General features: G+C 42.8%; 4 protein-coding genes and 2 long non-coding RNA genes across 11 annotated transcripts; 2 read left to right on the top strand and 4 right to left on the bottom strand.

Annotated features, from left to right (window-relative positions):
* Positions 1 to 1,417: 1,417 nt before the first annotated feature.
* LOC142497228 (uncharacterized) lies at positions 1,418 to 44,966 on the bottom strand. The gene is made up of 8 exons (XM_075604735.1): positions 44,740 to 44,966; positions 36,582 to 36,724; positions 32,468 to 32,555; positions 31,163 to 31,344; positions 29,783 to 29,924; positions 28,644 to 28,776; positions 9,261 to 9,497; positions 1,418 to 1,921 (listed from the first exon to the last, which is right to left on the bottom strand). The coding sequence occupies exons 2-8, from the start codon at positions 36,654 to 36,656 to the stop codon at positions 1,864 to 1,866; spliced, it is 915 nt and encodes a 304-aa protein (XP_075460850.1). The 5' UTR covers positions 36,657 to 36,724; positions 44,740 to 44,966; the 3' UTR covers positions 1,418 to 1,863.
* A 2,419-nt stretch (positions 44,967 to 47,385) lies between these two features.
* Positions 47,386 to 67,911, bottom strand: MEAF6 (MYST/Esa1 associated factor 6). Of its 3 annotated transcripts, XM_075604737.1 has the most exons (10): positions 67,820 to 67,911; positions 67,205 to 67,288; positions 66,068 to 66,196; positions 62,595 to 62,710; positions 60,066 to 60,153; positions 58,859 to 58,904; positions 53,973 to 54,165; positions 52,589 to 52,618; positions 50,916 to 50,949; positions 47,386 to 49,237 (listed from the first exon to the last, which is right to left on the bottom strand). In XM_075604737.1, exons 3-10 carry the CDS (start codon positions 66,155 to 66,157, stop codon positions 49,229 to 49,231), a joined length of 606 nt encoding a protein of 201 aa, XP_075460852.1. In that variant the 5' UTR covers positions 66,158 to 66,196; positions 67,205 to 67,288; positions 67,820 to 67,911; the 3' UTR covers positions 47,386 to 49,228. The 3 variants fall into 3 exon arrangements, with proteins under 3 accessions (XP_075460852.1, XP_075460851.1, XP_075460853.1); XM_075604736.1 differs by lacking the exons at positions 67,205 to 67,288; positions 67,820 to 67,911 and having other exon boundaries at positions 66,068 to 66,225; XM_075604738.1 differs by lacking the exons at positions 52,589 to 52,618; positions 67,205 to 67,288; positions 67,820 to 67,911 and having other exon boundaries at positions 66,068 to 66,223.
* Positions 67,912 to 79,566: 11,655 nt separating this feature from the next.
* LOC142496485 (uncharacterized) lies at positions 79,567 to 88,605 on the bottom strand. Its single transcript, XR_012802009.1, has 3 exons — positions 88,513 to 88,605; positions 87,782 to 87,915; positions 79,567 to 80,641 (listed from the first exon to the last, which is right to left on the bottom strand). It is a non-coding gene; the product is annotated as an uncharacterized LOC142496485 (long non-coding RNA).
* Positions 88,606 to 88,775: 170 nt separating this feature from the next.
* SNIP1 (Smad nuclear interacting protein 1) lies at positions 88,776 to 95,455 on the bottom strand. The gene is made up of 4 exons (XM_075604740.1): positions 95,100 to 95,455; positions 93,081 to 93,195; positions 91,500 to 92,053; positions 88,776 to 90,384 (listed from the first exon to the last, which is right to left on the bottom strand). Exons 1-4 carry the CDS (start codon positions 95,288 to 95,290, stop codon positions 90,108 to 90,110), a joined length of 1,137 nt encoding a protein of 378 aa, XP_075460855.1. The 5' UTR covers positions 95,291 to 95,455; the 3' UTR covers positions 88,776 to 90,107.
* On the top strand, positions 95,383 to 105,960 carry AIRIM (AFG2 interacting ribosome maturation factor). 4 transcript variants are annotated; one of them, XM_075604743.1, is made up of 5 exons: positions 95,383 to 95,531; positions 98,616 to 98,888; positions 99,743 to 99,922; positions 101,830 to 101,951; positions 104,573 to 105,960. In XM_075604743.1, exons 2-5 carry the CDS (start codon positions 98,617 to 98,619, stop codon positions 104,611 to 104,613), a joined length of 615 nt encoding a protein of 204 aa, XP_075460858.1. In that variant the 5' UTR covers positions 95,383 to 95,531; position 98,616; the 3' UTR covers positions 104,614 to 105,960. The 4 variants fall into 4 exon arrangements, with proteins under 4 accessions (XP_075460858.1, XP_075460857.1, XP_075460856.1 ...); XM_075604742.1 differs by having other exon boundaries at positions 95,406 to 95,508; XM_075604741.1 differs by lacking the exon at positions 95,383 to 95,531 and adding an exon at positions 96,079 to 96,113.
* A 15,854-nt stretch (positions 105,961 to 121,814) lies between these two features.
* On the top strand, positions 121,815 to 124,613 carry LOC142496486 (uncharacterized). Its single transcript, XR_012802010.1, has 3 exons — positions 121,815 to 121,926; positions 122,401 to 122,494; positions 123,855 to 124,613. It is a non-coding gene; the product is annotated as an uncharacterized LOC142496486 (long non-coding RNA).
* The last annotated feature ends 19,566 nt before the right edge of the window (positions 124,614 to 144,179 follow it).

Below are 144,179 nucleotides of genomic sequence, written 5' to 3' on the forward strand. Positions count from 1 at the left end.
ATGGGTTTTTTTTTTTCATTTAAAGCAAGTCACATACCATGTATAGAAAATAAAAAAAATGTGTATTTATTTGGATACACATCCCTGGTATACATACATGGTATACATCCCTCAATGTATTTGTGAAAATTGAAGCAACAAGATATTTTCACAAAGAAATGTAAAGCCTTATTAAGCCTTTGAAAGCTTAATACACCATAATTAGGGGTTCTGGTTTTAGGTTTGAATCGAAAAAACAGCACTAATTCAGAACATTCAACTTCTGGTTAAACCGATAGAAAACGGAAATGAAGCATTCTTTCCTATTATTTCCTATTAAATCCCAACTCTTGTAGAAGCCCAGTCACAGGTAGGTGATAGAGGCAACACACGGGGGATATGAAAACAAAAAACAAGTGCACTGCTAATACAGTAAACACCAAATTCAAATTTGTGTCAATTTCTTTTTCATTGATAAACACAGATTTTTTTTTAAAGAAAATGAAAACGGAAAAATAATAAACACCCAAACCAGAATACCCGACTATAATGTCCTTTATGAAGATCTCTATTAATGGCATCCCAACCAAAAACACATCTACACTTCTCTAAGACCAATACGGATATTAGAACTTTTCTTTTCACTGCTGAAATGTAAACTGTCTGATTGCTTCCTGGTGAAGATAATGGGTAATCTTGGTGTTATTGATAGGCGCCAATGTTGGGGGAAAACAAGTGTTGCTCTGCTCATTGTTTGGTTGTATCCTTTGGGTTTAAGGGATTAACAGCAGATTCATTCCGCCCGACAGTATGTCCTCATATAAAAATACTTCCACAAAAGAATATATGTTCGCAAAGTACATGTCCCAAAGAATTCAAATATGGGTAGCATGTTTACCCCCAGAAAAAATATCAAGGATAAAACTCATTTGTTTTTGCCCCGGGTCTCCCAAGTACATTGATACCAGATATGTACAGTATAAGTTTAAAGTCTGTACGGCTCTTCACGTCTACATATTTTAGGATTGAATATAAAAGGTACATGCTCACGGGAGAATGAATTGTTCGGCAACTTAGGTCATTCGTTTTCAGTAAAGTGCCGTCCGGTCTGCCTCTTAAAAAAAGTTCATTTATCTTTTGCATATCTATGAATGCTGGGTCACAAATGTGAAAAATGTCAAGACTTTGTAACACAAAGCCTGTAATAGAGAGGGAGATATTCTAAGCGTGGCCATTACACAACGTTCCTTTCAAAAGGTAGTGGAAATAAACAAGTGTCATAAAGCTGATCCGGACAAAAGCGTATTCTCATGTTTGTAAATTCCTCGGTTGTCGCAAAATTCTGGTGTATATGGGGCTGCCAGAGAATAGGATGACTTTATTGTGTCCATTGAAAAGAAATTAATAAAGACAAGTTGTATTAAAATAATAATAAGACAAACAGTATTAAAAGAAAAAAACGTGTATTTATTTAGAAACCTGTGAAATTAAAGTGTTTGAAGCCCTCTCAATATCATTGCGATAATTGGTCCAACAAGATATTTCTTTACAAATAAATGTAAAGCACTGTTAAGCCATTTGAAGATGTGTGCACTCTAATTCTATGAAGAGCTCTCGTGTTGCTCCATTGAAGAGATCACAACCTCAAATACATTTACACTTCTACAAGACCAATACGGATATTAGAACTTTTCTTTGCACTACAGAAATCCAAACTGGCAGATAACTTCTTTGTGAGGAGAATGGGTAATTGCAGCGTTATTAATAGGCGCCAATGTTTAGAAACCACAGTCACTCTGGTCATTGGTTGGTCGTGTCTTCTGCACTCAAGGGGCATAACAGCAAATCTATTCCTATGAAAGTTGAAATGTCTTCTCCAAATAATTATTTCCAGGCCATCAGCACTTTACTGAAAGGGACGAACACTCCATGATCTGGTTTGCTGTGTGATAAAAAGAAGATTACTGTCCTGGAACAGGAATATCTATCTCTGCTCCCCCTATTCCTCCCCCTCCTTTTTGCAGCTCTGACTGCTAGCTTTATTTGGATGTAGCTTTCCCTGCAGCTCCACTCCTAGTGCAGATGGAATGGATACATTTTTGATAATTTCCTCTCTCCAGTCTGCTAGATACTGGTTGCTCTGGCAATATCTCTAGTCCTCCAAGTTAAATCGATTTTTCCATACTCCCCTGTCTGTTTTCACAGGTAGTTTAGCCCAGACCCCATTACACACTTCCTTTTCCTTCCTGAACTGGCTGAGTGAGTACTCTTATGCTACATACCTCTTGGTAAGGCCATTCCCTTTTTATCTGCCTCTGATTATATAGCACCCACACAGAGAAGCACTCTCTCACCATACCATATCATCCACAAGTGCCTGTATATGACTGATGCTTTCCCAATAAAGTGAAGAAAATATAGCAGGGCTTGGTGTGCTTTGGAAAAGGGGCTGAGTTAAGCTAACTGGAGCTATTCATACATCACATGTGACCCTGGTTCCAGGATAATTACCATGTGTCATTTTATATCAGTAATAACCCACCATAGACAATTGTATTAACTCATGAGTCATTGAAACAAATGAGAATTTAGTTTTCTTTGATAAAATGGAGGTATTTTGCCCCAAAGACTTTTCAAAGTATTATTCCTCGCTACTTTCAATATATATATATATATATATATATATATATATATATATATATATATATATATATATATATGCAAATATAACTGTATGCTCATCTGCATGTCTTAGGCAGGTCTGCAACCCCGCCTTTCCCCATTATCACCTAGCACACAGCACTTCCACTGCAGCAAGGGATTCTGGGAAATGACATGCAAATGAGCACACAGTGTCACTTTTTGCCTCAATAACCATTATTAACATGGTTCCCTATAGGCTTAAGCTTGCTGCATGGTCACAGCTTTGAGCACAGCCAGGGTTAAAGTGCATACCCAGAAAACCACCCACAGACAGCTGTTTCAACCTGGATGGGTCTCATCAGTGTGGGGTTGATTTTACTGGGAATGCAAGAGAGGCTATGGGATAGGCTAAACCATAATACTGAGTTAAGTTATGGTGAGTAAAAAAAGTGACAAAAACCCTCCACAGGAAAGCAAATATGCAAATATATATATATATATATATATATATTTATATATATATATATATATATATATATATATATATATATATATATATACATACACACACACACACACACACACACACACACACTGTATACCGACATGTCAACTGTCACTGCTTTTCTGTGACTTTTACTGATTTATATCTTCATGCTAAGAACAGTGATCTATATTCACATTTCTTAATATATCTTTTCTATAAACATGAATCAGATAAACTGGGTTAAAAATGTGAAAAATGTCAAGACTTTCTAACACAACACTTGTACTAGAGAGCGCACATTTACGTGGAGCATATTTTAAGATGTTTATCTCAACATCTAACATGACAGAGAGACCTGCAAAGCGTGGCCATTACACAATGTTCCTTTCCACCCCATCAAACTCATTGGGTCCTATTCTAGTAGCTGCATGAAGTGCATATTTGTGCAGAAAACAGTCCTTTGCGCACGGATATTGAGGTCGCCGTATTATTAAATTCCATGTCCAAACTGTGCAAGAAAGGCTCTTTTGGATGCGACTTCATTCCGGTGTCTGCAAATCCATGCGGTATTGCCAAAATTAACCTTAAAAACTTGCCCCACAAATCAAGCATCCCAATAGCCTACACTTGTGGCTACTGTCCCACACTCAGTCACTCCTACCACCCATTGTGACCAAGCACTGCCATCTACAGCACTTATTCCCTCACCTGCTGTCTCTGTAAGTTCCCCATCAAACCTCTTAGATTGTAAGCTCTTCAGGGCAGGCATTTTCTTTCCTATTGTCTGATTTTGCTGCACTTATTGTATTATTATAATTCCCTGTACTGTATTCTTTGTGAAGCGCTGAGTACGCTTTTGGCGCTATATAAATAAAGACATACAATACAATACAATGTCTCAATCTCCCAAATATTGCCTGATTCACTGGTATTCTAGTATCTCCATGAAGTCCAAAATGCTAAACCAGCCAAGGCTGGCGAGTTTGCCCCAATAAAAAAGATTTGCTGTTTTAACTCTGTTGGACAGGACGCCCTAAGTTAATCACTTTAATTACCTTTCTCATGCACTTTTCTAACCATTCCCTGTACCATCTACCAACTGTAACTACAGGTATGTACATTACTGCAAATATAACTCAGTCAGGGGACTGGAGGATTGATGGCCAATGCAAAGCTGAGGGTGTTTACCCCAGCCAGGGCACTAGTGGCTAGTGGTCAGAAATGTCCTTTTCGATGTGGATTATTAATATAATAGGTTAAATATATGTGTTGTATGATTTTTTTTTCTAACAATAAAAAAAACCTGCTTTGTAGAACTTAGAATCTGAGTGTGTGTGTGTGTGTGTGTGTGTGTGTGTGTGTGTGTGTGTGTGTGTGTGTGTGTGTGTGTGTGTGTGTGTGTGTGTGTGTGTGTGTGTGTGTGTGTGTGTGTGTGTGTTGACAAGTGTATGTAGCCATGCTGTAAAATAGCCTACTGTTTTCTCTCGTGCCTGCAGTAAGCCTGGTAAGTTACAGGGTTGCCAGCATCAATCATGGAGGTTTGCCCTCACACCCTGGTGAGGTGTCATATGTATTCAAGGGGAGTGGTAACATGCTCTGAGTCCACTGTTAGTGACATCAGATATGTGCCTGTTCCTAAGGTATATAAGACACAGCACAGCCAAAAGTTAGAGGTTCTACAAGGTTGAGCAGAGCAGAAGGCCAGAGTGTACTAGTGAAGTAACTAGTCACACAGCTCTAATTGGAAGGCCAGCAGCAGCCAGGCTGGCTGGGCCTACACTGTGTCCAGGGACCTGCACAGGAGGTGATCTCCCTGAGGGGAGAGGTGATTCCACTTCATTAAGAGAGCAGACCTTTCAAAGGGAAGTACCAGCCAATATGAGCGGCTGAGTGGCTGGCTGTGAAGGGCAGCTGGCCCATACCATCAACCAATAAAGATGTCCAGTTCTAAATCAACTCCACTGAGTGAGACTGAAGTTACTCTCCAGTGGAAGGCACCAACGAGAAGGAGTTCCTCATCAGAACCATCTCCTTGCGTATGCAGAGATCCTGATGAGGTGGAGGCGCTGCACTGTATGTAGGTAGGACTCAAGCACACTACCTCAGCTGCCTGTCTGGGTTGACATCCCCACACAACATCATGCGGGAGACTCAGGAGTTAACTCCTCGCCTCCTCATCACCAGCTGATGACGCCGTGGGCTGTAGGGCTCAACTGCCCTTGTGCGCTCGGGTAAAAACCACACAGCTCAGTGTGCGGTCGTGGTATAAAGTATCAAAAAAAGTTTCCAAATATTTTGGCCACTATAATGTAGCAATGGAATCTCTAGAGTTGCTCAGCAGGGACCAAACTTTAACCCTACGCGTTTCGCTTATAAAAAAGCTTAATCATTTTAACTTACAAGGGAATTTTAGTGTGAAAGATTGCACTTTGCTTCTGCAAATTTCATACTAGTTGCTTGGGCAGCTGAGAGTTCGAGAGCTGCTTCAAAACCAGTTGAAGAGCCCTGGTGTAGATTGTCAATTCAAATCCTTCTCTACTCTTCCATAATGCACTTGGGCAGCAAAAAGTGTTTCAGACTGTGGATTATGTATGGTTAAAGGATTGACTTAATCAGTCTGTGTCGGAGCAATGTAGATACTGCCCAATCCAAGGTAACTGATATAACAGAGTGCTGGATTACAGCTAGACACAACATATCTGGGTGCAAAGTCAAAAGGGAAAATAAACAGTGCAAAGTGTGTCTCTTCCAGGTCCCCCACCTTAGGCTGCGCTTATAGTGCCGGCAACGTGACGTCGCCCGAAAACAAATACATTGCCGCCGCCGCGTGCGCTTATAGTGCGCGTGACGGCGACAAAGCGACGGAGCGACGTCGCCGTTGCGGAAACTGAAAGTCGGCAAAATTTGATTTTTCAGGGCTGTCGCATCACTTGACGGCCCTTGAACAAATCAAATTGCCGGAATCCCGCGACCCCAGTAACGTCACCCGCCGTGTCACCGTCGCCATCGACGGCACTATAGGCACGGCCTTAGATGCACTGTCTTAGCACAGCATTTCTATGCATGCCTGTCAGTGAGGTTGATGTGTCTGATGTGTCATCTTGAATTTCCCAAAATAAGAAAAAAGGAGGGGGCACTGCGGATTTGCTTAAAACAAAGTGTATTAAAGATCACACCAAACGTCAATGTTTCGGCTATCCTACAGCCTTAGCTGTATATACAAAGGTGTATTTTTCTAAATAGTAACCCATTTAGTATAGATAGTGTATGTATGAATGAATGAAACGATCCTCCTGAGCATACAACCTAATCCTCCGTAATGTTTACATCTGATGTATTTTGTATGCCCCAGTATAAGAAGAGATGCAGGTCACTTGAAATTGTGTTTAATGCTTTTTTCCGCAGTTAGTTTATTATGGATCAGTATATAAGGAAGTAAAGTATGTTTTTGTGCTGTCTCCCTGACAAAGTGATCACGAAAAGGTCACGAAATGTGTGTTATCCAATGAAAGCTTGTAACATATAAACTACTGTAGTGCCGCCCCATCGCGTTTATGCTCCTCCTGTTCAGGACTTTGTCTGGATTATGCCAGATAGTCTGTTGGTAGGCTCATATTGATTTGGTGATCGGCCCATGTGGACACCCTTTTGGATATCGATTTCTGTGATTCCTGGTCCCTGGGTGGTGATAATTGGTCTCTCAAATGCATTTAACCTATATATCTGTGTAAGTGCATATCTTACCCCACTAGATGCATGAAATTACTTTTTTTTAATGATGTTACACCATGGAGCGTGCTCTCTCTATATATATTCAACTGTGCTGTTCTGTACTCTTAACATTTCTCACAAAATCTCAACTATTTTAGCAATTAGCCATTAAACAGTGAATGCAAAGTGACTACGAACAGGGAAAGTAATGTGCTGCAGGCTGCTCTTCCAGCACAGAGGTAAACATTCTGCAATCCAGGTTGTATCAAAGCTGTACTGGTTTGTTCTCTTGTACCTGACCGCAGTTTCCGTCAGAGGGGAGAACGAGGAAGTTAAAATTGGCACAGGCTTCACACATGTTTTCTGTGTATAGTGAGTTTCTATGGCAATGGTGTACACAAGTATAGTGGAAAACAAAGGTCACCAGCTGTAAAAAGTTTTACTGCCATTTGTTATCCGGATAAAATTTATTGTTACAACAGTCACACATTAACCTCTGATAACGATATGTTGTTGGCCTTCGCTTATTGACAGAGTTGGTTTGGTATATAGGGTTGGTAATCAAACTACGGGGGTGCTTTACCGCCATTGTGTGAGTGATAGAGGCAGAACCTTGCGCTGCATTGATAATCCAAAATATAGGGTTGTATAGTATCAAATACATTCAACCCCCCAAAACAAAACTACCTCGTTCAGTTCTTAATGGGGCAATCCCTCCTGGGACCAGAGTGAGCTAATTCCAGTGATGTTTAATGGGTCACATACTGAATGTGTAATTGATACCTTTTTGACCCAAATCTAGCATCCATACATATTTTTTAATTCTTTTTTTAATATATGGGGTTGATTTCTCATAGTTTCCCTCTGTATGATGTAACTGAGTACAGCCAGACTGCCCCCTCACCCCCCCCCCCCCCCCCTTATAAGGACAGGGTGGGATAAGGGTAAAGAAATCACTTAATTGACAAACACTTTCCCATTTAGAGGCCTCGAAGAGATTCAACTGTCCGACTATGTGGGATTGCACCTTTAAAAGAAATTAACAATGCATTAGACCAGTGTTCCAGTTTCCAGTCGTCCAGAACCCCTAACAGGCCAGGTATTCAGGATATCCCAGCTTCGGCACAGGTGGTTCAATCACTGGCTCAGTCATTTTGACTGCACCACCTGTGCTAAAGCCGGGATATCTTTAAAACCTGACCTGCAGCATTAACAGTTCTGGAGGACTGGAGTTGGGAAACACTGCATTACAGGGATCTTGGATTCTGGACTGAAAAATATACTGTGTTCAGATCAATGGTGATCAAGAGAACTGAGGTTAGAAATTAGTGAAACTTTTGTCTAGTGAGTAACACACAAAATTAGAGAGATTAAGCTTTGGAATGCCCTTGTGTCTTCTGGCTCTGCCCCTTCTCAAAGTCTGTCCCCTATGCACCTTATCCCTCAAACTGTCCTCGTGCCCGGTCAGGGATGTTTACCTCTGAGTCTTTGTCTCCCATGCTCTTCCTAACTGATACAAAAAAGGAAGACTCCGCAAGAGCGGCTCAGTGAATAAAGGCGCCAACTCTGAAAACAACGCCACTGAGTTTGCAGCACGGGAACCTGGTTCTAATCCCAGCGTCAGCTCCGTGTGACCATGGTCAAGTCACTTTATTTCCCTGCGCCTCAGGCACCAAAATCATAGATTGTAAGCTCTACTAGTGAGGGACTCATTGCGCCTGCAAAATTCTATGTACCGTGCTGCGTACACTGTCAGTACTATATAAGACAAAACTATAATTATTGTAGGGTTGCCAGGTGGCTTCTCCAAAAATACTGAAAACATGGTGAAACGCGCTCTAGACACACCCACACCCCTATCTCTGCTCCATACTGTGTCCTCCTCGCCTTGGCCCCACCCCCAGGCTCCTGACACTTCCTCCAGATTGGGTGCATTACCCAGCAGCAGCTAATTAAGAAGAAAGAAGCTACCCCGCGCCATAGAAACAGCCCTACTCTCTCCCTAGTCAGGGAAATCCCACGCCCCCCCCCCCAAGTCGTCAGGTCACTATGTCCAGAGAGGAAGTATCGGACACATACATGTCCAGTATTACCGCTAATTTTTTACAGGACAGTATCCAAATACAGCACAGTCCAGTTCAATACTGGACACCTGGCAACCCTATATTGAATGCAACATAAATGGTGATTATCTATACTGTTACACAATACATATTTTCCAACAGACTATTCTTAATTAGCCATTGGTGCGCAGTGTGTTTGTTCTATTTTTGCTAGGTTCCTCTAACCCTGTTTCTTGCTTACTGCTTACAAGAAAGAACAGAGAAGTTACAAGACGTCACAAGTCTGCCTAAATATCCTGCAGTCTCTTGGAGAGTAGCTGTGCCCGTGTCCTCAAATAACTTGTAAACATCTATGGCAATATTAGGGCAGAACCTACCAGTGAAAGACGCAATGCCCAGCAAACACTCCCTCACGCGATCCGCATTCCGGATCCTCCAGGACCACACCCACGTGGAATTCCACCTTTCCTGGCAACTGGCCCACGTAATACACCACTCCGGTGCCAATTCTGGCAGAAGGCAGGAGAACCTTTACCCTGTGCCCGGTTTTCAGCTCCAATGGGGAACGAGGAGCAAACACACGGAAAGATTTCTGGCATTTAAGTCCATTTGCACTACATTAAAAAAAAAAACATAATGATTATGAACATTTATGATTAAAACAATAACAATGTAATTATAATCAAAACGTTTAAAAGCATTGCCAGCCGTGAAGTAGTTAAGAAATCTGTTGGAGTTTTTACAACCTTTTAGTAAAAGAAGAGCTGGAGGTGTTCTCATTAAGCAAACAGTGTAGGCATTAGAGTTTAATCGTTTTTTTTTTTTGTTTAATTTAATTGTAATTATCAAACATGGAGAATTTCCTGTGAAGGTATCGAAGTTCTGGACGATTTGTCAGATTATACTAGACTCTGTGCAAATTGCGAGGGATATGTATCAAAAGTCACAAATGACCAACGTGATTTTACGTGAGTGGTAACAGCGTCAATTTCATGCTATGTCCCTTCGCGTCAATGTACCGAGGCACTTTACATCAACTGTGTTGTTCTTGCATTAGCGAGTAAGTTGGAAAGTGGTTATAGGAGCATTTGGGATACGAGTTATAGGAATTGGGTATAAGGGCAATCATACAAATGATGTATATCTGCAGGAACTATATTTTGGGTGGGAGTGGTGTACATACGTAATCAGTAACATACGTACATTACCATAATGTAAAAATGTATCACCCCAGGGGGGCTGCAGCAACCCCTTTACCTTCAGAACCGGCATATGTCATGTTATCCATAAATTCTATTTCAGGCTACCAGTGTCTTGTATGTAACCCCTTTACTGCCGGAAGTGCCTGTAATACACTTTTAAAGGTGTTGCAGCGTGCATTCAGGTTCAACAGTCTTAGACTGCTCTTATAATGCCGGCGACAGCGACGCAAGGTCGCGTCAAAACAAATGCATTTCCGCCGTCGCGTGTGCTTATAGTAAGCGCAACGCGACGGCGCGATGGCTTGGTCGCGATCGCTGGAAGTCATCTCAATTTGATTTTTCCAGCGACCGTAGCCTGACGTCGCTGTCGCGTCGCCGGCATTATAAGCGTAGCTTTAGGCTACGGTCCCGCTGTCTGCGCTGCACGCACGCACGCCTGCCAGGCTGGCGGCGCGTGCAGCTCTGATCCCCGGTCTGCAGTGAGCTGCAGGGGTTGGTGGGTGGCGCAGCCATAAAGTCACCCGGCAGGTTCGCCCTCATTGGCTGAACCGCAGGGGGGCGTGGCCACCGCGCTCGTCGCCAGTATTGAGCTAAATGTTCCTGTCTTCAGGAAAAACTGTCCGCACCCCATGTAGTGGGCCCGGCCCCATTGCGGGGCGGCTCTTGTCCCTGCAGCGCCCGCAGGGACCTGGCCTTACTAGCTTTAAGGGACTGCAATGAACATCTGAAGGCTTTTAGATCTCTTGGTATTCGTAACAAAGCTCTATCCTGGATCTCCTCTTACCTCTCCCATCGTACTTTCAGTGTCTCTTCTGCTAACACCTCCTCCTCCTCCATTGATCTCTCTGTGGGGGTGTCGCACGGTTCTGTCCTGGGACCTCTTCTCTTTTCTCTGTACACACTCTCTCTAGGTGACCTAATCACATCTCTTGGGTTTAAATATCACCTCTATGCTGACGAGACACAGATTTACTTTTCAACCCCAGACCTTACACCTGCTGTACAGACCAAAGTTTCTGAATGCCTCTCTGGGATATCATCCTGGATGGCCCTCCGCCGACTTAAACTTAACATGGCAAAAACAGAGCTCCTCATACTTCCTTCCAAACCTGGCCCTACTGCCGCCTTCCACATTACTGTTGGAAGTACGATCATTCACCCAGTAGCCCAAGCACGCTGCCTAGGGGTCACACTTGACTCCTCTCTCACATTCTCCTCTCAGATTCAAAACGTCTTTAAAACCTGTCGCTTTTTCCTCCGCAATATTACAAGGATTCGCCCTTTCCTCTGTTGCTCAACTACTAAAACTCTGACTCAGGCCCTCATTCTCTCCCGTCTCGACTACTGTAACCTCCTGCTGTCCGGCCTTCCTGCCTCTCACCTGTCTCCCTTACAATCTATCCTAAAAGCTGCTGCCAGAATCACTCTACTCTTTCCTAAATCTGTCTCAGCGTCTCCCCTGCTGAAATTGCTCTCCTGGCTTCCTATCAAATCCCGTATCACACATGCAATTCTCCTCCTCGCTTTTAAAGCTTTACACTCTTCTGCCCCTCCTTACATCTCATCACTAATTTCTCGCTAAGCACCATCACGACTCTTGCGTTCTGCTCAAGGATGTCTTCTCTCTACCGCCTTTGTGTCTAAAGCTCTGTCCCGCCTTAAACCTTTCTCACTGACTGCCCACACCTCTGGAATGCCCTTCCCTTCGATACCCGACTAGCACCCTCTCTATCCACCTTTAAGAGCCACCTTAAGACACACATGCTTTAAGAAGCATGAGTAGCACCGTAGATATTACTAGACACATGATACATAAAGCATGGCTCCCTGCAGAAACACTTACCAGAACTCCCTCCTGCTGTCTCTGTACGTTCCTCCTACATACCAATTAGATTGTAAGCTCCTCGGAGCAAGGACTCTGTCTTCCTAAATGTTAGGTTTGTCTGAAGCACTTATTACCATGACCTGTTATTTATATTATTTGTTATTTATATGATTACCACGTGTATTACTACTGTGAAGCGCTAAGTACATTAATGGCACTATACAAATAAAGACATACAGAACAATACAATACAGATCAAAAGATGCTCTTAGTGCATCCCCTAGTGGATGAAATACTGTACTACAAAGAACCTCAGTTGAGTAATCCCTGCAAGGACCACAGTGAACGCATTCCAGTAACATGTTTAAGGCGTCTCATCTGGGTGATTGATACAGTATAGGTGTCAGATTTGGGTAAAAAAAATATGTATTTTTTTATGTTAGACTTTGGTAGGAGTTTCATTTCCTCCTTTTATTTTCCTTTTGTGTAATGTGACTGTGTGATCAGCAAGTGCTTGCACAGCCAGGGTCCTTCCTGCCCTTATCTTGATGGGTTCTGTGATAAGGACGGGGTGGGATAAGGGGAAAGAAGACAATTATAACATACACTTCTCCATTTAGAGGCCTCTTAAGAAATTCCACCAGCCGCCGATGTTGGCTTGCGCCTTTAAGATTGTGCACAGTCTGCACCATAAAACACCAAGCAACATATCACTTTAATGGTTGTTTTCCCTGTACAGTATTGTATTCTATTTACACATGTAATCGAATCTTTTGACTCTAAAGTCTGCTCTACCCTCCACCAAAAGATGTGTGTAACACTGCGTGTTTTGTAAAGGCGCCTGGTTCTCCCAGCATGGACCTTTTTGTGACCAGTTATTTCATAGTTCAAGATCTATACAATAGATTTACAGGTATGCTGAAAGCACTGAAAAGATCAAGAGCTGATACTATGGAATATACAGTGCATATTGTACAAACGCCAGCCAGCACCAATAAGGCTAACAACTCTATCAAACAATGAATTAGGTGCAGGTAACATCAAGGGTCCCTGTACACCCTAAATATAGTCACAGTATTAAATAAATGTGACCCGCACACAAACAAGAAAACTACTGACAAAGCAGTGTCTATAATTCAATTGTTATAAAATCAGTAGCAAACCGATTAAAAGGCAAAAAAAAAACTACTGTCACAGTTATGAAAGTTAACAACCAATTACATGGAAATATAAAGTGACAATAAATCACTAACACATATAAAAGAGAGATATATGATGACACCAAGGGAGGGAGACGTGTAGCAGGAGAGCTCTGTCCCAAAGGAGTAGATAAGAGGGAATAAAGGACAATAATAAATAAACATTAACCCCTACATGTTCAACTGGGGAAAGCCCCTCTCTATGATCGGTGGGACCCCGTTTTGCATGAAATAGCGACTAACACACACAAACGGGGAATAAATAACATCAGGGCCCCAACAGCAGAAAACTTGAAATGGCCGCCAAACACACAAGAACAAACATAACTACATCTACAGACTAAAATCCCTGAGGCGCAGCGAAGCGTCGAAACACAAGCCAACACAGACATGCGGAGGAGGTAGGAGAAGGTCTAGGGCATCCCAGGGAGGGGATCAGGGTCGGCACAAAGAGCGGTGGTCATTTTGCTTGGCTGCAGCACCAACGGAACTGTGGAGAAGATCTGGGGGCCTAGCCGGACACTTGCTGGAGCTGCTAGGGAGAGGAGGACGCGGATCCCACTGAAGTTGGCAGATCCTACGCCCGCGGCATACTGCGCTTTCACCCCTCTCCAGAGCATTAAAATAAGGTCCCGGCCGCATGATGGCAGCTGTCATTGGCGGAGAGAAGTGCCGCAGGAGAGCCCGTCATGTGTCCGGGCCCCTCACACACCCCTGTCGAACCACCGGACTGCAAGATCGTGCCCCCCTCACCTCATTCCTCCCGACATACAGACCCGGTGGGGTGTCCAGATCGGAGAAGCGGCCGGCTTGTTGTGGTGACCTCCCTAGGTGCCGCCGAGTCAGATGTTCATCCCGGTCCTGTCACAGGATGGCCACCAACCCCTTGTGAGGTGAAGGAGAGGAGGCGGCCAAGGGAGATCTGCAGCTCCAGCGGGACCACCAATCTCAGGCTTACTTCTCAGGCATACTGGACACCTAACAAGATCCTATTGAACCCCCAAAATAACCACAACATATATATATAAGCATATGAGTGTCACAGAGGAGTGCTACTGAGCATAGCAATATATTTAAAACCAGAGACAGAACATAAAACACAGACAGAGCTCAGTTTTAGAACATCCAGTGAAACTCATACACGGTACAGTGCCTAAATATATATATATATTTACACTCATATGCTTATATATATGTTGTGGTTATTTTGGGGGTTCAATAGGAGCTTGTTAGGTGTCCAGTATGTTTTACAATTCTTGTTCAGCTAGTCTTGGCTGTTTGGAGGGTGGCAACCTCCTACCTAATTGAAGCTCACCCCCTCCCACATTTAAATGGTTAAGGGCTCACTCCATAGCATCTTCCACTCAGGGGAACTGGCTTGCTTGCAGTATGGTTGTGACAACTCTAATACAGAGTGCTTTTCCTGGTAATGTACAGGTTAATAAAAGCTTCAATCAGACTTAGAACTTTGCAACTAATATTGACAGATTTACTATAAATCATTCTTCCTGATATTACACAGGTTATTAAGAATTTATATTAGCGTTAGAGACCCCTGAAATGTGGTCTGCCGTGCCGTTGGCTCAGGGGCTTACAACAATTTTGGCCAAAAATGTCAAACTAAAAGACCATTTTATTTAATAGATATTTATACATATATATTTAGGCACTGTACCGTGTATGAGTTTCACTGGATGTTCTAAAACTGAGCTCTGTCTGTGTTTTATGTTCTGTCTCTGGTTTTACTTCTCAGGCAGTCAGGTCTGTCAACGGGTTCTGGGGACCCCTTACACACGTTTCAGGCCAGTAGGAACTGTTACAGGAGGGATGGTTCAGCTGGTGACCTGACCAACAACCCCATGGGGAGAACGCCATTAGCAAACCACACTAAGCATTGGCTGGAGGGGAGGTAGGGGGCGTTCTGAAGGGGCGGAGACAGCAATTAACAATTAAAGTTCAAACCCGGACTGGTCTAGTACAGGAGGGAGAGATAGTGAGGACAGGGTCTAAGACCATCAAGAACATCAGATCGCAACATACCCTGACTTAGTGAGGTATTAACCATAGAATTGCTACAAATTCAAATAATATAACACCGGTGGCAGGCCATGGACGTTTGAAATAGACCCATTAAAAACATGATGCAGGGAGAAGCATACCTGGTGGCAACAGGTATGGCAGGTTAATGTAACACCTCTACCGTTACCCAGGCTAATAACGCTTAGAACCAACAATAGAACCTGCACAATGATCTAGTCATGGCTCTGACTCTGAACTGGAGTCTCAGCGGGAAAGAAATGACAGTGGGGACAGGGATCTGGTCAAATGGAGTGACCTTAAAAGTGACCTAAAGTCCCTGTTTAACGACTTATAGACACTGCTACAATCAGAGCTCCAAGAGATAAGGAAAGATATTAGTCTTATTTGGGGACAGGACGAATTGGAAAGGAAGATGGACGCTACGGTAAAAGCGGTGAGGAAGAATGAAAAACCGGCTGCTTACCTTAAAGCAAAGTTAGCTGGCATCATCGATAAGCAGGAAGGTACTGAAAATCGAGACAGAAGGAACAATATAAGAATAAGGGGGATCGCCAAGGAGATAACTGACACAGAGGCATTTGTCTCCAGGTGGATAACTTCAATTTTCCCAGACAAGACTGAGGCGGAGATTCACCTAGATTATTGCCATAGGTCCCTCAGACCTCCGCCCCAGACAAATGAGTCCTCCAAAGACGTTATTATACGCTTTCACTACTACAAAATAAAGGAAGCGCTGTGTATGATAACACGTAATTCTCCCACCATTACCTTTGAGGAAATCAGTCTGCAGATTTTCCAGGACCTGGCCCCAAACACCCTAGATAAAAGGCGCAAGCTGTATCCATTAACCAAAATCCTGACTGAAAAGGGCGTCCGGTACCTCTGGACATTTCCCTTCAGACTATTAGTGATCAAGGTGGCCAGGGGGTGGCTATGAGATCGCTCGAGGAAGGGGAAGAGTTCCTGAAAAAAGTGGGGATAAAATCTGATTTTACTCACCGTGCTAAGGAAAATCCTACTCCGGGGGTGTCCTGGTGGGAAGTGAGGTGCTCAACACATGGTCTGATTGAAATGGCAGCCAATTAAGGCCTAAAAGAGACATGGTTACGGTTCCGAGTCAATCAATTGATTTTTAAAGCGGCATCTCCACTCCCCCACAGTATCCCTATTAGAAGTATCCCTGCCATGGATTTTGGTCCAGGTCTCTCGGATGATACACACCAAAAGGTCTAAAAATATGGTGAGTGTGGGAGCCCGAAAAGGAAAGCCAGGATGGGAGCAGAGTTTATCCAGAGCCTGGGAGCCAGCGGCTTGAGCCGGAGGAAGATCGTCGGCTCGAAGCAAGGATCATGTGGAGAAGGTTAATGGCGGCGTCCTGGAGATATCTGCAGCAGTCTCAACATGGCGGCTCACGCCAAAGAAGATAGAGAAGCAGCGGAAGGTTCGGTGAAGCCGGTGGGCACCTGTGCCTGGTTTGGGGTATGCGTATTCTGCCCTAGGTGCGGGGGGTCCTACCGGCTTGGCGCATGGATGCTAGATTGCCTGAACGCAGATGGAGTTCCCTGTTCCATGTCCAACGACCCAAGGTCTTCAAACAAGTTGGGGACTCGGGGTGCAGAGGGCCAGCTGAGAGACCAGCAGAGGGAGAGATTAGATAGAGAGAGGAAAAGGTTCCGGGAAGTGGCAATACGGGAATAGCTCGCGGCCTCCAGTATATATAAGGTGGGGGGGGGGGGGGGGGGGCAAAAGAAAGATGGAGGTTACTGGAAGGGAAAAAGAGGAAAGTAAAAGTAAAAATAAAAGCTCCCTAAAATGAGAAAGATTAACAGCATACTATAACTATAGAGAGATCAGGTATTGACAAGTGTCATATAACGGGGCTAATTTTAGGTCAAAATGGAGACATGTATTCAAGTCATAATAATAAACTATACTACTGTGGGGTTTCTGGGGTGACAGCCCAAAAACTTATATTGATTGGGGATGCGACCTAGGCACACTATTTAACAGGGATCTTCATTAAGCAACACACAAGCAATAGGGGTTCACAGATGTATGGTCAGGGATTATTATTCAGGAATAAGTTAAGAGCTTTGGTTTCCTGTAAGGGAAGTAAAGACCACAAAACACTCAGGCTATGCACATCAGTAGATAACTCAAGGTGGAGGCTAGTTTAGTTAAGGCCTGGCATGAGGAGCCGAAAGGCTTGACACAGAGCTGCCCCCAGAGTGGTCAGCGTAGCAGACACAATGGATTAACGCTGAGGACGTCTCGCTCACAACCATGGACATTGCTCATAATGATGAAAAGCCCAACATTTACATTTTGGTTATGGTTATGGATTTCATGTCAATGTTCACATTTATTGTTGGTTTAATTGTATTAAGATTTAGAAGTATGGCTGGGTATGGGGTGGGCGCTGCCCTGCCTGGGCTACTTCCATGTCCCACTCCCTTGGACTACCCCGACACCAATCAAGTCCCTTGGGATGCCGGACGTCCGAAACTCTGGTATCCTGGGCCCTATTATGTGGGGACCAGGGGAGGAATTGTTTCCCAAGGGTGGATGAGACTAGGCCACATATGGCCACAGTGGACTTGGGTAGCGTGTTTATGATTTTCCATCCTTCCTGTACATTGGTCCTCCCCCCCCCCCCCCTCCTTCGCAGTTTGTCTTGAAGCTCAAGATGAATTTCAGAAGCCTGCGGCGGTCGCGGGGACTCCTGTGCGGTCCTAATATGGAGGCAATAGAGGTAAGCAGACACACCCATAATCACATGTCGATAACAATCATATCACACAATGTAAAAGGCCTCAATAACCAGTGCAAACAACGGCTGGCACTCTTAAAACTATAGGGTGGCCCAATTATGTAAAATCTCACAATGGCACATGGACCCCTCTAATAAAAGATGGGTAGAATTGGAGAGCGAAATGTGAACACCTATTGAGTTACATAACTTGATTTGATCCCCAAAAAGGATGCTTCAATCCATTCAAAAGCCGCTTTTCTCAACGACCAATTCGTTAGCCGTTTTGGAGACCTCCAAATGTAGATGTTCCCAGACTTCCAAAAATTCGTTAATGACCCCACTACTTGATAATCTAGACTTTGCTCTGGAGATGAATAGCATAGATTTTAAAATCTGGAAATAGAAGGGATATTGTAAACTCAAGGATCTGGAGGGTAGAATAGGCATCAAAACCTTTGACCAAATTAAATCAGACAAAGACATCCCCAACTCAGATTTTTTTAGGTACCTAAAAAAGAAAATTACTTCCCGCCCTAAATTGATGAATTTTGAAAAACTCTGTATATTAGAAATGGATACGAGTGGACTAACCTCTCAATTGTTCAAGGAAGTGATCTGTTCTGGAGCGGAATACGATAGGAAGCCCCAATACATAGCTAATTGGGAAGCTGATTTAGGTGAAGAGTTAGAAACAGAGGACTGGGAAGATATTTTTCTGGCAGCATCAAAGAGCTCAATCTGCACGACATTAAAGGAGAACGCATATAAGGTCCTGATGAGGTGGTATCTTACGTCACTTAAATTATCCAAATTCGTCACAGGTTGAACTTGCTGCACATGCTGTGGTCTTGTCCTTGTTTGACTCCCTTATGGGAACAAATTAAGGATTGGCTTCAGAGAATTTTGGGCCTCGTAATCCCATTGGACCTGTGGTTGTTCTTATTGAACAGATCATTACAGGGTATAGCCAGAACGGACTCTAAATTGATTGCCCATTTTTCCACGGCAACAAGGAAACGGCAACGGTGGCCAAAATTAGGAACAAAGTTTGGTTTGTGTGCCGGATGGAGAAGTTAACATGTCTTGTAAATTACTCTGGTGATAAATTCCAAAACGTTTGGTTGCCATGGTTGGTCCAGATGGACATTCCAGGAGTGAAAGCCACCACAATATTGCTTTGATAGTCCTAGATGTGTTCTCCTTTGACTAGTGATAGGAGTGTTAGAGCAGTAGGATGAGAATGGGACCGCACGGGAGCCAGAATAAGCCAATTACAATAAGGGAGGTAAGCCAAATTCTAAACGCTTCCACAGGCGACGGGGACAAATAAAATAAGACAAAAAGACCTTCATCACACCCCCTTCCCCCTTTATGATTTGTATATGCTATTAGTGTTATTCAGTATTACCAATGCATTTTGTTTAAAAATATGAATTGGAATGTTTTATGTTTTAACCCCAGAATTTCAATAAAAATGTAAATTACAAAAAAAACATATATTATATATATATATATATATATATATATATATATATATATATATATATATATATATATATATATATATATATATATACACACACACACACATATATATATATATATATACAGGCATACCCCGCTTTAAGTACACTCACTTTAAGTACACTCGCGAGTAAGTACATATCGCCCAATAGGCAAATGGCAGCTCACGCATGCGCATGTCATCACGTCCTGAACAGCAATACCGGCTCCCTACCTGTACCGAAGCTGTGCGCAAGCGGGGAGACTGTAGAGCCTGTTACAAATGCGTTATTTACATCAGTTATGCACGTATATAACGATTGCAGTACAGTACATGCATCGATAAGTGGGAAAAGGTAGTGCTTCACTTTAAGTACATTTTCGCTTTACATACATGCTCCGGTCCCATTGCGTACGTTAATGCGGGGTATGCCTGTATATATACACATATACATATATATATGGAAACACAAAAAAGAAAACCTCTAAATTAGCACTCAGACAAATGTTTGCAAAGAATAAAAGGGGTACTTTAATTAAATTAGAAAAAAATAACAGACATACAAACAACTAACTGGAGAGCCTGCCTGACTAATGAATAATGAAAAAACCAATGGACAAAGAAAAACAAAAAAAAACATAGAATGCAACATATAATAATGGACCCAAAAAGATATAATGCCCTTATGAAACTAGCTTACTGTGGGAACAGAAGTTCCCACAATAAGGCAATATGGACCGGCCGGTCACCACATGTATAAGAAACCATAGAGCATCACAGGTCTACACATATAAGCATGATAAAATTCTTACAGAAAATAACTGTGATTACCGTCCTCCTTTTATTATATTTGTGGATATTTTGGTATATTAACACTTTCTTTTATTTCTCTGTTTCCCAATCACAGTATCATTGATGTGTTTTGAGTAAGCTGCGGGATGTTCTGTAAACTTTGCTTTAACCTTCGTTTTCTTTTCTTCTTTTCTCTCGTCATCATAGATCAGCCTTTATCCCCTATATGCAGGCTATCTCTGTACTTGCTTGAGATGTTACCCTATTGTCCAGATGTTATAACATTCCCCCCATGTGTATGGGTATCCACCTACAAAAAGACCAGGATCCCACCTAATCAGAGAGGATATTTTTAAGGATGAAATTCCTACCAAAGATGCACTAAACAAATGCCTTAATGGGTGACTGCTGCACTGTGAATCAAAGGTGTTATGAATCTACAAAGGACGCTTCCACTGCTATCTAAAGTGGTTAAATCTTCTTGCTGTGACACTTTGAACAAGGTGTCTGGGCACCTTAACATGTGCTGCCCATGCGCGAGAACTTGCCCCTACGCTATTGTTCAATGAGGAATAGAACTCCTCTGAGGGCTACCTTACCCTTTCAAAAATGGCCGCCGTAACAGGGCAATTTACACTGCACATGTGCGGGATGCAAGGGATAAGTCTCATGAGACTGTTCACTCATGATAATGATGTCACTAATGGCAAAATCCTATGACCACAACAAAGATGGCGGGCGCAACAGCTATATTACAAGTGCCCATGTGTGGAGCTTGGTGCACAACTCTCGTGAGAGTTTGATAGGACACCTCGCTTCAGGAAGTGGATACTGGGATTATCCCAGCACTAATACACCTTTCAATACAGCTGCCGGAACACCGCTGACACTAATTAGGAGCTTGTATCAAGTAATGAAATTGATTATATGTGCTTCATGTGTTTTTTGGCGCGAATTTTGCAATTGTCTGCTTATTATTTAAATGCCCCTGCCACATAGCCTTAGTACCACTCGTGAGGAAGGCTTAGTTGCCGAAACGCGTTAGTGGGCTAATTTTAATTTTTGCTGCTGTTGATCCTGCCTGCCTTTGCCCTATTTTGGACAACCAACTAAGTCCTATATTTTTGGACTTTTCCAGTGGACAGTGCTGTGCTGATCTTTGTATGCAGTATCTTTACATCAAGGAGCTGAGTATCTTGGGTTATTATATCCCTCCCTGTTTTTGTTTCCCATCTGCTCTAATATATGTATTTGGGTCACTAAATATACATACCTTTATGTCTCCTTTGCCCTAGCATTACCTGAGTTGCAATAGGTTTACACCTTGCTAGTGATATTTTTTACTGCTATCAGTATAGCACTTATGTTATTTTCTGTAAGAATTTTATCATGCTTATATGTGTAGACCTGTGATGCTCTATGGTTTCTTATACATGTGGTGACCGGCCGGTCCATATTGCCTTATTGTGGGAACTTCTGTTCCCACAGTAAGCTAGTTTCATAAGGGCATTATATCTTTTTGGGTCCATTATTATATGTTGCATTCTATGTTTTATTTGTTTTTCTTTGTCCATTGGTTTTTTCATTATTCATTAGTCAGGCAGGCTCTCCAGTTAGTTGTTTGTATGTCTGTTATTTTTTTCTAATTTAATTAAAGTACCCCTTTTATTCTTTGCAAACATTTGTCTGAGTGCTAATTTAGAGGTTTTCTTTTTTGTGTTTCCATATCTATTTCCTTCCTCTAGCACCACCTACAGCTTATATCTTTGTTATAACTATTTCAGATATATTTTTCTGACTTAGGTAGGTTTAGACTTTGCTTTATTTATTGGTAGTGATGCGGTATTCGCCTCTTTGTGTATACTATACATATATATATATATATATATATATATATATATATATATATATATATATATATATATATATATATATATATATATATATATATATATATATACATACATACATACATACATACATACATACATACATACATACACACACACACACACATATATATATATATATATATATATATATATATATATATATATATATATATATGTACACACACACACACACACACACACACACACACACACACACACACACACACACACACACACACACACACACACACACACACACACACATATATATATATACACACACACACTATATATATGTATATATGTAGTAAAGCATAAAGCAACTGTAAATATTACTGAATGTTCATTTGCATGTCTTAGACAGGTCTGCAACCCTGTCTTTCCCCATTACTGCCCAGCATACCTCACAACGCTAACGCTATCGTGTGCCACGGCAGACGCCAACACTTTATGCGTCACGGCGGACGCCAACACTTTATGCGTCACGGCGGACGCTAGCACTTTATGCGTCACGGCGGACGCTAACACTTTATGCGTCACGGCGGACGCTAACATTTCACTGAATGTTCCCACCCCGTGTCCGATAACCCCACCCAATGTCTCGCACTACCAAGTCAGATACAGGTGTGTGTGTGACTGTGCAGCCACTATGTCTGGTGATAGGCCTTGTTGGTGCACTTGATGTTATGGGTTACCTGCCGAGCACTCCGGTGCTCGGACCTGCAACGGACTTCACAAAGGGTCAAGGCGAGCTCCTGCACGATATCCGAGATCCACCGTAGGATGATACATCAGGGGCGATCCCACCCTGAAAATAGTCCAGCTCTCTCCCAGCCAGACACGCAATGTTCTTGTTCCCTACTATCAAATAGCTAAAGGGGGCAAAGTCCCTAATCTAGGGCCTGTCCCTACAACACTCCACTAGGGTGACTCAGGGCTATCTGGGGCCTAGGGGGATTGCTGGCCTAGTGCAGGGAGTCACTGACTCCTGCACCCTACCTCCTTCCCCTAGCTGCTCCGGTCACCAACTAATGTGCTGCCAGCCCGCGAAATGTATCTAAATCTCCCTTGCAGGGAGATTCTTCAGCCATATTGGCTCCCTGGCGTCCCGTGGGGCGCTGCTGAGGCTCATGGGACTTGTAGTCCCTTCCAAGAGCCTTCCCTGGTAGGTTAGGGTTCCCGCGCTTGTCCTGCGCATGCGCGAACCTCCCGGCCGGTCCCCACGCCAAAATCCCTTCTGCGCATCCGTGCGCAATTCCTTATGGCGGCGCCCTGCACCAGACCCGACAGAGCCCTAACAACGCATCCGCACGCGTTCCTAGCAACCGGATGCCTACACGAAAGCCGCGCTATGCGCGCAGACGCCCCTGCACCTCCCCACGAGCGGCTCTAACCTTCCTACCTCCGCGGTGAGTGTCCCGAGGGAGGGGTGCCAGCCACGGCTCGGGGGACCTGGCTACACATGTTTCAACCTTGATGGGTATCTATATAGCTATATATATATATGTATATATATATATATATATATATTGTGACATAGTCCAAAGATGTTAGGCAGCTTTCTGCCCCATTTTAGGTCAGAAAGTGCAGGAATAGTTAAAAATGATCCATTCCACATCTTCACATTAACTCAGGCTGCTGGATGGAAAATCCAGACCACAGATTACAATGGGTTTAGTTCTCCCTCACCTGCTCTTCTAATCACATACACAGGTATTTAGAGCAGAGAGGTTTGCATTTCAGTCTCTCTCCTTAGAGCCTGGGGGCTGGGGGTGTCGTTGCTCACCTGCATCCAGTTTCGGGGTGGACAGCCCCTCCAAGTATCACAGTACCAGAGGATTTACCTGGACACTTGGGACCGAGTTCTCACCACGAACAGATAAGACAAACAAATATGTATTGCTGTTTCTAAGAGACTATGCTGTATCTAGTGACCCTAAATGAGAGGGCATTGTTTTAAGCTGGGGAACCAGGTTAGTTGGCCCAGCAGCAGTTAGAGGCTGATTATGATCCCTGAAAGGGATAGGATTTTATTTATATAATTTGGTTTCTTGTTACTTGAAATAACAGTGTGGGAAATACTATGACACTGATATAAGTGAACCGCTGAATGAAAATATCTGAGTGCCTCTAACCTACACATGTTAAAGCTGCAGTACCTTACTTGGATGAAAATAAAGCAGGCAGAAGCCTGAGTTAAGCAACGTAATACTTTGCATGTTCCTGTTTGTTGTATAATTAACCCTAGAAGATTGTGGGCCTCATGCAGTAAGCAGCGAAAAAATGCATTAGCCAGTTTAGCAATTAGCCATGTTTTTGGCGTGTTAAACTGGCTGTATGCTGTAAGGGGCGAATCCCTGGCGAATAAATTAGCCACCACCATTTGATGAAATGGCGTGTAACCAGTGGCGGGACGGCTGCCTGGCGAGAAACTGCCGAGAAGCCGTCCCCTGCCGAGTTGTGTTTGCAGCAGAGAGAGATCCGCTGCCCTCTCGGCGTAAACATCAGCACAATAAAAATTATTTTTAAAACAACTTTTATTCATAGTGTACATGTGCAGGGGGTCTCCGGAGCTGAACCGCATTAGTTTCAGGTCGGGGGACCCCCTGCTTCCCGAGATACAGGCCCCTTTATGAGGTGCCGGTATCCCTCTGCATTTAAAGGTCCCGATCACGTGACCGCGGAATGTAAACAAAGCAGAGGGATACCGGCACTCCCTAAAGGGGCCTGTATCTCGGGGAGCAGGGGGTCCCCGGACCTAAAACAAAAGCGCTTCAGCTCCGGAGACCCTCTGCACATCTACACTATGAGTAAAACACACATATCAATAAAGACTCGTTCCTTACCTTACAGGGTATCTGCTACGGTAGCGAAGCAGCATGAATATTTATTTAATAATACTGTACAGTGAGCAGGGGGTCCCCCGAGCTGAACCGCATCACTTTGTGGACCAGGGACACCCTGCTTCCCGAGTTGCAGGCCCCGGTATGTGTGATCGGATGGGCAGTGTCGCCGCCATGTTTATAGCATCCCATACGCTACGTGCCCGCAACAAACATGGCGTCCACACTGTAACCGATGCCCCAAACCGGGGCCTGTAACTCGGGAAGCAGGGGGTCTCTGAGCCACAAATAAATGCGGTTCAGCTCAGGGGGCCCTCTGCTCCCGCACAATATTATTAAAATAAATTAATGCTGCTTCATTACGATAGCGGATAGCCGCTAAGGTAATGAAGGGGTTAACGCATAATAGTATGTTTATTGGGGACAAATGCCCCCAATAAACATAGCAGCAATACACAACATACAATACAGCAATGGGCAACATTATTATTATCCACAAATGGATAATAGTGCAGTTGTCCATTTAAAATACATACACAACAATAAAGACATTAAATACATATAGCACTCACCCATGTGCGGCTGCCACGATGAAGGCCATCCTCATCTTGGATCCGCTTCTGCAAAACAGACACAAGAATTAAAACATCCAATGTAATGTCCCCTAACCCCTTAATCACCATAGCGGTTATTAACCGCTACAGTCATTAAGGGGTTAACCCACCCTCACCCACATACCCTCCCCCACTATCCCCCCCAACCCTGAGGCCTAACCACCCTCACCCACTACCCACAGGGGAGTCCAACCAAATACCCTTGAGGCCAATACCCCCTCCCCCATCACATACAGTACAATAATGTGCCAAATAACTATTATCCACATAGGGATAATACATTATTTGGCCATTATTAAAGACATTAAATACCGTAATAAAGTAAAGAAAATTGTACTAACCTCATCAATAAGAAGGCTCCGTCGCCAGCATCATCCTTGGGGTCCGTTGCCAAAATAATAAATAGCCAATACATCTCAATTACATTAACATACCAATGAACCCCTTAATCACCTTATCGGGTACTAACCTCAAAGGTAATTAAGGGGTGAAGCCATCCTGCAATGGCAACACCACTTATGCATAACATCCTCAATGAATTAAAAAGCAATTTCCTACACAAATCTCATGTAATCATTCAATCTGAAGCCTCAAATGCCACTTAAAACATTGCATTTACACATGCATTTACATGCATAAACTACATGTACACGCTGCAAATCAATGTTAACAATACAATAATCCAACTCAAATAGCCTGACATCACAAGAAGTATATTATGTAAGCAAATAAAGTCACCATCAATGAATTAACACACATGAATTACATCCCTAAACAATTAAAATACCATCCATACCAATTACACAATTAACTATAGCTATCGTAACAGAGAACAAGTTCAAAACATACAAAAAAGGACACCAACAATTACAATATACTAAAGCAAGCCTCTCCATAACCTACAGTACATAGAAGCCCAAAACTTACATCTCTCTAATAATAAAATACATTTAACACACATCTATGCATAGCAGCATAGCCACAATCATTTACAATACAGAAAATCAAGCTTTAACAACACTATCATTTCTTACCCTGTATGTATATATCTCTCTAGACATACATACATACATACAGTGGCAAGAAATGATATGCATAAAAAAAAATGAACACATGAAAAAGCAAAAAAAAACACAGTTACATTAAATACATTTCTTTATTTAACTTACAATTACTTGCCCCCACCGACTCCCGTTGATCAGCTTACTCACGAACCAATCCACGAACAGGAACCCATAAAATAAAAAAACATAAAATAATAAATATTAAAATAATAAAACACGACAATCCAGGGGTCTTCTAGTTGTAATCCATCTTCATCTGTATTCTTCTACCTTCTTCCGGGGTCTTCTTGCCGTCCGGTGCCACGCCCTGGTCTTCTTTCTTCAGTAGCAGGTCCTTCCTCCTCGGCGTCTGGCTTCAAAATGAGACGACATAGGCTTTTAAAGGCCTATAACGTCACATTTTCGTCATATGGTTCCCAAGGCCCTGATTGGGCCGTGAAAACCATGTGTTTTGGCCGATGTAAAAAAAAATGATGACGTCACTTAAAGGCAAAGAAAGCACAGCCAATCAGAATGGCTTTGCTTCAATTTCCTTTAAGATGACGTCATGAAAAGACACATGGCCGGACTCACATGGTACGGCAGCCAATCAGAGCGTGGGAAGTCTATCCCTACTCTGATTGGTTCAAGTACCATGTGACAGAGGCTTGGGGAAGAACGGATATGACGTCATTGAAAGCCTGTGACACACTGTGTGCTGATTTGCATGTCATTTCCCAGAATCCCTTGCTGCAGTGGAAGTGCTGTATGCTGGGTGATAATGGGGAAAGGCGGGGTTGCAGACCTGCCTAAGACATGCAGATGAGCATACAGTTGTATTTGCATATTTGCTTTCCTGTGGAGGGTTTTTGTCACTTTTTTTACTCACCATAACTTAACTCAGTATATATATATATATATATATATATATATATATATATATATATATATATATATATATATATATATATATATATATTGTATGTTAGTGATTTATGTGATTTATTGTCACTTTATATTTCCGTGTAATTGTGACAGTAGTTTTTTTTTTACCTTTTATGCGGTTTGCTAATGATTATATAACAATTGAATTATAGACACTGCTTTGTCAATAGTTTTCTTGGTTGTGTGCGGCTCATACTTATTTAATAAAATACATATTATTATTATAAGCTGCTGACTAAATGAGGAAAATATTCTGCAATCCTAAAGCTGCAATAATAAAGTGTGAAGATATAAAGCAGCTGTTAGAAAATTCCCAAAGCTGCTCTATTTCTATCAGAAACTCACAAGCCCTTTATCCCCTGTACCCAATTTTCCTACTTTATCTGTCCATGAAATGTCTGTGAAGTGACTGTATAACCCTGTTCTTTTATTGTAACCATGTATTTTTTATAACTCTATGCCCAGGACATACTTGAAACCGAGAGGTATCTCTCAGTGTATTACTTCCTGGTAAAACATTTTTATAAATAAAATAAATAAAATTTGAAGAGGATCAAAAAATATATAATTTGACACCACTATTTCTCCAACAGAAAAGTTTGTTTCATAATCAATGTGTACCCAGATGAAAATGCAAAATAAAAAGGCTTCACTCTTAATATAATTTAATTCATATTAATTTATATTAACTTATATATATATATAATATTAATTTATTATAGAATGCTTCATGTAAACCCAGGGTTGAAATTAAAGTACTACCGGCACAACGATCCCCCAACACAAAGCGCTTACAATGTAATTTTGATGAGTGAATCACGGGTCAATAGTGACAGGGTGGGTATTAACTGCTGAGGGTTGAAGTGGATCAAGAAGCATGTGTATTTAATGCCAACACAACAACCACTAAAACAGACTCCATCTGTGTCATGCTCAGGAGTGCCAACCTGACCCAATCCCGTAATCCCAGAGCATTCCCTGTGGTTAACAGGACCTGGAAAACCAGAGCTGAACTCCAGCCTCATGTCATTGAGGTAGGTTGGCAATACTGCATACCTGCCCCGTAAATCAACAAATGTGTGTCTATACCAAGACAATATTCTACCAACCTGCCTGGATAGGAGACAATGGAACCTGGTCTGGATAAGCAGCTACTGTGAGAGAGAGACCCTTCTACTAAGCTGCACCCATCTGTAGGAGGCAGGTCCTCCTGGCCATGTGCAGAGGTATTTACCAGATCACCTATGGGAGGTATAAAAGCAGGATGTGGTCAGCTCATCACTTTTAGCTATATACATATCTGTACCTTTGTCAAGGCAAAAAATATATGGTTTGACCGCACCACTTTTGCCTAAATTTGTCTCCTATTTATGAAACTTGTTAATCGATGTTCTTCTATTTGTAGCAGGTTTATAACCAACGTGCCACCTCAGACTTAGTGGATTTTTTAAAAACACGTTGGAGTCTATGAGGTAAGGCAAGTGTCCTTTTGTACAATCTCTGTGGTTATAAATCAATTCCAGAAGAGGTGACCCCTTTGCAGGTCAGTCCAGAGAAGGGCTCTGTAAGCCCAAATAACGAGGTTCGTCAGGATGGCAAATAGAAGGAAACCAAGCACACCAGGGGTCAGTATCAAACATTAATGTTCCTCATCCTTTCTGTGTTTCCATCACATATGACTGTCATCTCCTTCGCCAAAGACACTATATACTCCTACTTACCGCATTGTAAGTTTTTGATGTTACCTTGTACTTTTTTATTCCATTTTTGATACTGACCCCTGATACGCTTGTCTTATCTTCCTTCTACTTTGGAGTCTATGTATAAAGGCAAAAAAATCTGCCCCACATGTATCAAAGAAAAAAATCCTATTGATTTCAACTGGACTTTTTTTTCCAGACACATTTGGTGCAGTTATTTTGCCCCAGAATTGCTCTAGTTTTGCCTTGATACATATTCCCATAAGAATGAAAAGAAAGATGACTCAATGACCTTTATTACAAATACGGTTAACCTGCTTCTCAGTGCTGGAGAAGAGATCAGTTCCATTCATTTGGGACTAAAATCTTACCCATCACAGGGAAGCAGCATCACAGAATATTGAATAAGGCTCAGAGAGATGCAGAATTAACATAGATCCTATTTGATATAGCTATAATTACAGACACTGACACATCTGTAAGTAATTGGTGGTATGAGACATTCTATTACTTTGTATTCGCTTTTAACTAAAGGTTGCACTACTAACCTAAATGTCTGTGTAGCCCATCCATAACATCTCTCAGTGGTTCCACATGCCCATCAGGAACATCAACGTCTGGCTCCATCACACTCGCAACGCCCTGAGCATCTTCCATCTGGTGACAGCTGATCGGCTTTTTTTCATGCAGCTGTGGAAGGCACATAATAAACATGCAATACCTAAAACAAACAACTGAAGACCATGTTTTATTATTGGAGGGATGCTGGGGTGCTTAAGAGTATCATTTCGAGAGAAAAAAAAGTAATCAATTTAAAAAAAAGGATCACTCCTTTTCGGATCCTATAAACCCAGACATGGACAGCATGTAATCGCAATGTTACCCTCCAGCTCTGCGCATTTTCACTATCTTTCATTATGTATTGTATTGAATTGTATGTCTTTATTTATATAGCGCCATTAATGTACATAGCGCTTCACAGTAGTAATACATGTGGTAATCAAATAAATAACAGATAATATAAATAACAGATCATGGGAATAAGTGCTTTAGACATAAAAGTAACATTAAGGAAGAGGAGTCCCTGTCCCGAGGAGCTTACAGTCTAATTGGTAGGTAGGGTGAACGTACAGAGACAGTAGGAGGGAGTTCTGGTAAAAAAAATCATAGACTGCCAAATCCAAACAGACGTGTGTCTGGTGCTCCCTGCAGGGTTTCCTTGAGTCTAGCACAATGATTCTTAATTGCATTTGTCCCAACCTCTTCTGCTGGAAGACTGTTCATTCACTTATTCCAAAACCAAAGACAACACCGCAACAGAAGATATATATGTATATAACCGGATATTCCCTATAAAGTTCACAGGATAGCGGTGGTGCATAAAGTATATAACCATAGATGAAATAGACTTTGTTTATGCACTTACCCTCTACCTTCTTCAACCGGTCACCCCGTGTTGCTTGGAAATACTGTATTTTTTACTTTGCACCTTACCCATGCCTTTGAGGTACTGTATGTGAAGGTTTCTTTCTTACTCACCCTTTCTCTCCTCTCTCACAAGTTGATGTCCTTCAGTCTATCTTTCTAGGACATTAAATGTAAGCGCCGAACCCTCATCTGGCTATTTTCAGACTATCCACATACTGCCTCTGTCCTTTCGGAGATGTGACCTCCAGAATCATAAACCATTTAGAAAAATATGTAAACGTCTTTTTTGTTTAAAGCCCTTGACGCAGAGCAATACCTTACAAGCTCTCTTGTAACCAAGGAGTTAAATGTATTGTGCTCTCCTACAATCAAGCACAGTACCACTAGTCTTAAGATTCTACAACAATTGGATGATCGTTATTACAAACCTGTACAAATGCATCCCTTTCTGAGCCTATAACGTTCTCCTTGATGTATTGCTAGTGAAGCTCTGCTGTTACCTGATCTTTTAACAGCTGTTGATCTCTCTGGAGCTCTTGGTATCTTGAGCTCCACAGTAACATCTCCCCACGCAAGTCAGATTCCAGCTTCTCCACGTGCTTCTCAACCTCCGAGAGTCTTCTGAGCGAGGAGGTGCTGAGATCCCGCACCTGTTCCATCTCTTCTCTGAGCTCGTCATGTTCTGCGAACCGTGATCCGAATATGATGCTTACTGGCCGACTGTTTTTATTTACTATTTAAAGATCTCTTTACCATACTATACGCCAGGGGTCTTCAACTAGTTTTCCAAAGTGGCCAGATCAAAAATAAAGAATTTGGGAGCAGAAGGGCCACATGCTTATTGTAATAGTTTTTTTGACATGTGAACATTTATTCTATTTAAATATTTTCCAAGCATTTATAACATCCCTACCATATACATACTGTATATTTACATTAACTTAAATCACAAGTGAGTTTCAGTGTTAAAAAAACGCACTTAGCTGCCTAGGCAATTAGTAAGAAATTAGCAGGATCAGAGACCCTAGGTGGGCTGCATTTGGCCTGGGGGCCACCAGTTGAAGAGCCCTGCTGTATGCTATGTTCTTGTTTGTAAAACAGAGTCATGTTCATCCTGCTTCCCTTGGGGGGGTGGGGGGGATAGTCATTAAACTGTGATAGTGCAGATTGGGGGAGTTATCGCATAGAAACTCCCATTCAAGTGTCAATGTATCCAGGTACTTTGCTACAATTTTCTCTCAATGGGAGATGCTTAGGAGTATGTACGATGGACATATTAAACATGATTTATGTAAATTCTACATATCTATGACCTTATCTACTGAGCCATATAGTAGCTTCTCCTTTGCCAGAGAAGATTCTAATCCATTGACCATGTGTGATTCCAGCTCTGGTGTTTTCCCTGCTCACTGATTGTTTAAACTGTGTATTTCATTGCTAGAAATTGAGCACTAGACCTACATTAAAATGGCTGGGAAGCCTCTCTCTGTTAGTGGCTCCATTTGATAACGAATCTTATCTACGGGCTCAGTATTGGAAAGCTTCACTGATGACTGCTTGTAGTCTGCATGGAAACCTGCTCTGTGCTAGTGTTCTGTGACGTGAAGTTAGTGAGACTAAACAGCAAGAGCTGCCTGAACACTCTACTGCAGGCTTTGGGCCTTTTTGTTAAATACAAATATGTATATTTATTTTTAAACAGGAAGGGCACCCCATTAAGTTCACTTTCAAGATTATTCAACTCACATTATTTTGGGGAAGGCTAGCACCTTTAACACACATTGCTGCCTCTATTGAATACAGACCTGCATACTGCTCCTCCTCACTAAAAGGCAGACTCTGTGTGTTCTTCTGTGTACAAGTACCTTGCCTCAATGACACAGCAGAAGTGATCTATAGAGGGACACAGGTGACATTAGTAAGTCAGCAGTTGATTTTGGTTCCAGGACGTCAAGGACGAGTATTTTAAAACTTGCCTTGGAAAATCTGGGGCTATCGCCACCAAGATCCAGGTACATGCTGGGTACATGCTGCAACATTTCAGTGACATTTCTGCAGAGACTAATGGCCCATCGGATTAACACTGCAGGGGTCCCTGGCAGTCCCATTCAGTTTGAATGGGACTGCCAGGGACCCCTGCTGTTAATCAGATGGGCCATTAGTCTCTGCAGAAGTCACTGAAATGTTGCAGCATGTACCCAGCATGTACCCATCATGTACCCATCATGTACCCATCATGTACCCATCATGTACCCATCATGTACCCATCATGTACCCATCATGTACCCAGCATGTACCCAGCATGTACCTGGGTCTTGTTGGTGATTGCTCCAGATTTGTTTTAGAATACTCGACGGCACTACAGTATTTCCTTCTGTGCAATTGAAGTAACTGATGTAAACATGGTTTAAAGATGTCCACTAATGTGATTTTCTTAAAACTGCCTAATTACTCTGCCCCGACCCCTGCAACGTTAGGAGTTTTGCTGCAATCTGTCCTCCGTTAAGTAGAAGCTCCTAACGAGTGTATGCAATCCCTATTATGATCTTTTGCCCAATGTGGCCCTTCTAGTTATACCCAAGTCCGACACCGAAGAGTTTACTAAAAACACCTTAACCATCATGCCTTGCCGCAGCTGCTACCTATACCCCTGCTTTTCAGGTGCACTATGGGAAACAGGTGAAGGTGCCAGCAGTTTATTACCTCGTTGGCGAGATGCAGTGCTAGTTGCAAGAAAATGTTGTACCAAAAACAATGGGCCTCTAGAAAGAGACAGGAAGAAAAGAAAGAGAGAGAAAATAAGGAGATGAGAAAAGCGTGAGAATGTAGTGGGCAATTAATGAGTTTACTACACTTTGCAGTTGACGTAAAGATCAGATGCGTCAACGCATTGATTTTCTGTGAGTCTAACTGGTCTGGAATCTGTCTCGGAGATTATTATTATTAAAAAAAAAAAAAATTACGTGTGTTTTATTAGATTTTTTTTTTGTAACCAACATTTTTATTTTCAAATAAATGAAAGACAGTACATGGGAAATGTGACACATTTTATACATATACATCTTTCGGTATCCCTGGGGGGGGAGGGGGGGGCAGTGAGGAAGGGTACAGAGGATCAAAATCACAAACACGGAAATGGGGTGGGAGGAGGAGGGAATAAGTACCAATAATTCCCACAACTTTATTTCCTCACAACTTCGATATTCTTGATAGTTTTATTGTTTTTTTTTTAAATAAAGGTCACATCAATGAAGAAGAAGGGTGAGTGGGAGTTAGGGGCACAGAAATGAAGCAGGGGTGGGGAGAAGTGGTAGGAGGTACAATACAATTAGATCAGCATCACGTTAATTGCTACAATTCGTCACACAATTCACATATAACAGTAAAGTATAAAGATTCGTCCAAGTTACTTTTTTTTTAGCTTATTGTTAGGGAGCTCCTTTATATTTTCAGTTCTTTGTCTTGAAGGTGGTCTTCAGAAGGTGAGGAGGACCGGGGTTTGCCCCCCCCCCCCCGAGCGCCCTATTTTGCTTAGCCATGGCTCCCATGTGTTGCTGCATGTGTTCCCGGAGCTTTTGAGGTAAGCGGTAATTCTTTCATAATAAAGCCCTTGCCGGACTTTAGTAAAGATCCTGGTAATTTCTGGTACCGTCCAGGAAGCCGTTATGCTGCAGCAGGGGTGCTCAACGCCAGTCCTTAAGACCCCCCAACAGGTCAGGTTTTCAGGATAACCCAGGTGGTTCAATCAGTCCATGCTTCAGCACAGGTGGCTCAATAGATTTGAGCCACCTGTGCTGAAATGGAGACGTCCTGCAAACCTGGCCTGTTAGGAGGCCCGAGGACTGGGGTTGAGCACCCCTGTGCTATAGCACACCTGGTAGGCAACAGAATATGGGAGATCAGGTTACATTCCCCGCATTTTGGACTGGCGTGCTAAGTAACCGTAACAAAATAAAGTGTTTAAGTTGCATATAATGGTACAGTTCTATTTTGGGATCTAATTCACTTCTTAGAGGTGAATGAATATTTTAATGGTTACTAAGTAAATCTCCAACTCTAATGTGCTCCTTCTTCTGCCACCATGCAAAACTATCCTTCTCCCACTCAGGTTTGAATAAGGGGGTTAAGAAATTAGGGGCATCGTGTTCGAATCGGATGTAGTAAGGTTAATTTGTTACTTTAATCCTGTCCCATAGGATAAGTTTGTAGTGGGTATCACTTTTTTTTTTTTGTATATCTCTGGTAGTTTTGGGGATCCATAGTAAATAATGTATTTGAAGTGGGTTGGTGTAGCAAATTTCAGTCTCAGAGATTTTTTGCATCAGCATCACATAGACTGCCATGACATCTTAATGATGAAAATCAGCCACGGAAGAGACATGTTTCGGGGTCAAAACCTCCAAATTACACAGATTTCTGTCATTGGGAATTGACATCTCTGAAAGATAGCCATGCAGTTTGAGAGCTGCTCACCAGCTATTAACTGCAACATGGGAGACCCTGTAGAATACTTGCTTACCTAAAAAGAGGACACAAGCTCCCCCATTGGCACCTTAGCCTAACTGAGCAGTCCCTCCTAGTACTAAGTGAAATACTTGCAGTGATGTTTAAGGAGACCGAAGCCGCTTTTCTGTCATTCGAGTCAGAATTTCACATTCTTGTTCGAAGATAAGCACATGCAGAACAATATAATAACATGCCGAGCAATGCATTGCTGGCAACTCTAGCAGGGAATTAGTTAATAGTGACCTCTGCAATTTATATAAATCTATGAATCAAGGCAATTTTTATTAAAATAAAACGGGGCATTTTCACCCTTACCTATGTATCAATGCCTTTTACCCCAATTTTGCCCCAGCTTGCACCTTGGGGAGTGTCAGTAGGAGGAACTGGGGAGGAGTTACACGGTGCACAGATTATAATGAGATGTATCACATTCTGCGTCTCTTTCCCAGCATGCACCTTGGGGGGTGTCAGTAGGAGGTGTTACATTGTGCACAGACACATGCACATTTAACATTTTTGCCACCCATAGGCATTTACCTTTTTAATGCCCAGGCTGGCGCCGCCTCCTGCAGCGCCGCCCGCCTCCTTCTGCAGCATCGCAGCGTCTAATTGCCACCATGTGACGCCAGATTGTCATGGCAACGTATCACGATGTGACGCCGCAGCGATGCTACAGAAGGAGGATGGCTGCACAAAGGAGAAAGAACAAGACCTTTACAGAGGCCCCACGCTCTCACCCGGGGCCTGGGCCTATCGGGCCTAATGGGAAATCCGCCACTGTGCACAGATTATAATGAGGTGTATCACATTTTGTGGTGTCTCTGGCATTACCTTTATTCAAAACAAATTACCTAAGCTGCCAACAGATTGGTTCTCCCGTGATCGATCAGCGAAGATACTGCTTCCCAGGGTTGACTAAATGGCTGCCTTTCAGTTGCAATCAATCCTTCAGTCAGTGTAACTCAGCAGCTACAATGTATTCTTATATTACTAGGGTAACATTATCAGTTGTTACAGTTTGCAGCTCAAACTGTTGGGAACATTGGCAACAAATGATCACAAACAGGAAAGTGTTGCAAAGATCTTGTACTGGTGGGGAGGTGTGATAACGCCTGTTATAGAAATCAAAGGCATATCAGTATATTAAAAATCATAAAAAGTGGCATTAAGAGTTGAATACATTTTTTTAAGTAAGTACAGTATTATCTAATACTACAGAACTGATTTCTTAAAAAAAAAAAAAAAAAAAACACAGAGTATTGCATGGATTACTCCATTAAAGTAGGGCCCCCTGACATTATTTTTTTATTTATGCAACTAAGTGTGCCCTGTACCACCTGAACAGAAAATTGCAGCTACAAGAGAAGCAACACAGTAGTGAGATCAGTTAAATACTGTAGCAGCATCACTCACCCAGGTTATGCTCCAGAGGTTAATGATCCGGCAGAAAGTCTTCTTCACAAAGGACAGAAGATGTGTGATGTCCATATTCACGAGCGCCGCTCTTTATCCCATCAAATCACACAGCGAGCAGAAATAAGGGAGACACCATCATCCTAAGAGCCAGAGGCAGGAGCATTAGTATAAGGCTACAGCCTCAGTCAATGCAGGCACGCGCGCGTCGGAGCGTCTGGCGGCCCCTGCATCAGTTTAAGCCACGATCTCCGGTCTTGAGGTAACGTTGGGATGCGCGTCTTGAGAAGAGCAGGGGGAGGCATGGCGGGGGTGCGGCCATGGCGTCACGCAGCCGTGACTGCATTTATAGTACTGATGTTACGCAGCGCTGTAGCAAGCACATGCAGTCCATCACGGGTGCCCATAGTGGGCGCGACTGCAACGGCTGACGTCACGCGATCGCTGTAAGTCAATGGATTTTGACTTCTTCAGCGATCGAAGCGTTACATCAGCGGCACGTGAGTAGTTCAGCCAATGAGGGTGAACAGTCTCCGCCGCGCCCCCTGTCCAGACTCCTGTAGGCAGTTCAGCCAATGATGGCCACGCCTTCGCCACGCCCCCTGTCCAGACTCCTGCACTATAACCAGGAATTGCTATTACAACGGCGACGGCTGACGTCACACGGTCGCATCGCCCTCACTATAAAGCAGCCTTAGGCTGAGTCCATGGTCAGCGCTTAGGCGCTGACCCGTGCTGAGGCGCGCTGACGCTTGTCAGTGAGCCCCTGCAGCCGCAGTGAGAGCGGCTTTAGCAAGGGCTCGCGCACACTTCCGCAGGCGTGAGGAGGGTTAGCACTTAATTTTTTTTTTAGTTTCGGCGCTCATGGGAGTGCTGGGCCGGTCACGTGAGCGGTTCGCCCAATGAGGGTGAACCAGTTCCGTGACGTCACTGGCCTGCCCCCCGACACGCCCCCGGACGGCGCGCGAACTAATGCCAGGGAAAGCACCCGCTTTCCCTCAGCCTCAGCGCGCCTCCGCACGGCTGGAGTCATCATAGACTCAGCCTTAGGCTGCAAGTGTTACATCCATTCGAAACACTATAAGCCCCAAAAAGAACAATGTAGGCCCAAATGTATCTTGGCAAAGTGGTGTCTTTCTGGGGCAAAACAATTGCATCTGTATCAATTTTTTTAAATCCTATTAAAATCAATGAGATTTGTTTCTCTGATACACTTGGTGCAGATTTTTGCTCCGTAACAGCACTACTTGATACATATAGAGATGGACGAATTATTCCCCCCAAAAAACATAGTTTTTTTTGGCATTTTGGAATATTCGCAACTTTGCTGGAGAAGTCGTCTCTCAATTCTTTTTACAATATAAATATTCAAACATTGAAAAATGAGCAAATATATTTAAAACTGCAAAAAAAGATGGCCAATTTTTTTTGAAAATTAGAAAATGTTGGAGAGTGTGAGAAAGAAAAAAAAAACCTTAATTATTATGTATGTCTTTTTTTTAAATAGAAAATATTGAAACAATTACAAACAAAAATGGAAGATAAGAGGCTATACAAAATTTCAAAAGCAAATGTCGGGGGGAAAAAATTGCAAAGAAGATTTTTTTTGGGGGGGGGGGTGCGGGCGCAGTTGCAGTGGTCCCGCGCTCTCCCCCCCAGGCATTTAAATAAAATGCCAGGGGACCACGCAAGGTATCTGCAACCTCTACTTACCGAGGTTCAGCCGGCATTTGACACTGCGGGGTCATGTGACGTCACAGATGCCACGGTAATGTGACATCAAATGATGCTGCGGGTCACATGACATGACGTCTGCGTGAGGTAAGGAGGGGGGCGCACCAAGGAGGATGGCAGGCAAGTGGGGGGGCAGCAAAAAAAGTTTGTGCGCCCCTGTCTTAGCATACAGTGCTTCCATTGCAGCTAGGGTTTCTGGGAAATGATATGCAAATGAGCACTCACAGTGAGTCACTTTTTGCTTCTTACCCATTTTAACATGGACTCCTATAAGCTTATGCCTGCCATATTACACAGTGTCACAGGAGACCAGAACTCTTTCAGGGGATCAAGCACCAGGCAGGACACAGAGATCAAATAAAATTATATTTATTCCGCCCAGAATGGCTTGCCCGGTACAGCTTCTACTCCTGTGGGGGATCAGGAACTCCAGGTAGCAATGGTTCCAAGATGCAGGCAGGCAGGTAAGTTTACAACTCCCGCTTCTGAAAGGCATGCAGCCTTGACTTGGGGTGTCTGGCACAACCTCAGAGTACACTGCTTAGTCCATCTACACGCTAGCCTCAGCAAGGTCTGTGCAGCTCAGATTGGCTGCCCCCTTTCTACTTTCCCTGTCTTCATAAGAAATGGAAAACAGCGCAACGACCAATCACAGCACAGATGCTGGATGTTCAGCCAATTACAGCATAATGGCTCGTCTGTGTTGGGCAATCCGGGCTGGGGGGTGTGACGGGGAAGCTAAGGCAAGGAGGGCGGGCATTACAAACGGGCCAATGAGAACAGCGCCTACCTGCCCATGTTCTCAATGCCGACCTGCTATCTCTTGATGAGATAGGAGCCTCGCTATCTGGGACAGACAGACAATGGTTCCGCTTATCAGAAAATCTCCCAGATGGGAGGCCGGTACATCCCTACTCTGCTTTGTCCTCAACCCCCTCGTGAAACCAGCTAACCCCGGATCACTGGGCGTGCAGGCTGGGTAAGTGTATTACCAGCCTAAAATGTGCAGAGAACAAAACAATACAAAGTTACACAAGTACAAATATATTTAGCACATGTATCCCCACCCTCTGTGTGATACGTGTCTACGGGGTACGTGTGGTGCAATACCTGTGGCTCACAGGAGGTCCCAGCCTCCGCTGCAGGGAGTGTGGGGTGGATTCTGGAACAATCTTGGTCAGCGCCTCCAGCTGTAACAGATCCTACCATGTGGATTTGCCCGTTACAAGACCCATATACATATATAGGCATACACTCACACAATAAATACACAGAGTAACCCAGAATAACAGTTTACTGATAGTAACTTATATCTATATATTGGCTACTGGTTACAGCTACCCACTTGCCACACACGGCTGTAACCCGCCCACCAATGTCCCCCCACAGTACCTTATGAGGCCCTCGGGCACTCTACACGTGTCCCCAAGGTTATAACCCCCAACCCTTAGGCGTGATTAGCGCCGTAACTGTACAGTGTATGTTAGTGCAAGTGAGGAAGGTACCTGCCGGTTGTGTCCACACCCGGGCGCGCTGGCTTGGTCTTGAGAGGGATGGGATCCAAGGACCCAGTACTGCAACCCGCGAAGCCTCCGCCTCTAGTTGGGTGGGTCCCGCGTGAATGATACAACCGTAGAAATGTCTTTGTATGGTGTCTGGTCCCAGACACCGTTGAGCAGGAGACCGCCGTGTCCTGTCTGTGTCCCTCACTCACTATGGTACTACAGGGGGACGTGTCCCTATACTATGGTCCGGTCCCTGCAGCAACCACAAGCTGAGGGAAGTCGAGGCCTAACTGGGGCCTAGGGGGAATCTGGCCTAGTGCCACAGCTTCTCAGCACAGCCTGGGCTAAAGAAGTGCATAGCCAGTAAACCTACTCACAGACAGCTATTTCAACCTTTTGGTTTTATCAGTGCGAGGTTGGTTACTAGCTAGGCAATGTGAAGCTGGTAGTTGGTACAACCAGACACAAAACAAGATATTGTGAGTAAAAAAAGTGACATAAACCTTTTGCAAATTTTCTGATTTTCTTCATTAAAAAGCAGGGTTGCGGGAGGGGGGGGGGGGAAACCAGTGCATCATGTTTACATATTCGTCCATCACTAGATACATAGGGACACATGCTTCAAGCACCAAGGTACCAGGTTATCGCACACGTTCCGACGTTACCTCCCATTCAAGTCAGTGGGAGCTTACGCTGGGTGCGAAAGTTCTGGTACTCCTTAGCGTCCATGGAGTAATAATTAGAAGTTTCTGTATTTTCCAGTGTGCCCATAGAAAGGGGCAGTGAGCAAGTAATATGCCCAACATTGCAGAATGTAAATTGACACAGGTAGGAACCCACACGCTTTGTGTTTAACCCCTGCCCTGCCAGAAGAGTCAGCAAAGGTGTCACAGGCATTCTGGTCTGCAAGAGGTTAAAGCGTCCCAAGTGCAGGCTGCAGAATGAGAGCAGTGAGGCTGGCCCAGTGATGTCACTTTAATTATTACTGCAGCCTTTCTAATACATGCATTTGTACTGTAGGGATTGCATAAACTTTACATCCAGTCACTAATTCCATCTGTGCTACTGACCCAAGCAAACCCCTTAAACACCTAGAGTAATTAGTGGGGGCGCTGTCCCTCCAGCTATTAAACTAAGCTGCTTGAAGGGGCCCTTAATGGGTCCCACATAATGGGTTAAAACGGAAAATCTGTGCACGCCGCATTCATTCACCCCGCTCACACATCTCATTATGAAATAAAAATCAATATTTCACTCCCACGCCCCCCTTCTTGAATAAATATGAGTGTTAAAATTTTTATCCCCGGAATGCATAAAAGATGGTTGCTGTGCGACTTCCTGGAAGCCGTCAGTAACGTCGGAATTGCTGTTGCATTCGTTCCTTGGCTAAATATTTGAATGTTTAAAGAGATGCTCCAGGACTCACTGCAACTTTAAAGCAGCAGCCTGCGCTGATCGCACCTTCTGTTCTTTTGTTGCCATGCTATGTTTTTTACTTACTTTAGGAGATCTCTTCTTGCCCTTTATAACATTGATTTTGTTTTAAATATCTGATGCTTGTTGGAGTTAAAATGGAGCTCTCCCCAGAGCGGTCTAAAGTATACCATGGTAACCTCAAACACTAGAAATAAGGTAAATCATGCTTTTTAAACACACACAAAATAATAAAAAGATGTTAACAGTATCTAGGCTTCTGGGGGGGGGGGGGAGGGAGGGTTTAATTGCAGCCTTAACATCAATGCACCTTTTTCACTTAATTTACCTTCTGTGGAAATATGTTGAGCCATCTGGACTAAGGCTAATGGGTCTTTATTTGCAAAGCTGTTTAATATATCTTAGGCTAAGAGGGGTGGTGGGTCACAGAGGTGGCCTAAAAGACTCCTATTTGCACTCGCTAGACCAGTTGATTTAGGCTAGGAAAAATTCAATCCTTGGAGATAACTCCATAGCCATACATGTACAATTATAAAATCACATTTATTAAACATATATACAAAAGACCTAATGTCTAAAATGCCACTATGTGGCTCCAGGAAACACAGAGAGAGCACAGGGGTAGGGGAATAGTTGCTGTTAGAGTAATTCAATTATTGGGAGACTGTTATTTAGTGTACTGTCGTATTGGTTCTGCTAGTACTTTCCTAGAGGGAATAACGCACGTTTCACGCTCGTAGGCGCTTCGTCAGGGTAATGGGAGTGACATCACTAGTCTCCTCCCTACTATAAGTGCCGGTTGGTTGGGGGTGTGTAGCATCTCCCAACCAATCCCAGGGTTGTGTGGATAGGAGGACAGCTGTGACTAATGCAAGTAACTAAAAACATCTGCAAACCAGTAAGTAGTGACTATACCATCAAGAGCCACATCAACTGTCTGACAAAAGGGGTTGTATACCTCATCACGTGCAGATGTGGGGCACGTTATGTAGGAAAGACCCACAGGGCCCTTAAAGTGAGGATCCTAGAACATCTAGGGTCCATTAGAAACAAGAAGGACACCCCCGTCGCCCGCCATGTTCTAAATGAACACAATGGGGACCCCAAATTCCTTACCTTCTGTGGGATTGAGCATATACCTTGGGGCCCGCGGAAGGGTAACTGGGACAGACGTCTTATGCAGCGTGAGTGTCAGTGGATATTCACACTGCAGACTCTGTCCCCAGAAGGCCTAAACGAGGGCTATATCTATTCGGCATTTCTGTAGGGACCATACCACGATTGCCACTGTTATGGTTAAACATGAAGATACGGTAATGGGGCCGCTGTGATAGATGACTCATAATGTCAGGTCAAGTAAGGATCAATGATATCAGACAAGGGAGCCAAGATGATGGGGACAATCAGTAGTGACCCCTGATCTAACAGACTTTTTGTCTACATAGGGATGGGGTTCTTACATCCACTCTCAAGACACCAACAATGAGAGAACAGGACAATGGGTAGTTAAATAGAGTCCTAAACTCCTGAAGTTCGTATTGACTTTAGAGGCGGACCTTAGTACAAGCTTACATTCCTACACCTCACACACATATACCTATATGTAAGATACACAATCACTAACATCATCTGAGGTACCTAAACCCATTGCTGACGATCATCCTAGATAATGATCAACAACATCTTGGACCAACCCATACCCTACACATTAGCCTAATCTGATCTCAACGGCAGACGTCAGGTCAAGTAAGGATCAATGATATCAGACAAGGGAGCCAAGATGATGGGGACAATCTGTAGTGACCTCTGATCCAACATACTCTTTGACCATATAGGGATGGGGTTCTTACATCCACTCTCAAGACACCAACAATGAGAGAACAGGACAATGGGTAGTTAAATAGAGTCCTAAACTCCAGAAGTTCGTATTGACTTTAGAGGCGGACCTTAGTAGAAGCTTACACTCCTACACCTCACACACATATACCTAGATGTAAGATACACAATCACTAACACCATCTGAGGTACCTAAACCCATTGCTGACGATCATCCTAGATGATGATCAACAACATCTTGGACCAACCCACACCCTACACATTAGCTTAATCTGATCTCAATGGCAGACTATTTCCCAGTATATATACACCCTCCACATAACTTTGCCATAACACACACGCAGTACACCCTGTGCTGATTATGTACAATCATTTCTGCCCCTTATGAGACTGTACAATACCTCATACGCTGATTCGGATACGTTACCAAGGTAACATGAATCACTGATAGCCGGACACCTAATATACATACCCCTTAACGGGGATTAGTCACAGCTGTCCTCCTATCCACACAACCCTGGGATTGGTTGGGAGATGCTACACACCCCCAACCAACCGGCACTTATAGTAGGGAGGAGACTAGTGATGTCACTCCCATAACCCTGACGAAGCGCCTACGAGCGTGAAACGTGCGTTATTCCCTCTAGGAAAGTACTAGCAGAACCAATACGACAGTACACTAAATAACAGTCTCCCAATAATTGAATTACTCTAACAGCAACTATTCCCCTACCCCTGTGCTCTCTCTGTGTTTCCTGGAGCCACATAGTGGCATTTTAGACATTAGGTCTTTTGTATATATGTTTAATAAATGTGATTTTATAATTGTACATGTATGGCTATGGAGTTATCTCCAAGGATTGAATTTTTCCTAGCCTAAATCAACTGGTCTAGCGAGTGCAAATAGGAGTCTTTTAGGCCACCTCTGTGACCCACCACCCCTCTTAGCTCAATTATCCATCCCGTATGCACCCTATCCTTCTTTACCAGTATATTTTATTCCAATTTATGGTGAGCGGCAGCCAATCCCTGTCTTGTAATATATCTTAGGCACTGAAACAAGCATTCGATGTGCACAATTCTATATGCCTGAGTTTTTTCAGGTTATTGCTGCAAGGGTTGGACCCTATCCAGATACGTTAACCCTTTGGCAGCTGGGGCAGTGAAGTGATTAAGGACGCCCACCCGTTTACAAGCATATATTGATGTGAAAGTATGCACCCACAAAATATATATTTTCGTACACTTTACATTTTGTAGTGTAAGGCTGCGACGTCACGGCAAAACAAATGCATTGCCGCCGCCACCGCCGTCACGTGTGCTTATAGCAAGCGCGACGGTGCGACGGATTGGCTGCAATCGCTGGAAGTCATCACTATTTGATTTGCCAGCGACCGTCGCGTCGCCGTCATTATAAGCGTAGCCTAATGCTGCAGATATTTTGAGGCTGATCTTATGACCTTATAAGAAACAAGCCAATTGCCCATTTTTTAGGCGTTCCAGGAAATAGTATTTGACAGCAATATTCGGCTGCACAGAAGATGCTTAAAGAACTGTGCAAATAAATGCAATTAGTGAAGACATGAAATGTAATAGCAGTCCAGACTTTTTTTTTTTTTTACCACGAAGCAGTGTTTTTTTTGACTTACCTTTGACGTTTCTCGATTGAACCCAAATATTACATCCGATTCTTGCAATGTTTTAAAGGCAAACGTTCATATTCAGGAGAATGTCAAAGGCTAACTGACAGGAGACAGAATTCACTGCTAAGCTGGGCTCTGTTCTCTGTTTACAAGCTTTGTTGTTGTTGCTAGGTCAGCTTCTTAGCTAATCATTTCATGCTCAACTCAATGAAAACAACCACTGTTTCACCGCATTGACCCGAGGCACGCAGAGGCATTTAACAAAGTCACCTGGTTGCAAAATACTAACGTTTTGTTTCATTGCTGAGGTTTATTGTGTGGTTTTGTCACTGATTTATGAAATGAAAAGGTGATGTTGCCTCCAACAGGATTATTTCATGTCTGCATGTACACACTGTGTTACAGAGTAGTTCAAGTGTCTGCCCCGTGGAGCTTGCAATTTAATTTTCATTGACGATAAAGTGACTTTTATACCGAGATTTAAACCGGGTTGTGAAGTTTCCAGTACAACATTTTCTCCCCATGAACAGAATGAAGAGATTGATATTATTTTGTTAATATATATATATATATATTTATATTAAGTAGGATAGCAATAGCTATATATACAGCATACAATAGGTTAAAATGTTTTAAGTTGCCCATGCTTTCTCATTAAAGGATTTTTTGGGTAGCTTGAAACTTAAGGGCTACTTGAAACCAAGTGACAGGATCTATGTTGGAGATAAAATTTGTCTTTCCCTGTTTCAAACTCTCTTCTTTCCCACACATTGTATTACTATGCTATAATTTATATTCGGACAGGTGTGACCCTGTTCCTAGCTCTGTCTATTATTTTAAACAGTTCCTATGATTCTTGTCTCATGTCTTTTGTTCCTAGCTCTGAAATATTTTTCTTAGTTCTTTATCTTTCTGAGAAATCATTGTGTTTTAGCTTCGTGAGAAACAAGTACGTAATTTAGTCAAGTTACTGTAGCTAAAGTGAGTGATTTATAGCTCTTTGTCCTGAGCGTACAAGGGAGCAACATTCAGCATATGTTACTACCTTCTAAAGATGCTTGTTACTGTACATCGAATAGAAGCATCTAATGATCTACCTTCAGATACGTTAAACTGAGCTGACGTAGATAGTATGCTGTATCTTTGCTGAAAGCTGATTGAAGAATAAAGAATGCCGATTTTGAACTGGAAACCTGCCGATTTTGAACTGGAAACCTGATTATTATATCGGAAAGGCTTTTCTAACAGAGATAATACAGGCAATGCAGAGGGATAAAAGAATTCCAATGCATGATCATATAGCCACCAATCGCTACTGCCTTATAAGCTCCTTTCTAATGCAAGTAGGGATGAGCAAAACGTGCATGAGGTCGGGAACTATGCAATGTTCGCCCTTTTTGAGTTGCGAGAAAAAGCCACAGCCCTGCATTGTAATTTCATTTATTATGCTAACTTGCAAAAATTCTCCAAAATATGAATAGTACATACTAATTTGGTGACACTATTTCCCTTTTGAGGCTGAGTGAAACGTTTCTCAGAGGCTCGAATTTGGGAGAACTTCTCTAGTGTGAAGTATGGCTATACTATTACTTTTAACCGTTAACACTGCACTAACAATGTTGCTCCTTTTTTCAGAGCAAAATGTTGCGGTCACTCTGGCAGTAAATGGGTTCAGTTTCATTTTCTCCATGAACACGGCATGTAGAAGGTCTACACGTGTACAGAGATTCGGTATATAGTATGGGGTACTTCAGTTAAAGCAGCAAAACATGGAGCAGTGCGCGATTTGTTAAAACATTTTTTTATTATTATTATTTCAGGATTGAAGCAGGGAGTCTCTGGAGAGGAACTGTATTAATTTCAGTTCCGGGGAACCCCTGCTGCCAGAGACACTTACCTCTGTAGGGGGTGTTGGTATCTCTGTTGAGTTTAAATGTCCAGGTCACACATTCCAATAGGAGGCAGCAAGGGATGATGTCACAGCTTCCAATGGGCTCGCGGTACATTTAAACACCGCCATTTCATTAGGCACACAAGTTCCCCGGCTGCGGCACCCTCTACAGAGGTAAGTATCTCTGGAAGCAGGGGGTCCCCGTAGCTGAAATTAACGCAGTTGAGACCCCATGCTTCAATCTGGTAATAAAAAAAAATATTTAAAAAGCATGCAGTGCTACAGGTTTTGCTACTTTCATGGTGAACACAGATCGTTGCTTCAAGTTTAGTGCAGAATTACTACACAGTACTGAGCCTTGGGGCATCTTCCACTTGAGTACCTCTTAAAGGTTCCACATGGGATCAAAACAGCATGAATGCCAGTGATACTCTGAACTGATGTATTAATCACATCTCAGATGTGGAAGATATCTATCCACGCGAGTGCTAGATCTTTCTGCAGCACTCTAGAGCAAAGGTAGCAATAGAGATCTAGGTGAATAAAATGCTTTTCTCATTTGATCTTGTAAGCGCATGGTTATTTGATTTTAAGTACTAGTATAGATTTTCTTTCTAGCTTTAGCCACTTTGTTCGCACAGGGTTCAGAACATGTTGCTCAGGCAGTGAAGTGGTTACCTGCTGAAAGACCAGAGTGCATCACGTGCACAGCTGAAAGGGTGTGAGAAGCATATTCTGTATTGATGTTCAGGAGTCAGAAAGGAATTAACACCAAAGCAGTTTTATTTTTCATGATGATTAAAATACAAAATAACTGAGTGAAACTAGAGTAAGTCTATGAACAGACAAAAGTCCCATAAATTGAGATTGGTTTCTTTATTATGCTGCGGCTCTATAAATGCAGCCCCACCTAGTACCGAAATGCAAGGGTGCTCAACTCCAGTCCTTAAGACAACCCCCTCCCCCACAATAGATCAGGTTTTCAGGGAATTCCTGCTTCCGCACAGGTGGCTCAATTGGTCCCTGCTTCAGCACAGTTGGCTCAATCAAAGGCTCAGTCTTCGACTAAACCTCTGAGTGAGCCACCTGTGCTGAAGCTGGGAAATCCTGAAAACCTGACCTATTGGGGGGCTTGGGGACTGGAGTTGAGCACCCTCTGCCATAGTGAACAGAAGACGGGATATGTTTAAAAATCGACAGAAATTGGGTGACTGATGCCTTAAAAACTAACACACACAAGTATAAGCATTTTTAAATGATGAAATTGAACCATGGATAGGTTTGTGAACATCGTACTCTGGAGCTTATAATGGGGTTTTTATTTTTGTCTTTATTTCTGACCATTTTCTAACTGACCCTCACACATGGCGGGAGGGGCGCGGGAGGGATGAGATTACCCCGTCATTAAAAAGAACTAATCAATCCCCACTGTAAAAAAAAAAACCTTCCCTTTAACATAGAATTTAAAAAAATACTCTAAGTTGGAAGATTTGCCACAAGAAGGAATCAATCACTAATAGTTAAGTCATAAAACATCACTGCCATTAGTTCACTTTGCTGTACACAGAACTGCACTTCTAAAGCAGAGTATTTTGGTTAAAATAAAAAAACAGTATATAAAAAAAAATATATATGTACACATATACACATTACAAAGACGAGAAAACCAAAAGACTGCACAATAGCAAGTATCCTACTGAACGTATTGTTACAACCAGCTAGGCACAACTGTATCTGTTTCCTTCAAAAATAAAGTGATTATTTAAAGTACCAGTCCCCCTTTGCAAGGTGAACTAGAGGTGAAATGAAAGCAGACCAGTAACTAGCAACTTCGCTTAGACTTAGGACCGACAGCAAAACCCTGAACAACACATGCAATGAAATGCAAGGCCATATAAAAAGCTAACAAAAACTAATGAATGACAAAAAAAAAAAAAAAAAAGATTTGCAAATTAAGGTTGCTGTAGTGATCAGGCTCAGAGCTACAAAAAAGCCCTCTGGAAATTCACAAGACTGACAGTTTGCAACACGGCTCAATAAAAATGTCACAAAATTTCTGCAAAAAGCAGGAACTACGGGAGAATAAAGTACGATGGTGTGTGTGTGTGTGTGTATATATATCTATTTATTACAGACACAAACACAGCATGTGGGACTGGTGCTTTAAAAAAATAGGTGCATTGCCTGTTGGAGGGAATGAAACCCCACCTAACCATGCTGCATTGAATGATACAGAGTATGTGAATTTTGGAAATATGAAAAACATGAGAAACATTATTTACTATCTATAGGTAGAAGACACTTCGTATTGCTTTTCAACACAGCATGTGCATTTGTAGGTAAGGAAACAAATACCCAAAACAAGCAATGCCCCGATTTAGTGAATTATTTTTGGAAGGACACCACCAACTCAGTGTATGTGCACGACAGGGAAGCTTGTCAGATTCTTCCATTTCGTCTCGAGTCCGGCTTATATGCCTACACACAGATTCCCTGCTGTCCTCCCCGTAAACTGCAGGGACCTCTGATTCTGGAAGTGGAGAAGATTTTTCTGTGGAGGGGTCTTTCTCGCTGCTGGAAGATCTTGCTTGAGAACAGCTTCTTCTAATAGTCCTAAGGGTGAGCAACATGTTGGCACTGAGACACAGGGAAATGCATGTTGCGGGAGGAGTTTAAGGTACAGTACTAAATAAGTGAATTTCCTCTCCAACAGTAACAAATCTAGCTTTGTTGATTGAGAAGTATTCTTATTCACCTACAGTATACTAGCTTCCCGTTCCTGTATCGCTATTATCCAAGTACAAGGACCCAAACGAGCGAGAATGAGTGTTTAAACCTTTTGCAACAGGAGAATTAACACAGATCTCAGTTTAAAGCTGCAGTTCAAGCAATATCCTACGTGTTTTTAAAAAATATATAAATCAGTTCTGTACTGTGAGAAAATACTTGTAGCGTTTAAAAAAAAAAAAAAAACAATTTTTAAATAAAATTTTAATGTATTATAATGTAACAAGCATTTTTTGTTTCTATAGCAACCATTTACAAAGTCACACCCCCTTCCTCTTCTGAAATCGGCTCTGGCACACCCCCGTTTGAGCCCTCCCCTCTCTCTAGCAGAGAACCAAATTGTATCTAGTGACTGCCTGGTCACATGATCTTCCACTCAGAACTTTGCATCTTGGGTCCTTTTCTGCTGCACTGACAGGGATTTAATGAACCCCCGAGCCGAATCTTCGCCGATCGATCAGAGGAGAACGGATCGATCGGCAACTTAGCTAATCACTTGTCAGCGTTTAGATTATATTGATGCACATATTGAGAAGAAAAAAAAAAAGCTTGAACTGCTGCTTTAAAGGGGAATGCCCTATTTCTTAATTGTTAGCAACTGTCTGCGTCATCCGTCTCGTCATGAAAGACATGAAGCAAATGATCCTGAGAATTTGGATACCCGGGAAAATGTTTATTTTAAAAGTTAAAATATATAAAGAAATACTCTTCTGATTTTTAACCCATTGACCTCATAACTCGGCCAGTTCATCAGCTCTTGGCTGCAAAATGAAAATTAACACAGATGTTGAAATAAAGATGGGCTAGTTTCCATGCACTCACAACCTTTTTATACACCATGCATCTCTTTTTATACACCATGCATCTCTTTTTATACACCATGCATCTCTTTTTATACACCATGCATCTCTTAAAACAATCTATGCAGCTCTAGGGCAGGGGTGCTCAACTCCAGTCCTCAAGCCCCCTCAACAGGTCAGGTTTTCAGGATATCCTAGCTTCGGCATAGGTGGCTCATTCAGTCCCTGCTTCAGCACAGGTGGCTCAATCATTTGAGGACTGGAGTGAAGTACCGCTGCCTTAGGCTGTGGCCACGCGGCCGCTGAGCGCACTCATGCTTGAGAGTGGTGACGTCACCAATTCTGCAAGCATGAGTGGGGGGAGGTGGGGGGAGTGTGGCTTTGCAGTGACTGGCGCTGATTGGTTGCCGAAGGGTCACATGACCCTTCAGCACAACCGAAATCAATTTTATCTGTCTCGCCAAGCACCTAGCACCGGCGAGTGTACGGGCACGGGCGTGAGCGTTCATATTTACATTCACTAATGTAAACGCGCCAAGCGCGCTCAGCGGCAGCGTGGACGCAGCCATAGGTTTTAAGGTATGCGGACAACAGTGCAGGGAAATGTATTATTTCTGTAATAGAGTCATTCTGTGCTGGAAGGATCCTGGGTGTGTGTGCTGGATAAATTCTTTTAGCACTATTGGGGTATACATGATACTTACGGATCTCGGCTTTTTGTTCAGTTTGAGATCAATCCTGGCAAAAAAAAAAAGGGAAACGTGATTAAAAAGGGCAGTGGGAATCCTCAAAGTTATTACCAAACTTATCCCTCCATGCCTGCCTCATCTGTATGCATTATAATGGTAAATAATCATTCGGAACAGAACGCCAATCTTCTAATGTCAGGATACCCTTTCATTGTTGACTTTTAGGTCTGTAACTGCTGACAAAGCAGTTTCACCCTTTGCGTGCCCTTTAGACGTAGCTACTGTGTCTTGGGGTCCGGCACCGCAGGGTCTTTATGACGTAGAAGCTACGTCATAAGGTCCCTGCTCATTTTTCTAGGGGGAGATCACACTCGCAACCTATGAGGAAGTGGAAATGCACGACTCCTTCCCTTCCGTCATCGTGACCACGCGTGGTCTTGTGATCACTTCGGAGACGCGGTCGCGAGTGCCGGAGGGGCTGTGGCCCCGTGCTGCTGCAGCCCCTCAAAGGGTTAAAGCAATATATTTGCTGGCCCCACTGATGCTGAAGGGGTGGATATTTCTATCTTTATATTCTTTGGAAATCACGGGGGAAGGGAGGGGAAAATTAGTTGATCTTAAGGGGCTTCTTCTATATAACCCGAAGCGGCCAATCAAGCAGTTTTTGGCCAAAATGCCTCATTGGTCTTCAATGCGAAATTGCGTCTGGAAAGAGCATTAATCGGCCGCTTTGAATCATATAGAATCAGCCCCCAAGACAATTAAACAAATCAAGATTGCAACAAAATCTACAGATTGCACAAAGAAAACAACGTTTGGGAGAAACGAAAACACAAATATATTAAGGGTTTTCACAAAGTTAGGGAGAAAAGCCTATTTCAAAGAAAGAAAAGTGCTAACACAAGAGGTCATTCTCTGAAGCTGGAGGGCTGCAGGATAAAGGGACATGTGAGGAAGGACTTCTACCTGGAAAAGGGGCAGATTTATGGAATAACCTCCCAGCATGTGTAGTAGGGGCTAATACAGCAAGGTAATTCAAACATGATTGGGATAGACACAAGGGGGATCCCAAATAGGAAAGAAAGCGGAGGATCAAATAGGGCAGAGGTTTTACAGCAGATAGGAAAAAAATGGTTCTTCTCTGTCATCAAATTAGGTTTCTATGTTAAAGAGAAAAAAAAAAGGCTTTCTCCACCCCCATCTTTATATTTTCTGTAACCCGTATACCTTGTAATAAAGCCGCTCCTATGGTGCACAGTGCTAGCTAGCAGACAGTAAAGCACAGGTGTGACACTCATCACGCAATGGCCAATAAAACTCGTCCCCATCACATTTTCCCAACAGGAGATTCAGACCCAAGCTCCAGCTTGTTTTTTTTTTTTAAACCTTGTACAAAAGTTATACACATCGCTCTCCTCCATTGAGGTACTGAGGTGGCAGAGCCGCTTGTATGGAAAAGCAGGGGGAATAACATTGCAAGCTTTATTTCATTAATTTTCTGCTGCTTTCACAGACTGATGGGAAAGTCCGTAAAGCTTCACAGGACAAACACGTTCTGCACCAAGGGTCCACGACTAAGCACAGCAACACAGCAGATATCACAGGACACATGTTTACAACACACACACACACACATGTTGCCATTATATACACACAGGAACAAGTACAGACTGGAAAATCGCACTTACTCAAAGTCATAATCATACATGCCAGATGGACTGGGGGCAGCGTTAGAAAAAAAAAAAAGAAGAAAGCAATAAGAATTAATGCACTGATTAGTTTAATTGGATGATTAGGCGTAAATATAGTGCTAATCGTGGAAGGAAAAAATATCAAGGTCAGTTGCAGTGGATTACGATAAAGCAGACGCTAAAGAAGAAATCTACTCCGTTAATTGAAATTCAGAGGAAGCATTAGTGAATCACAGCCACGTTATGAATTGGGCAACTTCACATTGACAAGACTTTGTGAATTATACCTTCCCGTTTTCCTTCCTCATTACATATGGTGTTGAAAGAGCAATCTAAGCAATATCCTACGTGTGGTTTTTAAAAATAAATTTGCTTTGTAGTATTAAATAATACTTACTACATTTTTTTAAAATTCAACTCTTAATGTCATTTTTAATATACCGAGCATCCTTTGATTTCTATAAGTTTTAGCCCACCTCCCAAGCAGTGCAAGATCTTTGCAACATTTTCCTGTTTGTGATCATTTGTTGCCAATATTCCCAGCAGTTTGAGCTGCAAACTGTAACAATAGATAATGTTACCTTAGTAATATCAGGCACTCCTGCTTTTGATGCATAACATGCAACATTTTAGGTGATCTTAACTATCTGAAAACGCAACCTCCATAAATCGTCGCAATTCTGTAACAAACTACAGTTTTTCTATACCAGATCTCCAATTTGAAAAGTAGTCTTGTAACACACACATCTTGCTTTGACTCTAAAACTACAGGAACTCTTTACAACAAAGAAACCGACCCCCCTGCAGTCTGGGCACACTTTCCCAAGATGAATGCAACTTTCCTCCAAGTTTTTTTTATACTTCCTAAAGCAATTTTTCGTCTTGGAAACCTGGTTAAAGGGAGTATATTTTTATTACAGGTAGTGGTATTTATCAAAGTTTCTGGTTACAAAAGTGGTGCAAACCCACCGCCTCTCCAAAAAAGCACCAGATTTATCAAATGAAAGCACTGCATTATCTTCTGGATCTTACACGGTAAATCTGCAGTTTTGTTTTTTGCGCATTTTATATCAGTGTGTTTAGGTCACTTCACACCTAAGTAAACTGTTCTATAGATAATTATATACATTAGATTATTAATATTTGCAACTTAAATCCTAGAAGTCATGCCTTCCTACACAAAACTTCATTAAAACTTTGATAGTCCCAATTGATGTACTATCACAGGAAATTTCCGCTGAAGTCAAAGTAATTTTTGGTGCGATAGTACCACGATTGGCACAATCGTAGTGTAATGAATAACTGCTAGTGTCTTGGCCCAAGAGTCCAGACCGTACAGTTAGGAGAGAATGAGACGGAGTAAAGGTATTCCTTGGCCAACCTGTGTCTGTTTTTATTCTTGCGCTTCTTGTGACTGCTGTGGTGACTGCCCGAGTTGGCAGAGGACGCCGCTTTCTGAGGTTTGACACCCGACAGAGAACCGTCTATATCCTCTGCATCGTCTTGGCTAGGCTCGTTCTCCTGGTTCTGGAAGTCCGGAGAGTTGTCGCTCTCTGTTCCACTTCCTGGTTCTCCTAAAGCGGGGTGAGAAAGTCAGATTTGGGATCACAAAGGAGATCGCTGTTTAAAGTGCTGCTGTACATGCCTGTGCTTCACATATGGGACAGCACCTTCAAGAAGAGATCTGGAAAGCTCTGTACACCCCATCATATTACATATATTATGTGACTTAAGTTGAGATAGTCGTGTTAGTTCAGTTGCGATAGTGCAGAGTAAAGGAGTACTTCAGTATTAGGTGATACACTTTTTAATTTAGACTCACAATAGATATTATAAGGCCTCGGACATGGTGAGAAGAAGAGCGCTGAGCAGCGCTGACGCTCATGTGCACCTGCTCAAGCAGGAGCTTTTTAGTGTCCCTGCATGAGCGTCAGCGTGCGCGCTTCTAAATGCCGTCTGGGAGCCGGGCGGGAGGCGGGGCTAGTGCGCCACGTCACGGCGCCGATGTCACGGACTGCCATTGGCTTTTGGCAGTCACGTGACGGGCCCTCCGCTTCCCTCAGCGGCAAAATTTAAACTTGCCTGTCTCCTGCGTTTTCACACGCCTCCGCACGCATGCGGAAGCGTCTCCTAAAGCCGCGCTGATTACAGATGCAGGGGGTAAGTGCCTCCGCTCAGCGCGGCTCAGCACGGTTTTTTTGACCATGGCCCTGGCCTAAGACAAGCTTGTGAGGGTGCTGCTTTCTTCCTCAGGTCAGCAAAACTCAATACAGAGATTACATGATCTTAACACAGATGTAAAAACAGAAAAACAAGATAGCCATCTAAGGCAGATGATACAGAGAAGGAATAAACAGACTGGGCAATAAATGGATGAAAGGGTCAGGGAGATACAGGACCATAACATCCATCAGCAGTGTGCAGTGGGGAGAGGGGGTTAATTCTAAAATTCACAGAGAGGCAGGGAGAAACATTACAAAAAATGATGGTTGTGGGTTAAAAACCCCATATCAGCATTAGGTCCTCTTGTTTTATAGTGTCAAAGTGTACTATCATTTTGAGTTCACATGTTTTCTGTTCTTGAGTACTTTTAAACATTCCATTGAGGATTTGAATAATTTATGGAATGATCTGGCTGTGAGAATATAGTGTCCCACTGGTGTGCAATATCTTCCTTCTTCATGGTGTGTTATTGTGTAGGTTCATTCTTGTTTGGTTTATAGATGGTTTTACAAATGTAGCACCAGTGGTCACATTTGCTGCATTTAATCATATATACCACATTCCTGGATGTGCAGCAGAATGTTCCTTTGACATTGAATGTTGTATGTTTTGTGACTGGCTGTGAAATCTTGACATATATGTTTGCAGCGTGGGATATTATATGGTCTTGTGCTATTAACAGCGTCCTTCAGTTCGTTATGAAGTTTTCTATTGACTAACTTCTGTCTGAGGTTTGGTGGTTGCCGGAATGCCAGGATGGGAGGTTTGGGGAAAATGTTCAAGATTGGCATATTGCGGTGCCATCCTGGTGCCCATTGCAGTCCCCATTAGTTGTAGATAAATGTCCTTGTTGAAGCTGAAGTAGCTGGGTGTGAGGATGTATTCTATCAGTTTGGTAATTACTTAGGGGCTGTATTTCTGATTCAGGGAAGATGTTGCTAGCATGCCTCAGTGCCATCCTTGTGCGGGATCTTACTGTACAGAGATTCTACATCCATGGTAACTAGTAATTTATTGGATGGTAGTTGTTTGATGATTAGTTTATTGAGAAAGTCTGTGGTATCTTGTATGAAGCTATTGGTGTTTGTGACTAGTGGTTTTAGGATCATTTGCCATTTCGTCCTGTTGGTGGTGTGAAATAGGTGTATTTCACACCACCAACAGGATGCAGCAGCAAACTAGACAGCTATATAGAGAGTTTCAAATTGTGAGTTTCCTCACTAGCATCAGCACAGCAGAAAACTTATATATATAACCTTTCCCCCATGGAAAGATCTGCAGTCAAGGAACTGAGAAACAAACACAACACCAACAAACCAGCAGATAAAGGAGGTGCTGTGATGGTTATGGATACAAATACAATACATAGAAAAAGGCAACAGACGACTCTCAGACAACATCTACTACAAGAAATTGACCCATGATCCAACCCAGGAATATACAGGAAGAATCTCATCAAATCATTTCTTAATCACCTGCAACCAGAATTGGAGCTACCGATACCCATACAACCCAGGAGTTGGTATCTTCAACATGCTTCCCAAAATCCCCAAACCAGGAAATCCCGGCATACAAATTAAAACAGGTATGGATACACTCACTGAACAAATATCAGGCCCAGTGGAAAATATCCTAAAACTACTAGTCAAACACCAACAGCTTCATACAAGATAACACAGACTCAATAAACTAATCAAACAACTGCCATCCAACACACTAACTACCATAGATGTAGAATCCCTATACAGCAAGATCCCCCACCAGGATGGCACTGAGGCATGCTGAGCAAGTCCAACTACCACAACTACTTCAACAAGAAAATGTACCTACAACTAATGGGGACTGCAATGGGCACTAGGATGGCACCGCAATATGCCAATCTTGAGCAGAGATTCCTAACCACATGCCTCCACAAACCTTACACATACATTCATGATCTGTTTATAATATGCACAGAGGGCGAAGAAAATCTCAAACAATTTTATGAGTCTTTGAATTCATTCCACCCATCAATTAAGCTCAAATTAGATTATTCAGCAAGCCTAGTGAACTTTCTAGATACCACAGTAACACTGACGAATAGCAAACTACACATCTGTATACAAGAAACCCACAGACAGATGTAGTTGCCTCCATAACTCCAGCTCCCATCCCACTCATACAAAATGAGCCATCATACATAGCCAGGCACACATGCTCTGACACTAAAGACAAAAAACAGGCACCTTACAACCCTAAGAATCATTCAGACAGAAGGGATACAAACCAAAGATTATTGCTACAACAATCACAACTGCACTTAAAGTCCAACAAGAACACCTGCTCCAATACAAGAAGAAGAAAAAATAACCACACACATACCACTAGTGGCTAGATATAACCCGGTCCTAGAGGGAATGTGAAAAATAATCAAAGATCTGCAACCCACGCTGACAGAGGCTGAAACATTAAAAGATGTCTTCCCAAAACAACCCATCATTGCATTCCGGCAACCTCCAAATCTCAGACAGAAGGACGCTGGTACTGGCACAAGGCCATGCAACAATACACACTGCAAACTTTGCAAACATATAGGCCAAGATCCCACAGTCAGTCACAAACATCGAACATTCAATGTCAAAGGAACATTCTGCTGCACATCCAGGAATGTGGTATATATGATTCAATGAGCAAAATGTGACCATGTGTGCTCAATTCGTAAAACCAGCCAAAAACGTAAAGCCAGAACAAACCTATACAGACACACAATAACACACCATGAAGAAGGAAGATGCCGCACTCCAGTGGGACACCACTTCTCACAGCCAGATCATTCCATAAATTACTTAAGTCTCAATGGAATGTTTAAAAGTACTCAGAAAACATGTGAACTCAAAATGATAATATACTTGACACTAAAACAAGAGGACTTAATGCTGATACTCATATTTTGAGGTCTTTAACCCACTACGATAATTGTTTATAATGTTTCACCCTGCCTCTCTGTGAATTGTACAATTAACCCCCTCTCCCCCCTGCACACTGCTGATGGATGTATGGTCCTGTGTCTCAAGGTCCCTTTAATCCATGTATTGCCGTGTCTGTTTATTCCTTCTCTGCATCATCTGCCTTAGACAGCCATCTTGTTTTTCTGTTTTTACATCTGTGTTAAGCTCATGAAATCTTTGTAAATCAGTATTGCTGACCTGAGGAAGAGAGAACTCTCGAACGCTTGTCTTATATCTATTGTCAGTCCAAATAAAAAAGGTATCACATAATGCTGAAGTACTCATTTACATACATACATACATACATACAAAAAACCTCTTGTTATTCTATAAAAAGGTATCACAAGCTACAATGAATATACACTTCTTCAGGTGCAACACAGCTGCTACAACATTAAACTACACATGAAACAATGACAGGGTCACTCATTTTTAGCAACGGTTGTCTCAGACTTCAGCCAAGTTGAGCAGTAATCCAAAAATCTTGGCATCAGCTGTTTTAACACTTTATGATGTTTATTATGTACAGGCATACCCCGGTTTAAGGACACTCACTTTAAGTACACTCGCAAGTAAGGACATGTCGCCCAATAGGCAAACAGCAGCTCGCGCATGCGTCGGTCAGCACGTCCTGAACAGCAAAACCGTCTCCCTACCAGTACCAAAGCTGTGTGCAAGCGGGGAGACTATAGAGCCTGTTACAAATGCGTTATTTACATCAGTTATGCACGTATAGGACGATTGCAGGACAGCACATGCAGCGATAAGTGGAAAAAAGGGTAGTGCTTCACTTTAAGTACATTTTCGCTTTACATACATACTCCGGTCCCATTGCATACGTTAATGTGGGGTATGCCTGTATGGAACGTAGATACACTCAAATTTATATTTGTTGTATCTGAATAGACTAGAAGAACTTAAATATGATTAGGATACACAAGTTTAATGTAAAGTAATTACACTGATTGGGGTGGTGGAATATTACAGGCCTTAAGCAGACTGCTGCTTTAATCCCTTTGCTGCTAGTTAGTTGCTGCACATCGCAAAGAGAACTTACGTTTTTCAATCAGCTGGTCTTGAACTCCGGCCAAAGCACTAACTGCCTACAAATTCAAAACAAAAACATTCCTGTCATCATAGGTCAGGAAATCAACAACACGCCTGCAAAGTATTTCCTTTATAGACTGACACCCTGCAATGAATTGTTATAAGGAGCACTGGGTGTGCCAATGCCAACTGAGTAATTAGCATCAAGTGGAAGAGGAGACTTTGCCGGTTACGAATCCCCATTTTGTGATGAACAAAAGCAGACAGGTAGTAAACACATTTGCCGCCCTCCACATTGGATTACAGCAAAAATGGCAGGAACCAAGCGTCAGAATGTGCAACATGATTTAAGAACGGGATTGAGAAATAGAGGAGAGCCTCGCTATTTATCAGACACTCATGAGGATTTCACAGGGCAAATTACGGGATTAATGTTGCAACTGGTCAGGTCTCATTTCATACTATGAGCTCAATTTGGAACACAAAATATTCCATTAATATGTTGCATGATCCTTCTAAAGTGAAAAGGTTATAGCAAAATTCTAGGGGGAAACATGGATACCACACAGCTTTTTTAAATTCCAAATGACATTTATTTGCATAAAATAAATTTGTAATTGCTTAAGTGAATATATTCTTAGATCATGAAGATGTGCACGTAAAGATCTTCATTCCAAATCACCACAGAACGTCCTGTGCTTCAAGCTCGTTTCCAAGTACAACGCCCAGCTCATGGTTCCAGCAACAGAAAACAAACATTAAGAATGTGCTCTGTGGTGCAGAGAATACTGAGAGCAAAAACGAGCAGCCATTTTTTTCCCCTAGAATCCCAATGAAGAAAATTCACAGATTCTAGATTATTGTGGGTTCCAATTTTCAAAAATAAGGCAGAAAAACAAAACAAAAAAAAAAACAGCAAAAACCATTAATTCTCTATCCCCTTTGCTCTGCAATGCATTACAGACCTCTCTGGCCTAGAAATGCATTCTGGTAAGGACAAAAGATGTGCATTTGAAAGAGACAATAAAACAGTGCCTGTGTTTACTAAACAAGTATGCCTTTATGTCCCTGGTCAGTGACAAGATACAGTACACCTTACAGATATTCATTACCACCATGATAGTGTGCAGAGGAATATTTTCTAGTTGCTGTAACAAAATGCTACACCCAAGCTATACTCCTTGCTAACAGCCTTTTCTCCCGGACGCTGTACTCACGGCTGCCGATGTGACTGATGATTTGCTAAAAAGTCGTTCTGCTTCTTTAAATTTTCTGTTCCGCCTATCGTTTTTACTGTTGGAGTTTCTGGAACAGAAGAAAAAGAGGTGCTATATGTTCAATCTCAAATAGAGACAGGTATTAATCAGCATGACAGGGGAAACTTGGGGGACAAGTAGATGTCTGTGGTACTGTTAAATTGCCATTTTATAGTGGCTTTAACCCCAGCTCAACAAAACAGGATGCCAACAATATTTTATGAGTCCAGAAATATAATTTCACATTATTTCCTTCTTTGAAATTGATAGCCAGTGCAGGATTTTTACTATGGTGTAAGGTGGGGCTCTTCAACTGGCGGCCACCTGGCCAAATATGTCTCACAAAGAGCACTGGAGTGGCCCTTGGATTGTGTGCCCTTGCTAATTACAATGCCATATATTAGACTGAAACTCACTTGAACGCTAAGGTAATGTGTATGTGATAGATAGGTAGATAAGAGAGTGTAGCTGGCACTCCAAATAGCACTTAAAAAAGTGTTGATGCCTGTCTTATTAAAATATAAGAAATATTACCGTTCTTGCAAAAGGTAAAGAAAGACAGCACTCAGTCCAAGATTCCACTGCCCAACAGGGTCTGGGAATGCTGGGAGAGTTCTCAGATTTCCCCCTCCGGCGGACACAGTACCACCACACAAAAAAAATTTCGCGGTCATTTTTTTTCGCGACCTCGTTTATAACGCGGGGTTATACACACGCACGCACGCACGCACGCACGCACGCACGCACACACACACACACACGCGCGCACACACACTATGTTCTCATTTGCATGTCATTTCCCAGAATCCCTTGCTACAGTGGAAGCACTGTATGCTAGGTTATATAACGGTGAAAGGCAGGGGTGCAGACCTGTCTTAAGACATGTGAATGTGCTCACAAGTGATATTCTTTATTGGCTATATGGGAGGTATTTTGTCGCCTTCTTCACCCACCATAACTTAAATAATGTGAGAATGTGTGTGTGTGAGTGCGTGCCGTGTTAGCCAAGTTTAATAATCAAAAATCAATAGATGATACTGTTCTGTGGCTAACTAAATGCTTTTATTTGTGCGAGCTTTCGAGATACACTGATCTCTTCTTCCGGCGATGTTACGAGTAAAGCAAACAAGGGTTTTACTTAAAAACAATGCATCCTGGAATGTTATCTGTGACTGAAACCTATCCCTCCTGCCTGTGTAGTATGCGATTTATGACTTGAGGTCTTAAATAGTCCCTGAATGTTATTGATTTAATAGTGTGTGTAAATATAAATTTATAAAGCGCCCATAGTGTATACAGCGCTTTACAACAGGTGTGTGTGGAGTGGGCCTGTATATCAATGGTGTGGGTACGGGTAGAAATGTAAGAGGGTGTTGCATTACTAAAAGTGTGTGTGATCTCTATTGGTATATAGGGATGGAATTACATAGAGTATTTGTATGTGTAAGAGACAGCTGTGTGTGAATACATATAGCGCAGTATGAATAGACATGGCCTTTAGCACTCATGGGAAGAGAGTTCTCGTGTCAGTAGCGACTCATGAAACTGCGGTCTCGGTTTAGGCCACCGCTAAGTGTCCCGAACAGTTGCATAAATTTGTATTCATACAACCGTCTCTCTTTCCATGTTCTAAGTTTACCTTTGCGTATGGCCATCTTCAGATCGTTCATCTTATGGCCAGTCAGAGAAATGTTTGCCGACAGGACTGTCTCTTGTTCCGCGTGTAATGCAGATTCATTCTCTTGTTTAGCCCCTGTCCCGTCTCACCTATGTAGTAGCAGCCCCCTGGGCATTTCATGCACATGTTGGAGGTACATGACATTGCTGGAGGAACAAGTGAACCTTCCTCTGATTTTGTACTTCAGATTCCTGTGTGGTATTTGTATTGTGCCCGTTGTGTGGCGCAAAACTGGAAAGTGATTTCTTTCCACCTGTCACTTGAAACCCCTTACATACCTTCGGTACATCAATGACATCCTCCTGATTTGGGCGAATAGCTCACGTGACGCGCTTGTGAGCAGCAAAATCAAATTTGCTTCCTCTAAGCGACGAGCGGGCGCTTGCTCACTCTGGCCACACACATTGCCGCAATGTGTTTCATCGCGGCCAGCGTGAGTGCCCGCTCAGCGCCACCCTGGACGAGGCCTAAGGCTTCAGAGTTACTTTACAAACAAAGAACAGAGCAAAAATTATAATTTGCTTGTGGCTTTGAGGGCTGACAAACAGTCTTACCTCCAGATGAGGTAAAGATTTTGTTTAGAGTGTTAAAGATAAAATATATATTTCAAAATACTTCTACTTTTCTGCTTTTTTGGAAAACGGAACCAATCAGCTCCATTTAGCCCTTTAGCCATGTCACTGTCTTTATTCACGTTGCTCCTAGAAGCAACTGACCCGTCATCCTCTAATAAAAGACTGTAATGTGACAAGGCGTTGCAGACCTCAAAGCAGAGGATGCAGATCTTGTGTATGAACGGAAACGCCACTCACTTCTGGTTTGTTAAATAACGGTCCCACCCACGGATAATGTTCCCATACATCTGCGTGTCTTCCAGGTAACTCCCTTCAAACGCATAGATTTGCCGTTCCAAATTTGCCAACGTCTCCTGCGAAAAGGATAACATGGTAAGTTTACGAGGCGTATTTGAAAACTTCATACAAAGCCGTCGATTACCCAAAAAGTTGTAGTGTTGACCTTTCTGTACAAATCGTAATAAACCCCCTGAAAATTCTGCAAAGTTCACTGTCTCATATTATGTGCACTTTTCTAAAGCATCCCATCCGCTTGTTAATAACAATGAATACATATATTCATTATTACATTAATTAAAGCACCAATTAGAAAATACATATCGGAACTTCGGGCTTTGGAGGTTGACATCTGCTTGAGCCCGGTAATACATTAGACTTTTTATTAATGAGCAAGACTTGGCAAATCTGTTTTTATTGCCATGTAATCTTGCTTCAGATACATGGGAAAGACTTCTGAGTGAAGACATACATACACACATATCTGTACTGTGTTAGCCGAGCGTAATAATCAAAAACGAATAGACGATACCGTTCTGTGGCTAACGAAATGTTTTTATTTGTGCAAGCTTTCTAGATACAGTGACTTCTTCCGGCGGTGTTACAATGGATAAAGCAAGAAAGCTTTTACTTAAAAACAGTGCATGGAATGTATCTGTGACTGAAGCCTATCCCTCCCCCTTGTGCAGTATGCGATTTATGACTTAAAGCAGCGGTGCGCAAACTTTTTGAGCTACGCCCCCCTGCCTGAGAGCCGCAGCGTTCGCGCCCCCCCTCTCCCGATGGCTCGGCGTCAAATGACGTTGCGGGTCATGTGACGTCACGTGACCCCACCACGTCATTTGACGCGCATTGCCATGGCGACGCGTCGCCGAAGACCCGGCTGGCAGCAGGCGAGTTACAGAGGCCTGACGCCTCCCCCGGCATTTAATTTAAAATGCCAATGGGAAAAGCGTGGGGCCTCTGAACCTTAATTTCCTCCAAAATTACAATGTCGAACATGGGGGAAGTTCCCAGTACACAAAGAGAATACGATTGACAATTTATTACAAAAAGGTTTTTCAAAAAATATAGTGTTTACTTATATATTGAACGTTTCATGGAGCAAACATCTACATATATCCAAGATATCGAAGTAGGCTAAATAATATTACAGAAATATAAAATACTATGTCACGAAGTACAGACACATATAAGGTGGAAAAAATGCACTAGAAAAAAAAGGAGACGGTAAGGGGAGACAAGGGGGAAGGTGGGGTAGGGGGATAAGATAGAGGAATATAAGTAAAGACTATTTTTTGAGAAACCTTTTTGACAATTTCTTACAATCGTATTCTTGTTGTGTGCTGGGAACATAACCCATGTTCTTCATGGGAAGAGTTCTCTTGTTTCAGGGTAGTGACTCATGAAGCTGTGGACTCTGTTTAGGCCACTGTTCAGGACACTTAGCGGTGGCCTAAACCGAGACCGCAGCTTCACGAGTCACTACCCTGAAACAAGAGAACTCTCTTCCCATGAGAGCAAAAGGCCATGTGTATACATACTGCGCTATATGAATGCACACTACTGTCTCTTAGGCTAAGACCATACAGCCCGCGCGAAGGCTGTGACACCACCCGCGTGAAGCGGTGCATTTTGTGTCCATGACAGACATGCCGTGGGGGGCATCACCTGACCTGCCTGTCACGCCAAGAAATCAGTTTCAACGGATTTCTTGCGCAAACCGCGCCCCCCTCCTGCTTGCACCCACACGGTCTATGGGCACGATCAATGCCTTCAGGAAATGTGATTGCGCCCTGCGCGGTGGCTGCAGTAGTATGGACCTGCCCTTACACATACATATGTACAATGTAATTCTATCCCTATATACCAATAGGGACAACATAGTATCTACACACATTAATAGTAATACAACACCCTCTTACATTTCTACACCTACCCCCACCATTGGTATACACTCCCACACACCTTTTGTAAAGCATTTTATACACTGTGGGCATTTTATACATCCCCTCCTCCCCCCCATAACATTCAGGGACCATTTAACACCTCAAGTCATAAATCGCATACTGCACAGGGGGGAGGGATAGGTTTCAGTCAGATACATTCCAGGATGCACTGTTTTTAAGTAAAACCCTTTCTTGCTTTATCTATTGTAACACCGCCGGAAGAAGAGATCAGTGTATCTCAAAAGCTCGCACAAATAAAAGCATTTCGTTAGCCACAGAACGGTATCATCTTTCATTTTTGATTTATATATATATAGATATATATATATATATCTATATATATAGCAGAAAATAGCAGTGTTAGTCCAGTTGCGATAGCGCAGAATAAAGGAGTTCTTCAGTATTAGGTGATACCTTTTTTATTGGACTAACAATTTATGTCATAAGACAAGCTTTCGAGAGTTATCCTCTCTTCTTCAGGTCAGTATTGCTAACCTGAACAAGAGAGGATAACTCTCGAAAGCTTGTCGTATGACATAAATTGTTAGTCCAATAAAAAAGGTATCACCTAATACTGAAGAACACACATTATATACATATATATATATATATATATATATATATATATACATATATATATATATATATATATATATATATATATATATATATAACACACATACATACATCATTCTGTGTGTGTATATATGTAGGTATGTAGAGAATTACAGCTGTTAAGATCAAATGAAGTCTAATTTGACACAATTTAAAGGACAAGTTTTTATTTCCAAGGTTCTCTCCATTAAAGTGTATGGATTTCAAACATATAACTCACATGCAGGTATACATCAAATGCAGTTAGGATAGTTCGTGTAGATTATGTGCATGTAAAAAGTGCACATGAATATTTTGTTTGTTTACACACAGTGTTCACCAGCATACACATCCAGTGTTTCCAAGGTGCGGCCTACATAAATTGCAGAAGCACCGGCCTTTCCTACAATCATCTACCCAACTGGAGCTGAGCTCCTGATAAAACAGGGCCCCGCCCCCTTTCTCTGTTTCCCGCCAGCACCGACCTCCTATTCATAGAGGCGGCTGCGCGTACGCGGGTTAAGATATTAACCAACGTAATAACGTTCTACGCAACGGGAGTAGCAGATCAAGCGAATCTAGACGTTACGCAAATAGCGTAGTGCAGATGCGTTTTTAAGTAATGGAAACGGTTACGCCGATTGCGTAGCTAACTGCTATTCACAACAGCGTTTGTTTTACTCAAAAAGTAGCGTCGTTGTATTCAGAACCCGAAACCCGCCACGCAAACAGCGCAGTCCTGCGGCCAAGTCTTCAGCGCTGCGCTGTTTACGTAGCGCGCCTTAGAGAAAGGCCGAGAAAGCGCTGGGGGGACTGTTAAAAACGGGGACAAAATGGCGATATTAAAGTGATGAATGAAGGAGATAAAAAAAGGGGAAGGGGAGCTTTTACCGCCAGCTCTTGTTTCCTCTTCACTAGCTCGGCCAGTTCCCGGCGGGTGTCAGGGATCTGAGGCGGAGTTGCCTTGTTATGCATCGCCATGATGGAGTGTGGAGGAGGGAGGGAGGCAGAGAGGGCCTGCTAATGGAGAAGGAGGGAGGGACACAGGCAGGAGAGGGAGTTATAAATAGGCCTGGCCCACTTCTCTCTGTATTGCAGTGTACTGGAATAGCTTAAAAGTGCTAAAGAGGTCAAACCATCCCACAAAATAAATAATCTTTTATGTATCTTTGTATTTCAATATTTAACATTATAATGAATAATATACAGTTAGATATTAAATCAATAAAAAGAAACTAGCATTGATACAGGTGAATATGACATGAATGTTACATTCATGTAGATAAATTAATAAATACAGGTAAATGTTGAATAAAGATACATACATTCATATTAAATGCAGGTAAATGTTACATTCAGAGAAATTGGTGAATATTAAATTGTTAAATTGATATGAGGAAATTAATACATACAGGTCAATATTTAATTAATGTCAATACATTAATATCAAATGAAGTTACATGTCATATAAATAAATTCATATTATGTACAGTTAAATATTAAATTAAGAGATTAAATGTAGATGAATATTAAATGAGAAATACATGGATGCAATTAAATGTTGATTAATAAATAACAAATAGTTAAATGAGTATACATTGATAATAAATACAATTTTTCATTTTTCATTCATATAAACAAAAATATAATTGATTATAATATTTTATGTCTGATAACTGAACAATTTGTAAATTTATTTAAAGCAGCAATCCATGTAGCTAACAAGATATATATATATATACATATATATATATATACATGTAGAGGTATCAGTACCGTGTTAGCCGAGCTTCAATAATCAAAAAATAAATAGATGATACCGTTCTGTGGCTAACGAAATGCTTTTATTTGTGCGAGCTTTCGAGATACACTGATCTCTTCTTCCGGCGATGTAACATCGCCGGAAGAAGAGATCAGTGTATCTCGAAAGCTCGCACAAATAAAAGCATTTCGTTAGCCACAGAACGGTATCATCTATTTATTTTTTGATTATATATATATATAATTATTATTATTTTTTAAACTTACCTGAATTGGATCCGTTTTGGGGGGGAACTCCTGGGATCGCCCGGTTCCTGATCGCCAGTGTTTTTCACCAGGAGAGAATACTTGCTACATATACATAGAAAAGCCGATCTGATAAATGTTTTTTTTTTTTATCAGAGGGATATTATCCTCACTCCAAGTGTGTGTGTATATATATGTTTATATAAAGTAGGAACTCAATGGTGATGATGCGGCCTTTGAAGTCTGCCTGTGTTTTAGGCACCAAAATCACTGGAGATTGTACAGTTTATAGGACAGGAACTCGTGCCTGCAAAACTCTTATGTACAGTGCTGTATACACTCAGTAATATATAAGAGAAAATATAAGAAAACAAAATAAATACTGAAGTTATGTGTTAGTAAGCCTCAATAAGTTTTTACCTGCTTATGCACTTATGGCACATTAGATACCTATTTTCAAGTGTCACATGTAGGACTGTCTGCAATAATTATACATCCCTTTACAGGGACAGACTGGCCTTATAATTTTTACTAGGTGCAAGTTAGTGTAGCCCTCCTGCTAAGTCTTGTTGAACGACAGCAGCTGACATATGACTTGAACTAAATACATTTACAGTGTACAGTACCGCTCCATACTTCCAAAATTCATCAGATGCACCAGGTAACAGGTAGGGCCCCTTCACCATAATTCACAAGCAGAGACAGGAGGAAGACTTGGGACTACTGTATCTTCAACTGACCCCTCTGCATCTTTACCATTCAAGGGACAACATTCTAATGTTGCCAGGACAACCCTGGCTGGATCAGAATGGTCAAAGGGAAGGGCAGTGGAAACAGCGCTAATGCAATGCAAATAAAAACTTAGTGACTATTAGACAACTAATAAATGTAAATACACCCCTGAATATTGAGGTGAAGGCAGCCAGGAAAAATATAGGTGACACAAACCAATAAACACAGTGAAAACAGATAAACCGGCGCCTTTAAGAAATAAAAAATCTGACCAAATATAGTCCAATTTAAACAGCTGGGGTGAGTTCCATGGAAGTGTCCTCAATGTAATCTCAGACAAACAAACATGTAAGACAACAACATGAAAGAAAAAAGAGAAAAAAAGATCATAGTGCAACAAATTACAAACAACAAATCACTGATAGAAAGTATGCAGTTTAAGACAGCAGTTTAATACAAGAATTAAATGGTATAAAAAACAACAAACATATGCTTGTTGGGCAAAAACCACTAATGAAGTGATGGCATCCAGTGGGGCTAAAATTGAGACCCTACTTACAGCAATGCTGATATATAAAAGCCAGTAGCTCAATCACACTGATCGCTCCGGGGCCTGGAGGGAGGATGATGCAGCTCGATCGCCTGGAAACCCTGCACCGCTGGGAAGCACAAATACTGAGGCTCCACGCCGCCATCCGCCACACCTGTCTTCAACGCGGATCAGCTCTAGGATAGGAAGCCGCCCAGGCTCAGTGCCGCCGAAGGACTCACTGGGATAGTCACGCAGACCAGAAGGTCTCGCGATGGTCTCTGACGTCACCACTATGAGCCGGGATGTGGGAGGGGCACACGCAAATGCTACGGGCTCAGACAGCCAAAGGCCACGGACAAAAGGGAACGGGCTAACAGGGAGGAAGCCAAAAAGTCTCTGCCAGAGAATAGTCCACCCTACGCGTTTCCTGACGTCAGTCACTTCGTCAGGGGCATGATGGGAAATAAACAAGTGGCAGTACATTTATACTGAAACACTAATTGGCTTATTAGCTTAAAACACAATATTAAAATACACTCATAATAAGCAGACTAATATCAGTGATAATAACATGCAAGAACCATAAAATAAACAAAAATAAAAAATAATAATTAATAAATAAACATACAAATATAAGATAAATAAAAATTAACATGAAACACTTGTTATTAAAGGAACAGTACAAAGAGAAAACATTCATAGGATTAATCATAACAAGAGACTTCAAACATGGAAGAATACCTATACCAATAGACAACAAGCAGCAAAAGAGGACACCACTACAAGGTCTTAAAAGAAAACCCTCACTATTTAACCAAAAATGCAGCTAGGTCGAATTCAATATTCAGACCATTAGGGGATAGCGTTTTAAGTTCATATATCCAATATGACTCACGCTTGCTAATACCATTAATTTTATCTCCCCCTCTCCAATTGCCAGGATAACTTTCAATGGCCTGACATTTAAGACCAATAGGATTCTGGTGATGATGGGTTAAAAAATGATGGGACACACTATGTGTAGTTAGACCTCTTTTAATGTTGTATATGTGTTCGTATATACGTCTCTGGTAAAACCTCCCTGTGCGGCCTACATATTGTAGCGTGCACGGGCACTGCAATAAGTATATTACAAATACAGAATGGCAGTCGATATAAGAACGTATATCATATATCCGACCGGTGACGTTGGAACTAAACGCACTTTGTTTGGAACTGTACTTGCAAGCAGTGCAACTACTGCAAGGAAAAAAGCCTTTTGGATGTTTCCCCAAGACAGACCCCTTAGATAAATTTGGGCAAGTGGGAGCCAGTCTGGATTGCAAGTTAGGGGCCTTCCTAAAAATAACAGCTGGTTTTGGGGGAAGAATTTGGGCCAAAACAGGATCTCTTAGGAGGATAGGCCAATGATTACACAAAACCTTTCTAATTTGAGGAGCCATAGAGTTATACTGCGTTATAAACGAGACCACATTGTTAGAGTTAGATTCTCCTTTGTCCTTCTTATATTCTAGAAGGCCAGCCCTATCAATACCATGAACCTCTGACATAGCTTGTGAGAGTAAATCCTCTGAATAGTGTCTATCCAAAAATTTATTCTTTAGCTCACTCGCCTGAGACGCAAAAACCTCATCATCTGAGCAGTTACGCCTCAGGCGGATGAACTGGCCTTTTGGGATGTTGCGCAACCACTGAGGATTGTGCTGACTGGTGGCCATTACATAGTTATTGGCTTGTACACTTTTGAAGTACCTTTTTGTGCTTATTTGATTGTTGGCAGAACTGATATTCAAGTCCAAAAAGTCAATAGAGCTAGAATCGAATTGACAAGTAAACTTAAGATTGAGCTGATTGTTATTTAGATATGAAATAAAAGATTGTAATAATTCTACGCTACCATTCCACACAAACAAAATATCGTCTATGTAGCGAAGCCAGAGCACCAAGTTTGCTCCAAAGGGGCAGTTATTCCAAATAGAATCTTCCTCCCACTGCCTCATAAATAAGTTGGCATAACTTGGAGCAAACCTGGTGCCCATGGCCGTGCCACATACCTGTAAATAAAATTTGGAATTAAACGAAAAATAATTATGGGTTAAAATGTAATGTATACTATCTGTAACAAAATCCTTTAAAACTGATGACATACTATCGTCCTTATCTAGCGTGCGACGTATGGCCTGGCAGCCAAGGGCATGGTCAATCACCGTGTAAAGAGATGTTACATCAGCGGAGACCCACACATACCCCGGCTGCCAATCCAAACTGCGCAATGCCTGAAGCGCACGGGTGGTGTCGCGTAGATAGGACCTGAGATGAGAAACGTGAGGTTGCAAATAATAATCTATAAATTGAGATAAATTTGAAGTAAGCGAACCAATTTCAGATATAATGGGTCTACCTGGTGGGGTGTGAAGATCTTTGTGAATTATGGGGATGATATAAAACAAGGGGATACGGGGATGTGCTTTTAATAGAAAATCATATTCATCCCTAGAAATAGCTAATTGAGCAACCCCCTGTTCTGTTAATGTACAGCAGCGGCAGCTCTTATTCGAGCAAATGCCGCTGGCTGTATGAGGCTGGGAAGCGGGTAGCCGCGGCGCGTGGCGGCGCACTGTGACGTCACGGTCACAAGCGCGCCCGGCTTCCCCGTCTTCCCCGGCTTCCCCAGGCTTCCCCGACACCCCTGGAGTTCAAATCTAGGTAAGCGGGGGTGCGGGGAAGCAGAGGGGCAGAGTAGAAGCCGGGTTCGGGGTGTCTTTGGGGGGGTAATTGCGCGCGATGTGGAGGGGGGGTGCGTGGGGGAAACGCGGCGGCGCGCGTTTCTGACTGGCGGCAGCTGGGGTAGATCCCGGCATGCCGCCGGCATTTACTTTAATAAAGTATGTCGCTACTGTAGTGAGTTCTGCAAGAAAATTGAGGGTGGGATCCGCAGAAAGGGGGAGGTAAGTGGCCCTGTCCTGAAGAAGTCTATCAGACTCTTGGATATAATATTCTTTGTCCATGACCACTATACCACCCCCCTTATCAGCAGGTTTGATAACTATGGAATGATTACTTTCCAATTGAACCAATGCTTGTTTTTCTTGAAGGCTCAAATTATCTTGACGGATCTTGAAATTTCGGCTAGAGGTCTCCAGATCTTGGGTTACCAGATCAATGAAGGTGTTCACAAAATGTCCCTGTGCGTGTTTAGGGTTAAAAGTGGAGTTTTTATTTAAAGTATTTATAACATTGTTAATAGGTGGTGCAGTAGTAGATAAATCAGTTAGGTTTGTGGAATTTTGGTTGCTTACACTGCTAATAGCATCATTGATGAAATATTTTTTGAGTGCCAGTTTCCTGACAAATTTCTGTACATCAATGTATATATTAAAGCTATTAGGCCCACATACTGGTGCGAATGTTAATCCTTTTCCTAAAACTTTTTTCTCTACTTCGGTCAGTTTGTACTTACTAATGTTGAAGATATTTGACCCATCTACATCTCTTCTTCTAATTCTATTTCGCCTATTAATGCCTCCTCTCTGTCCTCTAGGTCGTTTTTTCTTTTTTTCTTGCTGCTTAGGAGCACTAAATCTAAAGGGGGTTTGGATATCGTGGTAACCTTGACCTCCGGAAAGATGTGCTCTCTCTCCTTGCGCCACTCTAAAAAAGAGAACGCCTGTTTAGTAACCTGTGTGGGTAAAGACTCATAACTACTAATCTCCTCATCCTCCTCACAATCCTTTTCAGATAGTACCTGAAATTGGTTGCAAAGATAATTTGAGCCTTCAAGAAAAACAAGCATTGGTTCAATTGGAAAGTAATCATTCCATAGTTATCAAACCTGCTGATAAGGGGGGTGGTATAGTGGTCATGGACAAAGAATATTATATCCAAGAGTCTGATAGACTTCTTCAGGACACGGCCACTTACCTCCCCCTTTCTGCGGATCCCACCCTCAATTTTCTTGCAGAACTCACTACATTATTAGAACAGGGGGTTGCTCAATTAGCTATTTCTAGGGATGAATATGATTTTCTATTAAAAGCACATCCCCATATCCCCTTGTTTTATATCATCCCCAAAATTCACAAAGATCTTCACACCCCACCAGGTAGACCCATTATATCTGGAATTGGTTCGCTTACTTCAAATTTATCTCAATTTATAGATTATTATTTGCAACCTCACGTTTCTCATCTCAGGTCCTATCTACGCGACACCACCCATGCGCTTCAGGCATTGTGCGGTTTGGATTGGCAGCCGGGGTATGTGTGGGTCACCGCTGATGTAACATCTCTTTACACGGTGATTGACCATGCCCTTGGCTGCCAGGCCATACGTCGCACGCTAGATAAGGACGATAGTATGTCATCAGTTTTAAAGGATTTTGTTACAGATAGTATACATTACATTTTAACCCATAATTATTTTTCGTTTAATTCCAAATTTTATTTACAGGTATGTGGCACGGCCATGGGCACCAGGTTTGCTCCAAGTTATGCCAACTTATTTATGGCGCTATTTGGAATAACTGCCCCTTTGGAGCAAACTTGGTGCTCTGGCTTCGCTACATAGACGATATTTTGTTTGTGTGTAATGGTAGCGTAGAATTATTACAATCTTTTATTTCATATCTAAATAACAATCAGCTCAATCTTAAGTTTACTTGTCAATTTGATTCTAGCTCTATTGACTTTTTGGACTTGAATATCAGTTCTGCCAACAATCAAATAAGCACAAAAACGTACTTCAAAAGTGTACAAGCCAATAACTATGTAATGGCCACCAGTCAGCACAATCCTCAGTGGTTGCGCAACATCCCAAAAGGCCCGTTCATCCGCCTGAGGCGTAACTACTCAGATGATGAGGTTTTTGCGTCTCAGGCGAGTGAGCTAAAGAATAAATTTTTGGATAGAAACTATTCAGAGGATTTACTCTCACAAGCTATGTCAGAGGTTCATGGTATTGATAGGGCTGGCCTTCTAGAATATAAGAAGGACAAAGGAGAATCTAACTCTAACAATGTGGTCTCGTTTATAACGCAGTATAACTCTATGGCTCCACAAATTAGGAAGGTTTTGTGTAATCATGGGCCTATCCTCCTAAGAGATCCTGTTTTGGCCCAAATTCTTCCCCCAAAACCAGCTGTTATTTTTAGGAAGGCCCCTAACTTGCAATCCAGACTGGCTCCCACTTGCCCAAATTTATCTAAGGGGTCTGTCTTGGGGAAACATCCAAAAGGCTTTTTTCCTTGCAGTAGTTGCACTGCTTGCAAGTACAGTTCCAAACAAAGTGCGTTTAGTTCCAACGTCACCGGTCGGATATATGATATACGTTCTTATATCGACTGCCATTCTGTATTTGTAATATACTTATTGCAGTGCCCGTGCACGCTACAATATGTAGGCCGCACAGGGAGGTCTTACCAGAGACGTATATACGAACACATATACAACATTAAAAGAGGTCTAACTACACATAGTGTGTCCCATCATTTTTTAACCCATCATCACCAGAATCCTATTGGTCTTAAATGTCAGGCCATTGAAAGTTATCCTGGCAATTGGAGAGGGGGAGATAAAATTAATGGTATTAGCAAGCGTGAGTCATATTGGATATATGAACTTAAAACGCTATCCCCTAATGGTCTGAATATTGAATTCGACCTAGCTGCATTTTTGGTTAAATAGTGAGGGTTTTCTTTTAAGACCTTGTAGTGGTGTCCTCTTTTGCTGCTTGTTGTCTATTGGTATAGGTATTCTTCCATGTTTGAAGTCTCTTGTTATGATTAATCCTATGAATGTTTTCTCTTTGTACTGTTCCTTTAATAACAAGTGTTTCATGTTAATTTTTATTTATCTTATATTTGTATGTTTATTTATTAATTATTATTTTTTATTTTTGTTTATTTTATGGTTCTTGCATGTTATTATCACTGATATTAGTCTGCTTATTATGAGTGTATTTTAATATTGTGTTTTAAGCTAATAAGCCAATTAGTGTTTCAGTATAAATGTACTGCCACTTGTTTATTTCCCATCATGCCCCTGACGAAGTGACTGACGTCAGGAAACGCGTAGGGTGGACTATTCTCTGGCAGAGACTTTTTGGCTTCCTCCCTGTTAGCCCGTTTCCTTTTGTCCGTGGCCTTTGGCTGTCTGAGCCCGTAGCATTTGCGTGTGCCCCTCCCACATCCCGGCTCATAGTGGTGACGTCAGAGACCATCGCGAGACCTTCTGGTCTGCGTGACTATCCCAGTGAGTCCTTCGGCGGCACTGAGCCTGGGCGGCTTCCTATCCTAGAGCTGATCCGCGTTGAAGACAGGTGTGGCGGCTGGCGGCGTGAAGCCTCAGTATTTGTGCTTCCCAGCGGTGCAGGGTTTCCAGGCGATCGAGCTGCATCATCCTCCCTCCAGGCCCCGAAGCGATCAGTGTGATTGAGCTACAGGCCTTTATATATCAGCATTGCTGTAAGTAGGGTCTCAATTTTAGCCCCACTGGATGCCATCACTTCATTAGTGGTTTTTGCCCAACAAGCATATGTTTGTTGTTTTTTATACCATTTAATTCTTGTATTAAACTGCTGTCTTAAACTGCATACTTTCTATCAGTGATTTGTTGTTTGTAATTTGTTGCACTATGATCTTTTTTTCTCTTTTTTCTTTCATGTTGTTGTCTTACATGTTTGTTTGTCTGAGATTACATTGAGGACACTTCCATGGAACTCATCCAAGCTGTTTAAATTGGACTATATTTGGTCAGATTTTTTATTTCTTAAAGGCGCCGGTTTGTCTGTTTTCACTGGATCAGAATGGTCACCTAACTCATCACCTTTCAAACATACATGTCCATCTACATTTTGTAATTATTCAACTATAACATACAGGTATTATAGATGTAGCCTGGTCCCCCTACCTCCAATGAGGGTGTGGAGGAGGGTGAGGTTGCTGCCGGGACTGCAGGCAGGCGACCTAGTTGCTGGAGCTCTGCGGCAGCCAACCTGGAAAGTCGTCCCGCGCATGCCTGTGTATAGGTAGTGCGGCAGCCATTGGATAGGCTCCGCCAGGGGACTACAAGTCCCAACAGCCTCAGGGGCTGTGCATCAGGTGAGGGAATACAGCCAATAGGGCTGTAGTATCCCCGGCAAGGCAAAGGATACATTTGGCGTGCGAGGAGCACCACGCCAGTTGGAAGGGGAGCAGCAACAGAGCAGGTAGTGTCCAGGGAGCTGTGCTTCCCTCGAATAAGCCTAGAGTTGCCCCGCATGTCCTAGATAGGCCCCGACCATCCTTAGCTTGTGGCAGCTACAGAGAAGGCCCCAGATAGGGACACTTTCCCTTAGTAGCACTAGTATCAGGTGACTAGACGCTACGCTGTACGCGAGGCCTGCGGTCTGGGACCAGACCCAAGACTATACCAAGAGACTTACGGTGAGACCCTCCAAGGGAGTTCACCCCACGCAGGGGTGGACGCCTTCATGGACGGACCGGACCAACATACACCATTGGAACAGACGAACCCTCTGTCATTCGGCGGTACCCGGGTACTGGAGTGCCTGGGAAGGTATAACATCTAAGTGCACCAACGGTTCTCAGGAGTAGCGTTTCTACCTACACTTTGGGTGGGGACTGACGTTGTGGGACAGACACTGGGACACTGGTGCCACCGCACCTCCAGTACTGTGGGGATACTCCACATGGTTAATATTGTGTTGTGTAGTTGTACTGTATTAATCATATGTTCAGTAAATATTCCTTTATAGTACCAAGCGTGTATATTTACTGCTGTATTGTCTTCGGAGGGGCTATCCCACTGTGTGAGGATCCTTCTCAGGTGGAGGCGCTGTGTGTGTTAGTGAACAAGGTCACCCCAGGCTCCCTTCAGTGGAGGTTTAGGCCTCCTGTTAGCCACTCAGGTAACGGAAGTGCAGTTAGTCTCCCAGGTACGGGGGAAAGGGGGCTACAGTACATACTGTATATAGAAGGATTCTGGTTATTTTTTTGTCAAATCTGTATTTTTTTCTTTTGATAGTGTTTTCCTTTAATTACAAAAACATTATCTTGGTTAACAATGAAAAACAATCGAGACATTTGAATTTGGTGTTTAGCGGTCAACGTTTTTGTAGTTTAAATACTCTTCTTTTGTTGCCTTTCCCTTTTACCTATGGTTGGGGAGGGGGAACTCTGAAGAGGTTTAAAATACTAAATACACAATCAATAAACTTAACAGTAACATTATATACAGTATTTTGTTTAAGAAATCCTAACATTTGTAAACAGAAGACAAAATACTATAATGCTTAAACAACAGCCTATTGCACAGTTAATCAATTAACTTTTTTTTTTTTTTAAGATACAGAATACATAATTGGAAGTCCTTCTGCTGGTAGTGCAGGGCATAGTGCCATCCACGATATGGGCAGTGTACTTGTGTATGACTTCCCCATTCAGTGGTACTTTTAGTTTCTCCCCTATACTGTTCACTTTGATTATTTTGGTAATTTTGCTGGAAGCTGTGTATAGAACATACACGCTCTGTATCACTCTTATATTGCTTACAGCCAGCAGTATAATTTCTGCTTTGAACTGGTCCTCTATCTAATTTGCTCCCGTTACTGTCTCAGCAGTTTCTGTACTAATTTGTTGGATTCCCCACAAAACCACCTTCTCCTACATGCTGACTACAGGTTCCAGGCTAGGGCCTCGGACATGGTGGCATTCACAGAACTGACGCTCATGCTCTGCTCAAGCAGGAGCTTTTTTGTGTCCCTGCATGAGCGTCAGCGTGCGCGCTTGTGAGCCGGGTGGGAGCTGGGCGGGAGGCGGGGCTAGCGCAACACGTCACGGTGCCGACGTCACGGACTGCAATTGGCTTTTGGCAGTCACGTGACCGGCCCTGCGCTTCACTCAGCGGGAAAAATTTGATGTCAGCACCAATTCCACACGCCTCCACACACCTGCGGAAGCACCGTCTAAAGCCGTGCTGATAGGGATAATGTTTCCCCTCCGCGCGGGTCAGCACGGTCTTTTTGACCATGGCCCTGGCCTAAGTATAATCTCAGGAGTCGCTGGCTTTTGCATGCTGTCCTGGTTAGTTTAGATGGCTGCATTGTGGCAGTGCACTGCCTTCTATATGCCTACAAACACCTCAGTTGGTTCTGCAATTTGATCTATAGTTGCAAGATTGGGACTGTAATCCTCATCATGAGGCTGTTGAGCCTCAATTACAGCCACTGATGTTTCCCCATGTCTTTCATACAATTTTAGGATATGTGTCTATTCACCATATGACAAAGCTGTTTCATTGTTTTCCTAAAGCTGACAAATTATTTGTTTCTGTAGTTCTAGTCTGTAGGAAATGTGGAAACCAGTCTACTACATTTAGGTATCAAACGTGCTGGAGTATTTTAAATATATATATTTTAAGGCTATGTTCGTATCTTCATCAGACCAGCATGTTACCTCTTAAAAGGCACCTCAATCCAACCTGATCATCATACTGTAGCAGCTTTTTGCATTTTTGTTACCTGGCACTGCATGAACAAGGCCCTCATCTTTTCCTCAGACAAACTTATGTGGATCGGTCTCTTAATGTAACGAGTGCTCACCACAAACAGGACCGCGAGGCTGAGGTGGGGATGTCAGAATACACCGACCTACAACCACTTAACCGTATCCGAATTGCGGAGTCGTTGTGTAGCTGGGTAGGGTAGGAGAGGTTAGAATGGTCGTGATACTCGCCGTGGTCTGGGGTTGGAGAAGTCAGATGGTCGTTGTGCGTAGCCGGGGCCCAGGAGTACAGAAGGTGGGAATCCAATACAAGCTGAGGTCAAGGGACAGAGAAGGCAGAGGTCCAAGAACAAGCAAGGGTCAGGTACAACGAAAAGGCAGCAGGCAGGAATCACAAGACAAGGTAAAGCAGGTTGCTTGAGGCAAGCACAAGTTACAAAACTATAGTTATGATCAGCCAACTTGGAGGAGGGCTGGCTGACCATATTAGGGAGTGACAGCCAATAGCAGGGCTGCACCAGGCTGTGAGCAATGAGTTATTAAAGGGAAAAATGGGTGAATCGGGCGCTTCTCAAGAAATAAAGTGAACTGTGTCGAGTGAATTTCTAAAAACTACAATACTAGTGACCACAATAATAATGTGATATTAAAATACTTCAATCAGTGCAAGTCCATCACCTCAAAAACAGACAACAAAAAGTGACAATAATATATATATATATATATATATATATATATATATATATATATATATATATGTAGCCATGCATGTAAAATGGTCTGCAGTTGTCTCCCCTGCTGGCAGTAAACCTGGTAAGTTACAGGGATGCCAGCAGTAATTATGGAGGTTTGCCCTCACACCCTGGTGAGGTGCCCTATGTATGAGTGGGAGTGGCTTCCAGCTCTGAGTCCACAGTTAGTGACATCAGAGTTGTGACAGCTCCTGAAGTATATAAGGCACAGCACTGCCCAAAAATTAGTTGGTTGCTGGATTGCTGAGTTGTTGGGAAGGAAGAACCCACTAGTTCAGTAACTAGTGGTCCATTTCTACATTAATCTTGAGAAGAGCCACACTGTGTCCAGGGACCTGGCACAGGGGTAATCTCCCTACGGGGAGAGGGGATCCCACTCCATTGGGAGGGCGTACCTGGCAAAGGGACAGCATAGAACTATGTGCGGCTGAGACAGCTGGCTGTGAAGGGCAGTTTGCCCACCAAGCAACAATAAATATGTCTTGTTCAATGATACCCCCACTGTGTGAGTGTGATGTTACTCTCCAGTGGACGGCACCACTAAGAAGGAGTTCTTCATCAGGACTATCTCCCTGCGGATGCATAGACCCTGATGAGGTGGAGGCGCTGCACGTGATATAGGTAGGACTCGCACACACTACCTCAGCTACCTGTCTTGATTGACAATCCCTGAATACCATCATGCGGGAGACTCAGGAGTCCTGTTGCCTACAGGTGCACCACCAAACACGACCATGTAATGGGGCTGGTTAGACCACACAGGCCAATATGAGATTGGGTGGGTCACACCAATAGGGAACAACCGTTACATATATATATATATATATGCAGAAAAGAAGAAGAAAAAACAGGCGCACTCCTAGTGTGATAAAGTATAAAACAGTATTTATGGGATTGTAAAATATATAAAAATCGCACTCACAAACAGAGTAAAAATAATAGCATTTATGAGATATACTCAATCGTCAATCGTGCCACCTCTGGTGTATCCGTTGGTTCAGCAAGGTGCACTGGAGCCACCGCAGCCAGATGATGTAATAATCAGCAACACAGTCAGAGACTCCCTCCAGATACACCTCCCACAGCTCTCACTGCTCACCAGAAGGCAACTGCAAAACCGGAAGCGACAGCAGTCCCAAGCAAAATAGCAACAGCTCCAAGGTACTCTCTCCGTTCGTGCAGTAATGTCAGCCACAAACTCGCCTCTTTGGGAAATGCCCTACGCGTTTCGTCACTAAGGACGAAGTCCCCTGACGTTCAATATGTTGAAGTAAATAGCTGCTCTACACCCTTGATTAGGACTGTTCGCTGTCCCAGTTATAGTGTTTTCATCTTCCAGGTAAGGGGGGAGCGCTTGGTGGTTAAGTGATATATATAAAGAAAAAAAAGGGGGAGAGACAAAACCAATAATAGTGTAGTCTGTGATAAAAAATATTCCAATCTATTAATTCAGTGTTGGTCTCACTCACAATATTCTTCTGATGTAATATAGCATATCAGAGATTCATCTCTCTCTGATGGGAGCCCTTTTGTGTGTCCCTTGGTAGGAGTTTGTGTTGTAATACACCCTCTGTTGTAAGCCACTTGTTCTCATCAGATAACAGTAATAAATAATAAGAGAGATATCGCAATAGTGTGATATTGTAGGGATAATATATTGCACAAAGTAACAAGTAAACAATTGCACTCACATTTGATAATGTTAAAAAATACGTGGGAGAGAACTGCTGAAGAGATCACTGGTCTGCTGCTCGTCTCACGGATACAACCTCCACACCGCTATACACCTCACGCATCCGCATGGGTCATGTCCGGTTGTACTCCAACTTTGGGCGGAAGTGGCTTCTCCGGTTTCTCCAGCTATGCACTGCCAGTCTTTTCAGTCTCCAGTCCTCCCAGGATCATAGATTCAACATGTTTCGCATCTTGATTCTTGAGAAAGCCTATGCGGAACACATCTTTGAAGTCTAGTCTGGGTGACGGATTTCTGATAATGAGTGAGTTATTGTAAGAAACAATTGATAAAAACTGTGTGGTAACGAGGTTCTTAGTGAGAATAACGTCAATCTGTAGTAGTTATCATCTGTGTGGTGTTTAAACTGTGTGGGGATTAATTTAAATCTGCATTAGTTATTAAAAGTCGTGTGTGGATAAATCCTGTGTGTAAAAATCCTGTGTGGAAAGAGATTTAAAAATAAAATAGCAGAAGTTGTCAGATTTAATTTTGATCTAATGGAATTTGATCCTAAAACTGAGAATGAGATTGAGAGTCAGGATGAAAGTGAGGATGAATGCATCAGACCTTTTAAACATTCTACATTTTCTAGGGATGTGTCAGATTTAATTTCCCAAATTTCAGGACATATTGTTTTTGGGACAAGGCAAAGTAAAAGGTTGTTAGAGAAGAAATTTGCCCCCAGGAAAATAAAACTGTATGATACACCTTTAAAAACTCATCCTAAGACAAAAAAAAATGAAAAAATTATTCTATTGCGAGAGATAGGTGCGGTTACTGAGGCTGGTGTGCCCAGAATTATACATGCCCCCTGGGCACCATTTGAGTTGGTGTTATTAAAACAGCTGTTCCCAAAAGTCTCTGAGGATCCTGTGGGCTTTAATGAGGCTTTGGATGGTATTATGATAGCATACAATCTGACTGTGGGAGATGTAAGACATTTGTTTAGAGTACTTATGACATCTACTGACCAAACTAAATGTATCACTGCTTATAATGCTAGACAGATAGAAATAGGGGCACATTGAAACAAGAGTTTTAGGGGATTTGGGAACATGGTATGCAAATGTTAAAAATGTAATTATTGGGACTTTTATTTTGACAATTGACTGGATAAAAATTAACACAACAAAACAAAATAAGGAAGAAACAGTAAGTGAATTTGCTGATAGATTATTGAAAATGATCATGGCGTATGGAGGAATTGAAGGAGTAGAAACAAATGCAAGACCACTTATAGTGGCTGCTTTTATGAAAGGTTTACATGCAGAAACAGGGATGCAAGTACAGACTATATGTATTGGCTGGGAACATAAGACCCTTGCTGAAGTTGTGACTGTTGCAGAACACATGCAGCGCTGTAAGGAAGCAAAGAAAAAAAATCAGGAAGACAAGTTAGCAAAGGAAAGTGTTAAATTAGTACTAGTTCAGACAGTGTTTTATTCACAAGATACAGCTGTTAAAGAACATGTGTTCTATTCTCAGAATAGATTCACTAATAGGGACCAAGACAGAGGACGAAAATGTTATAATTGTAGAAAGTCAGGAAATGTTGCCAGAATATGGTGACAGAGATAGAGACTTTTAAAAGAGGGCTCTTTAGTTTTGTTACAGGCATTAGCTGAAAAAGGGTATAAAGTAAATAAGTAGAAATGACAATTTATTGTCAAGAGTGTTCACCACAAACAAGATGGGACCGCAAGGCTGAGGTGGGGATGTTAGTGAAAACCGACCTCCAGCCGCATGAGCGCGTCCGGAGTGCAGAGTGATAGTCGTATAGCCGGGTCAGGGTTGGAGAAGCGAGGATAGTCGTATAGGGTAGCGGGCGTCCTGGGGCGGAGAAGGTTGAGGTCCATATGCAAGCCAAGGTCAAGGTAGAGAGACATCGGGAGTCCAGGTTGAAGCCGAGGTCAAACAGAGAGACAAGACAGTATCAATAATGCACAAGGCAACAGATACTTGAGGTAAGCACTACGTTCAGGAACGAATAATTATGCTCAGCCAATTTGCCATAGGGCTGGCTGAACATATAAAGGTCAGGTGACCAATGAGAAGCTAGCAAGCAGCTGCCAGAGATTAGCATGAAACGCCCACTAGTAAGCAGGCGCCCAATGGTAAAGTGGAGGCGGAGTGAGCCGCAGGTGCAAGTGATCCTGGGTTATTGTGGAGTTCGGGATTAACCCGTGCTCTTCATGAGGTGGCGCCGGTGCGTGGTTTCTTGCGGGCGTGATGCGTCACTGCATTATCACGGGATGTGACGCAGGGGCGGAGTCTAAGCACGAACCTGGAGGTATCCCCCTGTCTGGGAAGTTTCTCTGGTCTGCGGCACGTCATCCGTGTCGTCACAGGACCTGACACGGGGGCAGAGCATAGTGCCGATCCTCACAGTACCCCCCTCTCCCTTCAGGAGCGACCTCTGGGCGTCTCAGGGATTGTTTGAATGTACTTCAAGTGGAAGGCCCGGATGAACCTGGGGGCATGTAATTGGTCCTGGGAGATCCAGGAATGCTCTTCGGGCCCAACGCCCCTCCAATGGACCAGATACTGGAGACCTCCCCTGGTTATCCTGGAATCCAGTACTGACTGCACAAATTCTTGTTGTCCCTCTATGAGGAAGGGTTCAGGAGGAGAAACCAGGACAGGAGACCGAGGATCCTGTACAAATGGCTTCAGAAGAGAGGTGTGGAAAACGGATGGGATTCACATGGAAGCCGGTAAGCGTAAGCCACTGGATTGATCTTCTCAATGATGGTGAATCTACTATATATTTGTGAAAGCGTCGTATGTGGCTATGTCTGTATGTGTCTCCCTGTGTCCCTCCCTGTGTCCCTAGCGGCAATCCCATTGGACCTTGGGCCAGGCCAATGAGATTGCTTCCTTGGCCCGCCCGCCCCCGCACACCTCTCATTGGCCTGAGGCGGAGTGACGGGCCAAAGGTCACACACACACACACCCGCTCTCCCCCGTTTACCCCCCGCCCCGCTTATCCCCCCCACCCACACACACAGAGCACGCACTGTGCGGCTCTCCCCTCACACAGGCCGCTCCCCCCCTCCCCCCCACACACACACAGAGCACGCACTGTGCGGCTCTCCCCTCACAGAGGCCGCTCCCCGTCCCAGAGGCCGCTCCTCCGGCTGTCTCCGCCTCTCCCCGCGAAAGGCGCAGCACCTCCTCACCGGAGCGTCTCAGCCTCTCCGCTGAGGAGCCCGAGGTGGAGGAGGAGGGCGGCCGGTACCCGGAGGAAGAGGAGGAGCGCGGCCGTGTGCAAGGTGAGGAAACGCAGGGGAATTACCGCGTCCCTGACTCCCCCTGCCCTTTGCCCCCCCCTACCCTCCCTGCCTCCCCCTGCCCTTTGCCCCCCCCTACCCTCCCTGCCCCCCCCTGTCCACCTGCACCCCCAGCCCTTTGCCCCCTGCCCTCCCAACCCTTTGCCCCCTGCCCTCCCTCCCCCTGCCCTTTGCCCCCCCTCCCCCTGCCCTTTGCCCCCTGCCCTTTGCCCCCCGCCCCTCCCTGCCATTTGCCCCCCCCGCCCCTTGCCCCCCCGCCCCTCCCTGCCCTTTGCCCTCCCCACCCTTCTACGCCCCTTGGCCCCCCCCCCGCCCTTCCACGCCCCTCCCCCCCTGCCCTTCCACTCCATGCCCCCTGTCCTTCCACGCCCGGGCAACGCCGGGTATATCAGCTAGTGGACCAATAAATCTCAGTGCCAATTTCGCAGTGGGTGCCTTTAGACTAATGTTTTTGGTGAATAGCCATACCTTCTCCCCTGGATTGTATGCTGGAGTTCTACGTCGATGCTGGTCCGCCTGTTTCTCTGTATGGACAGTGCTCTCTTGAGATTCTATTTAATCCTCTACCATGAGCTCTGTAGCTGCAGAATCCTGTTGTCAACTGCTGGCACCCCAGATCTGAATCCTGTAGCGGGAAGAACTGAAGGGTGAAAGCCATAATTAATAAAAAAACAGAGAGTCCCCTGTTAACTCACTCCGTAAATTGTTGTGAGAAAACTCGGCTCAAGGTAAAAGATCTGTCCAGTTGTCCTGGGTATCGGAAATAAAACATTGAATAAATTGTTCTAACGATTGGTTAGTCTGTTCTGTCTGACCATTGGTCTGGGGATGGTAACCCAAAGAAAAATTAAGAGAGATTCCCAATTGCTGGCAAAAGGCCCGCCATAATTTAGAAATAAATTGGAATCCCCAATCTGAGACAATAACCTGGGGTACCCCATGGAGATGAAAAATGCATTTGATTAAAACCTCTGATAGTTTGGGGGCATTAGGCAGGCCCTTGAGGGGAATAAAGTTAGCTTGCTTTGAGAAACGGTCCACCATCATCAAGATGGTATTCATACCTTTGGATATCGGAAGTTCCACAATGAAATCCATGGATAGGTGGGTCCATGGATGATCTGGAATCGGAAGGGGTTGGAGTATCCCCGTGGGTCTGTTACAGGGAGTCTTATTTTGAGCACATGTAAGGCACGCAGTAGAAAATTCCTTGATCTCCCTCCGCATTCCCGGCCACCAGAAGGTCCGTTTCAGCAGGTCGATGGTTCTCCTAGTACCTGGGTGTCCGGAGCTCTAGGAGGAGTGACCCCATTCCAGTACTTTCCTATGATATGCAGGTGCGGTAAAAAGGCGACCCTCTGGGACTTCGAGATCCTCAAGAATAATCGGACTGACCTTGAACGATGTTCTCCAAAGAATCAAAGGTATTAGCGGAGATTATGCATGCTGGGGGAAGTATAGTCTCCTCTCGGTCTTCAGTTTTGTCTTCCACCAGGAACTGACGGGAGAGGGCGTCTGCCTTCACATTCTTTGAACCTGGTAGAAACGAAATTATAAAAATAAACCAGGAAAAAAATGTGACCGTCGTGCTTGTTGTGACCCCAACTGACAAGCACCTTCAATGAGGAGATTTTTGTGATCCATCCGTATGGTGACTGGATTTTCAGTGCCCTCGAGCAGATGCCTCCATTCTTCTAAAGCCATTTTCATGGCCAGGAGTTCCCGATTGCCTACATCATAGTTTTGTTCGGCGGAGAATTTCTTGGCGAAGAAAGCGCACGGGTAAAGTTTGGCCTGAGGTGTCTTCCTCTGGGACAATACTGCTCCGGCCCCAACGTCAGATGTGTCCACTTCAAGGGTGAAGGGCAACCCAGGATCCGGGTGCACGAGGACAGGAGCTAACACAAAGGCTGTTTTCAGTCTCTTGAATGCTTGAATAGAAGCAGGAGACCATAAGGCGGGATCAGCACCTTTCTGTGTTAAGGCCAGAATGGGCGCTACTACAGAGGAGAAATTCTGTATGAATCTTCGATAGTAGTTGGCGAAGCCTAGAAAGCTTTGTATGGCTTTCAGAGTCGTTGGACGGGGCCAATCCAGGACTGCTTTCACCTTGGCTGGATCCATGGCAAGGCCAGTATCAGAGATGATATAACCTAAAAATGCTGTCGTGGTCTGATGGAACTGACACTTCTCTAACTTAGCAAAAAGATGATTCTCTCGTAGACATAGAAGTACATGTTTAACATGACCCGGATGTTCTTGTACGGACTTGGAGAAGATTAGGATATCATCAAGGTAGACAATGACGTATTGGTCCCTGAAATTTTCGTTAACGAAGTCCTGGAATACTGCTGGGGCATTGCACAGGCCAAATGGCATAACAAGGTATTTATAATGTCCATCCCGAGTGTTGAAGGCCGTCTTCCACTCGTCCCCTTGACGGATTCTTGCTAGATTGTAAGCTCCTCGTAAATCCAACTTGGTGAAGATTGTGGCCCCCTGCAGTCTGTCAAAGAGTTCAGAAATTAACGGTAAAGGGTACCGGTTCTTTATTGTGATCTTGTTAAGGCCCAGATAATCGATGCAGGGTTTGAGGAATCCATCCTTTTTCTTATAAAAGAAAAAACCCGCTCCTGCGGGAGACGAGGATGGTTCTCCCGTCACTTCACCACAGTGGATTATGCAGGTCCTCAGATCCTCCGGTCTCTCACCGAGGTAGACTCGGCCTGCTCCGGTCTGCTTCCTCAACCATGCGCAAGGACAGGAGCGCAGAAACTCAAGTGTGTAATGAGTTACACTCCCAACTCCACACAGGACTCTTCACTCAGTCGGATCAGCTGCCTTGCTTTGTATGTATAGGCTCTCAATGAATCCAAAATAATTAAGCACACCCCAGCTATTAAATTCTCAAAAAGCTGTATTATTGCAAATTGGCATACAATAAGGGACACATAGAAAGTAGGTGACAATCTAATAATCCTATGCGGTTCGTCTCTGGTGAGACTTCCTCAGGAGTATCCCCCGACCTGATTGGGCTGACGCGTGTTGGCCAGTAAAGCCCGCCCTTCCTTCTCTGCAGAGGTAAGTAATGTCTCCCATGCCTCTCCTCCCTTGTCTCTGGTGTGTGCGCGTTATCTTATACTCTGTAACTCTAGCTTGGAGACACATATTGGGGGGGTGGGGAGGACTGCAGCTTCCGCTCGCCTGGTGTGGTGTTCCCCCTTCTGCCCCCGGGGCAGTAGGTGGTTGTGGGGGTGTGTCCGCCGGGGGTGTTCCATCCCTCGGGAAGGGACAATGCGCTCCCTTGCCTCCATGCACTCGCTTCCTACCCGATCCCCTTGGTTGCCCACGCGGGGCGAGAGAAGGGCGCGGGGCAGTGGTGGTGCACGGTTGTGGCTGGCTGGCCCCTGGGGCATGCGGTGGGTGCAGGGGGAGGCAGCGAGCCGCCTACTCGGTTCGCCGGCCTTTTCTCTCTTCCCAAACCCCCTCCCCCCCGGTCCCGTCACTCATATCCGTCGCTGCCTCTCGTACTCCACTTTGTGTGTGTATGGGAGTGTCTGTGTAAGACACCAGAAGTACTCCCCCTGTCAGTCACCCACCCTCTCCCTCTCTGACACACACACAAAATCTGTCCGTCTCACTCACTCTGGATATCTTATGCAATATATATATATACACAGTGGTTGACAAATCACCAAAAAATCTACTCGCCACCTAGTATCAAACGTGTGCTGCTTGGGCCAATATTTACTCGCCCGGGGGTTAAATCCACTCGCCCGGGGCAAGCAAATGTATAGGTTTGTCGAACAGTGTGTGTGTGTGTGTGTGTGTGTGTGTGTGTGTGTGTGTGTGTGTGTGTGTGTGTGTGTGTATATATATATATATATATATATATATATATATATATATATATATATATATCTCTTAACTGCCCTATACTGCTTTTTTCCAGATCTGACTCTCAAGCTTCACATGGTAGACATCGGAACCCCCCTAACCCGGAAGGCAGGTAGGAAACACCTCCCCTCCAACATTTAACATTGCGGGAATGAGGGTACCTGGACATTGAGGGAGTGCGGATCAGGTAAGATCCCAGGCAGGATTGCTGCTTTTGAAAATTGTGAAGTGGGGACGTCCAAGCACTGGTTAAGGGGTTCAGGAAACTAGTCATTCACACCTGGCTTTTTTTCCCCTAGGAGACACACACGCGACTAATTGTAGTAAATTATAAATGTAATACCATAAATAAACTGTTATGTCAAAAAAGAATGTTATTAGTTCTTTCTAGGAAATTATTCAATTTCATTTTTAAAAGGCGGGGTTAGTAGATTTTATGGTTCGGCAAGTAGTTTTTTTTGGGTGCAAGCGAGATCTAACTAAAAATCTGAAAATGTATTGGAGCAACATGGAGAAGAGATGCTTGCAACCACAGGGAAAGAAAATTAACCAGGAGCCTTCATCGAGCAATAGATCATCCAAGGATTGAAGATAGATAAGACATATATACACAAATACACAGTGTACCAGCGATACCTTTCCTGGAGTGGAAATTAACCTGGTACAGCTCCGGGGACCCCCTCGGAAAGAAAAGGGGGAGAGTGGAGGGAAGAGGCAGGGGTGGACTGCACTTCTAAAATAATCAATTAAACATTTAGCATAACCTGTGATCTCAGCACTGAATATTTAAATGTAACTGGTACTAGTGCATTTTTATTCTGCATCTCAACATTTAATTTATTTTGACCCATGTGCATCAGTTTGTTTGGGGGTTGGTTGTAAAAAGAGTTACCTGGCATATAACTCATAATAAAATGTATAAGATTCCTCCTCCTCATTTTCCTGTGCGTCGGAAATCACCACAGTCAGAAATGTCAAACTTATCGGACCTGCGATGTGTGAAACATAAGATGCACAATGAACAAGTTTCTTCCACATGCATTGTTCCATGTGAGATGACAATGAATGAATAAGCTTATTATCCATCCATTACTTTTACCCAAAGCAGAAAGGAACACGATACAAACAGTAGAAATATTAAAAAGTTAAACAAAATGTTGTAGTCGGCTTTATTTTACAGTGTGCATGAACCAAAGTAATTCACAAATGCTTCCAGTAATGCCCCAGCCCTTCCAAATGTCCAACGAAAACATGAAAGCAAGTAGCATTTATCAAGCTAGCCAGGTCTTGAATTCCATATTGGTGCCCCCTAAAATTGTATCTATATATTTTGTCATTTCATTCTATTTCAGTAGATTTGCAAAGACCTCCTTCAATGCCAGAGACCTGCAACATATTGCTCTGGCATGCATTGCAGACTTCTCTGGCACTGAAGGAGTTAAAGGGATGCTTACACAACACAGCACTGCTTTCTTCCACCATAGCTATGGCACAGCTCATTTAACAAAACACTAAAAAATATCCCGATGAAGATACAAAAAAAGAAGGAAGAAGAAAGAACTGAAACATTGGTTAAATAAACATACCATTTAGAACATGTGCCCCATGGATGTATAGTGGCAGCTCGACACCAAAAATATCTACAAATTAGTTGGGAAAATCTGTGAAACCTTGTCAAGATTCAGTCCCACTTAGGATCAACGTGAGCTAGTGACAGCGATTGTGTTGGTTAAATGTTTGCGAATAATGTGAAAAAATAAAATAAAAAATTATATATTAGTTTCAATTGAAATTGCAGAGTTTTTAGTTTCCTTTAAAGGGACAATACAACCTACTTGATTTTTATTTAAAGGTTTCCAAAATATAAACACAGAATTAAAAAACTTAAAACCCTCCATCAACTTTCCTGCTGGTCCTAATAGTCCAGGTAAGACACATTTTCCATTTCGTCTGGAACACCGACACATTCTCTTCCAATGATATTACAGCCGCTCAGATGAAGTGCATTCCGAGTGGCTGTGAGGTCCCGGGGGCGTCTGTCAGCGTTTTGGTGTTATAGACGGAACAGAAAATGCAACAAATACCACCATGATGTTTTACTTCTCTGTTTATATTATTTAATTAGATATATTAGGTTCAACTGCCCTTTTAAGACTTACCTCTCTTAACCCATGCCTTATCTCAGGCGAGACGTTCTGATCATCATCCTCCCTCGAACTCTGCTGTAATTTACTGCCCTTAAATAAGATGTGAAAAACGTAAAAACATTAAACTGGTCCCTGCCATCAGTCCACTTTGATGCTAAGTGGGTCTTTGAGCCAAATAAAAAAAATACTGTTTATTGTTCCACAAAAGTGTTCGAGAATACCCACTCTGTTCATTCAAGCTAACCCCTTCTATAACAGAGCAACGCGCTGCTGGCCCCTCTGGCAGCGAAGGGGCTAGTGTCCGAAGAAGTCTCTGCTATGGTTTTGCTGTAGCAGCTTGCTAGCTGTCTGTCCCCTCTTCCTCCTCTTCATCTTCTTCGTCGTCGTCTTCTTCTGGCTTCCTGTCCACCTCGGAAGTGTCAGAGGATTCATGCAAGACCACGTACTCCCTGCTGCTGAACCCGAACTTTAGCACGTCCTTCTCCTTCAGCTCATAGTACCTCTGCGGATCGATGCGCTGGTTGTTCAGGTAGGTGCCGTTGCCGGAGCCGAGGTCAATGATGTAAGGCCTCACACGCCGTCCGGCCGTCCCGTTGGCCCGGGTGAATGAGACCACCCTAAATAGAAGAGGGGGAAAAAATGATGCCAAAAAAGTGTCAGGGTACGTCAAAAACGAATGGTTAGTGCAGCCATGCGACAGTAGATAGGGAGGTTAACGCAGTCAAGAAATTAAAAACTGCTTTATAGAGAAGGCATAAAGGGTTAGTCCCTCCTGGTCTGGATTTAAACAAAGGACAATTACACGTTTAATAGGGTAAAAAGCTGACACTTAAAAAAATGATTTAAAAATACAAAAAAATAATGTTTTTACTTAAAGTTGCTCTATGGTCAACAAAAACTTTGCAGGGTTTTTACAACTTAAAAAAAAAAATGTCTTTTGTAAGAAGGCCAAATGTTGATGGAACGGTAATCAAAATTGTCAGTTTAGCTCCATTTCTTCGATTGCAAAGTAATTATGACGCCATAATTGGTCAGAGAGATAAAGCCAAGAGGCTCATATGCTTGAATCCAGTGTTGCCGACAAGGAGTGACATTTACATCCTCACACGACAGAAGTAAAAACAGCAAACCCAGCCCCCAATATCAAGTAAATATTTGACCCTATACAAACCAGAGGGATCCCCCCCACAGAGCCGTATCACAGCAAAGCTATGAGGACCCCCGGTTTCCGAGATATGCCATTTTTTACTTTGTCTTAACTTGCAATAGAAATCAAAGCTGGCTGCTGGGTCTCCCAATCAGGAGGGAAAAGACAGGGGAAGATGGGGAATAGCAGATACTGATGGAAATATAAAGATACACCCAGCACCATCTTTACTTATAATAAGGAGTGCATCCCTGCCCACGCAGAGTGCATTTAATGGCAAAAATTAAAGCGGACCAGTAATGCATTCCCTCTGGAGAGGGAAGGCTCACTTTGAGACTTGCTACTTGTGAAATCAGACAAACTGATGCATCTCACTGTGCCTCAGGCAATAGATATTAGATTGCAATCACTTTAGGGCAGGGATTAACCATATTCTACTATGAACACAGTGCACACTGCCAACTCTGTATCAGCATTTCTTTTTTTAAAGGGTCAGATTATCAGATAATAAGCACTGCAGTGATTTAGAGGTAACAACACAAAGAGTGGACAGGTTTTGAGGACTTGATTGCGTATACTCCTTACCGATACTGTAGGACAGCGTGTTGCTTGGAGCATGATGGATGATCTATGGGAATATCAGCGATCCGTCGCTGCCTGCCCAGAAGGTATGCGCTTTGCCTGTGAATGTACATGACGGGAAGAGCCTCGTCATTCTTAAAAGGGTAGAGACGCCAGCGTTTCTTTGGGACCCGAGCTTCCTGTGGCTCGCTGTACTTGATTACGACTCCTCTGAAAGTGTTGGTATCTTCCAGCAAGGCTCCAGACAGTTCGAAATTGGGCTTTTCTTTATTGGCTGGCCCTTCATTGTCAGGGTTACCCACCTCCTGGTTCTCCATCTCGCCTCCCTGTTCACCGCGCTGGCGTCTCTCCCTCCTCCTCTCGTTGTGAAAATCTCGATCCGCTCGCTGCTCTCTCATGTTCTGCTCCTCCCGGTCCCGGTCTCTGCCTCCATGCCGTGGGTGGTTGTACCGACCCCGGTCTGTTTGGTCTCTGTGTCTGTCCCGTCTGTGATCCTCTTCCCATCGCTCCCTGGGCTGTCTCTCTTCCGGTGGCCTGCGAGGATGCTCCTCTCTTTCCTGTCAATGCAATGAAACAGTTCATGAACTGCCACTGAAGCCATCGCTAGTATAATATAAAGAGAAATAAAACTGTATGGATGGGCAATATTTAGGTAGCATGTTCCAAAGGATTAGGAAAGAGGAAATTGTTTAAAAAGTATGGTGGTTTGCCGATTTTATGCAAGGTCTCATGAAACAGATTGGGGGCTTTAAATTAGTGCTTGCTTTTGCATATATTGTCACACCACAACAACATAAAGTATTAAATATGTTTATGTATATCGGGTGATCTTGCCAAACGGTGGAATTTGGAGTTATGTTTTGAGAATTGGACCTCATCCATTGGGTGTAGCTTCCCTCAAATAGAACTAACATTGAAACGGCTCAATGTGATGGTTTTAAAGCAGATTTGCAACCTCACTTTTATATTTTCTCCGATATATTTATTTGAAAAGGCCCAAAGCCTGTAGTAGGGTGTTCACTTGACAAACTCTGATGTTTATCCTCACCTGCTCCCCCCCACAAAGCAGCACAGAAATTGATCAGAAATGGTCTGATCCTAAGGCTGCGGTCCCAGTCATGTCTGTGACACGCGCGCCCGGCAGGGGGGGGGGGGGCGGCGCGTGCACAGCGCTAACCGCGATCTGGTGGGGATTTGAGGGGGCGTGGCCATCACGTCACGCGGCTGGTTCGCCCTCATTGGGTGAACCGCCGGTGGGGGCGTGGCCACGCCTCCGTCGCAAGGTTTGAATTCAATTTGATTGAGTTGGAAAAAACCTTGCAGCACGGCGCGGCTGCACCTTCAGCGTGACGGTGCGTACTGGGCCCAGCCCCATTGAGGAGAGGTGCTTACACGCACAGCGCACGCCGTGCGCACAGGATGTTACTGGGACCGCAGCCTAAGCGACAAAATCTCTATGAAATCCAGTAACAGAAAGCTCTTTGCCATCATTTAAAACATGGGTACTTTTTGAAAGTGAATAAATACTGGTCTAAACAGCTTAAAATAACATTAAAAAAAACGTAGTGTATATCCTCCAGTTACCTGCTTTATTTTTACTGCCATGGTAGGTGGGCTCCTGCTATCACTCTGGTTCCTCCTATTCCTAGGAGATTTGCTTCGTCTGGCAGATGACTTGTTTTTCCATTTTGATGGTGATCTACAAAAGAAATTAAAAAAAGTAATATATTTAAAAGAGCTGGCCTACGGATCACAGCATTTATAAGTCATTACTTTCATCCATTATAGGGTGCAGTGTGGCAAGGAAATATCCTACAACTACAAGTGCAGAGTAAGAGCTAGAACAGTGTGATACAATTCAGCCAACAGGGATGTGACAATGTTAAAGAGGTGCTGGGACATTGTATAGTTAGAGGGGGCTCTATAATAAATAGTCATAGATGCAGAGGGATATATAGGTATACACACATTATGATAAAAATAGTTATAAGTGCAGAGTAATGCAGGCATGGAAAAATCTCAGGTGCCTGGTCGCCCCGGGTGCCTAAAATGTTACCTCTGGAGCCTAAAGCGGTGCTGTATATGCAAGTGCAGTGCTCTAAGATACCCTCTACTTCCTGCCAGTGCTGATCATTAGAGCTACAATGTAGTAGGAGGGGTGGAATGTGTTTTTCTCATGGTGCCATCAGACATGCTCCCCTTCTACTTCTGTCTGTATCAGAGCAGACAGGGAGGGAGGAAGTGTGTGTCTGGCCGCTCCATGAGACACTGCGTGCAGCAGCTGCAACAGGCATACACGATCTCTCCCTTCACAGGCATGGTGCAGAAAGTCACAACCCCTGTATTTCGTTTCCTACCGCCTCATGGGACTACATTTGAACCCTTTCCCCACCCTGGGATTACCTCAACTCATTCCCCACAGTGGGACTGCCTCTTAACTCCTTGTGTGCGTCTGTCACTGTCTTTCTCCTGAGAAACTCGCTTCCTCTGCTCAAACCCCCTCGATCAACCCCCCCCCCACTTAAACAAATCCTATAAAACGCATCCCCTCCACCATTCAATAAACTCTCCCAAACAACCTCTCACTGCTTGACAAACGTCTGGCTTTTACGTTTTATAGATTTTTGTCTCCCACGGGATAATGTAATACAGGTATTGACACATTTAATATATAGTTATAGGTGCAGAGTGTTATAGGTGAAGTATAATATAGGTTTAGAGTCCTTGTAATATATAACTATAGGTGCAGTATGATATAATACATATTGCAATGCATAATCATAGCACTATGCAGTCTCAGTAACATTCAGTGATAGGAGCAGTGTCACATTCTTCAGTTACAGGATATAAATATAGGGTCAGTATAATACGAAAATATAGCTACATATGGACAGTGTCACCGACTGTTTATAGGGTCCATGATTTAGTTATAGGATCAGGGTATTACTAGAATATAGTTAAAGGTTCAACTGGATACACAATGATAGGAGCAATGTGTCATGCTCCAGGTATAGGATATAGTTATAGGGCCAGTGTAATATATAGTGATAGGGCAAGTGCCACATACTCCAGTTAATGGCCGAGTTTAGTACAAGGATATAATCACAGGGCCAGTCTCACAGGCTCTAGGAGTAGGATATAGTGATGGGGTCAGTGTCACAGGCTCTAGGTGTAGGATATAGTGATGGGGTCAGTGTCACAGGCTCTAGGTGTAAGATATAGTGATGGGGTCAGTGTCACAGGCTCTAGGTGTAGGATATAGTATAGTGATGGGGTCAGTGTCACAGGTTCTAGGTGTAGGATATAGTGATGGGGCAGTGTCACGGGCTGTAGGTGTAGGATATAGTGATGGGGTCAGTGTCACAGGCTCTAGGTGTAGGATATAGTGATGGGGTCAGTGTCACAGGCTCTAGGATATAGTGATGGGGTCAGTGTCACAGGTTCTAGATGTCGGCTTTTAGGATGGGGTCAGTCATGTCACAGACTCTAGATGTAAGGTTTTATGACGGGGTCAGAGTCATAGGCTCTAGGTGTAGAAAACAGTGATATGATCGGTTGCAACATCTCCTTAGCCCCGGTCATACAATATATATGGCCGGTTACCTGCTTCTTCCCCCTCGGTCCTGCTGATGCGGGGATTCTCCGGCGCTGCTCTCGGGGCTGGGGCTTCGCCGGGGTCGGTGCGGCCTGGCCGGGCTTAGCCTCTCCTCCTTCACTCGGCCCCGCGGCGGCGGCTCGGGGCTCTGAGGCCTTCGCTTTCTGCGCTTCCCCTCATCCCTCAGCTCCTTCATCATCCCGGGCAGCCCAATCCGAGCTACCTGAAACCGACCACAACAACACAAGAAGACACTACAGCGATCCGCACTTCCTTTTCCGGTGAGACTGGTCTCGGTACCCGGAAGTAGATACTGTGCACACAAGCGCAAGTGTCAGTTGCCACCTTGGTCCATGCTCACTGTGTCTAGTACGGAGTCAGTCGACATCTTGGTACACCCAAGATGGCATCTTTGCGGTAACCCAGTAACTGCCTCAAAGGTTATTTAATGTATTGTGTTATGTTTTAACATGTTCTTTCCTACTATATAACAAATATGGTCTATCTGCTATCGGTATTACTTTATTGTACTTCCATCTTAATTATGGGATGATAATGATGATGATTATTGTTTTTTTAATATGTATGTTATATTTAATTTTAAGAATAATGTACTCCTCTCTATTATAGTATCGTACATCATCAGCCTTGGATGATTATTATGATATTATGAATCTGTTATGTCTTATCCAAATCCCTTTTTTTTTTTCCATCATCAAAGTTTTATACAAGGACTTAAAAAAAAAAAAGAATACCATTGCATTAAATAAACACAACGGAAAATGACATTGTTAATAAATATAATATTTATCATAGGCAACATATTTTAAAGGCCACTATAAAATGCATTGCTTCGGAATACATGTAATTCATGCATGTTTCATTATAAACAAAGCTGTTTGACAAAAAACAAACAAAATGAAAAGTGGTTCCACGCTATTGACTGTGCCCTGCAAAAGGAAACTACAATTCCCAGCATGCTGGGTTGCATCAGGGACAGGGAGTCACTTTCGGCACAGGAGGTATGAGGGGCTGCAACGTGAGATATATAGTTATATAGTCCAGAGGGCTTTATAACAGCCTAAAGTTGATGATGTCTGAATGCTCCTTTTATTGAAGTGTACTAAGAATTAAGTAATATATTAGTTTATTTCAATTAGCGCATAAAAATGTGTTTCCCAGAGAGCCTGCAATAATGTATTGAGACTGGGAGACAACGATAGTTGTATAACAGTGCACCACTTAGATTGTAAGCTCTTTGGGACAGGGACAAAATGAGAGAACCTCCCAAGTTAAAAAGGTGTCATTTTGCTGTATGGACAAGACCCACTGAGGTTGTTTCCCCTCGTACAGAGGTAAAAGGAAAGGTTCACAGTTTAGAGTTAGGACCTGCATATTGGTTATACCTTGATGTTGGTATGCAGGCTTATGACGCTTTGGCAAAAGGGTTTAACTAAATAACTAAGAAAAATATTATTACTGAAGTATTTGTACTTTATACTTATTACCATATATGTTTTGTCAATTGGATGTAGCATTGGGCACCCCTGTCTTTTGTTGTATACATTTGCCACGTTCAGTAGCACTCCTTTTTGACATAAAAAATATAAATAAATAATGTGGTGGGTTTTGGAGTTTGAGCTTACTGGTAATGTGTGTTAAAAAAAATATATATATCTATATAATAGAAATTTGTGAGATTGTTAGTAGATGTGGTGAATCTGATTGATCTGTGGGTCTGTCACTCAGCCTCTGGCCAATCAGATTGGTCCGTGGCCTAGCCGCGCCCCCGCACGCCTCTCATTGGCTGGCTTGCTTGCTTCTATGACCTCATCCCATCACTCCCCCCTCACCCACAGCTCACCTCCCCGCTACCTTCCCCCTCAGCTCTACTCTGGCTCCCAACCCCCGCCGAGGGCGTTCCCCCCCTCCCTGCCCCCCGCCACGAAAGACCATTCGCCAAACGGCACAAGCCTCTCAGCGGTAGCTCTGCCAGGCCCCTCTCCTCCTCTCCCCACGACAGCTCCAGCGAGAGGCAGGCAGTGAGCAGGAAGCGTCAGTGTCACTCCGCAGAGCGCGTTCTGAGGAGCACATTCAGGAGCACACCAGCCAGTAACACAGGCTCCTCCCGCCCCCCAACGCTCCCCAATACTACCAGCAGCCACAGAGGCAGGAAGGCCAAAACGTGAGGAATGTGCACTCACCAGAGCTGGCTGTATTTAACCCCATGGGGAGAGCCCCCCCCTCACAGACTTGAGGGAGCCACAGACAGCACAGGCAAGAGACTCCAACTGACTGCACTGTGTGTGACAATGTGCGTGTCTGACACTGTGTGTGACACTGTGTGTGACACTGTATGTGTGTGTGACACTGTGTGACACTGTGTGTGTGATAGTGTGTGTGTGACACTGTGTATGTGACACTGTGCTGCGCAGGGGGGGGACCAGAGCTGCGCAGGGGGGGGACCAGAGCTGCGCAGGGGGGGGGGGGGGCAGAGCTGCACAGGGGGCAGACCACAGCTGCGCAGGGGGGGGGCAGAGCTGCGCAGGGGGGGGAAGCGGAGAGAGAGGGGGAGCGGAGAAAGACTGGGGGAGCGGAGAAAGAGACAGGGGGAGTGGAGAGAGGAGGGAGCGGGAAATTTTAATCCCCGGCAACGCCGGGTCTCTCAGCTAGTATATATATATTAGTGCTTGCCTGTGAGAACCAAATCAGTCATTTTCTATTTAAGTTACATTTTTGATCCAGAATCCTCAACTCTTTTACGGGATACAGGTACACTTCCCAGTTTAACTCTGCATCTTTTATGAAACCGCCCTGTTTGCACGAGGACGCGGACTCCAGCCACACACAGCTGTAACATCCAGCAGTGAGAACCAGACTATATTTCAACTTAGATCCGTCGGTTGTGGACATGTGGGACCTTCCTCTTTACGCGCCTCGTTTTCTCATGTGTGGATGATTGGATCTACGTGATCCTATTTTACTATGCAAGTTCTATTTAGTCAATTTTATAAATATTTTTAGTGATCTATGACTTATTGTGTTTTTCTCTTTTTGCGCCCTTTTTTGTTTCATATGTTCTTGTCTAACCCCGCCAATCACGGGGGAATAGGAGCAGCAGAGTGATAACCGTTTATTTTGGATACCAAGGGACCTTTTTGGGACAGCGCACACTTTGGTTTCTATTGTGGACTAGAGTCTAAAATCAGCTGACCAATAAAACATTTGAACTTAGGGGTTTAATCTTATATATTTGTATACACATATTAGAAGCGGTGATGCACACTCTCTAACCTGTTAATCATTTATAACATTTGCCATCAATCTGAATCGCCCAGTTGCTCTAGCAAGCTGGGGGTTCCGAGTTTCAACCACTGAGAGCTGTAGACATTGCAACTCTTTTGCTCCAGTGATATGTGCCCCTGTCATTTAATAGGTACTGGGTATAAAACAGATGCAGTATTAACTTGCTAAATAGGTACAATGTTACTTATTGTTTCTACCGTTTGTGTTTTTATCTGCAGAATGTCGGAGAGAACTGCACTGGTCTCTATTCACCAGTCTTTTAGGAGGTGCTTTGATGCTATAGAGAAGCAGCAGAATGAATGGCAGTGTATGCTTCTGCAGTGTGACCCGCTGCTCAGCTCTCTGAGTAACCTTGCAGAGCAGCTACAGGCCTGTCAGAGAGTAGAGTTCAGGAGTAGCCCGGTACACTGCTTCCCGGATCTAGAGGATCGTCTCCGGTACAAGCTCACAGCAGCTATGGAGGCCACACTAGAGGAGCTGAGTGAGAAAATGTAAGTGGGACCTTCGCTCTCTAAAGGAGCAGTCCCAAAGTAAACTAATGGCGGTTTAATCAAATCAACCACGTATACTTTTATATATAATCAATTATTAATAGTTTCTTATTGGGTGAGGTTTGGATTTAGTACAAATCAGCATGTTTAGAGATGAAATTATTATATACACACACAAGTGTGGAGTTTTACCTTTTAAATACGAGCTTAAGCTATTCCATGGAGCCACAATTGCATGTACAAAACCTAAATATGTAGAAAAACACAACTGCAGAAAAATGTTATAAATATATTGTTCAGTTCTTTCAGCAAAATGAACAAATGGCAGTGGCATGTTTAATGGTTTAAATGTAGGTGATTGATGCTATTTAAAAACACAACCGTGTATATACAATCCTTTTTTAAGCCATTAACATAACCAAATACTTTGTAGTATCTTTACAATCTTTCAGTCTCAGACGAGACTGTTTTGTAAACTCATGTATATCCAGATTAATTATTGATTCAGATATTGAACTGTCTCAGATGCAAATTTGTTAAAATTATCTCTACATATAAATATATACACACATACACACACGTACACACGTTAACCCCTTCACTGCTTGAGAGGGCGACAACATATAGCTCTGCAATGTGTTGATATCTCTTCTTGCAGTGACAGGGTTAGTAGTTTACCCAGCAGGCTTGCAGGCATGTAATTATCACCGTAGCAGATATCCCATTGGGAACAAATACTTGAATAATGTAGGATGGTGGTGTAGCTCAGTCACACGACTTGGAATGTAGAACAGAGGAAGTCCGCTGGGTAAGATCTCTCTTTCCACACTGTACTTTGCTGTTGATTGTTGTAGGTCTGCACTGCAGAAAGTGAGGGATGCTGTGAGTCATCAGGTGGGGTCCGTCCTGTATGTGTATGAGGTGAATGCAGAGGGAATTGGTCTTGGCGCTTCCATGGAGCGCTCTGTGCTCAGCCCTTCCATAGCCGACATGCTGGAGTGGCTACAAGATATCGAAAAACATTACAGAAACCAGTATCCTTTAACAACGGCCCAGCATTTGGCATGTTCAACCTCCGCTGCTGCAGGAATTTCACAAAGCGTTGGGGGCTGTGTATACAGATAATTAAAAGTGAGAGAACGTGCACTTGACCATAATAGCAGTATTTACCAGATTTAAGAAACTAAATGATTGTCGTACATTTCACGCATAGCCCTAGTTTGAATCGGATAATTTTGACACAGATACAAAATAATTAAATGGCAGACGCAGAATTGTATACATCTCACTGAAGCCCATATGCTCGAAGCCCTATATAACGTGACGTTAACCTAAATGAGTGTCATGCAAATGGCAATGCAATAGTGTACAGCCCTAATTTCAATTGTCATTTTCGTACCTGCGATCATTTGTAGTCTTTTATTAAGACATAAGCACTCTATTTTATAGATGATGTATAAATAGCAGTCCTGCTTAGCACACAAAAAATACAAATGCAACTCACGATAGTCTTTTTTTCTGAAAAGAGTTTATGACCCTCCAACGGAGTCGTGTGTTCATGTGAAAAGTATTTTCAATGGGAGCGCTGTCCTTTTGTCACCTACATACCTAATATGCTCTTCCCCAAGCTGTCAAGTGATTGAATTATAATTATTTCCCACACATCTTACCATTAAGAATATTTACTAAAGATCGGAACTACCTTTAAAATTATTAGCATGAAGAAAAAAGCAGAATAAATTAGTTCTTCAGTATTAGGTGATACCTTTTTTTTATTTTGACTAACAATTGATGTCATAATTGTTAGTCAAAATAAAAAAAAGGTATCACCTAATATTGATGAACTCATTTATTCTGCAAAAAAAAAAAAATATATATATATACAGTATATATCCCCAATAAAGAATATCACGTGTTTTAGGCTGAGTCCTCAGTGGTTACGGCGGCGGTGCACGCCAAACACAACAGCACAGCCCTCTATGGGGCAGGCCCTAGTGGCTGTGAGTGTGGGTACGCAAAGCGCTGTGACGCGTATCGCTAGCCGCAATGTGGTCACGTGGCCGTGCGCAGCCAATGGCAGGGCAGATATGCTCTCCCTAGATCTCCCCTACTGACCTGTGATCACGGCTGTAGTCTCTGCATGCGCTGCCATGCGCTCGTGCAGCAGGGAGGACTGGGGCCGTAGCATTAGACAAGTCTGCCTTTCACCATTATCACCTAGCATAAAGTGCTTCCTCTGCAGCAAGGGATTCTGGGAAATGACATGCAAATGAGCACACAATGTTTCAATAGTTGTCTGTGAGTGGTTTGACTGGCTTTGCATCTAATCCCATGATATGCTTTAAAGCTGTGGGAACAGCAGAGCATTTGCTTATAAGGGTTCCATGTAAAAATGGATTCCAGGCAAAAGGTCACACGTGTGCTCATTTGCATGTCATTTCCCAGAATCCCTTGCTGCAGTGGGAGCACTGGGTGATAATGGTGAAAGGCAGGGTTGCAGACCTGTCTAAGACATGTGAATGTGCTCAAAAGTGATTTTCTTTATTGGCTATATGCTAACGGTGGAGGTTTTGTTCACCCACCATAACTTAAAATGTGTACGTACATACGCACACACACACACATGCACTTTTAGGATATTTAATTAATTGATTTCTCAAAAATAATGTACCCATCACCTTGTTTAACCCTTTACTAACTGTTACGACCACTAGTTCACCATTGTTGACAACCTCCCTCCATGTCATCATGAGTTTAATATCCAGATCTGGTTTTCCAAATCTTTGTCTAGGAACACTGAGACCCAGAATGCACTAGGATAGGAGTTAGAAAACAATGGTTGCATTCAAGTTTCTGGATGACATGGAGACAGTTGCCCTCGCCCACATTAGAGTAGAGGAAGCTGGTCTTTTTGGGTGCTAGATCCTGAGCTTCCATATAGATATCTGAGACGGAAGCTCCTCCTTCAAGTGCGCTATGATCGTCTGTCGGAGATACAGACTTTACCGCAGTCCTGGGACAACGTAGCAGAGAAATCAACATCCAGGCACCAGTTGGTGGAAGGTATGTTAGTCTTTCTGAGGTCCTAAGATAGAGAATGCTGGGAACGTGCGCAGATTCCCAACTGTGTAGACGCAGCAAGCTTCACTGTTCTTTCTTTCCCCCCTTCTTTAATATGGTGAGATAACAGGATAACACAACTTTAACATCAACTTTATTCCACTTGAATGCATTGTTAACTGTGCGTTCATCCCATAGGAAATAGGGGCCTTTGTAAGTTATGTTGTAATACACAGTACCTTTCGTTGTATTCCAGGAGGAGCATGGAGGGAAATAGAACAAAAAAGACAAAAAACAATCTAAGTGTAGACAGTTTTTAGATAGTGTAAAATTAAATGTCTTGTCTTGGCTCGTATGTTGTGCCTACTTACAAGATGTAAGTTGTATTCAAGCGGTTTAGACACACAATGGTCTCTGCTAAGGTAGTTGTTCTCCACTCTATGAAGCGGTCTCCAGTTGTCAGCTCAGCAACCAAGTGTATGTGAAGAAAAATGATACCATAGTGCAGACCAATATAATGATAAAACTAAACTTTATAAATTTAAAAATGAACACTTACAATAAAAATGAATATATTAAGCATTGTTCACAATCTTAGTGATCAGGGAGAGAAGAGTGTGTTAACTTCAGGCTCACCCGCCTCTTCCGATGGGACTTGTTGTAATCAGCCTCTCTCTGCGACGCTGTGTCTCCGGTGGTGGACTGTGTGACCCAGGCTGTATCTTCCCGTGGGCTGTTGGACTCCCCTTCAGCTTTTGTACATCAGTACTGCGCTTGGAGCTGCCTTTCGGGTGGATGATCTCGCCTCTCTCACCGCCGGTACGTCACTTCCGCTTTGTCACGTCACTTCCGGGCGCGGCTTGTTGAATTTCTGAATGGCGATCACGCCTCTCTCCTCTCCCCTCTCAGGACGGCTCCCACTCTACGCGTTTCGCCAGAAAAGGGTGTGTGGCTTCCTCAGGAGTGAAACGCGTAGAGTGGGAGCCGTCCTGAGAGGGGAGAGGAGAGAGGCGTGATCGCCATTCAGAAATTCAACAAGCCGCGCCCGGAAGTGACGTGACGGGACAAAGCGGAAGTGACGTACCGGCGGTGAGAGAGGCGAGATCATCCACCCGAAAGGCAGCTCCAAGCGCAGTACTGATGTACAAAAGCTGAAGGGGAGTCCAACAGCCCACGGGAAGATACAGCCTGGGTCACACAGTCCACCACCGGAGACACAGCGTCGCAGAGAGAGGCTGATTACAACAAGTCCCATCGGAAGAGGCGGGTGAGCCTGAAGTTAACACACTCTTCTCTCCCTGATCACTAAGATTGTGAACAATGCTTAATATATTCATTTTTATTGTAAGTGTTCATTTTTAAATTTATAAAGTTTAGTTTTATCATTATATTGGTCTGCACTATGGTATCATTTTTCTTCACATACACTTGGTTGCTGAGCTGACAACTGGAGACCGCTTCATAGAGTGGAGAACAACTACCTTAGCAGAGACCATTGTGTGTCTAAACCGCTTGAATACAACTTACATCTTGTAAGTAGGCACAACATACGAGCCAAGACAAGACATTTAATTTTACACTATCTAAAAACTGTCTACACTTAGATTGTTTTTTGTCTTTTTTGTTCTATTTCCCTCCATGCTCCCCCTGGAATACAACGAAAGTGACGATTTGCGGGACTAGCGAAACCAGTCCCTACCAGCTGGGTTTGAGCAGGGGGTTTGAACCTTTTAAATATCATTTGCACGTTATTTGAGCACGTCTTTATTATTGTAAAATCAAATAGATTTTGCTAAAACCACTCACTGTATAGTTTTTAGTGAAACACTAATAGAGTTAGCGCCGTTTTTTCACCTTCACTTAGCACGTAATACACAGTACCAACATTGACATTGAATACTTTGGAAACCATGTCTGAAGTGACGTTACATGGTAGATAAGGTTGGAAAAAGACAGATGTCCATCAAGTCCAACCTATACTAAATTTAGACAACAAATACTTATCCTATATTTGTATTTACAGTATTATGATCCAGAGGAAGGCAAACAAAAAATCCAAGTGAAACATCTATTGATATCTCATAAGGGGAAAAATAAATTCCTTCCTGACTCCAATAATGGCAATCCAGATTTCTCCCTGGATCAACATCCTTCCCATGTTTATTCATTTGGTCTATCCCTGTATGCTCACTTTCTTGCTTATAAATCTGAGCCTTATGTAAGAAACGAAAGCAACATGTTTGATTCAAATGACGCAATTTTGGAGTACAATTTGTGCAGCGCATGAAAGCACGTTTTTCTGTTGGTTGATACATAGGGCCCTCTGAGTTATGTAGGGATATGTGGTGGTATCTGAGCAAACCATGTAACTGACTACATCTATGGCAGTTCATGATTGTCCTTTCATTCTTCCACAAATTAATACGCAGCAGGTAATAGTGACGGGGAGTATAACTATATATCTATGACCACCCACAAAGTCCTTCCAGTAAAAGTCTCAGTCCCACTTAGGCCAAAAATTGCTAGTTAGGGCAGCAGCTGATTTTTTTCTTTGTGAGTGATGGTTTATTAAGTACATTTATTAAACTGCAATCGGGTAAATACTGCTTTTTTCCTTCGTACAGACACCTTATTAAATGTATCCTTCTTCCGAGAGGCTCAATGAAAAAGAGATTCACTCCTATTGTTGCTGGATAAGAGACCCAGGACACATGTGCAAATGTAATCAAGCAGGAGGACCAAAGGGCTGAAGCATCTATGAAGAATCTCTAAATATTTAATCTGCAAAAGCAGCCCCTAAAACAGCGCTGAGCTCCTGGTGTCCAGATACAGCCATATTCCACGTGGAAACTTGGAGGAAAGTGCACATTTCTGAAAGATTCATTAGTTCTGCCTCTGACGCTCACAGATTTACCAGACTGGATTTCTACATCATTTTTATAAAATATGCAGGTGTTTAATCCCCATTTGACATTATTCACAAAAGTTAACTGCTTGCTTTGTGTATTCTAACACTACTCACTTCAATTAGGCATTTGTTCTCCTACTGTGTGTATGTTTACATGTTAAATTGTTACATGTAAAATAATACAAATTCTTTTGCTTTTTAGCATGTGTTGATGAAGCATGTTTTGTGATGTTTGTATGAATGTGTGTTATATGCTGATTGTCTGCAGCTGTGTTATATGGGTTCATTTAAAGGTATAACAGACCATACGACACTTCACACACAAAAATAGGTAACACTAGTTCCGTAGTGGCTGTGCCCCCCTTAAGTGTCACTTTTTAAAGGAGAAATTTGTGCTTTAAAAGAAAAATGTATCACTGTTTTTTAACTTGGGTTTGAAGGAGGGGTCTCTGGAGTTGAAACAAATTCATTTCAGCTCTATGGACCCCTCTACTTCCCGAGATACAGACCTCCAAAGTGGGTGCCGGTATCTCTGCAAAGTTTAAAGCTCTCGCATCACACAGGCAAATAGGAAGTTGAACCCGATGATGTCCCGGCTTCCGATTTGGCCTGCAGGGAGTGGGAACTATGAAACTCCACCATTACATGATACCTGCTAGCGGAGTGGCTAGCTCTTTGGTCTTATTTAGATTTGAGGGCCATTGATTTGGTATGGTTCAATTTAAACCCTCATATCCTGCCGAATTGATCTAGTAGATGAAAAAGTTTGAGCAAGGAGGTGAGAGGTCTCGGCAAGGTTAGAAGAATATCATCAACAAACGGGGATAATTTAAAATCTATATTGCCTGATTCTGGTTATATCCCGATTTAGCTCTGATGAGTACCACCAGGGGCTCGATCGAGAGTGCTAAAATCAGGGGGCACAGCAGGCAAATAGCACTTTGGATACCTGGAGTAGAAGTGGACAGGGTAAGCCTACTGAAGCAGGCGCCCTGCACCTAGTGAGGCTAGAGACTTCCCCCAGGTCCTCAGTTGGTGAGGGTATGTGATAACTGTGTGTTTTGTGTATTTGCTGGTTCTACCAGAATAAATTCAGTTTATTCATTTACTTTGTCCTGTACTTGGTGATAGTGATCCCGGAAGGTTTTTAAGATGTTAAAAGTACTGGTCTCCCGTGATAGTCCATTCCATATCCTTTATTAATTTGGTGGCTCTTCTCTCTACTATCTCTAGTTCCATAATGTATTTTCTAAAGAGTGGTGCCCAAAATTGTACTCCATATTCAAGTTGTGGTCTTACTAATGCTTTATAAAGGGGCATAATTATGTTTACTTCCCTTCCATCCTTTGCCCGTTTAATGCAAGATAAGATCTTGTTTGCCTTTGCAGCTACTACATGACTTTGGGCACTATTGCTAAGCCTGCTGTCTACAAGCACTCCTAAACCTTCTCCATCAAGGATTCCCCTAATTTATCCCCATTTAATATGTAAGTCGCCTGTTTATTCTTGTTTCCCAAATGCATAACCTTACATTTATCTGTATTAAACCTAATCTGCCATTTACCTGACCAAGTTTCCAGTCTCTCCAAATCCTTCTGGGGAGAAATTATATCCTGCTCTGACTCTACTACCTTACACAATTTAGTGTCATCAGCAAAGATGGAGACTGCTCTCTATGCCAACCTCAAGGTCATTAATAAACAATTTAAAAAGCTTGGGTCCCAGTACTGATCCCTGAGGTACTCCACTCACAACTTTAGCCCAACCTGAAAAAGTTCTGAGAAAAAGCGTAAATAAAAAACACAGTCTGAGGTTATTTTGAAACAGAATAACACGTGAATTTATTCTAGTCAAGTGCACAACGGAGACAGCTTCAAAACAAAAGCTCTCTAAACAATAAACATGGTATGCCATATATTTATACCCTAAATCCTAAAGCTCCACCCCTTTATGGGGGGGCTTGCACGTCACTAAACATTACCTCATTTTGTAATACATAACAATATTAAAGTCGATGTCATTTTGGAATACATAATAATATTGTATAACTACCTGTCAGCTAGAAACCATTCTGGGGTTAAATGGGATGTGCCTATCCTACCACCTGGCATTTGTGTGAGAACTAGTTTCACTGCGAGAATCTAAGTTTATCTCATGGGTTCTCATAACCTTTAGCCTGTTTACACTTTCAATTTGAAGCTGATTGGATGAGGAAGGGTCAATAAATTCAGCTAAGAGCGAAAACATTCCTTTCCTGTTTCACACATTTGTTTATACAGAAATGTAACACAGAAATTAAGACTCACAGAGACAAGACAAGATGGCGGATTGAAATATTCACACAAAATGGCTTCATCCTAAATGCTGTTATGTTGTTATGCCAGACCCCCTAATATCTCATCTTTGTCAGTTCCATTTGACAACTCTGTACAGTACAAGGAGCTTTCAAAAGAACTATTCACCCCAATGGCAGTACAACGGACTCGGGGTCATCCCTTAAGGTTGGAAGAAAGGAGATTTCACCAGCAACAAAGTAAAGGGTTCTTTACAGTAAGGGCAGTTAAAATGTGGAATTCATTACCCATGGAGACTGTTCAGTAAAAGGTTGAACATCTTTTTAGAAAGGAAGGGTTTACAGGGGTATATCTAATAAGTAAACATGGAAAGGATGTTGATTCAGGGAGTAATCTGATTGCAAATTCGAATCAGGAATTTATTTATTTTTGCCCTTATGAGATATAATTGGATGATATTTCACTGGGGTTTATGATGTGAAACTTCTATGCTGGCACCTACCAAATGAAAATTTCCTTTGGAGTAAATTGCCTTGTTGAAGACGGAAGTGCAGTCCCGGAAGTGACGTCACTGCTGGCAGAAGAGGCCGTTATGGCAGCTGGCGCACATGCCGAGGCCTCACAAACTCGGCGTGCATGCGCAGGAGCTGCTGCTGATGGCTTGGCACACTTGCGCAGTAGCCGACAGCTTGGCGTGCCTTCACGGTATGCACCGGCTCGGAACGCCAGCACAGTCGGCACCGGCTGGGGGTGCCTGTGCAGTAGGAGCCGGCTGGGTGTGCCTGTGCAGTAGCCATCGGCGCTGCACGCAGCACAGGCGCAGCACATGCACACAGACACACAGAGACAGAGAGATGCGAACACTCACACACAGAGACGCACAAACACTCACAGACGCCTGCGCTGTAGCCGCTGGCACAAAGAGACGCACACACAGAGAGACACACAGAAACGCGCATATACACATACGAGGAATTCACAGTTACTATACATATAGAAGTGCAAATAGGTCAAACATGGGGTGTGTGCTGCGCACTCACGTTATAAGTCAAACTTATTTGCGTTTTGGCAATGAAATTGTTTCACTTAAAATGCGCGTGCTCAGCACACACACTTTTTTTGTTTGCCTTCCTCTGGATCAATGTACTGTAAGTACGGATATAGGATAAAGTATCTGTCACCTAAATTTAGCATAGGTTGAACTTGATGGACGCATGTCTTTTTACAACCTCATTTACTGTGAAACTATGTAACTTTTTGTCTGGAACCATGTCAAAAACCTTTGCGAAATCTAAGTAAACTACATCAACTACATTACCCTAGTCTAAATTCCTACTTACCTCCTCTGAGAAACTAATAAGATTAGTTTGGCGCAACCTATTTTTCATAAATCCATGCTGACTATTACTAATAATTTTGTTTTCCATTATGTGTTCCTGAATATTATCCCGTAATAAACCTTCAAGTAGCGTCCCCACTATTGATGTCATGCTCACAAGTATGTAATTCCCTGGTTGTGATCTACAGTAGCTCACTTTTTTAATATAGGCACCACTTGCTTTACGTATTCCTTGTAATTATTCCTCAGTTTATTAAAATCTGCCTTTCTAAAATGTAACGTCTTTGTTGAATCCCATATTATATGTTTTTGACCATTTATTTCAAATGAGACCATGTTATGATCACTGTTTCCCAAACAGGTTCCCAAACTTGAATATTTGTTATTCCTTGTACATTGTTGTATATTACCACATCTAGTAATGCCCCTCCCCTGATAGTGATATGTATAGTAATTAAAGAACCCACTTTAAATATATACTGGCCTTCTTTTTCTTTCATTATTCGTTCTTTCTGAAAAGGTACATTATTATTGAACAAAACGGCCACCCCCTTTTCTTAACTGGAGCGGAGGCCAAATAAGTATTATTGATCAAAAAAAGTAAGATTCATGTCGCTTATCATGGTGTGTTTCTTGTAAAAGAATAATATCAGCCCTCTCCTTTTTATAGTTGGTCATGGCCATTCGCCTCACCTGGGGGCTATTTAAACCTTTCACATTGTGTGATATTATCTTAAGGGGTGATGATAGGATGGTCTAAGACAGATAAGAACCAGAACTACTGGTTGTGTTTTGGAGCTCCTGCTGCATGTAAGGCTAAGGCCCCGGTCACGGCGCTGTAATGCGCGCCCGCGCTTTTGGCTGCGCGTTCCGGCGATTCCCCGGTCTGCAGCTCACTGCAGGAGCAGAGACCGGGGGGGGGGCGTGGTGGAGGAGTGACGGGGGCACGGCCATGACGTCACCCGGCAGGTTCGCCCTCATTGGCTGAACCGCCGGGGGGTGTGCCTAGCCGCTCGACGCGAGTTCCTGCTCTCAATTCTATTGAGAGCAGGGTTAGCTCTCGCGCGAGCGCTGCGGCCCCCCCTCGCAGCGGGCCCAGCGCCATTGCGGGGAGGGCTCTCGTGAGCGCAGCGGACGCTGTAGCAGGCAGCAAGGTCAAGGCCTAAAGCTGGCAAGGGCCCACGTAGCTTCTTGCGGACTAAAGTGAAAAGTGGGACACAAAGGGACATACACAGGGGGAAAAAAACCCATGACAAACAGTAAACCGAAATGAAAACTTTCACAAAGTATCGACAAGGTACGAAACGCGTCAGAGTGGTTGCTGGGATGTTGTTAATTGTTTTAAATTTAATAAAGATTTTGTTTTACGGCTACATTGTCCAGCTTCCTAACCGGCTTTTTTTCGCAGTGCTCTGCTCTATTTTTTGTTTGTGTCTCTGATGTAAATGTGGGTCCCTTGTTTGTGTACAATGAGGCGAAAAGGGTATCCCAGCAGTATCTTACATTGTTGTTTCGGAAGATCTTGGTCACTGGTCTCAGGCTGCTATGGAGGGCCAACGGATATACTGTATGTCCGGGAATAGTTGTAGTTTGCGGCCTTTGAAATCAATCGAGCGGTGGTTCATCGCGGTCTACAAAACAGCTTCCTTATATTGGAAATAGTGGTAACGGGCTATGACGTCCCTTATTATATCAGCCAACAATGCCTTTGGTTTCAAAGCTCTGTGGACCCTATCGAGTAGGAGTTTTTATGTGGTGAGTTCCGGGCACAGTTGCTGGAATAGGCCAAGCAAATATGTGGGCAAACCCTCCACCATCTCTGGTAGTGTTCGAATCATTGCATTATTGCATCCTGAGTGGTTATCGCCGTCCTCCTGTTTCTCTAGAATGTAATTTAGTTGGCCTTTCATCACTCCCATATCCTTAGATAGGACATTATGGGCCTCGGGCATCTCCACCATTTTGTTCTCCATCTCATTCGTAGTGCTGCCGAGTGGATTAACCTCAGTTCTAAGTTCTGTAATTGATTTCTTCATCTCGGCCTGTAACCCGTTTTTAATCTTATGTATAAATCCTCTATCTCCGGTTTTGTCGATGGTTGGAGCGTTAGGTCGTCCTTCCTCTCCGTTTCATAGCTGTCTCATAGCTGTCTCTCAAAGAGCCACCATCTTGTGAGAGCCGCGAGGAAAGAAGTTTGGCATGTTCCGGAGTGCATTTTTTCCTGACTTTGAAGACATTGTGCTGATGCTCACTTTTAATGCCAGGTATGTATATCATGGGTCTCGTGTGATATAAATAGATACATTTATAGTAGATTAGGCCTCCTCAGTGCGAGCAGCTCTAACACATGTTTACTCAGCTCAAAATCACACACCCCCTCTTTTATTTTTAACTTTCTTTTTGTTGAGAATGTTTGCAATATGATTGGGGTAAGCAAGCGAAAGGGATTGGTGACAAACACAAAACAAAAAAGGAAAAAATGGGTATATTGAGAAAAAACATGACAAAATGTTTTGAAAAAATCCTTCCAGACTGTTTTTGAGAGTTGACCATGGGAGAAGGATTGGCATAGTGAGTAACGGCACTGAGTTTGGGAACCTGGTTCAATTCCCGGTGTCGGCTCCTTGTGACCTTGGGCAAGTCACTTTATCTCCCTGTGCCTCAGGTACCAAAAACATAGATTGTAAGCTCCACGGGGCAGGGACTGTGCCTGCAAAATGTCTCTGTAAAGCGCTACATAAAACTAGCACTGCTCTACAAGAACATGCTATTATTATTACTACCAGATACATGAGATATATTATGAGATATCATTAGATGGTATTTCACTGGGGTTTTTTGTTTGCCTTTCTCTTGATCAATATACTTGAAATACAAATATAGGCTAAGTATCTGTCAACTAAATTTAGCATAGGTTTAACCTGATGAACGTATGTCATTTTTCAACCTACTTATCTATTACTTAACTATGTGACTATATTCTGGTTCTATTGCTCATCAAGTCACAGCCCTGTAAAGGTTACCTTATGATGGCCAAGTCTCTAGTACCACTGGCATACAAAGATATTGGACTCCACGGAAGTTTGCTATGGGGCCGAATCTATATGTGCCGATGCGGTTGAGTGGGCCATTTTCGGCCTAAATTCCCCATTGACTTAAATGGGTAATTTCGTCTGAAAGGAGCTATATCTACAGTACTTGGAACACAAATGCCATTTTGTGTACTGCATAGAGAGTCCACTAGATGGCTGCATTGTGCCATAAGTAACTACTATAAAAATCAGTGACTATTTAACTCCTTTTGCTTCCAGCGGGATGTGCAACACATCCTTTAGACCAGGCCTGCACAACATATGGCCCGCGGGCCGCATGCTGCGGCCTGCCTGGCCTCTCGGTGCGGCCCGCGATGACTCCGGCCGGGCGCCAGTTTATTAATTAAATACATTTTAAAAAAATGGTGGCGATTCCCCGCGGTTCGGGCGCACATGCGCAGGGCCCGCTCCCCCCTGCTCCCTCCCCCCCCCGCTCGCAACGTGGGACAGAGGGGGAAGTAACAGACAGCTCCTCTGCGGCCGCTCCCCCCCTGCTCCCAACGTGGGACAGAGGGGGAAGTAACAGCCAGCTCCTCTGCGGCCGCTCCCCCCCTGCTCCCAATGTATATATATATATACATGTGTATATGTGTGTGTGTATATATGTATATGTGTCCCCTAGGAATTATACATTCTTTTGATTTGAGGTGCAAGGGGGGTGATTTGAGGTGCAAGGGGGGTGATTTGAGGTGCAGAAGGGGGGTGATTTGAGGTGCAGGGGGGGTGATTGGAGGTGCAAGGGGGTGATTGGAGGTGCAAGGGGGTGATTGGAGGTGCAAGGGGGGTGATTGGAGGTGCAAGGGGGGTGATTGGAGGTGCAAGGGGGGTGATTGGAGGTGCAAGGGGGGTGATTGGAGGTGTATGGGGGGGTGATTTGAGGTACAGGGGGGGTGATTTGAGGTGCAGGGGGGTCATTGGAGGTGCAAGGGGGGTGATTTGAGGTGTATGGGGGTGATTTGAGGTGTATTGGGGGTGATTTAAGGTGCAAAGGGGTGTGATTTGAGGTGCAAGGGGGTGTGATTTGAGGTGCATGGGGGAGAGTGATGTGAGGTGCATGGGGGAGAGTGATGTGAGGTGCATGGGGGAGAGTGATGTGAGGTGCATGGGGGAGAGTGATGTGAGGTGCATGGGGGGAGAGTGATGTGAGGTGCATGGGGGGAGAGTGATGTGAGGTGCATGGGGGGAGAGTGATGTGAGGTGCATGGGGGGAGAGTGATGCGAGGTGCAAGGGGGGAGAGCGATGCGAGGTGCAAGGGGGGAGAGCGATGCGAGGTGCAAGGGGGGAGAGCGATGCGAGGTGCAAGGGGGGAGAGCGATGCGAGGTGCAAGGGGGGAGAGCGATGCGAGTTGCAAGGGGGGAGAGATATGAGGATGATGATGAGGGGTGCTGAGGGAGATATGAGGATGATGATGTGCTGGAGGAGAGATGATGATGGTGATGATGATGATGAGAGGTGCTGGAGGAGAGATGATGATGATGATGATGATTTTACCCGTGTGGCCCAATTTTTTTTTCCTTGGAGCAGTTCGGCCCTTCTCACTTTACGAGTTGTGCAGGCCTGCTTTAGACCAACTTAAGAGTTCTTCGTAGTTAATTATAGTGTACAGAGGTTTCCAAATCCCACAGGTCTCTTCTTCATGTGTACAGAGCTTTCCAACCCTCACAGGTCTCTTCTTCATGCGTACAGAGCTTTCCAACCCTCACAGGTCTCTTCTTCATGTATACAGAGCTTTCCAACCCTCACAGGTCTCTTCTTCATGTACACAGAGCTTTCCAAACCTTACATGTCTCTTCTTCACATGTACCGAGCTTTACAAACCTCACTGGTCACTTCTTCATGTGTACCGAGCTTTACAAACCTCACTGGTCACTTCTTCATGTGCACCGAGCTTTACAAACCTCACTGGTCACTTCTTCATGTGTACCGAGCTTTACAAACCTCACTGGTCACTTCATGTGTACAGAGCTTTACAAACCTCACTGGTCATTTCTTCACTTTTACAGAGCTTTACAAACCTCACTGGTCACTTCTTCACGTGTACAGAGCTTTACAAACCTCACAGATGTCTTCTTCATGTGCACTAGAAGACGAGACCTGTACATTTTGAAAGCTTTGTGCTCTTTGAGAAATTCTCATTTTGGTCAATTAAACCTACAATTAATCTACACTTCTCCAGTAGAGATATGCAAATTACTCGCAGAGATTCGACTTCGATTGGAAATTAAGCTGCGAATATTCAAACATGCAAATAAACACCATATTCACAGATTCGCCTCTGAAAAACACAATCAAAACATTTGCACGCTCAAAGTGTCTACATACGAAGGTGTGAATGTCTGCATTAAAGGCCATCATATGGACATTTGCAATAACTGCGCATAAAACGAATATCAAATATTCGTTTTAACATTTTGTTGTGACATATTTGAAAACGTGAGGGCGATGCGAATACGGGGGGTGGGGGTGGGGGGTTTAGTTACAATAGCCCAAATTATTCAACCGCAAATCGAATTTTGTGGAATTGCAACAGCAAATAATTTGTGTATTGACTTTTGACACATTCGCCCATCTCTATTCTCCAGTAAGAATGTGGCTAGTGCAACTACAATGGGGGTTAAGCAAAGAAATGGTTTCAAACACAAAACTTGTTTGTTCAGCACTTTAAAGTTGGACTCCCACCAATGGCAAGGAATTAAGTCTGGGTGACTGATACATTTTTACCAATAACATACACCTATTTTTATTTCATTTGTAATATGGATAACTGACATAGGAGCCGTTTTTATGGGTCTTCTAACAGAGACAAGGTGGGATATAGCAGGGGTGCTCAACTCCAGTCCTGAAGCCCCCCCCCCCCCAACAGGTCAGGTTTTCAGGATATCCCAGCTTCAGCACAGGTGGCTCAATCAGAGGCTCAGTCAAAAACTGGATTGAGCCACCTGTGCTGAAGCAGGGACTGATTGAGACACCTGTGCTGAAGCTGGGATATCCTGCAAACCTGACCTGTTGGGGGGGTGGGGGGGTGTCTTACAGGACTGGAGTTGAGAACCCCTGGGTTAGAGGTTAAATAAACACTTCATTGGTAAGCGGTTCCCACTCAAAGGCCCAGATAAAAAGAGAATTCTACTTAACTTCCAAAGAAACCAAAACAGCCACATTTTTGCTTTTAGTCTGATTATTACATTAGTTCAAGGAACACAATTACTATACACCATTACATAGGTTTTTTTGACAAATAACCAGGAATTGCGCTTTTTACACACGATTCCTCGAATACCTTCTCCAGGCTCTATGAATGAATGTGCCCTATCAATAAAACCGATGGCAGACTCGCAGGACAGAAGATTACGGCAAAACACCAGCTGATTTGTATCAACTTGTTTGCTCTTTCACTTCGACAACAGTTTTATGAGGTGCTTCCGGCGCTGCTTCTAATGTGATGAAATGTCTGGGAAATGTAGCCTACAATCGAGCAGTATTCCAATAGTATAAGTCTCCCTTTCTGTTACGTTTTTACCCTGTGTTTCTAAACAATTGCTACCTACTGTTTATTGAGAGATCAATTGGAATAGAGACGCAGGACCCAGACAGAATTTGCCCTTGCCAAAGAAAAATGTGGGCAGTTTTAAAAGTTTGCGGGCAATCCTCCCAATAAAAGATATACTCAATTGCATAGCCTGGAACAAGGATAGAGAAAGCCCTTTTTTTTTTGGAAATTCGCCAATTTCGCTACAAAATAGACAGGTTCCTGTGGAATTTTGGGAACTTTTTGCTCAATAAGTTTGAGGGAACTTTTTGTGAATTTTACACGATTTAAAAAAAGTCGGAGCGAAACTGTGACAAAGCGAATCTCGGAAAGTTTACGTCTATAATTTGGAATATACCCTTTTTTGGATCTGCCACCCATGATGACAGTGTTTGTAATTTATTTACCTCCTATTGTAATGTTGAAAAGCGCTGCGTACATTGTTGGCGCTATATAAATACAATTATACATACATACTGTACTTGCTTTTGCATGGGTTCTTTAACAGTGCCAACGCAGCCTATTAAATAGAGATAGGTACACAAAAGCAAAGAAAGACTGGCCATTCCCATATAAATGTGATACCATCTCACATCGCTCACTGGTCTACATCCAATTCATTTACCAAATGACCGGTGTTGGGAATTATAATCTCCAACTTCTGCATGTTCTGTCTGTTAAGTCCCTGTTCAATCTGCTGGGAAGCTGTCTTTCTCTTGCGTAGAACGATTTCAGTCCCATTCCGATGGATGCAGACTAAATCTTAGCGAATATCCGGCTTTGTCTACATCGATTTCAAAGAACAAACATATTCAAGTCCCATGCGCAATGAAAACAGTAACAGTTATGATACCAGTCCCAAGATAAGGTATGTAAACTAGTCCTGTTAATCAAGGGGATATCCAGATACTTGATCCAAATGATGGTGATTCTGTGGAGAAAATCAAAAGAGACTGACCATTGTGCTGTATTTCTCCACACTGACACACTGCACAATACAATTGCCTACTTACAGCAATCTGGTAAGTTAAAAGCAGAAGGTGGGTGTCTTTAAATGCTTCCTCTGATTGTGTTTGCCAAATAGCTGGGTCCTCTGATCTCCCACAATCTCCAACAGGTAAGTTTTACCCGTTAATAGATAAAAAGTACATAGTACAGTACAATTTAAAAAAATGTATTTTGTGCACAGACCACAATTAGACTTGTGATGGTAGGGGTAAATATGGCTGTTGTTAATGAAGGTTAAGTCTGCCATTACCCCTAGACAGAGCCTGCAGAGAGTTACAGAGGTGTTGCTGTGACAGGGAGAAACTGCAGTGTCCACTCCAGTGCTGGTCTCAGGCCTGAAAAACAGTCCTGTAGGCACTGGGCAAGAAGAGAGAACAAGGGAAATCTCTACAAGGAAGTCTCTGCAACTAGGTATGCAGGGTATCCCCCAGTTAGGTATGTGTGATGTTTATGGGATTTGTATAGTTGTGGATATACTTTTCCAATAAATAAATTTTATAAACTCGAGTGTTCTGTCTGGCGATATTGACCCCTGGTATTAGTCCTGGTCTCCTGTGCCAACACTTACAGTGTTTTTAGTTAAGTTGCACTACGTGAAAATGGCGTCCGCAGCTTGAGTCCTCAGAGCGGCATCTAGCAGCTGGGGTCAGTGTCTCACTCGTCTCCTGATCTCGCGGCCGTGACTCCCCTCGACACCTCCCATGATGATGTCACTGCTAGAACATCAGCTTCGGTCTCAACGTATACGGATGGTGAAAGCTCCACCCTACTAGTTTTGTGACATGCTTTGTCACTTCCTCACGGGTAATTCCCCCTGAGGAAGTGACAAAGCATGAGGACTAAAGCTGCGGGCGGCATTTTCATGTAGTGCAACTTAAAACCAAAAGCACTGTAAGTGTAATTTTGGTCTGTGCACAAAATAAATGTTTAAATTGTACTATACTATGTACTTTTTATCAATTTATGGTAAAACTTACCTGTTGGAGATCATGGGAGATCAGAGGACTCAGCTGATTGGCAAACAGTCAGAGGAGGCATTTAAAGACACACTTTCTGATTTGACCTACCAGATTGCTGTAAGTTGGCAATTGTTTTAGTGATGTACCGAGTACCCGGAAATTACATGGTGCCCAGCTTACCCGGCGCTTTTTCAGCTACCCGGAAATTACCCTGACCCATGTCAGAGTAGCTGAAATTACTTCATCACTTACCTGCAGCCGGTGACGGAAGGTGAGGAAGACCGCGGCGACATCTGGGAGCAGCAGCAAAGGTCCTGGTGGTGGTGGCAGCAACAGAAGTCCGTGTTCAGCCAGCAGGAGCAGCAGGAATACAGCACACAGCTGATAACAGTGGGAGCCGGGGAATCAGGTGACCGAAGCAGGAGCGTTCCTATTGGACAGCCAGCTCCTCCCCGGCTGTCCAATTGGAACGCTCCTGCTCACACGGTTCCCCGGCTCCCACTGGTATTAGCTGTCCGCTGTGTTCCTGCTGGCTGAACACGGACTTCTGTTGCTGCCGCTGCCACTGCCACTACGACCTCTGCTGCTGCTCCCAGATGTCGCCGCGGTCTTCCTCACCATGCAGGTAAGTGCTGTCCAGGTAACCGGGTACTTGGTCGGGTAAAATGGTTAATTTTGCCCAGGTACCTGTTGCCCGGTTTTCGGAAATTGTAGCATCCGGTACAACACTAAATTGTATTATGCAGTGTGTCACAGTGGAGAAATACTGTGCACAAAATAAATGTGTTAAATTGTACTGTACTATGTACGTTTTATCTATTTATGGGTAAAACTTACCCGTTGGAGATTGTGGGAGATCAGAGGACCCAGTTTTTGACCTACCAGATTGCTGTAAGTAGGAAATTGTATTGTGCAGCGTGTCACAGCGTGGAGAAATACTGCGCAATGATCTGTCGCTTTTGATTTTCTCCACAGAATCACCATCATTTGGATCAAGTGTCGGGATATTCCCTTGATTAACAGGACTGGTTTTCATACCTTATCTTGGGACTGGTATCGTAATTGTTACTGTTTTCATTGCGACAGGGACTTGAATATTTTTGTTCGATGTCTGTATTGACAGGTTTTGGAAAGACCTGGAAAGACCTGTCCTTCTTGTCCCTTAGGCTGTCAGTTTTCAGTCGAGGATTGTAATACACACTCCTCCTAATTTGGAAACTTTTTCAGTACTCCTCATTTAGGAGAAAATCACTCATCAACTTGACACAGTGTTTCTTGAGTTCCACTTTTATTTTGATATCACACTATCACTGTTATCAGTTTGGAATCACTAAATAGGCTACACATAGATTTATCATTATCACACATAATAGTACATTAGGTACGTATACCTCACTGGTTACATTTTTATGTGAAGCGCTTTCGTATGTTTTATTAGTTTAGTTATATCAATTTCAAAGGACTTGTTTGGATCTGGTGAGTTTTGAACTGGTGAAGACCATTAAATAGTATTGTTATAGTTGCACCCCCCAATAAAAATGACAAATACGTTCATCTATAGGCTTAGACACAGATAATAATAACGCTCAGTACCAAAAAAAAAAGATAATAATTATGAAGTAAGCACCAGGTGCATAGGGAAAATAGCACAGAATACAGATAAGATAGTGACCGAGGTCACATAAGTCTGTGGTGCTGTGACGTCACGTCGGTTGCGTCCGCATGAGGGTTGGTGCTAGGTAGCGGGTGCACTGTCTTCACCTCGGCAGCAGCCACAGTTGTATTACCCAGGGCTATTTACAGCCAGATACCGGTATCCATTACTCACACGATTCCATGGTATGGTTTGCTATCCAGGAGTGTTATTGCCTATCTGGCACACTTAGCCTGCTGTGTGCTAATATATTATCCATACTTAGCTGCTGCAAGTGGTGGATGGTGGTATTTCTCTCTTATATGGGTAGTAGTTGCATAGAGTGTACTGTGCTGATGTATACTATTACATACACCTATAAGTGAGCTATCAGTTTGTGTGATATATATCGTGCCTTACTGTGTATATACTATATACCACGTTATTACCTGGTAGTTATACTAGAGGGCATTAGTACTTTATTATGCATTATTATATATTTTGCCACTACTAGCCTTCACTACCATTTCTCGCCCAGCACCTCCCAGTTTGGGGAATATTTTTATCCTTTTTAACTCACTTATACGTACTATCACTTGTTTCGGCGTATTAGTATTCCAATAAACATTTATTATTATTACATCGCCATATAGCCCCATTATTTGTGGGTGATTGACGCAAGTTAGGCTTCTCTGAGGATCTTTATATCCTCCTCACCATCTATTTTGTTGCACCATGAGTGCGTGCTAATAAGGGACTTATGTGACCTCGGTCACTATCTTATCTGTATCCCATCTATAGGCTTACCAATAATCATAATTATCACATATGTTGATTAAAATCCTTCTGTTTAAGCTATTATGTAATTGAGTGAGTGTGAAGCTGGCTTTGTTCCCCCCCCCCCCCCCAATTTTTAATATGTTGTTTAGAAGGACAAATAGCAGACCAAAAAAATACTAATAAAAATATATAGATAAAGATAGATAAAGATACAAATAGCAAGCACACCCCATAAATACTTCACCCAAAATCTGATTTGATGAAGAAGACACAGAGCAGCAGCAAATGTGATCAAATAATATATTATCCATAACACAGCATCCAACGTTTCGGTCTACTATGGGACCTTCATCAGGTGCATTTTGGGGGAAGTATGTGTGTATATATATATATATATATATATATATATATATATATATATATATATATATATATATATATATATATGTGTGTGTGTGTGTGTATGTATATATTTATACGTTATGGAACATAACATTGCAATATGTATATCAACATCATATTTTTGATTTCCTAAATAATAAATGATAGCAAATAAGAATGATGGTGTTATGAGAAATAAAACATCTGCCATTACCAAATGTTTTTGGAACTCCAAGGTCCCTCAGAACATTAGTTATGCCAGAACATGTGCTGCCATAATGTGTATGAGGCATATTTCCACACTAGATCCATGCATCTGGTCAACACACTTCATCTTTGCAGCTGTGCAGAAGAACGTCAGTAGCCTTACCCTCAGCCTAACTATAAACAGGTCCTGCCTAGTCTCTCTTCTTTTATGTTGCACGTTCTAATGCAGTGATGGGCAACTCTAGTCCTTAAGGGCCAAGTCGAAGACTGATCCACTGATTGATTGAGCCACCTGTGCTGAAGCAGGGGTATCCTTAAAAGCTGACATATTGTAACCCTTGAGGACTGGAGTTGCCCACCCTTGCCTTAAGGGTATGTGCATGCCATGGCATGGTTGTACCCACTACCAGATTCACATTACAAACCAGCAACTAACCTTACCTTAATGAGACCTAAAAGGTCGAAACAGCTGTCAGTGAGTAGGTTTTCTGGCTATGCACTTCTTTAACCCAGGCTGTTGTGGAAAAGCTGTGTAATACGGCTGGCATAATCTCTATGTTAAAATGGATTAAGAAGTAAAAGGGGACAAACTGTGAGTGCTCATTTGCATGTCATTTCCCAGAATCCTTAGCTGCCGTTGAAGCATTGTATGCTAGGAGATATTGGGAAGAGGCAGGGTAGCAGACCTGTCTGAGACGTGTAAATGTGCTTAAAAGTGATATTTGTATTTGCTCTATGCTGTAAAGTGGAGGGTTTTTGTCACTTTTTTACTCACCATAACTTTCTTTGTGTCCTTAAATTATGAGACTTTCCGGAGGTATGTTCAATACTGTAACATATTGCTTTTCAATATCACAGATTATCCTTTAAAGATGCTATTCCTGATAATCTAACAAACACATATACACCATGTTCACGAACCCCCCCCTCCTCATTTTCATCATATCTTATATATTTCCTGCTCAATTCCCGTTAAAATTGTGTCTATGTAGATTAACACTATATAAGAAACACAATGTAGACAATCAACTAATGTTAACTAAATTGATGTCACTGTATTGTGTCAACAAGTACCAGGTACACTGTGGGAGGTTCATGTTCATTAACAGAGAAATAGGAGTTTTTCCTTCGTAGCTCGTAAATGTGTTAAACTGTTATAATCTAATCTGAAACACTAAAATTACCACAAAGTTTGAATTCAAAGTGTGTGCTCAAAATTTCCTCCTTCTGCTGAAACGCCCGAAGACGAGAAGGCCGCTGTCTGATTGCATAATAGATAACGCAATGATCCAGCTGCTCCCACTCCTGAACGATACATTGTTTTCCAAATTAGCTTTTTCAGTCCTCTTAGCAATCATCTAGTGTTGGACCGAGCCCTACGTAAAAAAAAAAAAAAAAAAACGGGTAACGGGTACCCGGCCAAAATGAAATGATCTACCCGGCCGGGTACCCGGTTGGCACTTACCTTGGGGTGGAGGAAGACTGCGGCGACATCTGTACAGGTCAGCAGAGGTCCTGTGGCGCTGGTAGCATCAGCAGTGTGTGTTCTGTCCACGCGGGAGCTGCAGGACTCCATAGCAGTGAGAGCTGGGAAACTACGTGACCGGAGCAGGAGCAGAAGCGTTCCTATTGGACAGCCGGCTGTCCAATAGGAACGCTTCGGCTCCTGCTCCGGTCACATGCTTGTCCAGCTCACATTGCTATGGAGTCCTGCAGCTTCCATGCAGTTTCAGCATGGGCTGAACACACACTGCTGATGCTGCCAACGCCACAGGACCTCTGCTGACCTGTCTAGATGTCCCCGCTGTCTTCCTCATGGTTCTTCCTCGCCTTCCGTCGCTGACAGCAGGTAAGTGATGATGTATTTTTCAGCTACCCTAACATTACCCGGGGCCGGGCCCACTTCTCAGTTGCTGGGTCCGGGTAATATCCGGGTAGCTGAAAACCTGCCGGGTACCGGGTAATTCCGGGTACTCGGTACATCACTACAATCATCCTTTATCAGGAAACATTTTAATGTAAGCGTTTTGGACCCTAATTCTTGCTCTGTCTCAGACACTTTATAACGTGCTCATTTTGTAACTATGCACTTGATGAAGTAATCGCGCCGCCACCAATTCCAAAGAATATTTATTAGATTATCAAATAATTATTAAACATAATAATCTACTGTAACAGACCTATAATGGCTCAAATTTTCATGAAAATGTTGTGATTTTTCTGCAAGATATGAGAAAAAATAAAAGGGTTCAGTTTTTCTGAATACAGTATACATATATTTTCTGTTACCACCTTTTAATTACACTTTTTATGCTCTGTACAGGGACACTTAACCCTCTTGCGGCGAGTCGGTCCCGCAAGACCAAAGTAAGCTGATGGCAATGATATGTGTTTATCGATGTGTACATCGTTTAATAGTAGGTGATGGATTTTTTTTATACAAACTCCTGTAAAACTATAAATATATAATGCAATGGCAGATAAAGCAATCAAAGAATTACAAGTGAAAATCACTTTGCAATGACTCTGCTCCCAGGCTGCTGTTTGCCTAATCACTTCCCAGAATAGACTGAGACTGTGAAAACTAACAGTTCTTAATGTTCACTGGCAGGCCTACCGTTAATTTAAAAAAATTACATATTTTAATTCAAAGCCTTTTGTGTACACAAGAGTGTAATGGAGTAAATGTGAAGCTGGCTTTGGCTGGCATTTCATTCCCCTAATTTTGAATATGTTGTTTGCAAAGACAAATACACTACCAGACATTAAAAGTATAAATGATTCCAGCTCAGAGGTTTAAATGAACAGCTGCCCCTCCTCCTCCCCCCAAATCAACAACGATCTTGACTATGTAAGATGGTGCAATAGGGTAAGAAATATACTGTCTGAATCCCTTCATAATCAGAAACAAACCCTTTCTATTGCGTGAGATACCTAACACACCAATAAAACATACCATTTATTAATATATGTAAAAAAACACAGCACTTTATATTTTTTCCATCAACATATGGGTATATTTTGCAGACAAATATTCCTTTGATCTAACTCTATCGGAGATCAATATCTATCTATTTTGGGGTCATTTGTCAGCTTTACATAGATTAATTAATGTATGTTTAAATGGCATTTTAAGTGTCTCTCCTCTCTGCAATGAACAAAGAGTTCTGATTTATCTTGATGTATTTTCTATCGACACAACGCATTGCGAAAAAGTGAAGCAACCCGAGTCAATTCATTTTATTACAAAAATGCACACACTCTCTTCTGTGATAAATTGTTGAAATAAAAAAAATGTACTTTGGGGGCGTTGGAATGTTTCTATGGAAGCTGATTACATTGAATTGTGAAACTGCAAATTTAAAGGCCTCACAACATTTGTCTTCAATAAATGACTTGTTTGCGTTTTGCAAGATTATCTTAATCTTAAATCTTAAATATAATTTTTTCATGATATTACTCATTCATAACTCACATTCTAAGTATTGCAACTGCACAATTGTTTCCATTTTTTTGTTTGTTTTTTTTTTTCTTCAATGCAAAACCATTTATCTGGGACACAATTTGTGGCATTCTGGTTTCTATCAGAGACTGTACGTACGTTGGTTTTACATCAGAGCCACTGAAATTGGTTAATTACTTTCTGTTCTGTTTCAGCTCATTCTAGATTCGGGCATCTAAATCTTGTGATACAAAATAGTTGTTCTAAATTGTATCAGTTTTAAGTGTAGTTTCTGTGTCCTAAAAATATTTATACTTATTTTCTTTTTTCCCTAGGGAACTGTGGGTCTCACTCCAACCTGCCTATAACACAGCATGTATTGTATTATGCATAGATGTCTACTTCCAAGGATTGTAATCAGTGAGATCTGGGGGTTTGCATAAAAAAAACTGTTTTAAGGGATGCGCACTGACTTGACCATGAGACCTTTGATGTTAAAAATCAGTAGGACTGACGTTAAATCAGTGAAACTCCCAGAAAATCCATCAGAGATGACAGGCCTGTGTGTTTTCCATGGATGTATCACCTATTTAAAAGTTTTAAAAAAATATGTGCGTGTATATAATCATTTTATGTATCTTAAGTGCTGGAATGTATAAAATCCATGCTTCTCCAAATAAGGGTCTCTACTGAAAATGTAACCAATATGAAGAAGGGAAGATGAACGCACACAGCTGGTCCAACCATTTAATGTATATAAGTGAGACAAAAGCCATGCCACGTTTCAGGTAGGTAACCCCCTTCTTTAGGTGAAAACAGCAGTAAGTGTCACAATGGACAAATAAATAGTGTTGTGACAAACAAGAGTCCCTGTGTATTTCACACCAAATGGCTGCTGTGTTGACTACACTAAAACTCCAATGTGCCGACGCCAACAGAAATTTGAATCCAACAGTCCAATGTCCCAATCCTGTTTATAAAAATGTAGACTTGTATATATCTAAGGCACTGGGTAAAAGGAGGACAAGTCCAACAAAAAAGAGGGATAGTGGGCTGCCATCCCATCAGAGGGTGAGCGCCGGGACCACTTTTCCGAATTCTGAAGTTGGGACTAATCAGAAGCAGGTTGCGACTTCCAGATTCGTTGAAGCGGCCGGGGCCTTCATTGAGCACCCTCCCAGGCAGAAGATCTCAGCACCTCCTTCTCCCCCACCCCCTCACTCATTACCTTGCAGACCTGGTCCCCACACAAGCTGATGGAGGGCATGTGTATTAATACGCATATCATACCATGCAAGAGAGAAGTATGGTGTATGAAACATAAGCTGATTCCTACGGTTATGAAAAAAATTGAATGCAGAAAAACGCATAGAAATAAATATTTGTCCCTTTGGACCTGCTGAGATTCATATGGAGACCCACGTTCTTACTTGCTTCTGTGAGTTCTCTGATTAATTTCTGGAGGTCTTCTGGATTTCGGGCAAAATAACAATGTCTTCTGCACATGAGACTCAAATATTCACCTTTGATTTGTATTCCATTTTCTCCCCAGTTCAGTGCCTTGAAATATTCTTCAAGCATTGCTGTGAAAAGCTTTGGTGGGATGGTGTCCCCTGTCGCACACCCTTGCTGATCCTAATTTTGATGGTATCTAATGTTGATGTGGGATTCTCATAAATGTTCCTTATAATATCAATCATTTAAAATAGTAACAGTTTCGACAGAATCATTTTTTTCCCAGTAATCTATGCATCCTAAAATGAGTGGTAGATGTGTATTCATTACTTTCAGAGATCACTTTCTGTACTACTTGGATGTGGTCCATTGTGTTGTATTCACTTCGAAATCCTGCTTGTTGTCTAGGCTGGGCAACGTCCGGAGTCTGTTGTAGCCAATTAGTAAGTATCTTCGTAAAAATCCTGTAAGGGATTAGAAGTAATGCTACGACAAAAAGAGAAGTCTGCTGCACACCATATAATGAATAAACATATACTGTATAATTACCGGTGCACTTGTGTTGAAAGATGTCCTGCTGGAAATCTAAATGGTATAGTGAAAAAAGAACACACGGCACTTTGGATTTTCAATGCTTTTTAATGAGCCAAAAACTTAGCGACGTTTCGACCATAACGGTCTTTTTCAAGTGGTGAGCCACGCCACTCACCATTTGAAAAAGACTGTTATGGTCTAAACGTCGCTAAGTTTTTGGCTCATTAAATAGCATTGAAAATCCGAAGTGCCTTGTGTTCTTCATTTTTCACTAGGGATTAGAAGTAGACACTGTACTGGAATTGTTCTGTTTTTCAAGGACCATGTAAAAAGTATTTCTCTGCTTCCTTCAAGATTTAATAGGTATTTCACCCTCCCCTGGGTCCTTTCCATTCTTCATGGATTTTGTTGCCTTCACTACTTCTTTTGGAAGAATATATGGTTCATCAGTTTGATTATGCCCCGTGTTACCTGTGTCCTTGTACAATTTGTTGTCGAAGTTCTCAACCCCCTTTTATGATAAGTGCAAAGCCTTTTATTGTTGATCCATCGATTTCTTTAAGTGCGATGATTTGCTGCTTCCCAATCATAAATCATTGCTTCATATAACTGTTGTTATCTTTCATAGTCTTCTTCACCATATCGCAATTAAACTTCACTTACATTCTCAGCTATGCGCTTGTGGATCGACTTGCACTATGTATAAAAATATTTGGTCTTGGGATTGCTTCATTTCTTGTTGTTTCCTCGGTAACTGCTTCGTTGACTGTTTTCTTGTCCTGTGTTTTTGTTAGCGAGCCTTGCAGTTATTTCTGTGCTCTTAGCTGCAATCTACATACTGTACGTTTTTCATAATCATTTGTTAAAGTATCCCAGTGTATATCGAGCAATATGAAACAAGTTTTCTTCTCTCTATCTTCGTATTAAGATGTAATTTGCAACAAATCAATCAGTGATCACTTCTTCTAAAAACTGTTTATTGTGTAGTTTTCAATCACGTGTTTCTTGTTAGCTGGGGAGTCGTTTTCAGTATTTAGTTTTTGCTAAATCTGTGTTTATTTTGTATTTATTTAAACAAAAAAAAACGTGTTTTTCAGCAATTAAGAAAAAATTGATATACATTTCAAGTTGATGTTTATCTGTACTTTTTATTGTTTCCATACTCCCTTTGTGCTGCCTTTGTATCCTACCTGTGACTGGGCTGCTACAAGAGGTGGATCTCAATAGCAAATTATACTTTATTTCCATTTTTTATTAGTTTTAATTGAAAGTGCAAGATGGTCAGTCGGTGGTGTTTTCCAGTGTTTTTGGGTTAAAACCTAAAACCAGAATTCCTAGTTATAGTCAATCTTATTATTGATTCCTTTAGGTCCATTCCATGCTCATTTTTATTTGTATATTTCATGAAGAATTCATTCATGATACAGAAGTTTTACATTCTGTAAATTCTACCAATCTGTCTCTACATTAATTCCTGTTGCCGTAGTCTTACTCACCCACTGATGCTTCTTAATTTTGCTGTGCACCAATCTTTGCATTGAAATCTCCCATACTGATCTTGAGGTAGTGATTTCTTTTGTTATTAAGTTGGTTGATTTCATGTTAGTAGTCTTTCATATTAATGTCTGTGTGACTTGATGTTGGATCATATACTGTACTTGCATTAATTGTCAATTGAATGATGATTTCTGGCAGCTTTTTCTGATGAACTTGGATACTCCACTATGTTGTTTTTCCATTTCTTATTAATGATGAAACCTACTCCACTGATTCTTCCATTTTCTGTACCTTTGAAATATGTGAGGTGTCCACTTTAAAGCTCAATAAAGCCATCCTCTTTTCTTCTAACTTCACTAAGACCAACAATATCCCATATAATCTTATTTAAGATAGTCATCCAATTATTGCAGTGCTGCTTCACTGGAGAGAATCTGGCAGTCAGGGGCGAATTGCGGACAGCCATCGGCCCGGGTCTCCTCCTCCTTCAGTGTTGTGATGTCACGTGGTGATGCCTTGTCATGACAACGTGACGCCAAGTGACCTTACATTGTCATGGCAATGTATCACCAAATAACACAACAACGCTGCAGGAGGAGGTAAGAGACCTTATCAGAGACCAGTGTTCTCCCCCGGGCAATCAGTTTAATGGTTACGGAGTAACTGTCTCTAGGTGCTGGAACAGGGCAGCTATGGGACTTTCCAGCGAACAGAGAGTTAATTTCCCCTCGAGTAGCTAGTTCAGCTGCAGATAATCAGGATGTATAGATGGTAGTGGGCTACAAAGTAATCCACCAGTCCGGTGCTCTTAAAACTTAGAGTTAAATTAAAGCTGGATAATAGCTGCGCTCCTTATAAATAAAACACTTAATGTCTTCATCTCCTTATGTGTATAGATAGTATGAGAAGCCCTTTTGAGTACCCGCTAATAACGGAAGGGGAATAAACTGATAAGGCACTTTTAATTCAGCTAAACATATATAGCCAAAAAGCAACTGGCTTTGCAAAATAAAGCACAATGGTGTTGTTGTGGCTTTTACTCACGGTACACAGAGATGGATTCCGACGGCTTCAGCTTGACGTGATCTCCTGCAGAGTAAGCAACTTCACTCGAGAAGACCGGAAGGTAAGTGTTTTAATCCCAAGCTCCAAAGCATGAAGCAAACAGCGAGTCCAGCACAGGGTGCTCCCAGGCGGGCAATCGATGAAGGAAAAATCCAAAAGAGGAGACCGGTGCACAGCTGATAAATGCAAGTTGGACAAGACATGATCACTTGAAAAATATTTATTAGTTAAAAAACATACAGGTACTGTTGAAAATGTTATGTGAATATGCATCCCCCAGTGTTTCCCCCCCCTCCCAACCCCCCCCATCCCCTGCACTAGCACCCCTCCTGCTCCCCCCCCTCCCCCCCCTATAATCAGCTATCTAGCGAACTAAGTGACTACATAAGCCCAACCCAGGTAGACACATACAGAGCCTCAGAGTAAGAAGGTCAAAGATTCATCTCAGGTCCTAATTATACCAGGACCAACTTAGATAAGGGTAAGCCCCTTATTGCCACTAGAAATAGAGAAACTACCCCCGCCCACGCCCTCAAGTAGTGGTCCCCCCCCTTCACAGAATGGAGGGTCTAGGGACTAACACAGTTCTCCGAGACAGGCCTATGTCTCCGGAAGTCCCTCCAGGGGCACCTCACCCCACTTCCTTTTTCACGAAAGTGTCAAAGGCTATTCTTTGTAGGCCTACCCAAGGCCCACCCAGTTTCCCCCCCCCTTATGTGTGTCCCCCCCCTACTACCCCTACCCACAGCGCAAACCCTCCCTCCGCGACCCCCTCTACCGAGGGTTCAGGTCTATCCGTCACCCCCCGGTTCCGAACTCTTGACATGGGAAAAATAGGAGTCACAGGGCCCAGTGCCCTGAAAACACCATAAGAAAAACAATGGCCTCCATTAAACTAATTTCAATCAACGCCAAAGGCCTTAACTCTGCAAAAAAAAGGAAACTAGTCCTTACAGATCTCAAAAGATCCCAAAGCGATATAGTCCTAATACAGGAAACCCATTTTAACACCCAGACGCCCCCCAACACATTTAAAAGTGTATTCCCCCAGGCATACTACGCCTCCTCCCCTAGCAAAAAAAGAGGAGTAGCTATCCTCATCAGGGCTGGAGTCCCATTTGTTCTGACACAATCACACCAAGACCCCGAAGGACGCTCGCTCATACTCCAGGGCACCTTAGCAGGGTCCCCGATCACAATTGTCAATGTGTACGCCCCTAATACCAATCAAACTCAATTCATATCCAACCTACTAGAAACCCTAGACCAACAATCCCTGTCCTCTCTGATCATTGGAGGAGACTTTAATATGGTAGCCTCATTCAAAAATGATAAATCCAGCCCTGGCCAAACAAGCCCAGACCACACACTCTCCCCGAGCAGCGCCCAGGCCCAGAAAAAAGCTAAGAAATTCCGTGATATTATGGAAAATTACTCACTGATCGATATATGGAGGGCTCAGCACCAGGGCCAGAGGGACTATACTTTTTTCTCCACCCCTCATCAGTCCTATTCGAGGATCGATTATTTTCTGGGCACCAGCAACGTCTTCCAGGCCTCCTCCCAGTCCAACATCGGACCGATCACATGGTCCGACCACGCACCTATTGATCTCTCATTATCCCTCCCATTTGTCAAACATGCCCAATATAAATGGAAGCTCAATGACTCCCTGCTTAATTGCCCCGACACCGAGACTTCAATTCGCCAAAAACTGGTATCCTTCTTTAAGTATAACAAAGGCACTGCCTCAACCCCAGCTATGCTATGGGAGGCGCATAAAGCTACTATCAGAGGAGACTTAATCTCCTTGGCTTCACACAAAAAAAAGCAAAAACTTAAACTCCAAAAAGAGCTCACAGGAAAAATCTCCCAGTTAGAAGCCCAACACAAAATCTCAACCTCCACGAAGACACTAAAGCAACTAACTCTAGCCAGAGCTGCCCTCAAACACACACAGCTAGAGGAAGTTGAAAAAGCCCTTAGATGGTCTAAACAAAAATACTTTGACAAAGGCAACAAAGCCGACAAGCTCCTGGCCTCGAAGTTAAGGGGTGCCAGAGCAAAAGCCCAGATAGCAAAAATCCAGACAGATAAAGGACAGGTCACATATCTAGAGAAGGAGATAACACGAGAGTTCGCGAAATTTTATTCAGACCTGTATAATCTTCATCCCCCAGACCAGGACCCAGTTAATATTACTAAAATAACCCAATACCTGGAGCAGTGTAGCCTCCCCACACTCACCCCCGAAGAGACAGAGAGCTTGAACAAAGCAATAACTCAGGAGGAACTTTCCCAAGCCATACAATCTCTCAAGATAGCAAAAACCCCGGGCCCAGATGGCTTTTCTAATAGCTACTATAAATTGTACCTACCAATTTTATCCCCCTACCTCCTCCAAATGTATAACTCGTTCCTACAGGGAGAGCCGATACCCTCTACTATCACAGCAGCAAACTTAGCGATTATTCACAAAGAGGGTAGAGACCCTCTCCTCTGCGGGAATTATAGGCCTATATCCCTGCTGAATACCGATCTCAAAATCTACAGTAAGATTCTGGCAAACAGGCTAAACCCAATTCTCCCTAGACTCATACATGTAGATCAAGTAGGTTTTGTGTCCGGAAGACAGGCCTCCGACAACACCCGTAAAATAGTGGATATAATAGACCATGTGCATCTCTCTGGGACCAGGGCAATGATTCTAAGCCTCGAAGCTGAAAAAGCGTTCGACAGGATCAAGTGGTCCTTCCTAGACCAGACCATGCTGAGGTTTGGATTCTCAGGACCTTTCCTGGAAGGAGTGAGAGCTCTTTACCATAACCCAACAGCATATGTCAAACTGGCAGGTGGGTTCTCGGATCCAATAAAGATCAGAAATGGGACCAGACAAGGCTGCCCACTCTCCCCTCTATTATTCGCCTTAACTATAGAGCCCCTAGCAGCTAAGATCAGGGACGAACCCAACATAAAAGGTATTCAAATTGGAGATAGAGAACACAAAATTTCGCTGTTTGCAGACGATGTAATCTTGACCCTCGCGACCCCCCATACCTCCCTCCCTAACCTTCAACGACACCTGACTCAATTTGGCCAAGTATCTGACTACAAAGTAAACATGGACAAATCTGAGGCCCTAAATTTATCCCTCCCCCCCCAGGACTGGAGCCTTATACAAGCCAACTATAAATATCGCTGGAGCTCCACCCACATTAAATACTTAGGTGTCAAAATCTCTAATTCCTACAGCTCCCTATATCAATATAACTAACCCCCTCTATTTAACCAGATCAAAAAAGACATAGAGATCTGGAAAAAACACCAAATCTCGTGGTTTGGGAGAATGACGGCAGTAAAAATGAACGTTCTTCCAAGACTGTTATATAATTTCCAAACCCTTCCAATACCGGTCCCACAAACAGCGCTTAAAAACATGCAGTCTCTAATTCTCCAATTTATTTGGAACGATAAAAGGCCCAGAGTCCCTCGGTCAGTGATGCTCTCGTCTAGAGAAAGAGGAGGTGTGGGGGTCCCTGACCTTGCAAAATATTACATCGCAGCACAGCTGAAGCAGGCTGTAGTTTGGAATTGCGACCTGGCCCTAGCTTCATGGTTAGAGATAGAGTCTCACTACGCCTACCCCCTCTCCTTCCAAATGGCAATGTGGCCCACTGGCAGCAGAGGGGCTAAACCACCAAGGTTTGCCCTGGGAGCAATGAGATGCACGTGGGAGGTATGGCTAAAATCTAGAGGGAAGTACAGTCTGGTAGCATCCCCCTCACAGCTCACTCCCATCTTCGGGAACCCCAAATTCCCTCCAGGGTGTTCCCCAAGTCAATTTGACCAATTTCAGGGTCATAACATTAGGATGGTGGCCGATCTGCTGCAGAAAGATGAGATCGCTACTTATCAGGTGATAAGGGATAAATACGAGATACAGGGCCTCCACCTATTTAAATATCTGCAAGTGAGACACTTTCTTTTATCCCTCTCACCAACCTCCAAATTTCCTAAACTAACCAGATTTGAAACCCTCTGTGCCAAAACAACCTACCAAAAAGGCCTGATCTCTCAAATATATAAAGGATTAGAGCCCCCCTCTAGCCCACCCAACCATCGATATATGCAACGATGGTCCGAGGAATTGGGCCTCTCAATAGATCCGGAGGATTGGGAGGAGATCTGGGAGCAAGCCTCTAAAACCTCAATTTGCACAACAATAAAAGAAAACATATACAAAATCCTATTCCAATGGTACAGTACCTGACTCCCGCTAGGCTGAGCCAGATCTACCCAGGCGCAGTTGATCTGTGCTGGAGGGGATGTGGTCAAAAGGGGGACATGGCCCACATTTGGTGGTCATGTCCGGAGATTCAGAAATTCTGGGCCATGATCCAGAGGCTCTTACGCGAGGTCACGGGACTAACCCTACCCTTGGACCCGCTGACCCTGGTGCTGAACAAACCTGTCGATGACCTCCCCCCACCAATGTCCAGACTTATAACGGCCATATTGACGGCGGCCAGGTGTTCCATAGCAGCCGCTTGGAAGCAGACAAAAGCCCCTTCTAGAACCACTGTCACTAGAAGAATCAACGAAGTTATGACGATGGAGAAACTGACCGCCCTGCTCCAAAAGAAAATACCCCAATTTCTAAATACCTGGGACCCGTGGCTAACAAAATAAACATACCCATATGCAGTCGCAGAGGTAGGAGCGCGCCCCCCCTCCCCCCCTCTCTCCTAGGTTCCCCCCCCCTTCCCACCCTCACCCCTGTATGTCTTCCCCCCTCCCCCCCCTCTTCCCTCTCCCCTCCATATCCCCACACCCAAGAAAATGGAAAATGTTATAGGGTCACATTCAGACTGTTAAAAGCACCACTGTCATGGGATCATGACACCCCTGTATGCACTGTATGACATGATTGTGCCCAATAAAAAAATTGAGATAAAAAAAAACCATACAGGTAGAGTCCCGACAGATCCTCTGACGCGTTTCACCCACGGGGAGCTTTGTCAAAGAGTGAGCTGTCAGGGTAAAGATTGCCTTCATATAGAGTGTTTTGCTGATAAATCAGCTGGGTCTAAGATAATTAGATCATAATCGGAAACACCTGAGTGACATCTAAAAACACTGTGCTGCAAATAAGTAACAAATCTAACCATTGATTAAAAAAAGAACATAAACACACTATCTATAGTGAATACATTGAACATACTTAACTTTCAATAAATGTGTGTGACATAAAACATAAAATCTGCTAAAAAGTCAAAAAAGCATGTAAACAAAGCCAGTGACTACCAAATATACTATAAAATATACATATATGGAGAAAATTATACTTGGAAAAATATATATAAATATGAAGAAATACATGTAAATCTAAAAATATACATGTACAGTAAATCAAAAATATATACATCTAAATGAAATATATGGAAGAAGGATAATAAGTATCTTAACACAAGACTCGAAATATAACTGGAAAAAGAGGTTTAAATGTTTCTCCATGCTAGGAGTAGCCATCCCAGATCCCTTATCCGTGGGATTCCTAAGGGACAATTTATTCTCTACAGAAGACTGTTTTCGGATGAGGGTTCATTTTTGGAACATTCTAAAGACCTTAGTGCAAGATTTAGATCAAGAGGTTATGATCAGGAAGACATTCATTCAGCTTTTCAACAAGCTAGTTTAACAGATAGGAAAGATCTTCTGTCGTAGAAAACATAAGAAAAAAGAATTCAAGAATCCATTGTTTATTACACAATTTTAATGGGCAGGCCAATCAGATTCGGAGTATAATTCATAAACATTGGGATACTTTGAAACTTGATCCGGATCTTGATTCGATCACTAAAGATGGCCCAAAGTTTGCCTTTAAGAGAGCCAAAACCTTAGCATCATCCATTTCCTCCAGTCTTTTAAAATCTTCACCCGTGGAATGCATTCGTGGTATACCCATGGGGTTCCACAGATGTGGCCATTGCTCTTGGTGTCAGTTCGCCAAACCTATTAAGAAATGTAACACCATACGCCCTAAATTCGAATATAAAATCTCCTCCTTTTTCAATTGTCACACAAGTTATGTAATTGTGTGTAGCTGTGATAAAAAATATGTAGGGAGGACATTAGACCCTTAAAAACTAGAGTTGCAGAACATGCCAGATTGATTAAAAAGAAGGATATCATACATCCAGTATCAAGGCATTTCTCTGAGTGTAGGTCAGGGAGTATAGAAAACTTTGTTATTTTGGGTTGATCACATTACATCACCTTTTAGGTGAGGTGACAGACATAATGTGTTGAATAAAAGAGAAATACACTGGATTTTTACCTTAGACACTTTTGTTCCTACTGTAAAGGTTTAAATGTTGAATGGGAACTCAAACATTTTTTACATGATTGAATATTTCTATTATATATCTTTATGATTATTATCGATTTTTGGTATCCTATTCAACATTTAATGGACCTCTTTTTTCCAGTTATATTTCTGGCTTTGTGTTGGGATACTTATTATCCTTATCCATACATTTAATTTAGATGTATATATTTTTGATTAACATGTATTTTTTCTAGATTTATATGTATTTCTTCATATTTATATATATTTTTCCAAGTATAATTTTCTCCATATATGTATATTTGGTAGTCACTGGCTTTGTGTAAATGCTTTTTTGTCTTTTTAGCAGATTTTATATTTTATGTCACACACATTTATTGAAAGTTAAGTTTGTTCAATGTATTGACTATAGATAGTGTGTTTGTTCTTTTTTTAATTAATGGTTAGATTTGTTACTTAATGGCATCACAGTGTTTATAGATGTCACTCACGTGTTTCCAATTTTGTTCTAATTATCTTAGACCCATCTGATTTATCAGATAATCAAGATGAACTGCTGATTTAACAAGGAAGTGTTTTAAGGCAGACACAGAGAGCTGCCATTGAGAGAAACTGCTGTTCCCAGAGAAGGGGGACAGAGAAGAGTTCTCCCCAGCTGCGGAAGCTGGCACCGTCCCCTAGACCCGCTGGACAGTGGTCTCAGTGTCTGCTCGGACTGCCTGCGTCTTAATCCCAGGAAGAGGAAGGAAGGACGTGAGACCGTGCTGAATCAGGGATGTCCTGTCCTTAACATTGGACTTACAGAGGAGAATTCTTTGGGCTCCCGCAGGGTCCAGAGGGAAATACCTGGAGCCCTAACAGAAAGAGAAGAGCTGAGTAACATATTAATGTACTGAACACTATATTGCTGTGTGCCGAGACTGTGTATGTTGTTGCATATGCCAGGGCATATTTTGGGGTGGTAACCAGTTTAGCTATCCATCCTGTTAGTAAAGGCAGAAGCTGCAAGTATAGTTCATCTCCTAAGAGGAGTAGGCATTTATTTTATTGTTGGTTTTGACTTAAAGGGACAATGGGCCTGTTAGTGTATAATTTATCCTTGTGGGGTGTATCCCTGGAGGGGACGTGCAGGCAGTGCACTTCTGTGAGGTGCATATAGAAAAAAGAAGTGACGGTGGCTGGATCAGGTGCAATAAAAGTAAGCTTCTTTATTAAGGAACAAGACAAACAGGGTTCACATGACGCTGTGTACATACGTATGTACTTGAGAAAGGTCCCACTGGGGGACAGAAATTTTGTTTTTTGTGTCTTTTTCAATACAAACAACTTGTGATCAACTTACCTGAGTGCTGTCCCTTGATGTCGTGCTTAAACCGGTATCGTATGTTCTATACACACATATATATATATATATATATATATATATATATATATACATATATATATATATAATACACACACACACACACACACACAATAATTGCCTGCTACAGACTACACTTAAATAAAGAATACCATCATTAGTAAATAGCCTGTGATATAATAGCCACTAATGGTGGTTGGAACAAAAATATATGGAAACAAGTAGAACAAAAGTGTTCCAATAATAGCACTCAGGTATACTCAACTATAAACATACAAATTTTATTAAGAACGTCACATAAATCAACATATAAGTCAAACAGTCCCTGACGCCACCCTGTACAAATATAAATAGGGAAAGACCCATATCAGATAATGACATGCATGAGCGAATGACATATAATCAGTATAGCCTCACATGAATAAACTAATTGAAAAAGAGGGTTTTAAATAAACCCTCTCCCCAATGAGGCCGGCCGGTCTAAAATTCAAATCTATTAGTCAAGGCAACATCAAAGCAAAATCCAAGTATATGCAGATGAGATGCTCAAAGGGGCATCATAAAAACGAATCAGCTCAGCAGTGGGTCATAGTAAAGAATAAGGGAGTACAGACTGCTGACCTGATTCGTGCGAATCTGGAACAGGTTTTTCTTTATATCAGGACATTTTCATGATGCCTCTTTGAGCATCTCATCTGCATATACTTGGATTTTGCTTTGATGTTGCCTTGACTAATTGCAGTATTACAGCACTGCAATATATTTACATCTGGCACTTTGCACATTCTCTCCATATAGGACTCCCCTTCCTTTTAAGTCCCTGCTATATTTGTGACCTTGTACCTTTGATTGGGACTTTAGGGAGTGAGGTGTTCTGTTTTAATTTGGGTATATCTTGATTGTGTGTACTGTACCATACATTACAGTTATTGATGCAGATGATTCACACCTGTTGTCTACCTGTGCACTGATAGATTTGAATTTTAGACCGGCCGGCCTCATTGGGGAGAAGGTTTATTTAAAACCCTCTTTTTCAATTAGTTTATTCATGTGAGGCTATGTTGATCGCTCCTCGTGATATGGAAAAGATGTGAGAAAGAAAAAGAGCAATATAGTGAAGTACGTTCACATGAGAGTTTCAGCACATAAAGGTGGTAAGATATGCACTTACTTAAAAGTGCCTATACCAGGCACGTAACGGTATCTTTTGAAGACAATTCTCCTCCGTTTTGGCAATAACTTCAAGAGAGACTTCTTTAGTAAAAGGTTCAGCTTTATAAAAGTTCAGGTAATGATTATACACAAGACAGTGTGAAAACAAATAGAGACAGACCAGTTTGTGTGTTCTACTCCGGTTTCTGCGACATCCACCGGCGTTCTACGTCACTTCCGGTCTTTGGTGTTACACTGTAACTGGTCCTCCCGGCAACCCTACGCGTTTCAAAGGTGGTCCTTCTTCATCATGGGTAAGTATGGTATATCCTGGTGTTCCTTTCTTTTATACCCCTCTCCGCAATGTTATATGAAAAACTTTAATTATAACTTTTAAATGCGCAGATGAGGTAACATATAAAGAAGGCATATAGGAACATTTAAATATTACAATGAAATAACATACACATATCTAAAAAATAAAATGTTCTAATATAAAGATATACCAAAAAAACAATTTAGAAGACAATTTTGATAGTAATGATATTCTGATCGCAGCTAATTATTACTTAAAAAGTATGTGAAGAAGTTTATGCTTATATTATTGTGCTACTATATTAACTGGTACATATTTTAAGTAATACATTTGAATAATTATTTAAGTGAACTATTACATACATGTGAATTAATTATTTTAGGGTAACTAATAATTGTATAATATATAATTTTATGAATTGATACATTTATGTGATTTAACATATATTAAAGTGATTAACATATAATGAATTATTTAATTAAAATTGTGTTATACAGTGAATCCCGAAACAATTTGTAGAATAATAAGGATTTTTGAAGATTGATCTCATATAATTAAAGAACTATGAGAATTCCTATGTGAGAAAACATCCCAGATCGATCTGTTAGAGCGCTTCCTATCTTTGCTATCTTTGCTAAACCATGTGAGGCTATACTGATTATATGTCATTCGCTCATGCATGTCAGTATCTGATATGGGACTTTCTCTATTTATATTTGTATAGGGTGGCGCCAGGGACTGTTTTACTTGTATGTTGATTTATGTGACGTTCTTAATAAAATTTGTATGTTTATAGTTGAGTATACCTGAGTGCTATTATTGGAACACTTTTGTTCTACTTGTTTGTATATGTATGTATATATATATATATATATATATATATATATATATATATGTATATATATATATATATATATGTATATGTAGATATGTGTGTGTGTGTGTGTGTGTGTATATATATATATATATATATATATATATATATATATGTATATATATATATATATATATATATGTATATGTAGATATGTGTGTGTGTGTGTGTGTGTGTGTGTATATATATATATATATATATATATATATACTGTATATATATATATAATATATATATATACATGGTTTGTTTAAATTGACTACAGCTTTAAAGGAGGGCAAAATATCACTCATTTTGATCATCTTTACTTGCTCACTTTGGTAAATAGTCTCCTGAGTGTCCTAACAAATATGAATAATTAAAATATACCTTCTCCTGAGTGCTACACAGAGCACTAAATCAAGTAAACAATCACCACAGGAATTGCACATCTGTATTAAACATGTTATGTAAGCCTTTTTATCCAGTGTTTTGCTGCTGTAATGTACAGCTATTATTCCAGGCCCATCTGCAGGTAATTTCCAACTCATCTGGTATGGAAAAGCTTTCAGTGAATTAATTAGAAAAATATATGCACTCTTTCTGAAAGCTCTCTGGACAAGCTCTGAAATCCAGACATGGGCTGTGTTTATTGATTCGATGGCTTTTTCTACATGAAGTTTTGCTCAGTAGTAGCAGGCTCAATGAAGGTAAACATTAGTGGAGCCAATTTAATGCATGTGTGTGCTCTGTAATTGAGGTTGGCAGGTGGTGAAACCCAGAAATCTCTTGTTTGTGTGTAATATATATATATACATACACATACACACATATATACATACATACATACACACTGTGCATACATACACATATATACACTACATGTCACTACCTACCTATGAAGTTGATAAACTTGATTCGAATCCCAGCATGTCCTATTATTAGATTACAAACTCTTTATAGTATTGCTATATATTGTTTATGACTATGTGTGTACACAGTGAACCCAACAAGCCACTAAACTGGTAGCACCCGAGATTATACCTTGAACACTTAATACATTGTCTCACTAGGAGTAGAGGCGGGCAATTTTTTGGGGCGTATTTGGATCCACCACGGATTGGCTGGTTCATTTGGTCCGCAAATCCATCTCAAAAAGGATGATTTATCTTTTTCAGATTCGGACAATACAATCCGCGGATTCCTCAATCCGCAGGTGAATTTTAAGAATCAATCTGCGGATTCAGCAATCTGCATGTGGATTGGTAAAATCCACCAGCGATTGCAGAATGTGCGGATTGGTAAAATCCACCAGCGATTGCAGAATGTGCGGATTGGTAAAATCCACCAGCGATTGCGGAATTTGCAGATTGGTAAAATCCACCAGCGATTGCAGAATGTGCGGATTGGTAAAATCCACCAGCGATTGCAGAATGTGCGGATTGGTAAAATCCACCAGCGATTGTGGAAAGTGCGGATTGGTAAAATCCACCAGCGATTGCGGAATGTGCGGATTGGTAAAATCCACCAGCGATTGCAGAATTTGCGGATTGGTAAAATCCACCAGCGATTGCGGAAATGTGCGGATTGGTAAAATCCACCAGCGATTGTATCCAATGGCATTTTTTTATCTGCACAAATTGAACCTGGAATAATCCGCGCCAGATTTTACACTGCAGAACGGATTTTGAATGGAAAGCTGAGGTAATTCCACAAAATGGATTTTGACACTTTCGCCCATCTCTAACTAGGAACCTTAAATATCTATAATATATATATATATCCTGCCACGGGGTCCGACTATGGGTCCTGCCAGCGTGGTGTGGGCTTCTCTGTCTTCTCCCCTGCAAATTCATCTTTTTTCCCCTGCAGCACCAGTTAAAATGGCCACGTGATGTCAAATGACACCGCGTTGCCATGGCAACGGTACGCAGTGATGTCTCACGTGGCATCGCGTAACGTGGCTCCGTGTGACATCACAATGTCACATAGCGTCCCGTTGCCATAGCGGCCATTTTAATGAGCTGCCAGGAGAAAAGCTGAATTTACAGAAGAAGACGGAGATCAGGGGACGCTTCCGCAGGTAAACAGTCGACAGTGGCCAAAATGCACACGTGCGTGGTGACTGGGCGTGTGTGTGTGTGTGTGTGTGTGTTTATTCACCACACTTATTAAGGTTATGGTGGGTAAAAAAAGTGACAGAAACCCTTCACAGTAAAGCATATAGCAACTGTAAATATTCCTGTATGTTCATTTGCATGTCTTAGATAGGTCTGCAACCCTGTCTTTAACCATTATCACCCAGCACACAGCACTTCCACTGCAGCAAGGGATTCTGGGAAATGACATGCAAATGAGCACACAGTGCCACCTTTTATCTCAAGCTCCTATTACAGAGCAACCCTTAAGCCAATGTATGCTGCTTTAAACACAGCTTTTAAGCAAAGGCTGGGGTAAGATGCAAAGCCAGTAAACCCACTCACAGACATTTTTTTACCCACCATAACCTTAATAAGTGTGGTGAATACCTACTCTTAATCTCAAACCAGCAGAGCCAGCAACCAACCTCACACTCATGATACCCATCAAGGTTGAAACATGTCTGTAAGTGGGTTTACTGGCTTTGCATCTCACCCCAGCTTTTGCTTAATAGCTGTGTTTAAAGCAGCATACATTGGCTTAAGGGTTGGTCTGTAATAGGAGCTTGAGAGAAAAGGTGGCACTGTATGCTCATTTGCATGTCATTTCCCAGAATCCCTTGCTGCAGTGGAAGTGCTGTGTGCTGGGTGATAATGGTGAAAGACAGGGTTGCAGACCTGTCTTAGACATGCAAATGAACATACAGGAATATTTACAGTTGCTATATACAGCTAAACCCCCGTTATAGCGCGGTCCTCGGGGGCCACCCAATCCGATCGCGCTAGAACCGGGGTCGCGCTATTTTTTTTTTAAATGGCCGCCGCGCGCGTGATCGGGAGGGAGGGAGTGAGGAGGGAAGGAAGGAAGAGGTGGCCGGAAGCCCTACATGTCCCCTAGCAACGGCGAATCCAGACGCAACCTGCTCCTTACCTCCCACCACCGGCATCCATTTCCTTCCCCCCCCCCAGGCCCCCACACCTACCGGCCCTCCGCGGCATAGCCCACGCGGCCCTCCAAGTCCCAGCCTGCTCCTCACTCACCCCCCACCTCCCGACACCCCCCTGCTCCCGACACCCCCCCTTCTCCTGATGCCAGCTCCGCTCCGATCTCAGCAGCCGACACCAAAGGTAGGGAGTGGGAAGTGTGGTGTAGTGTGCTGTGAGTGTGTTGTGAGTGCTGTGAGAGTGTGCTGTGAGAGAGTGCTGTGAGTGTGCTGTGAGTGCTGTGTGCTGTGAGAGTGTGCTGTGAGAGGGTGCTGTGTGCTGTGAGAGCTGAGTGCTGTGAGAGTGTGCTGTGAGTGCTGTGTGCTGTGAGAGTGTGCTGTGAGTGCTTTGTGCTGTGAGTGCTGTGTGCTGTGAGAGTGTGCTGTGTGTGCTGTGAGCAGTGTGCTGTGAGCAGTGTGCAGTGAGTGCTGTGTGCTGTGAGCAGTGTGCTGTGAGCAGTGTGCAGTGAGAGTGTGTGCTGTGAGCAGTGTGCTGGGAGTGTGTGCAGTGTGAGTGTGTGCAGTGTGTGTGTGCAGTGTGAGTGTGTGCAGTGAGCAGTGTGCTGGGAGTGTGTGCAGTGAGGTGTGTGCAGTGAGAGTGTGCAGTGAGAGTGTGTGCAGTGTGCAGTGAGTGCTGGGAGTGTGTGCAGTGAAGTGTGTGGTGTGTGCAGTATGCAGTGAGTGTGTGCAGTGTGTGCTGTGAGCAGTGTGCAGTGTAGAGTGTGTGCAGTGTAGAGTGTGTGCAGTGTACAGTGTGCAGTGAGTGCTGAGAGTGTGTGCAGTGTGCAGTGTGCAGTGTGCAGTGTGCAAAATAAAAAAAAAGTAACTTTTTTTTTTTTTAAACGGGATCCACGTGAAAACCGCGTTATAACGGGTCGCGCTATAACTGGGTTCAGCTGTGTGTATATATATATATATATATATATATATATATATATATATATTTTAACGAATAAACAAGAACAGTAGGCACTCCGTCGGGAAAATCAAGATGATGGGTGCAAATCCTATATAGAATAAATAGGCAATACGATACCGTGTTTGAGACGAATATCAAGGGGCAGCACTCCAAAAGGTAGTCAAAAAAATTATTTGTATTATCAAGACATTATATCCAACGTTTCGGTCCTTCGTGCGGGACCTTTCTCAAGGTGATGAGAAAGGTCCCGCACGAAGGACCGAAGCGTTGGATATGATGTCTTGATAATACAAATAATTTTTTTGACTACCTTTTGGAGTGCTGCCCCTTGATATTCGTCTCAAACACGGTATCGTATTGCATATATATATTTATATATATTTCAGATCTGGCAAATTAAAGTGTCTGAAATGCAGATATTGGGGCATCCCATTAAAATTCTGCACCAGTTAACCCCTTCTCTAAATCATCCTATAAATACTCAAATACAACAACAAAAACCTTAAAAGACTGATGTTTGGACCTGGAGCCGCGTGCCCAAAAATACTTTTCTAGCATCATTCTGAAAACACTTTGCAAAGCACCATACACAGCAAGCAGAATGTCCTTTGCACTCTCTTGAAATGGAGGTTCTGTCACGGAAAGGGTTACAATAATTCATCGCCTCCCCTGCCCCGCCCCAAAAAAATAATTAAAGCTACTTAGATGGTTTCAAAGGCATTGCAGTGTTTCTATTCATGGACGGTGCAATAAAGAGGGTGAATCATATTGTTCTCATTAAAATTTAATTAGAAAAGGTCATGAATTCTGCAGTTTCTCAAAGCTGTAGACGGAACATAAACCGTAATTAAAAGAAATTCCAAAAGGACACATAAGCCTGGTACACGTGATTGTACAAGCTGCTAAATAAAGTCAAAAGGGAGGAAAAGATGCAAATGACTACGCTAACAATGATTAGTTTGGAAAATTTGGAGTAGCATCCCCTAATCCAGCCGTGCGCAAACTGGGGTGCGCGGGATTTTTCTGGGGGTGCGCGGGCAGTTGCAGAGGCCTCGCGCTCTTCCCCGAGGCATTTAAATTAAATGCCGGGGGACCGCGCGAGGTCTCCGAAACCTCAACTTACCGGGATTCAGAGGGCTTCTGGTCACGTCACCATGACAACGCGGCATCAGGGTCATGTGACGTGAGCGCTGTCATGGAAACGCGCAGCAAATGACGCGGGGTGGGGGCGCAACAAAAAAACTTCGCGTGCCCGTGCATCATTAAAAAAAAACAGTTATAATCAGTTTAAAAAATTAAAAAATACAATATTGATGTAGGGTGTCTCCGAAGCTGAACCCCATTAATGTCAGCTCTGCGGACACCCTGCTTCCAGAAATACTTTCCTCTGAAGGGGGTGCCAGTATCACTCTGCATTTTTCTGCAGTTTAAAGCCTCTGGCATATGTGCCAATAGGAAGCTGCATCAGGTGATGTCATGGCTTCCTATTGGCCCGCAGGACGCGGGAGATTTGAAAATCCGTCATAATGTGAACCCTGCTCGCTGAGTGGAGCGACTACCAACATCCGCTACGGAGGTGAATATCTCCAGAAGTAGGGAATCCCCGGAGCTGAAATAAATGGGGTTAAGCTCCGGAGACCCCCTGATTCAATCCTGTATAAGAAAATGAAAAATGAAAAAACCTAATGGATTACCTCTTCAAACGTAGTGGCACGGTTACTGAATTCAAGAGAATGGAGCAATGTTTTTTCTAGACATCACTTTGGAAAGGATTATGCTTTAAAAACACTTTTTTTTTTTTATACAAATTAATGTTTTTTTAAAAATAAAATAAAAATTGTTATGTTAACTTTCCCCCGCCCCCCAAATAGTAGTATTTTGCACTGGTACAGTAAATGGAAATGCTTGGTGCTCCATACTCCTTATTACCTGCACAGTTTAAAACCATCCATTCACCTCTTCATTAAGAAGGGTTTGCTGTGTCCTTCGCCATTTATAGCTGTTGAGTAGAGATGTGCAAACTTTTCACCTAAATTTGT

The sequence above is a fragment of the Ascaphus truei genome, chromosome 6 (assembly GCF_040206685.1).
Source record: "Ascaphus truei isolate aAscTru1 chromosome 6, aAscTru1.hap1, whole genome shotgun sequence".
Classification (NCBI taxonomy): domain Eukaryota; kingdom Metazoa; phylum Chordata; class Amphibia; order Anura; family Ascaphidae; genus Ascaphus; species Ascaphus truei.

Bases quoted from the DNA above. Each gene is read 5' to 3' on its own strand.
- LOC142497228 (XM_075604735.1), bottom strand. From the start codon at position 36,656: ATGGACATCACACATCTTCTGTCCTTTGTGAAGAAGACTTTCTGCCGG. The intron at 9,498-28,643 runs GTTGGTAGAATA...TTTTTAATGTAG, and splicing joins ATTGTCTCCTATCCAGGCAG to TGCAAATGGACTTAAATGCC. The intron at 1,922-9,260 runs GTAGGTTCTGCC...TTTATCACACAG, and splicing joins GGGCATTGCGTCTTTCACTG to CAAACCAGATCATGGAGTGT.
- MEAF6 (XM_075604737.1), bottom strand. From the start codon at position 66,157: ATGGCGATGCATAACAAGGCAACTCCGCCTCAGATCCCTGACACCCGC. The intron at 54,166-58,858 runs GTAAGTTCTCTT...ACCCCGCTTTAG, and splicing joins AGACCAGCTGATTGAAAAAC to GAGAACCAGGAAGTGGAACA. The intron at 52,619-53,972 runs GTTGGCCAAGGA...CGCTGCCCCCAG, and splicing joins AAGAATAAAAACAGACACAG to TCCATCTGGCATGTATGATT.
- SNIP1 (XM_075604740.1), bottom strand. From the start codon at position 95,290: ATGATGAAGGAGCTGAGGGATGAGGGGAAGCGCAGAAAGCGAAGGCCT. The intron at 92,054-93,080 runs GTAACTGGAGGA...TTGCATTGACAG, and splicing joins TGGCAGTAAAAATAAAGCAG to GAAAGAGAGGAGCATCCTCG. The intron at 90,385-91,499 runs GTAAGGAGTATA...TCTTCTATTTAG, and splicing joins CACGCTGTCCTACAGTATCG to GGTGGTCTCATTCACCCGGG.
- AIRIM (XM_075604742.1), top strand. The intron at 98,889-99,742 runs GTAAGTGGGACC...TGATTGTTGTAG, and splicing joins GAGGAGCTGAGTGAGAAAAT to GTCTGCACTGCAGAAAGTGA. The intron at 99,923-101,829 runs GTATCCTTTAAC...GCTTCCATATAG, and splicing joins GAAAAACATTACAGAAACCA to ATATCTGAGACGGAAGCTCC.